The sequence below is a fragment of the Musca autumnalis genome, unplaced genomic scaffold, assembly GCF_047663935.1.
Source record: "Musca autumnalis isolate F117 unplaced genomic scaffold, ASM4766393v1 scaffold_4, whole genome shotgun sequence".
Lineage (NCBI taxonomy): Eukaryota > Metazoa > Arthropoda > Insecta > Diptera > Muscidae > Musca > Musca autumnalis.
Window position 1 is genome coordinate 91,496,039 of NW_027411977.1, and position 123,646 is coordinate 91,619,684.

At 37.4% G+C, this 123,646-nt stretch overlaps 1 protein-coding gene across 2 annotated transcripts; it reads right to left on the reverse strand.

Annotated features, from left to right (window-relative positions):
* Positions 1–7,860: 7,860 nt before the first annotated feature.
* LOC141404294 (uncharacterized) lies at positions 7,861–120,871 on the reverse strand. 2 transcript variants are annotated; one of them, XM_073987758.1, is made up of 4 exons: positions 120,081–120,871; positions 51,527–51,679; positions 20,525–20,639; positions 7,861–10,659 (listed from the first exon to the last, which is right to left on the reverse strand). In XM_073987758.1, exon 4 carries the CDS (start codon positions 10,042–10,044, stop codon positions 8,320–8,322), a length of 1,725 nt encoding a protein of 574 aa, XP_073843859.1. In that variant the 5' UTR covers positions 10,045–10,659; positions 20,525–20,639; positions 51,527–51,679; positions 120,081–120,871; the 3' UTR covers positions 7,861–8,319. The 2 variants fall into 2 exon arrangements, with proteins under 2 accessions (XP_073843859.1, XP_073843860.1); XM_073987759.1 differs by having other exon boundaries at positions 20,525–20,673; positions 51,445–51,679; positions 120,081–120,822.
* Between the last annotated feature and the right edge of the window lie 2,775 nt (positions 120,872–123,646).

The window sequence follows — 123,646 nt, forward strand, 5'->3', positions numbered from 1 at the left end:
CGACTATGGGATTAAGCCTGACTATTTTGAAAAACAAAATAGAAGTCGGTCATCCCGAATAAAAAAACGCCAACCCTCCTACTTACAAAAAATATATGTATAAAAAAATTATAACAGCATTGAAACATTGCACTAAGGTTTCGAATGCGAATTTTCTGGCCAAAAGGCAATTTTTTGACATTTCCTTTTATTGTTTTTTTTTTTCATTGCCATATGAACGTAAACAGTCTAAAACAATGACAATAACGTTTATTTTTTAGAAATTTTATTTACCGTTATAAATTTATGCTGCCAAAATTAATATTGGTTTACTCAGTTGATATCAAAGTCACGTGCGCAGTATTTTTCATAGTTTCTTTTTTAAAATATCGCGAAAACAAAAATAAAAGTTGTTTAAAGAAAAATATGGAAAAGAATGATAGTAGTGAGGTTTAAATTTTCAAAAAATATTGAATAAAAATTATTTACAAATAGTATTCTAAAAATGCTTTTTTGATAGCTTATTAAATTTTAACCCGGATATTATGTGATTCCATTATTTTGAGCTACTATTTTTGAGTTTTGAGGTCTAGTTCATCGAAGTTGCCACCTATCGCTTAGTTTTTACAATGATTTTCGTTATGACCGATTAATTATTGGGTAGTTTTATAACGAAAACATACACGATGTGGAGCCTACTAGGAAAAAACGTTAACTAGATGCCGAAAAGGTGTCTTTGGACTATATGTCAAATGTTTTGTGTCCCATAACTCCCAGTTATAAGATAAAACCCTGTGTCCAAAAGTGGCCTCAAAAACCACTTTTTTAAAATTTTTTTAAAAAACATATAAACATACTGTTATTATTTCACATTTGCTTCTAAAATAATATAAAAATACTTTTAAAATGATCACGATCAAGCAATGGGCATATCTGGATTAATTAATTTTTTTAATTCAAATTTTGCTCTAGTCCTAAATAATTTTGATAACTAGTGACACCTCTATAAAAAATCTAAATTACTTTGAAGTCTGTAGTTAATAAATTTAAAAGGACAGCAGGATGCTCTTTTGTGCTCTTTACGATATATAGTTTTTATAAATTCACTAAATTCACTATTTTTTTACTTTTGGCTGGAAGAACAAACAGAATATCAAGGAAATTTTTCTGAAAATTTAAAGATATACAGTAGTATAAAGCTGGGTACACATTGTCAGTTTTGAATGACGATTTTTTGCAGTTATCGATAACTGTCCAACCGTCCAGCAACCACAAAATACTTTGTGGTTGCATGATGAATGGCAAAAATGAACGGCCACACTAGCAAGCAACAACAAAGCTGTCATTCAAAACTGACAATGTGTACCCAGCTTAAGCCTAAGATATCGTATAGTTTATTGAAAATTGTGTCGAAATTAGAAAAAAATAACAGAAAGTTGGGCTGTTTTCGAAGAAAATTTTCCTACTGGCTTAAATTTAATTTCCAAATGAACGTAGAATCGACAGAAGCCCAAATCTCTCACCCTAGACAAGTAAATGAAATAAATAATGGTAAATAATCAAGTGGACGCTTACAAATTCCGTTCTGCGAAAAATCAGAAAGCAGCAAAATAATTAAACACAAATTTAGGGGTCGATTATCGATAGCAATTATCGAGTGGAGTTGAAAGTTGTCAAAATTTCTTTATGTATGGCAACCTTCAACTGAAGTTGCGAATCTCAGTTGACGAACCGGCTATTTTTCAGCAACCAGTTATTTTCGAAGAAACAAGAAGTAAAATTGAAAGGAAAAACATTTTCTTTACAATTGTTGATTACGCTATGCAACAAAATGGAGGTGAAAGTCTGGGGAAGAGATAATTCCTTTTGGGGATGGATGTCCTTGGTGAGTATATTAAGAACCCCGAAGGACAGATCCGCCGTGAGTCGAACTTCCGCGTTATGGCATGATGAAGTTTTTGCTAGAGACCCTGTAAGCCAGCAGGAATTAGCGTTATATCTTTGTTCAGTGTAGCTTTAGCTTATTTTTGAGATGACATGTCTTCAGTCAAATCGAATGAGGATTATTTTCTTAGAGCACTTCGACGTTCTAACTCGCCTTCTTCAATGCCCTTTTCACTCAGAAAATTTTAGGTACGGCTCTCATTGACAACTAATCGATTTTGTCGCGTTTTCGTGGTCGTTTTGTGCAATAAATTTTTCGCTTATAGTTTTCCTATTGGCGAATATTTTTAGAACATTATATTAAATCACAAGTAATTCCAATTATGGAATAACATTAAAATAATATTATATTGAAAATTACAACATTTGAAACGCATATAAACCGCGTAATAGTAAAAACGACATGATGCGCATCCGATTTTCCAAAACAGCGAATCAATCCCTTTTATTTGATGTACAATTTTTGAAATTCTATTTGGCGGCCACGATGTAGCAACTGTTGCATACATAATTGCATGGTCATAATTTCCACGAAGTTCATTTACATTTTATGCACATCCGATTTCGATTATAACCTTTAAAAATACATTGTTTGATGTCGTTTCTTTGCGATCCATCAAAAACCGTGGATATAGCATCGCACTTAATTTTTACAAAAAATCAATTGTATCTGCGGATTCGCTATAGTTTTTAAATATCTGTTTTCGCACATTTTAAGTTGTTGTTATTGTAGCAGCATAAAAACCTACATAGAATCGTAGGTTTGATGTTGGCTTGGTAGCCGCTGGCCGAACCACAATGGTTTCGGGTCAATCCGGAACGAAAGAACCCGCTGCCGTGGGATTGACATTTGACAAAACGCTTTTAAATACGCGATATTTACAAACACATTTGTTGCAGGTATTCGAAATTTGAGGGGTATCATATCCGCCGATATAGTGGATGGATTTAGACGCGCTGTGGCTTATTAGATTCAGAACGTAAAAAACTAAATTTTCGCGGGTTTCCACGGCGAGTATTACAATCAAATAACATGCTTTTCGATAAATCCATCTGCGCGTCCCGATTAGAGCAAAAATTCAAAAACCCCATTTTCAGTCTTGAAAATGTCAGCATCCGTTTGAGGTAGATACAGCTGATATATTAAAAATCATACATTAGAAACTTAAACTATGAAGTGTATTCTTTAACTTCTTCTTTGAGCATTAAGCTCTACATTGTGCTGTAAAACCACTAATTGGAAATTAACATACAAAACTCTTTTCCTTCAACGATTTTTTTTCGATTTTTATACTTTAAGCATTTATGCTAACGAGTGTATGTATATACACTTTCATACGGACAAAATGTGCCTAATCGAAATAATGGTTTTAGAACCCAAGTATGTTTGGACGTAATCTGTTTCAGACAATTTGGAGTTGATTTAGCCATATCCGTCCGTCTGTCTGGTGCACACGATAACTCTCGAACGGATGAACCGATTTGGTCCAAAATTTGGAAAAGTTCAGTTTAGGACCTCCTCTCGAATTGCATTGATTTTTGTTGTAATAGTTTGTAATCAGTGCCTCCATACGTTGGTACAAATATCATCATGGGCAAGTCCATACTTCCTGAGAAAACAGCCTGAAAGTTGCAGAAAACCGCTATGACACCGTATGTAGTGATTGGAGCGCAAGATAACTCTCGAACGGATCTGCCGATTCGGTTCAAAATTTGGCCTTCGAAATATTTTGTCCAAACTTAGTTTAAGTTCGAAGATAAGCCATATCGGTCTAATCCTTCGGGTACCTCCCCCACAAAAGTTCAGAAATGTTCGGAAAAATTGTGCGCCCAATAACTCTTGAAGATAGTGACCGATTCGGTCCATACTTTACACATCCTAATATATTGACCAGATATAGGTCAGGTTCGAATATGTACTACATTTGTCCACATCTTCGGGTACATCCCACACTAAATTTCTGATAAGTTCACTTTAAGACCTGCTGTCGAATCATTTTGATTTTTGTTGAAGCAACTTGCATTCGTAGGGGATGGAAGATACCAAGGAACGGTCCTGACCGGTTTTAACATGGCAAAGCCCAGGATTTATCTTGGTCCCTCTTTCATCCCAAGTGGACACTGACCTCCCCGTGGTGTCACCTGGGGAACTGCCTTTAACACCCGTTAAAGGTAGTGAGCTAACATGTGCCGCGCGTTCACCCATAAGAACGTTAAAAACTTGGGTTTGGGCGTCGGGTTAGTAACCCTCCCCTAGAAAAAACAGCCTACTATGAAAAAACGAAAGAAAAGAAAAACAAACCCCTCTAAAGTTGACGAACCCCGCAAACGTTTTAAGGACCATGATCTGCGAATCTGCACCTGGAATGTTCGCACTCTTTATAGAGAAGGTGCAGTATTCGCATTGGCAGACGTACTTGAAAAGTACAAGACCGATATTACTGCCATACAGGAAATACGATGGATTGGGAAAGGCGTCACAACAACACCTAAAGGTGACGCACTGTATTATAGCTGCCATGACGTAAAGCATGAGTTTGGTTGTGGATTCGTAGTTAGTCGGAGACTAAAACATCTTGTATCCAGCTTCACTCCAGTGAATGAAAGACTTGCTGCAATTCGAATAAAAGCTAAATTCTTCAACATCAGCTTTATTTGCGCTCATGCTCCCACTGAAGAAAAGGATGAACAGACCAAAGATATATTTTACGAGCGCTTAGAAGAAACATATGACCGTTGCCCTGCCCATGACATTAAAATCATTCTAGGCGATTTTAATGCCAAAATTGGAAAGGAGAATATCTTTGGCCCAACAGTCGGGAAATTCAGTCTCCACAGTGAAACATCTGACAATGGTATGAGACTGATAGACTTTGCAGCTGCAAAAAACATGGTAGTTAGCAGTACCAGATTTAATCATCTCGATATTCATAAGGGCACCTGGCTGTCTCCAGATCAGAAAACAAGAAACCAAATTGATCATGTTGTGATAGATGGAAGACATTCATCGAGCGTGTTGGATGTACGATCGTTCCGAGGCGCAAATATTGATTCGGACCACTACCTTGTTGCAGCAAAGGTACGCACCCGCTTAAACGTAGCAAACAAAGTACGAACAGACACAACACGAAAGTTAGACATCGGTAAGCTGCAATCACAACAGATAGCCACAGCATATTCCACTCAACTAGCCCAATTGCTTAATCAAAGCACTCCTCATCCCGATAACATATCAGCGCAATGGCAAAGCATTGCCCATTCCATGCAAACAGCCGCAAAATCCATACTTGGATACCAGAGACCTCCACCAAGGAATCCATGGTATGATGAGGAGTGTCGTGCTGCCACCGAAGAGAAAAATGCGGCATATAAGGCTACTTTACAATCCGTAGCAACGCGTAGCGCACGAGAGAGATACAGGGAGAAAAGGAGAGAGGAGAAACGTCTTTTCCGCAGGAAAAAGAGAGAGATGGAAAAGCGGGAGTGTGAAAAAATCGAGATGTACAGGAGCCAGAATGAAGTCCGAAAATTCTACCAAAGAGTCAAGCATCAAACTGATGGCTTTGGTACAGGCACATCCTCCTGTAGAGACCAGCAAGGTAATTTGGTAACTGATACAGATAGTGTACTCAGGATATGGAAAGAACATTTTTCAAATCTGTTGGTATCCAATAGCAGCGAAGACGACGAAGATACCACAGTCCCAATCCCAGAAGATGGTATTGAATGTATACCGCCCAGCCAAGATGAGGTAAAGACAGCAATAAATCGGCTGAAGAATAATAAGGCAGCAGGGGCCGATGGCTTACCAGCCGAGCTGTTCAAAACCGGAGGCGACACGCTGATAAGGTGTATTCATCAGCTAGTTAGCACCATCTGGCAGGAAGAACGAGTACCCGACGATTGGAACCTGAGTATCCTGTGCCCCGTCCACAAGAAGGGAGATAAGACTGTATGCTCTAACTATAGGGGCATAAGTCTACTCCCGATTGCCTGCAAGATCGTGTCAGGGATATTGTGCGAACGACTAAAGCCAATGGTCAACGAGATTATTGGACCATACCAATGCGGCTTTAGACCTGGCAAGTCCACCATTGACTAGATATTTACCCTGCGGCAAATCCTGGAGAAGACCCAAGAGATGCAGATCGACACCTACCACCTTTTTGTCGATTATAAAGCAGCCTTCGACAGTCCGCTGCGCTCAAAGGTATTCCAAGCCATGTCTGAATTTGGTATTCCCGCAAAGCTCATCCGGCTTTGTAAAATGACTTTAACTGACACGAGGTCCTCAGTTAAAATAGGAAAGAACCTCTCCGAAGAGTTTGGTACCAAAAGAGGTTTCAGACAAGGAGACAGCCTTTCGTGTGACCTCTTCAACATCCTGCTAGAAAAGGTTATACGAGAGGCAAACGTCAAAAGAAGTGGCACAATCTACACCAATAGTCACATGTTACTTGCTTATGCTGATGATATAGACATCATGGGTCGATCAGTAAAAGAAGTAACTGATACCTTTATAAAGGTCGAAGGAGAATCTGCTAAAGTGGGTCTGGCGGTAAACGGTGAGAAGACCAAGTTGATGGTGTCGACGCGCAATGCGTCCATTGAGCTCGGACCGACTGTGGAAGTTGGTTCCTATAATATTGAGGTAGTAAAAGACTTCGTCTACCTCGGCACCTCCGTCAACACAACAAACGACATCAGTTGTGAAATAAAAAGAAGAATTGTATTGGCCAACAGATGCTACTTTGGATTAAGTAAGCAGTTTAAAAACAAAGCCACATCTCGTCAAACAAAAATAACGCTCTACAAAACACTGATACTACCCGTGCTGATGTATGGCTCCGAAACCTGGGTACTTGCGCAAGCAGACATGGCAGTGCTTGGTGTGTTTGAGAGAAAAATTCTTCGAAAGATCTACGGACCAATCTGCGTTGACGGTGAATATCGACGTCGCATGAACCACGAGCTGTATCTGCTATACAACGACATCAATATTGTTAAACGTATCGAGATGCAGCGATTGCGTTGGCTAGGCCATGTCATAAGAATGAGCGATGATGAACCCGCTAAAAAGGCGTATGAATACATGCCACATGGCGGTGCACGCAGAATTGGCAGGCCAAGGAATAGATGGCGCAAACAAGTGGATGATGAGATGACAAGGCGCGGTATTCCAGAGTGCAAAGCAACAAATAGAGAGGAATGGAGATCTCTTCTTCGTTCGGCCTATAGAACAAATGTTCTGTAATGGGCCAGCTAAGTAAGTAAGTAACTTGCATTCGCTGCATCCATTACGATTGTAAACGTTTTTTCAGGCGCAAGTACATACTTCTTGAGAAAACAGCCCGAAATGTATAAAAAAATCTCTATGGCACCATATGTAGTGGCTGTAGAGCACGATAACTCTCGAACTGATCAACCGATTTTGTTCAAAATTTTACTCCCAAAATAAGATCCACTTCTATAATGTACTATGTCGATCCATTCATTCAAGTACCTTCTTCGCAACACTTTTGAACTAAAATCCTAATCCACATTTTTGTGTGCAAGTGCAAATGTCCAAAAAGGGCCACAAAATTCTGAAAAGATTCTAAATGCATTCGATCTGTCCGAAGATGAAAGTTTCAATTCACATTGGCTGAGGGTATATATCTGTCGGCAAAGACGACTGATACTTTTTTACATGTTTACTTACATTGTTATTTTTAAAAATCCGTCGGTGAATCGAGCTAAAACACTTCAGTTTACCTAAGTACGTTCAAAGTTCATTGTATATTACAACTGTTGGCGAGTTACAATATCCCATACCTTAGCTTCAACATAAGTTAATTTTCTACAAAAAGCTTGATATGTATTTCACATTTTCACTTTTTTTAAGAATTTTACTCCAGCCTAAAATTAAATCAGAAATAAAATGCAAACACCAAATTATACATTTAACAAATATTACCGAACCGCAGAGGTTCATCTCAGTAAATTTATTAAAATTATATTAAATACATTACAATGCAAATGTCTTTATGTTTATTTAGTATTCTGTTTTCATTTTGTTTTGCTTTTTATTTAATTTCAATTCTCAAATAAATAATTTATATATTTTTCTTCGTTTAGGTAAAATATTTAGGTAAAATAAAGCCAGTATGTTGGTTGGTTGGTTACTTCACTTTACAATGACAAAATAATAAATTAAAATTAAAAAAATAAGAAGAACCTTGGTAATCATCAATATTTTTTTTGTTTTGTTTATATAATAATCATAATTATAGTAATAAACCTAAACTAATTTTTTAAGCGTTTCTTTATACTTCTTCTGCTGCTTCCGTCGGTCGGTTCATTCGCTGCTGGGCTGCCGGCGGCGTCTGGAATTGCAGTTGATGTCTGGAGAGTCTACTATCTGAAGCCATCTGCCGTCATAATGTTGTTGTTGTTGGTAGTGATATTGTAGGCTAATTTTGAATTCTTGAAGATTTCTGTGTGTGGTCGTCGTCTTCTTGCCTTCTTTCTTCTGTAGAGCAGATCATCCGGTGAGGCGAGCGACATCATTTGCAGATGCCAAATAGCTTTGATTTGCTGTGCCGATATACTGTGCCAGGCGAACAAAAATTCCTTATCTTTGAGATCAGTCTTGCCTGTCAATAGACGTTCACATTCGTCACTGTAGAGAACATAATGTGATGAGGTGGTTATTGTTGTGTTGGTTTGTTGGGCCAGAACACCGGTTATGTGGACATCATCAATCCAAAAGTATTTGAAATTTTGAGCGGCATTGTATAGGCGAAAGACCACATCTGGCGAATAGATAATGGCATAGCCGGGACAATAGGGTGGATAATAACGTTCGGAATATTCTTTGAAGCTGACACGCCACTTGGAACGATAGGAACGTTTAACCATTGAACCGGTAATCTTCTGGCAAAAGAGTAGATTTTGTGGTCGATGAAAGAGCCCCGTTGAAGCTGTAAAATTGTCTGTAGATGATGATGATGAAGAGGATGAATGGGTTAATGAGTTTGCAAAATTTTTCAATGATTCGTAAAGAGATTTTTTGGTGGACTCTGTCTTTTTGGTTGTATCATTAAGAGTTATGATGGTGGGTTTATTTATTTCTTGTTCAGCCTCCTGCTGCTGCTCCTCCTCCTCCTGTGGGGAGGTCATGTTGCCCTCTTGCTGCTCGGCCTTGAGATATTTTATTAATTGCGGCGTATTTACATAGACATCATCATCCACTTTTATTAATATCTGGGCATCGGGACAGTTGTAGAGGAACCATTTAAAAGCCATGACATGCTTATAGGTCATGTTGCGATAATCATCCACAAAGGAGCCTTGAATGATATCCGCATATTCGCTGTTCTCTTTCATGACCTCATGCTGTAGAGACTCCTCGGATACAGCGCCCAAAAGAAATAGCACACGTATGGGTGCATCGACCATGTGGCGACCAATACTGGCCCATGTTTCACGTATTATTTGGCGTTTTGGGTGATTTCGTGGTGCCGAATGCACCAGGATCAGTGCTTCCACATTCGAACTACATACCGGCTGAGGCACAAGATAATAGAAGTCGTGTAAATCTATCAAACGATTGAAGTCTTCTTCCGGCAGTGCTGATGAGACAGCAGTAACTTTGAGCCATGATGGTGTTGGTCTTTGTATCGTTTCGAGAACTCCTGTTCCCAGACTAGAGGTTAGTGAATGTATATTCGCTAGTAGATCAGTGACGGTGGTGGTACTCTTTATGGTTTCCTCAGTTCCCGTTAAATAGCTGGATTGGTTGCTGCTGCTGCTAATATTCCAATTCAACGTAGTCGTCAATGTGGTGGCGGCTGCGGCGGATGTGGCATTTGTTTCACTAAACGATAAATGACGACCACGAAATAGAGGGGCAGTATCCCTTACATCACGATTATCACGTCCCAAACGTTCTTGTACTGCGGGAGGAGCACCATTAAATTGTTGTTGTTGCTGTTGCAAATTATTCTTAATGCCGCTGCCACTGCTTATGATGGTCGAAGAGGCATCATACATAACCGGTTCTTGGACTGTGATCAACCATATCAAAACGCAGACATTTAGGCCCACAACTATAACCCAAATGGGTGGTTTTTCCAACATGACCCCTTCAAGAAAACGACCTGCCTTCGGTGTCCGTACTTTGTTTTCTCTCTCTGTCTCTCGGTCTCTTTTGTAGGTTTAAAACAAAAAAAAAAAATATGGAACCACCTCCTTTGTTGTTGTTTGGATCCTTTAGAGTCGAAATTTGTTTTCGTATGGGAAAATAGGTGTTGTTGTTGTGGTTTTTGTGTTTCCTTTTGATTTGATTCTAGTCTAGCCACTAATGGAAATTAACTACTACTAAGTATGCTTTAGTTTTGTACTTAATTTGTTGTTGTTGCTGCTGTTGTTGTTGTTGTGCGATGATAATAATGAGATATTGTTGCTGCTGCTGCTGTTGTTGTTGTTGTTATTACTCCTATAGTTTTTAGTCGATATTTGTTGAAATTTATTGCTAATGATGTGCTATAATTATTAATTTTGTTGTTGGCTTTCTTGTTGCTGCTGTTGTTGTAATTGGAAATTTTTTTACGTGTTTTCTGGTACCGCATTGCAGTTTGTTGCAGTGTTCCTTTTGCTTTTTGCAGCTTTTGTTGTTGTTTGGGTTGTTGTGTATGTGAACTTTGTGAGCGTGTTTTTGTGGGTTTCCGGTTAAAGAAATGTTCGTCTGAGGTACTGAAAGGAAAAGGGGAAAAGATAAAATAAACTCTTATTAGAAATTTTGTATTACATATGTACAGTGTCCCACAAATGTCTTCGTACCCCAAGTATATTTAGAAATATTCATGAAAAACGCGAAAAATAAACGAAAATGTTCAACATATTTGAGTGTAGATTTGTTTATTAAACACTTAATTTATATATAGATGATGAATAAATGTGTTTAAGTTACTTGTAGGTAAGATATCAACGAAAAACTAAAATAAGATCAAAATTCAATACCACAAAAGTCTTCGTACTTTTTAAGTTTTCCTCCAATTTACTCAGAATACGATAATGAATAAATGGTGATGTGGACTTTTCGGGTTTTACGAGCTTCCATAGTAGTTTTTCTTTTATTTGTAATCAAATTTGTGAAAATAAACGTCAAAATGCCTGGAAAATATTTATCTGAGAAGGAACGTGAATTAATCCTAAAATTACACGTAAAGGATAAGAAATCGTACCAGGAAATAGCGCAGACAATGTCCAGAAGCAAATCAACTATCCAATCAGTGGTCGGTCGCTTTAAATATGAGGGCCGTGTTGCAAATAAACCAAAATCCGGACGGCCCAAAATTTTAAACAATGGAGATAGGCTATTAATAAAGCGGATGATAGCAACTGATCCATTTATAAGTGCACCAAAAATTAGCGCGGAACTCCTCAAATCGAAGAATAAAGATGTCCACCCAGAAACTGTGCGAAGAGCAGTCGTAGAAGCTGGTTTCAATTCTCGAGCAGCCCGAAAGAAACCTTATATAAATGAGGTAAATCGTAAAAAACGTCTTGAGTTTGCCCGTCAATATCAACATGCGTCTCTCGAATTCTGGAGGACTGTAGTATTCTCTGATGAATCAAAATACAACATATTTGGTTCTGATGGGCGAATGAGAGTGTGGAGAAAGACAGGGGAAGCATACAACCCCAAAAACACAATAAAAACAGTTAAACATGGGGGAGGAGGTATAATGGTTTGGGGTTGTATGGCGGCAAATGGGGTCGGAAAATTGGAAATAATAGAAGGAGTAATGGACCATAAAGCATATATTGAAATTTTGAGGAAGAATTTAAAGCCAAGCGTTGAAAAAATAGGTTTATCAGACAGTTTTTATTTTCAACAAGACAACGATCCCAAACATATGGCCCATAATACTAGGATGTATTTAGCCTACAATACACCACATCTCTTAAAAACACCGCCGCAAAGTCCGGATTTGAATCCCATTGAGAATTTGTGGAATATGCTGGAAAAAAGAATAAGAACTCACCACATTAGCTCCAAAGAACAACTGAAAGCAGTTCTCCTGGAGGAATGGGAGAAAATTGACAGAGATTACACACAAAAACTTGTGGAATCAATGCCAGATCGTCTCAAGGCTGTTATACAAAATAAAGGCTATCCAACTAAATATTAAAATTTCTATTTTCGCGAACTTTTTATTAATTTTATTGAAAACTCTCAAAAAGTACGAAGACTTTTGTGCTATTGAATTTCAAACTTTTTTTAGTTTTTCGTTAATATCTTTCATGCACATAACTGAAATGCTTTTCTTTTTTCTCTTTATATAAATGATGCGTTTAATAAAAAAACCTACACTAAATTTTTTTTAAATTTTGTCTTTATTTTCGCGATTTTAATTAAATATATCTGAACATACTTGGGGTACGAAGACATTTGTGGGACACTGTATGTGCAATAGGGTTATGACTTTTTTACAACCTTGTATCAATGTATATTTTGATGAGTTTTTACCTAAGATTACATAAAATCTTAATTATAAAGTGATTCGATAAAAAATGCTTCCGCATAAAAAGCTTTTAATGTTTTTATTTTTCAGAACTGTGAGCAGATATTTAACTGAAAACAAGGCATATTCGATTTTAACTATAATGACGAATAACACAGCTTTTGTTGGGAACTTTCCCAAAGCAAAGCCTGGCTATGAAAGTAGAAAATCCCGTCTTTATAATGATGCAAAGTAGGTTGGCGTAGGTGGCCAAATAACGGAGATATCGCAATAGTCTGTACGATTCGCCTTTGCTGACGTCCTTGCCTGGCTTCAGTAGCGGGATTACCCTGACCATTTTCTAGACTTCGGGAAAGACAGGTAGTGAGATACTCGACTCGACTGGAGATTCCATCAGGGCCCAAAGCTTTGGATGACTTAGGGTTCCTGATAACATTCGCGACATCATCCATTGTAAATTGTGGTAGTTCAACCTCAGCAGGTAGAGATCTAATGCGACGTAGTACTCTCCTCTTCGCCTTGTCACTCCCGGGGTGCTCGAAAAACTGTCGACTGAAATAACTTGGGCACATCTTCGTATTAGTCACCAAACGTGACTGAGTTATTGTCTTCCATCTTTCTAGGGTTCGAGAGTGACTGAACCCTTGTCTACAATTCACTTTTTCCGGCTCCATTGTTTCAGCTCTTCAGATGATTTAGCCACTTGTTCGGCTTATGCTCGCCGACCAAGCAGTTAACTACCAATGTCAACTCCCTGACTCTGGGTCACTGGGGTTGCCACGACGAAGCTCATCACGCTCATTTGCTTATGCCGTCGCCTCTGTCGGGAAGTTTGGTCTCACTTCGGGTGTTCGGGATGTCTCGGAACGTCCGTTCTGATGATGCCCGAACATCACAAGGGTTGGAACAGTTCTCCGAAGCGGTAATTGATGCACTCTCTGAAATTAGTTCAATCAGCTTTCACATGATTGAAGGCGTTCAGAGGTGAAGAAGTCCAACGGTCTGCTGATGGAGACGAATATGGGGAGTAGCTATCAAAATTCTCCACAAGATTGACCTTTATGATATTTTCGTAGGTTTTACCATTTTTGAGATATAGAAGTTTAAATTGGGACAATGCACTGACTGTATAGCCCCCTTATAAAACAATGTCATGAAGGGTGCAATGCGGAAAGTCTTATCGATATGGGACCTGAGGAAATCTTATAGCTGTGAAAATTCTCTACAAGATAGCTACAACATTTCCTTTAGTTCCATTTTGATAGGATTTGCGGTTTCCAAGTAAAATCGTAAAAGCTTAAAAAAACCCTTAAAAATGTCATCTTTAATCGCGATTTTTTTAAATAACGAACCAGCGATTTTTTTTTGTTTTTTGATTTTTCTCATCTATGAACATTGTAGTTTCAGAATCTGCAACATCTTCCCAGGTGCAAGCAACTTCCATTTAAATTTGCTTCAAGAGCACCGTGAGAAGTATCAATCTACTCAGTCAGCTCTATACCCCTCTGGTCGGTGCTGAAGACCAAATGCCGCAACTCATAATTAGCATTAATATCCCCTAAGACCAGTCGTTTATGACCTTCCAAAAGAAATCTTATGTTGTGCCTATAACCTGAAGTTTATCATCTGGAAATCCGCTGTTTCATACCATACTGCTACAAACACATGTATTGTCAGATCATAAACGTCTGGTCCTGGGGGACTTTAATGCGCATCATGAGATGTGGCATTCGGCCCTCGGAAACGACCTGAGAGGTATAGCTCTGGCTGAGCAGATTGATAGCTCTACGTTTTGCTCGGTCAATGAGGACGCCCCTACCAGAATTAGAGGAGCGTGTCACAGTTCGCCAGACATAACCATCGTGTCACCTGGTCTGACAAATGACGTCACCTGGCAACCCGTCATTTCCCTTGGATCAGACCATCTCCCCATAATTGTCTTCATCAGAAGACCACCCGATTTCATCACCTCTGAACGCCGCACATACGTCAATCATGGGAAAGCTGATTGGCCGAGTTTCAGAGAGTTCACCAACCACCGCTTCAGAGAATTGCCCAATCCTTCTGATGTTCGGGTAGCGGAAAGGACGCTCCGAGACATCATCAATGCTGCAGCGGCTCGCCATATACCTGCTGGTCGAATACCCGAAGACCAAATTTCCGAGCAGAGGCGACGGGATTAGCAAATGAGCGTGATGAGCTTCGTCGAACCAACCCCGACGACCCCAGAGTCAGGGAGCTGACACTGGAAGTTAATAGGCTGGTCGGCGAACATAAGCGGAACAAGTGGTTAAATCATCTGAAGAGTTGCAACATTGGAGCCGGTATAAGTAAATTGTGGACAACGGTTAAGTCACTCTCGAACCCCGGAAGGAGGGATGACCGGACCTCAGTCACGTTTGGCGACGTTACGTTGACTGACCCGAAGAGGTGTGTAAGTTACTTCAATCGACAGTTTGTCGAGCACCCCGAGAGTGACAGGGCGAAGAGAAGAGTGTTACGTCGCATTAGATATCTTCCTACCGAGGATGAACCACCACAGTTTACAATGTATGATGTTGCGAATGCCATCAGGAACGCTAAATCATCCAAAGCGTTGGGCCCTGACGGAATTTCCATTGTAATGTTGAAACAGCTGGATGAGCCGGGAGTGGAGTATCTCACTAAAGTTCTCAACCTGTCGCTAGCCACCCTCATTGTTCCCGAAGTCTGGAAAAATGGGCAGGGTGGTCCCGCAACTGAAGCCAGGCAAGGATGACAACAGCGTGCATCTCCACACATATTTGTCGAGGACTCAACCAGGAGCGGCCGTGTGATAGAACAGTGATGGTGGCGCTTGACTTATCAAAAGCCTTTGATACTGTCAAGCACTCCACGCTGTTCGAGGACATCGAGCAGACATCCGGCCAAGTCTGAAACGTTGGATAATCAACTATATGTGTGGTCGCCAGTCGTATGTGGAGTTCAGGAACAAGAAATCCAAGCCCCGTAGAGTGAAACAGGGAGTTCCCCAAGGAGGGATGATATCTCCGGAACTGTTTAACCTCTGCCTTTCCTGTATTCCGCCCCCTCCAGACGGCATTGAGATCGTAACGTATGCGGATGATTGTACGATCCTGGCGTCAGGTACCTACCCTGATGACATCTGTGAGAGACTGAACTCCTAATTAACCCATCTTACCACCTTTTTCCACGCGAGGAATATGCAGATATCCGCCACTAAATCGACGGCCACTCTGTTCACCACATGGACGGCGCAGTATAGAAGAGAGTTGAATATCAGGGTCGATGGTAGCAGAATTCCGACCACAAACTGCCCCAAACTTCTAGGCGTCACATTCGACACCACTTTCACGTCGTCCGCGCATGCCACAGCTATCTGCGATAAACTGAAATGTAGAAACAAGGTCCTCAAGTCCCTAGCCGGCAGCACTTGGGGTGCAGATAAAGAAACCTTGTTGACCACGTATAAAGCGATAGGTCGGTCAGTGGTAAGCTATGCGGCGCCAGTTTGGTCCCCGAATTTATGTGACACGCAGTGGGATAAGATTCAAATTTGTCAGAACGCCGACCTGAGAACAGCAACAGGGTGCCTCCTCAAATCTACAGTGGACCATCTACATGAGGAGGCAAAGATTCTTCCAGTACGACAACATAATGAGATGCTATCGTTGCAGTACTTGCTCGGGTGTTACCGTGAGAGCCATCCCAATCACCATCTGCTGGCCACCGATACACCCAGGCATATAAAGAAGGATATTCATGCTCTACAGACGACGGTCCAACAATATAGGAGAGAACCTCTAGATCAACAGGCATATCAGGCAGGTTTGAACAGCATTCACACGGACACGGACACGGATAGTGAATGCAGTCATCGGAGCACATCCCCATCTATCGCAGCTGAAGAGCGTCAGCTACCACGACAAACCAGAGTAGTTTTGGCTCAATTACGCTCGGGATATTGCAGTCGCCTAAATTCCTATTGGGCGGGAATCGATCGCGCCGTGCAAGACATCTGCCCAGTATGCGGCATGGGCCCGCACGATACTAAGCACCTATTCAACTGCCCCGCCAAGCCTACTTATCTGACTCCAGTGGATCTGAGGTTACATCCCATCGAAGTAGCCAACTTCCTGGAACTGGAGATAGACCCAGAGCCAGATTGAACAGCAGAACGAACATACAAACATAATAATGAAACACTGTTACAACAACAACAACAACCATACTGTACTGGCCATTAGAGTTAGGCTCAAGCAAAATATATCTGTATTGAAAATACTGGTGCAATAGGAATGTTAATGCCCCACCTACACGTATGGTTCCATCCTTCCTCAGTACGTTGTAACCATCACAACGCTGTAAGCTGCTAGCTGATTTAAAGTTCCGGGGAGTTGATACAAGTGAAGACAAGTGGTTCTGAGAAGCCGGTAATTACATTTTTATCATCCATAGAGAGATTTTTGACTGGGGAACTGAGTACAATTATGGCATAGCCCTCCACTACCATGATTGGAGCTTGACAACTAAGCCTGCTACTCGTTGAGGCGCCCAGGTATCAACGAGGCTCCGTTATAATACAGTCGGTACTCTGACTGCAAACCTGTTAGGGGATCTCGAATTATTTTGGTAGGAAATCAGTTACCAAATATATGTGACTCATTCCAGAAATACACTATGAGATTTCAGTGCATTGTGTTGGTTTGCGACAAAAAGAATGGATAACCTTTGGTCAGTCACAACCCCCAGTTCAACACTCAGAGAAATTGAATGAGCAGATTGAAACGTCAAGCCCCCCGCATCGCGCCAAGATTGTTATCCCCGGCGGGGGATCGAAGCAGCCGAATTCCTTGAACTGGTGATAGGCCCAGAGCCAGAAGATATAGAGACCAGTACCTACTATCCCAGTATCCAATATTAAATAGCACTAGACACAGACTCTTCGATGACTATGAATTTTCGTCTGTCTCATACCTATCAGACATAGAGTCCCAGAACTCACCGTCCTTTTCATACGAAGTCTTAGATGACAATGGAAACAGCTTTCCAGTTACCCTATCGTCAGATAAATTTTAACTGCATACTATCTCCACACTTAACAGCAGAGACTATGCCACAGAACTATAGGGTACCTATAATTGTTCCACAAACATCCCAGATGGGACAAGGGAGACTTCTCTCTTCTATAGGCTACCTCCTGGCTAAAAATATTATCAGATACAACTTATCAGTTATAGACGTACCCTGAGACACCAAAGTTATTCTCGAAATGAGAATAACGACCCCGAGGACCCCAGTCTAACAGGGGGTTATCAGGTTGGCACCGCAAAACGCTTTTACAAAAAAAAAAAAAAAAAAAAAACTGTGCAATATTTTTCAACAACAAAAATTCCAAAGGTAGTATAAGATTTGTTCTTTCATAGGAATAAAAGATTTACCTAAAAATGTTGGTAGTTTTCTCAGAAAAAATTATGCAAATTGAGTTTTTTTGGCCGGCACAACTAGGGATAACCCCTTAACCTAACAGGGGTTTATCTTTCTCGTAGGTAGGATCCCCAAAGGCTCGCATTTCAGATTCAGCGATCCCGACCTCTCGGCCATTTTCTCCGAGACTTTATTGGATAATCCTGAAACTCCGGATCTATCCGAAACCACTCTGCTCTCCGAAGGACGGAGAGCAAATTCCCCTTTATATTCCACTATCATTTTCCGATTACATGTGTTCCCTGTAATTTAATTGCATTCTAATTGAATGTGTATTTAAATTGACCAGCACTACTGCAAATGAGATTTCACGGTGCTCTTGAAACAATTTTAAATGGAAGGTGCTTACACCTTGGAAGTTTTTGCGGATTCTGAAACTACAATGTTCGTAGATGAGAAAAATCAAAACACAAAAAAAATCGCCGGAGCGCTTTTTAAATAAATAGCGATTTAAGTTGACATTTTTAGGGGTTGTTTAGGTTTTCACGATTTTGCTTAGAAACCGCAAGTCCTATCAAAACGGGACTAAAGAAAATGTTGTAGCTATGAAATTTTTCTACAAGAACGGAATTTATGGTATATTCGTAGTTTTTACCATTTTTGAGATATAGAAGTTCAAATTGGGACAATGCATTGACTGTATCGCCCCTTATAAAACAATGTCATGGAGGGTGCGCCTTAACTAACTTTTGATGAAAACTGCTTACACAGGGAAAGTTTTTGTGAATTCTGAAACAGCAGTGTTCATAGATGAGAAAAATCCAAAAGCAAGAAAAAATCGCTGTAGGGATTTTTAAATAAATCGCGGTCAAAATTCACATTTTTATGTGTTTTTTTTAGGTTTTTACGATTTTGCTTGGAAACCGCAAGTCCAATCGAAATGGAGTTAAAGAAAATGTTGTAGCTGTGAAAATTCTCTAGAGGATTGACGTTTATCATTTGTTCCCAGCCTGTACCATTTTTGAGATAAAGAAGCTCAGTTTACATTTTTAGGTTTTATTGTTAGGGAATCGCGATTTTGCTAGAATACGGTAAGTCTTATCGATATGGGACCTGAGAAAATCTTAAAGCTGTGAAAATTCTCTAAAAGACTCACTTAAGTAACTTATCCTAAGTTGTAAAATTTTTTTAGATATATAAGTTTAAGTTGGGAATTTGCAGTCATGACATTGTTTTATAAGGGGGCGATACAGAATTGAATTGAATTTGAAGTGTCCCAATTTGAACTTCTATATCTCAAAAACGGTAAGACCGACGAGAATATCATAAAGGTCAATCTTGTAGAGAATTTTCATAGATAAAACACTTGTTCTATTTCCATTTTGATAGAACTTGCTGTTTCTAAGCAAAATCGCGAAAACCTAAACAACCCCTAAAAATTTCAACTTAAATCGCGATTTATTTAAAAAGCGCTCCGGCGATTTTTTTTGTTTTTTGATTTTTCTCATCTATAAACATTGTAGTTTCAGAATCCGCAAAAACTTCCGAGGTGTAAGCACTTTCCATTTAAAATTGTTTCAAGAGCACCGTGATTTGTTTGCGAATACGAAAAATACTATTTTGTATTTGAACATTCACGTACCTCGGACACACACGTTGCTTGAAAATCATCAGGTGGTGGTGCTTAGGCAATGAATAAGTTCGTTGGTTGGTTATAAACAAATAAAATTTGCTTTGCATTTTATATTCTACAGCTAATAGCAGTGTAATGTTTATATAACCAATTCATGGTCAATTTGTGGTAGTCATGGAGGCATGAATGGATGAATGAGTGGTGGTGGTGGTGCACTTCACAATTCATTTGCTTGGTAATTAGAGGATAAATAGATTGATGGCAATAAGAAGAAAATCTGCTGCATCATAATCGTATTATGGAAGGAAAGTGATGATGCTATTTTATCAAAGGAACTATGGGTGGATGATTTAGTGAATCATGGTCATGGATAGGAGATTCATTTACCATAGAAGATAAACAAGGAAAGTAAGACATTTGACATTTGAATATAATGATGGGAATTTAATACCATTAATTTTCTATTTTGTCTAATAACACTGTCCAACAAAATGGAGGTGAAAGTCTGGGGCACGGAAAATTCCTATTGGGAAAGAAAGGCCTTGGTGTGTATATTAAGAACCCCGAAGGACGGATCCGCCGTGAGTCGAACTTCCGCGTTATGGCGTGATGAAGTTTTTGCTAGAGACCCTGTAAGCCATCAGGAATTAGCGTTATATCTTTGCTCACTGTTGCTTTAGCTTATTTTTGAGATGACATGTCTTCAGTCAAATCGAATGAGGATTATTTTCGTAGAGCACTTCGACATTCTAAATTGCTTCCTTCAATGTCCTTTTCGTCCTTTATTTTATGAGCCGCTATAAAAGTACCACAAGATGACGTTTTTCAGCTTCGAAATGTTCTGCAAAAATGTAGCTCAGTAAATTTTAGGTACGGCTCTCATTGACAACTAATCGATTTTGTCGCGTTTTCGTGGTCGTTTTGTGCATTTGCCCTGTTTTTGCTCAGATTTGTGTTCACAGTGTAATTTTTTTTTCTCTTTAATAATTTAAAGTTGTGTAATATAATTGTTAAAATTTTATATACTTACACTTGAATATCAAATTGGAGTTCTTATAGAAAATATACAATCCAATTTTAACATTTGATATAATGTTGTCGTTTTAATCTTCATGATATTTTTAAAGTTATTGTTTTCGAAGAGTCTGAAAAAATACAAAAAAATAAAGTTAGTTTTTGCTAAATCATTATGAAATGCATGTAATATTATTAATTTTATTTATTAATATACCATTAATAAATAAAATTAATAATATTACTGAAATATTTAAAGAAATCCAAATGGGTTTTCTTAACCCACATTTTGCCACCGTTCTTTTAAAGGGCTACCAAAACTATTTGCAAAAGAATAGTTAAATACTGTATGTACCCATATTTTCGTAGAGTTCTTTATGCCCTCAGCGTTTAGAATAACGAGGGTATGTACTTTGATACGATCAAAGATGTGTCTCATCGAAATAATGGTTTTAGGCCCCAAGTATGTTCCGAGTCGATTAATTCCGGTCCGTCCATTTGTCTCTCTGACACAATAACACTGTGTGTCATTTTTTGAGTCATGATTTATTAACCACATTCTGACATCACAGCGTGATAGAAGACCAAAAATAAGAAGACACGTCTCTCGGCGTTTTTCCCTATTACTTCAACTTTTGCGGTTATGGGCCCACAGAGACCTGAGGCTTTGATGTCAAAAGAGATCATTTTGTCAGGCACATATCTTCTAAACCGCTTGTAATTTGAGATTACTCACGGAGACAACGTTTTAGCTCTCGTCCTAAAGAATAATAATTGTGAATACATAAAATCCATTCGATCTCATCTTCAAGGTCAAAATTGTCAAGGTCAAATTTATGGGTTTTTTTCGGATTTTAGTGTGTAGGTATCAAACCGATCAAAATTGAACACAACAACCAACTAGAAAAATGTTCGTTAGATCTCAATACAACTTTCTAGAACATACGAACTCTGTAGAAAATGTTCTTAACATGTTCGCGGACGCAAGCAAATTCAGAGAGGTGAAAAAAATGACACCCAATTATTTTCGAAATTAGTTTTTTTGTTTTTATTATTAATTATTGGTTATTTTTATTATTTTTTATTTATTATAGAAAGTATCTTGTTGAAATAAATCGTATTATGTATATTAATCACCAAAACTTAAGATTGTATACAAGTAAATGAACAAAAATTGGCTGACAATGTGAATGCTATAGCATTCACGTCATTTTGCATCGGAATGCTATAGCATTCACGTTCGCGAATGTGTTAATGGCCATAATAGCTAAACAAATGCGAATTTTATCCTCTTTTCTTGGTTTTCGCTCTATTTATATACAAAACCGTTCAAAATTCAAGAAAGCAGTCAACCACAATAATGTAGCAAAGATATCAGCAAACAACTTTCTGGAACATTCGAAATGTCAATGAACGGTGCTTAAATGCGAAAATAGCCAAAAACTTTCGAAAATATTAGATTTGTATACTTTTTTCTCCTATTCTGGTCCACAGATACCGAACCGCCCAACAATTGAGGATACAGTCAACTACAAAAATGTACCTAAGATTTCAATAAACAACTTTCTAGAACATAAAAAGATTCTAGGAATGATTTTTTAAGCTGAAATTTGCCAACAATAAAATTATTTTTAATCTTTCCTCCTACTCAGGTCTGGAAATAACAAAACTGTTCAAAACTCAAGAAAATTTGAAAGGTTTGTTATTTACGGACCTGAACAGGAAAGAATGATTTAAAATAATCGAATATTGAGCTTGATGAACCGTTCCTAGAATCTTTATATGTTCTAGAAAGTTGTTTATTGAAATCTTAGGTACATTTTTGTAGTTGACTGTATCCTTAATTTTTGGGCGGTTCGGTATCTGTGGACCACAATAGGAGAAAAAAGTATAAAAATCTAATATATTCAAAACTTTTTGACTATTTTCGCATTTAAGAACCGTTCATAGACATTTCGAATGTTCCAGAAAGTTGTTTGCTGATATATTTGCTACGTTAGCTGTGTCTTTTTACTTACTAAATGTTGCTGAAACATTTTTTTCAGTAACTTTTCCTTTATACAACTGTCAAAATCGGCAACATTAGTAATAATTATTACAAATTATCACGCTGTGTCTTTTTAGCTATTATTGTTGTTAATTATTTGCTTGAGTTTTGAACGGTTTAGTATCTATGGAGCGGAAACCAGCTACTTTGGCCATTAAGAACCGCTTCTACAGAGTTCGTATGTTCTAGAAAGTTGTTTATTGAGATCTAACAAATTTTTTTCTAGTTGGTTGTTGGCTTTAAATTTGATCGGTTTGATATCTACATACTAAAATCCAAGAAAAACCCATAATGGAAATTTGTCCTTGACGATTTTGTCCTTGAAGATGAAGTTGAATGGATTTTATGTGTTCACAATTATTATTCTTTAAGACGAGAGCTACAACCTTGCTTTCACGAGTAATGCCAAGTTCCAAGCGGTTTAGAAGATATGTGCCTGACAAAATGATCCCTTTTAACATCAAAGCCTTAGGACTTTGGGGGTCCATAACCGCGAAAGTTGAAGTGATAGGAAAAAACGCCGGGACACGTGTCTTTTTTATTTTTGGCCTTCTATCACGCTGCGGTGTCAAAATATGGTTAATAATTTTCGTGTCACACAGTGTAAAACTCCGTTTTGGCACCTCGTAATATTTTGTCCAAACATAGATTAAGTACCCTTTCGGGTACCACTCTCGCAAAAGTGGAATATTTTTCGCTAAAATGGTGTGAACGGTAACTCTCGAGAAGGAGTAACCTATTTGGTCCAAATATTCCACATCGTAATATTTCATCCAGACATACGTTAGGTTCGAATATTGACTATATCGGCCCACTTCTTCGGGTATCCTCCACACATAACTTTAAACGTTTTTCGCAAAAATTATTTAAATTAAGGAAATATGTTGGATCGTTTTGATTTTTTTTGTTGCAGCGGTTGTTCCCGCCGCCTATATTACAGCAGATAAATTTTCGGTGAAAAGTCCATACTTCCTGAAAGAAGGGTCCAGCAGTTCAAATAAACCCTGCCGGCACCAACTAAAATGATTGATGAGCACAATAACTTTCGAATTGAATATCGGACTTGCACATCGAAAAACGTCTTCAAAATGTACACGAAGTTCTAAGAAGGCCTTTATCAACACCTTCGGGTGGACAACCTTTGTGCATCGTAATATTTTTCTCAAACCACTATCTACTCCAGAAATTATTTGTCATATACTGTTGATGTTTGTCATAGCGACAATTTCATTGATACGATTGCTATTTCTCTGAAAAATAAGAAGATTAATGGAAATGAGCTAAGAATTGTGTCTTTCTACAGATCGCAAAAATGTAGCACAAATTCGTATTTGGAATATTTGGAAGGTTGTTTGAATAGATTTGGTCGGTCGCAATGTATTATGGTGGGTGATTCAAATTTCAATATAGAGGAGATGGCGCTACATACTCAATTGGCAAGCATTCTTCAATGTTACAACTACCGGAACTGTCATGAATTTATCACACGCCCAAGTAGTGGTACATGCATTGACCACGTTTATAGTAATGTGGATATATCATTATTGGTTAATTCGGTGGAATGTGAGTTTTCTGACCACAACCTTATATTATGTAGTTTTGAAAGCAAATTACATAGCACACAATACACATATGTCAAGAAAAAATACTGTAATTATCAACAGGTTAAAGCATATTTTTCTGAAGCTATAAATTCATGCGGTATTGATGACTATTCCTCTGACAATATGGACACCATTGTTTCATGTTTCTCAGATGCTATTGAAAAATCGACATATGATTCCGTAAAAAAAAATAGATTTAAAAAAGAAGATCGCTCCTTGGATAAATTTAAATCTACAAAAACTTATCGACCATAAAAATAAGCTGCTTAAACTAAGAAGGAAGAGAAAGAAAATTTTCAATTTGGAAGAAAACATAAAAAGGTTGAGTCGAGTGATAAAAATTGCTTCTAGAATATGTATGGATGATTACTACATAACAAATTTAAGTAAATTTCAACATGACTCAAAAAAATGTTGGCAATTTTTAAATCAGAGCATAGGGAGAAGTTGTACGGATGCAGTTGAACTCAAAAATGAACGGGGTGAACGTATAGTAAATGATAAAGAAAAAGCTCAAAAGTTAAATGATTATTTTATCAAGTCTGTAAATGATTTGAGATCATTAACATCTGATACACGTCATTGGAATTTTTTGAGGACACTCTGTCGTCATAGAACTCATTTTGAGCTAATAGGAATTGGTGATGGTGAAATGTTGAGTGTTATAAGAAGTCTGGATAGAAATAAGAGTAGCGGCAGTGATGGCATATCAACTGCAGCAGTTGCAGAGTGCAGTAAAATTTTATGTCCACACTTAGTGAAAGTCTTTAACGATACCATTCATTCGTCTTTGTACCCAAATGCTTTCAAGTTGCACAAAATCATTCCTATACCGAAACAAAAGAATGCTTATTCGGTTGAAAAATTCAGACCTGTTTCAGTATTACCAGTTTTTGACAAGATTTTTGAGAAAATTATTGCCACCCAATTGACAAAATATTTAGATGATAATTGCCTGCTGTTTGATAATCAGTATGGTTTCAGAAGTGGATGTGGAACCGATGAAGCGGTTATCAACGTCGTTAATTATGTGTGCGACGGTCTTGATCGTGGTTTTTCTGGAGTAGCTGGGATTTTTTATGATTTTTCTAAGGCGTTTGACCTTGTGGACCATACCATATTGTGTGAAAAACTGATGTTTTATGGAGTTTCTGGAAACGAGCTTCAGTTATTTAGAAGCTACTTGGATAATCGTAAGCAGTATGTTTCTATAAATGGAGTGCACAGTAGTATACAAAATGTTGTGTGCGGGGTACCCCAAGGCAGTGTTTTGGGCCCATTGCTTTTTAAAATATATCTAAACGATATAAATAACCTGACGCTATCGGGAAAACTCTTTATGTATGCTGACGACCTTTGCCTTCTCTATCCATACAAACATGAATTCATTTTGAAACAAAATGTTGAAAGAGATGCTACATTTATTCTTGAATATGCCAAGATAAATAAGCTTGTAGTCAATCCAAATAAAACAAAGTTCATTATGTTTTCATCAGGTCATATTAACAGCGAGAGAACTTGTAAAATAAACGTTGGTGGTATCGAAATCACTCAGGAATCATATGTAAAATATCTGGGAGTTCATATACAGGAACATTTAAATTGGAAATATCATATTGATTACCTAAAAACAAAAATATCGCCGGTCATAGGTATTTTGTATAAAATGAAGAACAAACTCAACATTAGAAGTAAAACCATGATATTTGAATCCCTGATCCAAAGTAATCTTAATTACATGGCAATTATATATGGATACAAGCCGAATCAAGAACTAAAATCCCTACAAATTCTACAAAATAGAGCATTGAAAATAATCCATAATTTACCTTTAAGATTCTCAACTGTTTCATTGTACAGAGACTTTGGAAAAAATATTCTGCCGATATACGGCATTTACAAGATGCAGTTACTTCAATATATGTACAAAGTCTTACATAATATCGGCCATCACACCATAATGCTTAGACATTTACAACATTCATACTATACACGGAACCATGCAAATCTTCTTACAGCAAGATGTCGTTTGGAGCTAACCAAGCAGAGAATAGAACACATTGGTTGTCTTGAGTATAATAATTTACCAATGTCCATAAAAGAAACAAATTCCTTTTCACTCTTTAAAATAAGACTTAAAGAGTATTTAATACAAAACATCGAAATGCTTCTCATATAATAAACAGAAAATAATATTTCCTAAATAATATATGAAGCTTATTAATTTAAAATTATTTATAATTAATATTGTTATACATTGTTAATTTTGTTGCCAGATAACCTCAATAATGCCCTTGTGGCGCTGAGGTACATATTCTATTGTATAAATTTTGAATTGTATAAACAATAAAGATTACAAAAAAAAAAAAAAAAAAAAAAAAAAAAAAAAAAAAAAAAAAAAAAAAAAACATCAAGTAAGTTCGAAGATGGACTATGTCGGACAACCAAATAATGGGTTATTATAGTATATATAATGGGTTATTTAGTAGTCGTAACTACTTATAAAACACCTTAGTAACCCATTATTTTAACAAGGGCATGTCGCACTGAGTCGCTAGTTATTCTATAACCACTACAATAAATAGCTATGCCACGCGTATAAACATTTAGGGTTGTTTAAACGCTTACATGTGCTTTCATGTGCATCACTAACTGTTCTTTGTTTCTTTGCAAAAAGTACCCGGCCGACGGTGAACGTTGAACACACAACCCTCGGATTTGTAGTCGGACACACACGCTCTGTGCCACAGTACTCATTACATAGTAAGTAGTGAAGTAAGTAGTTTTATTTTGCTACATTACATTGTTATGGGTTATATAATGACTAACGGATCCGAATTTTTGCTGGGAATTTTCATTGAAGGTAGTCTTTGTGATGTAGGTTACAACGAAATATTTTTTTCGTACCAAGAATTCCGGAATGATGAAAGTACATCCCATACTTTTTATCACACTTGTAGAGAAGTTTAACATGACAGATATACTTGGCAAATGTCGCCAACATCACGCTGCTGGTATTTTTGCCATCGTTGAAAATACAACACCACATTTTGCAGCGAATCAAATCGATTAGAACAGGGCCAAAAGAGTAGCCATAAGAAGACCCCGAAACCTTAATAGAGAGGCATATGCACTATTACAACCGAGGACATCAGCACTCTCATCAGAAGACCTAAACCATCGAAAGCCCTGGCACCTGTTGGCATTTCCATGCTTTTTTATTCTATCGGTCAAAAATCAATGATAATTCCGCTACCAAAACCTCACAAACCAGCTAGCAAAGGAGATTCATATCGGCCGTTAGCCAAAGTGCTTGGATCTCTACTGATACCTAGCATGACTGTACACCTACCTGCAGAATAACACACTCTCCCTTGCTATTTAACTTTTCCATCTCGAATATCCCTGCCCCTCCAGAGAGCGTAAAACTGGTGTTTTATGTGGATTACGACACCACTATGGCCATCGGAGCATGCATCAATGAACTGAAGGACAACATCAATGCCTATCTCAACACATTGGTTACGATCTTTTATCAATCAACGCCAAAAATCCAGAGCAACTATGAACAAAGGAAATTGGACATCAAGGTTGGAGAAAATAAGTCAATACCGACAGTGCAAACAATTCTCGACAATACGCTCACCTTCTCGTAGCATACATACATAAATTCCCACAAAATTCCCGAAGGGACAAGTTAGACTTCTCCCATACCAAAGGGTGCTCCCCGATACATATTTGCTCAATGATATGGGATCTACTTTTTATCGCCGAGTCCAAACGGCATGTTGTTCGAAAGCGCTGTAGAGAAGTTTTCCGTGGCTGAAATACTTAGGAAATGTAAGCCAACATTACACTGAGAGGATTTGCCACCGTCGAAAATTTTGATATTCTGGTCAGGGATTCAACCGCAAACCTTCTGGATGCAAGACGGCTCCCTCTCGAAACAAATAGTAGCTGTAAAATCTTTAGGCTAGAAAAAAGATAATTTACTCAAAGCCATCTCAGGTACTACTTGGGACAAAGAATATTATGGTCACTTCTTATAAGTCCTCATTTTAAACGACACCCAATGGAAGACGTTGCAAACCACCCAAAACAATGCCCTACGAACGACTACCGGGTGTGTTCAGATGTCGAGTGTAGACCATCTGCATTAGGAGGCCAGGATGCCGTCAGTGTAGCAACATAACGTGTTGCTCACACCACATTTTCTTCTGGCTGTCATCAGTCATCGCATCCCAACCACCATATTGTATAGAACAGGATCCATCGCCAAACATCCAAGATGTCTTACCAACGGACATCGACCAAGTGTCACTGGCTGCATCGCTGAAGACGATTCATATTCGTGCAGTCCAGTAAACTGTCAACTCGTATGAAGTCAATCATGTCCTGCAACTATGGTTAACAAATGGCAAAGTTTTAGTAATTTAAGTCTGAAACCCCCATCAAAAACTATAACTGCATTTCTCATAATTTTCAAAAATATAATGTTTTTTTGTTTTGTTCCATATTTATTTTGAAAATTGTGAGAAATTCAGTTATAGTTTTTTGTGGGGGTTTTCAAACTTAAACCACTATAACTTAGCCATTTGTTAACCGATTTAAAAAAATAATAACTAGTTCGAAAGATATAATTCGACCCTTTAAAAGGAAGAAGTATCAATAGAAATCCGTTGAGAAAAAGAAGATATGTCCGTTTGAATTTGAAAATGTAAGAAACCCAGATTTTTACTACTTTAACCGTTATAAAAAATAAAACGAAGTGACCCAAACGAACTAAAAGCATTGTCGTTGTCCATGGATCCCAACACGATATAATTTTGCATCAGAACGCTTGAATATTTTTCTGGACAACTTGTAGCACAGTGCCGTTTATCGACATTTTTCGAAAAGTTTGCACCTTCTCAAGGCCAAAACTGCCTGAAGGAGCGTTCCAATGCTTTCGCGATGTATTAGAGAGTTCTTAATCACTGTCCTTGTGTTCGATCGAAAACTTCAATGGTTTGGCTGTTATATGCCAAAATGTCCAAAAAACGTGGATAAAAAACTTAAAGTCAAAATCGGGATGCTCGATTTTCACCGTAGACCTATGGTCTAGGGGACTTTTTTGCTCAGTTCAATCCCAGGAATAAGAAACGCGAAGCGCCCATTAAGGTTTTCAAATCGCCCCGGCCTAATGTAGAAGCATAGGTTTGATAGCCGAAACACTATAGTTCTGGGTCAATCCAATACGTAAGAGTCCGCTGCCGTGGGATTGAATTGTTCTGTGGGGACCTTTATGTGGATACTCACTCAAATTCAATTATCTCACCAAATAATCAGTACAAACCAAAAATCTGCATCATCCTTATATCTACATAAACAGCAAAATTTTAACAACCCTGATACCAAACCCACAAAACTAACTCAAAAAGCTTTGGGATAATTGCCTGTTGATGTAATCTTCAAGAGATTGAACCAGGGAAATATTAATCCGCATCATCCTTACATCCACATAAACGGCAAATTTTTAACAGCTCTGATGCCAAACTAACACAACTAACTCCAAAAGCTTTGGGATTATTGCCTAGAGATTGAACCAGGCCAAGATTAATACCGCTATTACATTCACTGCTACAACAACTGTATCGCCCAGTTTGATTTGATTTGATTTTTATTTGAATAAAATATTAATTTAAGGTAGAATTAAAATTTTGATTTATGGACAACAGATCGAATACCGGATACAAAACAAAAATTCTTTTCACAAAAATTTTGTTTTTAGGGGGTTTCCAGAACTTTGTGGCCCTTTTTGAACGTACGAACTTGCCGACAAAAATATGGATCACCTCAAAACTGTTGCGGAGGAGGTACCTGAAGGAGTACACCAACGTAGTCCATTTTGGAAGTGGATCTTTGACTTGCTCACGAAAAACATAAACGGTAAAAATTTACAAAGAACTTTAAACTGTACTTAAGGGGTTATCCCTAGTTGTGCTGGCCAAAAAAACCCAATTTTCATAATTTTTTCTTTTATTCCTATGAAAGAGCACATCTTAAACTACCTTTGGAATTTTTGTTGTTGAAAAATATTGCACAGTTTTGTGGTAAATGGCTACCTGCGAAACCCGTTTTTTTGTAAAAGCGTTTTGTGGTGCCAACGCTTGCTCGAAAACGAATGGGCCGATCTTCATACATTTTGGTGCGCGTTTTAAGAACCTAATAATCTTGTCTTTATGCGAGACAGAATATTCAAAAACCTATTTTAACAAAAATAGTGACCTGTAAAATTCAAAATTTAGATTTTAACGAAAAATGGACCGATTTATGCCGTTGGCACCAAAAAAAATGTCATTTCGAAAAAAACGCGTTTTAAGTTTTTATTTCGGTTTACATGAATATAATAATGTTCCACAAACATCCCAGGCGGAACAAGGGGGACTTCTCTCATATCAATGAGTACACCCCGATTCATATTAGCTCAATGATATGGGACCTACTGTTTATCGCCGAGTCCGAACGACACCATTTGTAGAGATGTTTTACATGGCTGAAATACTCAGGAAATGTCGCCAACATTACTGAGGGGTATTTTGCCACCGTTGGAAATTTGATGTTGCCTGGCTTGGGAATCGAACCGCAGACCTTCTGAGTGCAAGGCGGTTGTGCATGCCGCGGTGGTACCCATGAATAAAAAATGTATTTTTGGAAAAATTACAAGGAGTCATCTATACCTGGTCCTTTGTCCACAGCTCACACCGATCGAGCTCAAATAAAACAAGTAAAAAAGTATCAGTCGGCTTTGCCGACAGAGATATACTCTCAGCCTGTGCAAATTGAAACCCTTTTTTCAAAAATAAACTTATGTATTTAGGGGCTTTCAAAATTTTGGTCGTATGAACCGACAAAAATTTTGATTAGGATAAAAGTTCAAAAATTTTGCGGAAAAGGTACTTAAAGGAATAGACCGACATAGACCAATGGGGGTGTCATACGGGGTTTTTATATTCTCAAGAGGTATGGACTTGCCCTTGAAACAACTTTTACCATCGTAATTGAGGCAGCGAATGTAAGTTGCTTCAACAAAAATCAAAGTGGTTCAATAGCAGGTCTTAAAGTAAACTTATCCAAAATTTTGTGTGGGAGGTACCGGATGGAGTGGACAAATATAGTCCATATTCGAACCTGATCTATATCTGGTAGATATTATGAGAATGCGCAAAGTATGGAAGTGACCGATTTCACTCCCATTAAGAGTTATCGTGCGCACAATTTATCGGAACATTTTTGAACTTTTGTGGGGTAGGTACCTGAAGGAGTGGACCGATATGTTTTATCTACGAACTTAAACTAAGTTTGGAAACAATATTACGAAGGCCAAATTTTGGCCGGTATCGGCATATCCGTTCGAGAGTTATCTTGCGCTCCAAACACTATACATGGTGTCATAGGGGTTTTTTGTACCTTTCAGGCTATTTTCTCAGGAAGTATGGACTTGCCCCTAATGAAACTTACAGCGTCGTATAGAGGACAGCGAATACAACTTGCGTAAACAAAAATCAAAGCGATTCGAGACCAGGTCCTAAACTGAACTTTTACGAAATTTTGTGTGGGAGGTACCCGAAGGAGTGGACCGATTAAGTCCATATTGGAAATTCATCTAAGTTTGGTAGAAATTACACGATGTGTAAAGTATGGGCCAAATCGGTTATTCCCTTCAAGAGTTATCGTGCGCACAAGTTTTGCGACAATTTTTGAACATTTGTGGGGGAGGTACCTGAAGGAGTGGACCTATATGGCCCATCTTCGAACTTAAATCAAATCTGGACAAAATATTTCGATACCCAAAATTTGAACCGAATCGATTGATCCGTTCGAGAGTTATCGTGCGCACCAGCCAGCCAGACAGACAGACGGACGGACATTGCTAGATCGACTCAAAGTTGTCTGAAACGGATCTCGTACAAACATACTTGGGGTCTAAAACCATTTTTTTCGATGAGGCACATTTTTGGTCGTATCAAAGTGTAAATACCCTCTTTAACCTAAAGGCTGAGGGTATAATAACAGTGATTTTGTACCTTCGTTAAAAAGACCAATCGCAATGTAAACTGCTAAATTTACAACGAGTGCTCCACTTGAAAGTGTTTTAGGGAAAATTTTCCAAATAAGTTGATTGAAGCTTTCGTTGCTATTTTGATTGAAGCCGCCGACGCATCTTTCGAGTAAAGACTTTTTATTTAGATCGTTGTATATAGGTCCAATAGCATCCAAAACATTTGATGGAATGGGTCTGTAATCGTGTATGAAAGCCACTTTTCTTGCCAACAGGTAGCCATTGTGAGGTACATTAAAATTATGCAAAAAGAAATGGTATAATAAACCAATAAAGTACGCCTAAACACACAAACCTCTACGGGTTCTCCACTTTGAAACGTCATATCTCAGCCAATTTTGCTCCGATCGACTTGAAATTTTATGCGGCACACTATATACTACCTGTACTTCAAAATAAGCCAATATTTTTTTCGATTTTTTGAAATTGACAAGTAGGGCTAACCCCTTAAAGAAACATGGTAAACTTTTGTGGGGGAGGTACTCTAAAAAGTTGACCGATATGGCCCATTTTCGAACATAAACTACGCTTGGACAAAATATCATGAGGTCCGATGTTTGGACCAAATCGGTTTTTACGTTTATCATATATCGCTCGGACCATTTCAGACAAATTTTTTGAACTTTAATCTTCGAACTTTACCTAAGATTGGTAGAAATATTACGATATTCAAATTTTTTACAGCTTTTGTGCCATTTTCTCAGGAAGTATAGACTTGCCTTTGAAAAAAAAAACTTGGATCGCGATAAAAGGAGACTCGAGAATAACCTGTTTCAAAAAATCAAAACGATTCGAGAGCAGGTTTGGACTGCACTTTTCCGAAATTTTGTGTGGGAGGTGCTGAAAGAAATGAACCGATATATTCCCTATTCGAACCTGATCTTTGTCGATGTGCAAACTATGGACCAAACCCGCTAGGCCTTTCGAGATTTTTGTGGGACAATTACCCGAGGGAGCGAGCATCTTCGAACTTGATCTATGTTTGGACAAAATATTACGAGAACCAAATCGATATATCCGTTCAGCTAAATTGTCTGAAACAGATTTAGTCGAAACATGTTTGGGGTCTAAAACTATTATTTCGAAGAGGCATATTTTCGGTCGTATCAAAGTGTACATACCCTTGGCCTCCATTTAAAATATGGCCATAACCACTTTGGTGTTTAAATACAAAAAAGAAAACAACTACAACTCCGAGTAATTTAGGCATAGCCGTAGTGCAACAATCGCATTCGCTTTATAGGCTAGCTAATAATTTGAGGTTAAGCAGAACATGTAAGGCTTTAACACCATTCAACGCACTCAATACAAATGGCCAGCAAGCATTGGTGGAAACATTTTTTTTTAATTTCTAAATTAGCTTTGGCTTCAATGAAGTGTTGCATTTAATATTCTCAACAACAACAACTTGTTAATGGCATTTTAAATGTTAAACATTTTGTAAAATAACAACAAATACATAATTTAAATTAATTTTGCCATACAACAGAAAAAAAGTTTTAAGAAAACATTTTCCAACCGATGTTGCGTTTGCCACAATTCTAAATAATTCATTAGACAGAATTTTAAATATTGAAAATAGTTGACATAACTTTTCTATTCCTTCCTCGCAGCAGCGGCAAGGAAGAACCAGCGCAGTAATAATTTCATTCATCCTGACCAAGAATCAAGTTAAGAAAGCCAATTAAATAGAACCAAAACGAAATGAAATGAACATTTAATTAACCTCACGCAATAACAACGACGCAACTGGGGATGGGAACAACACAAGGGGTTGGGGAGGGGAGTAGTTTCATGTAAATGGGTCTAAAGTTGAAATGAAATTGCCGAAGGCGCCCCTGAATATTAGTCTAACAACAATAGTAACCCTTAGAAGGGTTTTAAAAATGTATAAAGTGGCTGTTGCCTGTCGGTCTGTCTGCCTGCCTGCCGGCCTGTTCTGACGAACAACTTTATAAATTTTTAATGGTAAAATAAATGATGAACCGCTTGCCGGGTAAACATTTTATGACAATTGATTGGAAGTCTTAATCGTAAAATGACAAAATTTCACAAAAAATATCTATAAATAAATTAAACAATCGAAAAAATGCAGATGTAGGGTCGTCTTCTTTATTAAGTATGAAGAGCTGGACCGGGACCCAAGGAAAGTGGTAAATCCATGTGATGCAAGTAAAAAAGGTATCAGTAGGCTTTGCCCACAGAGATATACCCGCAGCCTGTATGAATTGAAGCAATCATCTATGGTCAGATCGAATACCGGCTAGACTATCAAAATCCTTTCCCCCAAAAAGTATGTATTTAGGTGGTTTCAGAAGTTTGTGGCACTTTTCGGACGTCTAAACTTACCGTCAAAAAAACTCAAAAGCCTTGCGGAGGAGGTACTTAAAGAAATGGATCGACATTGTCCATTTTGAAAGTGGATCTTTATTTTGGGAGTCATTTCTTTCGATAAATATCGCGTACACCAGTTATCAGTTCGTCTTCGTGTAATTTAGAACTTTAGGACATTATATCAGGAAGCATGGACCCATGAAAATCATTATATCGCTGTAAACAGGAAGAAAGTTGGTAAAAATTTCCAGAGGGATTTATAAAATATATCCATTCGTAAACAATTCTTTCAACATTCAAAATATTTATAAGAAGTGCTCTCAAACTACACTTAAGCGATAATTTTGAACTTTTCTGAGGAAGGTACCCGAAGATGTTGTGACCACCAGCCATGTTAGTTTGTTTCCGTAGGATTTAATACAGTTTCTAGAATACCACGGCGGCGGGTTCATTAACACCGAACGTCGCTACATCAGAAACCTCAGTGTTCCAATCCCACGGATTGACACGAAACCATAGTGTTTCAGCCAGTGGCTGTCAGCCTAGCCTCAAACCTATGCTCTACGTAGGTTTCTATGTTGCTACAACAACAACCTCAGTGTTCATATGTTTGTATTTGTATTATTGTGGCAATCGGTCCTAGATAATGACCAGAGGGTTTAGCGCTGGTTGAACTGGTTTATAGCTCTACATTTTGCACGGTCAATGAGGACGCCCACAATTTGCAGAAAGTACCATAGTTCGCCAGACATAACTATCGTACTACCTGGTCTGACAAATGACGTCACCAGGCAACCCGTCGTTTCTCTTGAAACGACTATACTCCCTATAAAGCTAATTGGTCTAATTGGAGAGTGTTCGCCAATCGCCGCTTCTGAGTACCGCCCAATTCTTCTGTTGGACAGCGGGTTCTCTCGTACCGGATTGACCAGGAACCACACAACATCCGTGTTCCGGCCAGCGGCTGACACCTTTGTGTACATATGTTTGTATTTGTATTGTTTTTCTGCGTTGGGAGCAGCATATCCCGGATTGCCTGCTCCGGATACTTTTGGTCCGTGCCCGGACAGAGGAAACCCCAGGACCAATATATTTGTGCTCTGTTTGTCACTACATGCTGAGTGTACACAGACCCAGCGAGTCGTCGTCAGATTAAGAAACTCCCCCGCAGTACCCTCAACAGCAACCGCACACGCAGCATCTCACACCAGCCGTTGTTGTTCCAAGTGGACTTCAGGGGAGTCGGAAGAATATCAAGGTCGCGGCCGTGCAGGAAACCAAGCTCAACAACAACTACAGCTTACAGCGTTGTAATGGTTCCAACGTTATGAAGCTTTCCTATTGCACCAGTCTTTTCAATACAGACTTATCTCGATTGAGCCTGACCCTAATAACCCGCACATGGAATGTATGGGGGTAGCAGTCGGGTGTGGAACTGCCGAGGTAGAGTTGCTGAACGTATACATCCCACCGTTAAATAGTTGTATTTCAGGTTACAAGCCTAACATTAGACCGCTTTTGGTAGGTCATAATCGTCTGGTCTTGGGGGGGACTTTAATGCGCATCATGAGTTGTAACATTCGGTCCTCGGAAACGATCAGAGGGGTCCAGCACTTGCTGAGCAGATTGATAGCTCTACGTTTTGCACGGTCAATGAAGTTTCCCCTACCAGAATGAGAAGAGAGTGTAACAGTTCGTCAAACATAACCATCGTGTAACCTGGTCCGACAAATGACGTCACCTGGCAACCCGTAATTTCTCTTGGATCAGACCATCTCCCCATAATTGTATCCATTAGTAGACCGTTCATCACCTCTGAACTCCGCATTTTCGTCAATCATGGGCATGCTGATTGACCGAATTTCAGAGAGTTCACTAATCACCGCTTCAGAGATCTGCTCAATCCTTTTGATGTTCGGGTAGCGGATAGGACGTTCAAAAAAATAATCATCACACCTGCAGCCGCTCGCCATGAAGTGTGAAGTGTGATGAGTTTCGTTGAGCCAACCCCAGTGACCCCAGAGTTAGGGAGCTGACACTGGATGTTAATAGGTTGGTCGGTGAGCACAAGCGTAATAACTGACTCGATCATGTGATGAATTGCAACGTTGGGACCGGTATAAGTGAATTGTGGGCAATATTTAAGACACTATCCAACCTTGGAAAGAAGTATGATAGGACCTCAGTTACTTGAGGCGATGTTATGATGATTGATTCGAAGAGGTGCGCACATTATATTAATCGACAATTTGGGGCGAAGAGAAGAGTAGTGCGTAATGCTAGGTAGAACTCTTCTCATTGCCCTGCACTCCCGTTTCCTGCCGAGGAGGACCCACAACGATGTTGCCAGTGCCAGGCGTTAGACCGGCATCTCCATGGCTGGAATAGCTGGTTAATGGACTACTGAAATCGGGCAAGATCCCATCGATTTTTCTTTTGTCGTCCGTAGCAAAGACTTGAGTCTTTACTCCTTTACCCCAGCATCAAAATAGCTAAACCGTTAAGCTTTACAGCACTACAAAAGCTTTGCCCGCGATTTCCGCAAATTTTAGTCGAGGACTCAACCAGAGCAAGCCGTGTTATAGGACAATTTTGGTGGCATTCGACTTATCAAAAACCTTTGTTAATGTCAAACACTCCGTGCGTTTTGAGGATAGAATATCCTCCGGCCATGTTTGAAATATGAAATAATCGATCATATGTCTGGACGCTAGAGTTGGGTAATCTAGTTCCTAGTTCCTTGTACTAGTTCCAAAACGTATGTGTAACATCATGAAATCAAAGAAAAAATATGGGCCATTGGAACTGCGAAGTGAACGAGATAGTTCCATATAGTTCCTTTGGCACAACTCTAGTGGACGCTAGTCCTTGGGAATTTAGGAACAAGCACTCGAAGCCTGTAGAGTGAAACATGGGAATCCCCAAGAATGGGTGATACATATCTCCGGGACTGTTTTAACTGCACCTTTCCCTTTTCTATACCCTTTTCCTAATGTCATTTGTGGCATTATCCGCTCGAGGATTATTATGCAAATAACCGCCACCGCAGCGTGATAGAAGACCAAAAAAGAGAAGACACGTGTCTCGCGGTTTTTCCCTATTTCATCAACTTTCGTGGTTGTAGGCCTCGAAATGTTTGAGACTTTGATGTAAAAAGGGGCCATTTTTCAAGACTATATCTTCCAAACCGTTGGGAATTTTGAATTTATCTCAGAGGCAAAGTTGTAGATCTTGTCTTGTCTTGTCTTAAGGAACAAAAATTGTGAACACATATAATCCATCAAACTTCATCTGCAAGGTCAAAATCGCCAAGGTTAAATTTCTTTTAAAAATTTTTCTCGGGTTTTGGTCTGCAGCTATCAAACCGATCAAATTTGAAGCAAACAACCAACTACAAAAATGTACCTCAGATCCCAATAAACATCTTTCTAGAACATATGAACTCTGTATAGACGGTTCTTAAAGGTCAAAATAACAAAGCAATTGGGATTTTTATCCTGTTTTCTCTGGTTCTGGTCCACAGATACTAAACCGTTCAATATTCAAGAAAACAACCAACTGCAATAATGTAGAAAAGACATCAGTGAACATCTTTCTGGAACAGGCGAAATGTCTATGAAAGGTTCTTAAAGGTGAAAATAGCAAAAACCTTTTGAAAATATTCAATTTTTACACTTTTTTCTCCAATTCTGGTACAAAGATACCCAAACGCCCAAAAAAAAAAAACGACAAAAATGTACCTAAGATTTCAATAAACAACTTTCTAGAACATATGAAGATTCTAGGAATGATTCTCACGGCTGAATATCAAGAACAATTAAATTATTTTTAACATCCCCCTTGCTCAGGTTTGGAAATAACAAAATGTTAAAAACTCAAGTAAATTTGAAAGGTTTGGTATTTACGGACCTAAACAGGAAAGAATGATCTAAAATAATCGAATTTTGAGCTTGAAGAATCGTTACTAGAATCTTCATATGTTCTAGAAAATTGTTTATTGAAATCTTAGGTAAATTTTTGTAGTTGACGGTATCCTTAATTTTTGGGGGCGTTTGGGTATCTTTGGACCAGAATTGGAGAAAAAAGTGTAAAAATTGAATATTTTTAAAAGTTTTTTGCTTTTTCACCTTTAAGAACCGTCTATAGACATTTCGCATGTTCCAGAAAGTTGTTCATTGATGTCTTTGCTACATTATTGTAGTTGGTTGTTTCCTTGAATGTTGAACGGTTTAGTATCTGTGGACCAGAACCAGAGAAAACTGCATTAAAATCCCATTTGCTTTGTTATTTTGTCCTTTAAGAACCGTCTATACAGAGTTCATATGTTCTAGAAAGATGTTTATTGGGATCTGAGGTACATTTTTGTAGTTGGTTGTTTGCTTAAAATTTGATCGGTTTGATAGCTGCAGACCAACACCCAAAAAAAAATAGAAGAAATTTAACCTTGGCGATTTTGACCTTGCAGATGAAGTTTGGTGGATTATATGTGTTCACAATTTTTGTTCCTTAAGACAAGGTCTACAACTTTGCCCAACGGTTTGGAAGATATAGTCTTGAAAAATGGCCCCTTTTTACATCAAAGCCTCAAACCTTTGGAGGCCTACAACCGCGAAAGTTGATGAAATAGGGAAAAACGGCGAGACACGTGTCTTCTATTTTTTGGTCTTCTATCAGGCTGCAGTGTCAGAATATGGTTAATAATTTTCGTGTTGCACAGTGTTATTATATAATTAAAAATCCTTCAATAGGTAGGTTCAAAGCGATTATTTCGACTACCCTTGCGTCTAATTGACGTACACACACTATAAATGACATTATCCTAGACACAAGACGTCCATTCATATCCTTTGGTGTAATTATTCCTCCTTTGTTGAACTTGTATATGCCTATAAAAAGTCATGACCCTGGAGGCAATAAGTATTGCAAAAAATTAAAAAAAACGTACGACACGCTATGTGGGAAAAAAGTTCGCGCCATAACATGGCAGAAACTATGAGTGCCATGAGGAGCAGCACTTAGTCGTCGCGCTTTTGACCTTTAAGAAAATTGCGTTTAGAACAAACAAAAGAAAACAAGGATCCACTTTGGCATAAGTAGTAGTTGTAGTGTATTTGTAGTAGTAGTTGTTGTGGTCGTACGTCGCATGTTTTTGTGTTTTACTTTTTTTTTTTTCAAATTGTTTTTGAATAGCAAAAACAACAAAAACGAAAAATAAAACATCAACAAAAAGTTCAGCATGTTAGGTAAACCAGGTTGTGTGGACGAAACTTTTAGTTAGACAACACTTAAGAGACGTCCGTTAAGTGCCTTTTAAACGCACTCACACATACACACATTCAAAAAAACCAGGCCACCATTACATTTGTATGTAAATTATTTGATAAGCCACATTGCAAATAAACAACTTTTATTAGTTTTGAAAAACAATCTGTTGTTGTTTGTTTAAGGATTCTCTTCGGCGAAGAAATAAAATTCAGGTCATAAGAAAAATTTTATTGCAGCACTTAGATATTGCAGTGACTATTGGATTGTTTGCCTTGTAAGTGTGAATCTAAAATGAAGTTACATTCTAAGAACTTTATCAACAATATTCTTTAAGGGTTTACCTTTACTTATCACTTTCAAAAAATCTAAAAAATCCATGCTGATAGTCAAGTCCGACCGTACTATACCCATCCATATACCACTACCCCTACAAACACAAATCCTACAAACCAAATCCACGGCGGCCGGTTCTATGCACCGGATTGACTTGACACCACATAAGGTCAACGGAATTTGGAACTTTATGAAGGGTCGGAAAACATCATGGTCGCCGCGATCCAGGAAACAAAGATCACCGAAACCTGTAGCTTACAACAGTGCGACGGTTACAACGTTCTGCGGAAGAATCACACAAGAAGCGGAGGAGGAGGATCTGTCCTCCTAATACACTAGCCTGTCCAGTACAGATCTATCTCGCATGTGCTTGACTACACCTTTTTATACCCTCAGCCTTTAGGCTAAAGAAGGTATATACACTTTGATACGATGAAAATGTGCCTCATCGAAATAATAGTTTTAGACCCCAAGTATGTTTGGACGAAATGTGTTTCAGACAATTTGGAGTCGATCTAGCCATGTCCGTCCGTCTGTCTGTCTGGCTGGCTGGAGCGCACGATAACTCTCGAACGGATGAACCGATTCGGTTCAAATTTTGACTTTCGTAATATTTTGCCCAAACTTAGTTTAAGTTCGAAGATGAGCTACATCGGTCCACTCCTTCCGTTACCTCCCCCACAAAAGTTCGAAAATGCTCGGAAAGTTTGTGCGCACGATAACTCTTGAAGGAAATAACCGATTTGGTCCATACCTAGCACATCGTGAAATTTCTATCAGACTTAGATTAGGTTCTATTATGGACTCAATCGGTCCACTCGTTCGGGTACCTCCCACACCAAATTTCGGAAAAGTTCAGTTTAGGACCTGTTCACGAATCGCTTTGATTATTGTTGTAGTAACATCTATTCACTGTCCTCTATACGACAGTACAACTTTCATCAGGGGCAAGTCCATACTTCCCGAGAAAATAGCCTGAAAGTTACGAAGAACCCCTATGACACCGTGTGTAGTGCTTGGAGCCCAAGATAACTCTTGAACAGATCTGCCGATTCGGTCCAAAATTTGGCCTTCGTAAAATTTTGTCCAAACTTAGTTTAAGTTCGAAGATAAGCCATATCAATCTACTCCTTCAGGTACACTGTTCTACACTGTTCTATCGCAGCGCTTGTTCTGGTTTAATGCGCGACTAATATGTGTGGATATGGCGAGCAGCGCGGTTGTGCTACTGTACTGATTACGGAATCCATGCTGATAGTCAACAAGGGGATATATATTTCAGACACTGGGGAGGGCTAAAGCCTCAAGGGTCTTTGCTACGGGCCACAAAAGCGAAATCGGTCTGTACGATTCACATTTGCTGGCAAGGCCAGCTTCTGTGGCGGGACTATCCTTCCCATTTTACCTGCTCATTCAGCTGTTTCAGCATTGCCATAGAGGAACGGCCAGGGCCTAATGTTTTCTATGATTTAGCATTGCGTAATGGCATTTTAAAAATGGAGGTTGCTCCTCAACTGTGTGCGATCTAATGCGACGTAGTACTCTTCTCTTCGGCCTGTCATTCCCGGGGTGCTCGACATATTGTCGATTAAAATAACTTGGCCAACCTCTTTGGATCAGTCAGCGTAACATAGTTAAACAAGACTGAGGACCTATCTTCCTTCTTTCCAGGGTTCGAGAGTAATTTAAACCATAAACAATTCACTTATTCTGGCTCCAATGTTGCAAGTTGCAACTCTTCAGATAATCTAGCCCCTTGTTCTGTATGTGCTTACCTACCAACCTATTAACTTCCAGTGTCATCTCCCTAACTTTGGAGTCACAACGAATCTCATCCCAGAACGTCCTTCCTGCTAACTTAACATTAGAAGGTTGGTCAGGCCTCTGAAGCGGTGATTGGAGAACACTCTGAAACTAGACCAATTAGTTTTCCCATGATTGATGAATGTGGATCGATCAGAGGTGATAAAGTCGGACAGTCTTCTGATGCAGGCGATTATAGGGAGATGGTCAAGAGAAACGACGGGTTACCAGGTGACGTGGTTATACCACTCTCCGCTAATTCGGTTAAGAGCGCCTGTGGGCACAACGCTTTGGATGATTTTGCGTTTCGGATGAGGTCTACAACATCGCCCAGCCACTTGTTCCGCTTAGCTTCGTCCATTAGCCTGTTAACTTTAAGAGTATGTTCACTAACACTTGGGTCTTCAGGGTTCGTACAACGAAGCTCATCGCGCTCATTTGCTAGTCGCGTCGCCTCTGTTAGAAATTTTGGTTTGATTTCGGGTATTCATCGAGCAGGTATGTAGCGAGCGGCTGAGGCAGTGATGGTGTCCCGGAAAGTTATCTTAGCTACCCGAGGATCTGAGGGAATTGGAGAATCTGTGAAGCGGTGATTGGTAAATTCTCTAAACCCTTACCAATCAGCTATCCCATCGTCCAGAAAAATGAGACGTTCAGAGGTTATGAAGCCTAGAGGTCTATTTACGGAGACGATGATAGGAAGGTAAGGGAAATCACGTGTTGCCAGGATAAGTCATTTATGAGACATGGTGCCACAATGGTGATATCTGGTGAGCTGGTGCAATCTCCTCTTATCACCGTGCAAAACGTGAAGCTATCAATTTGCTCAGCCAGCGCTGTACCCTTCTGGTCATTAACTAGGACGGAATACCGCATCTCATGAGGGACATTGAAGTCCCTAGCATCAAACGGTTATTGCCCTCTAAAAGCAACCTAATATTGGACATATAACGCGGAGCGCAGCTATTCATCGGCGGTATGTACACTAGAGCGACAACCAAGCGATCTTTATTTCCATAGTAATTTTTATGGGACCAAAGATGCATTTTCACGAACATTTTCTAAAGGACGTCCAGACCCTAAAACTTCATATACAGTGGCGGCAACCTAATTAGGGACAATAACAATTTCATTTAAAAATGTGAAGATTTTTCGATTGAACACATTTTCTATATAAGGTATTGTTAGAAGCACTATCGAGGGATGTCAAAACGTACTGAGATTTCCGCATATGTGGGGGAAGTACAACCCACTTTTCTAAAAATGGTCCGTTAGCAACATTAGTAGCAAAATCCACTTTGCAGAAATTTTGAATCTGGACACAGAGAAACCCTAACCAGATAACTGAAAATAATATAGGTTGCTACAACAACAACGACAACATAATCCTTCTTATATTGGAAGAATGCCACTTTTTGGAGCATTCAGAACACTATTAAAAGAACAATGGAGAATCAAGTTCTCGAAATATCAGTGAGTGCACGCCGTCACAATGGTCAATGTTATGGGACCGAATCCGAATGGTGAGAAATATTTCTTGGCTGAAATACTCAGAAAATGTAATCCAACATTACGTGGAGTAGATTTGACACCGGCAAAAATTTTGATGTTCTGGATAGGGATTAAAAACCGGACCTTCTGAGAGAAAAGCGGACGTGTTCACTGCTGCACAAAAAAAATAGCCACTTATTTACCCCGACATTTCCTTGTTAAAATAATGGATTAGTAGGGGGTTTGGTAATACGTACTTCTGCGCTGGGATTCTTTGAAAAAAAAAAAGAATTTTTATTAGCGAAGTATTGAATATAGTCCATTTTCAAGAGAAATATTCCGACGTGGTGAAAGGTTAGCCCAAATTCCTTTCAATAGCTTCGTAACCACCTGCAATTTTAGTTGGTCATTGAAAAATTTGTAGAGCTTTTTGGCCATGTTTCTTCAGGTAGCATAAACATGCCCACAAAAATTACATCGCTGTAAACAGGAATACAAGGAGCATCTTCGATAAGAAAATGAAAACAAGCCTCGAACAGTCCTTAAAGTGTACTTAAGACAAAAATGTTGAGCTTTTCAGAGGGAAGGTGTTGTCCGATATAGATCTTCTTGGAAGTCGAGGTACGGCAGAAATTTTACGATGTACAAAGTTTCGATCACACAGAATAGGATTCTTAAGTTATTGTGCTCATCAGTTATTTTAATTGGGGTTGTCAGGGTTTTTAGAACTTTTGGACAATTATCTCAGGAAGTATGAACTTGTACCGCCGTAATAGCGTACGCGAGGACAACCTGCTGCAATAAATTTCACTTTTGCGAAAAATTGTCCAAATTTTGTGTCTTTGCACATATTGCCAGATATTCAATCTCACTTTTATCTATGCTTGCATAATGTGCGAGTTTTTTTAATGATCATCACAGTCAACCAAAGTCCCACAGTATTAAAATTCTTTCTGTCCCACTGTAAAACTAAATATGCATATAATACATACCTACATACCTCGACATAACATAATAAACATAACATTTAGTAGACATATGTACGTATAAGATTTGTCATGAATAAGTACTTCTATTATTCATCTGCCTGGTTGTCTGTCTGTCCGGCCGGCTATGCAATTCATTCGGTTTATCTTACAAATTCTGTCACTTTTGTGTAGGGCTATAGTTTCCACAATAAACCATCACTTGGCATAAGTATCTGCTGCTGCTGCTGTTGTTCTAAGTAGCTGTTAGTTTTTATTTCTCTGCCTCTTCGTCATTGTCGTTTTGTATTATTTGTTGGCTTAGAGCCAAAATACAACATTGCAAATTTCTCATAGTCAAATACGTTCACAGCTCAACTCAACTCAAGTCAGCTGACATTCAAAAACACAACATCCACTTGCCGTACGTACGACCGACCAACCACAAAGTATTATTTATTTAAATGTTCTGCCCAATGTAAACGGCACCTACCATTCAATAGACAGACAGACAAACAATCAGACAGACAAGCAATTTACACCAGTGCTCGTAGTAACCAACCAGCCAATATAAAATTACGTGTAGGTCTATTGATCCGAATAGTTGAAATAAAATATGTATTAAAAATTTATTTTATTTTTCTAATTGAAATATTATGTTGTTTGGGGAAGGATGAAATTTTTAGATTGAGTATAGAAATAGGGTGGGTGGGGGAAGCTAAACACTTCCAAATTATGGAACTTTCTATCGTACCACATTCTGAAAGTACATATTCCGTTAGAATTGAATATTGTTACGAATGCAACTGTTTATGTTAATTTAATTTAAATGAATTTCGGGTAATCCGAGAATTTGAATTGTAACGTACATTTTTTGGAGGTAGTTTACACTATCTATCTATGTCATCGACCGATGATGAAATGCCTTCATATATGGGATGGACCTATTGAGGGCCTGACTAGGCGAATACATGGCGAGTGCAGCTAACATGGCCATGGGGTCCACTATAAAAATGTAATAATCCCGTTAGAGATTGATTGTGTAAATTGTGAAATATGGAGGATGGACCAATTAAAGGCCCGCCTATGCGAAATTTATAGAGCGTAGGGATACATGGCAGCTAACTTGGCCATTGGTTCCATTATAAAAATATAATAATCCCCTTAGAGGTTGATTGTATAAATTTTGAAATATGGACCGATGATATAAAGTCTTCATTTATGAGGATGGACCTATAGAGGGCTCCCCTAGGCGAAATTTATGGAGCGTAGGGACACATGGCGAGTGCAGCTATCTTGGCCATTGGGTCCACTATAAAAATATAAATCTCCTTAGAGGTTGATTGTATAAATTTTGAAATATGGACGGATGATGAAATGTCTTCATTTATGAGGATGGACCTACTGAGGGCTCCCCTAGGCGAAATTTATGGAGAGTAGGGATACATGGCGAGTGCAGCTATCTTGGTCATTGGGTCCACTATAAAAATATAATAATCGCCTTAGAGGTTGATTGTATAAATTTTGAAATATGGACGGATGATGAAATGTCTTCATTTATGAGGATGGACCTATTGAGGGCCCCACTAAGCGAAATTTATGGAGCGTAGGGACACATGGCGAGTGCAGCTATCTTGGCCATTGGGTCCACTATAAAAATATAATAATCGCCTTAGAGGTTGATTGTATAAATTTTGAAATATGGACCGATGATGAAAAGTCTTCATTTATGAGGATGGACCTACTGAGGGCTCCCCTAGGCGAAATTTATGGAGCGTAGGGATACATGGCGAGTACAGCTAACTTGGCCATTGGGTCCACTATAAAAATATAATAATCGCGTTAGATGTTGATTGTATAAATTTTGAAATATGGACGGATGATGAAATGTCTTCATTTATGAGGATGGACCAATTGAGGGCTCCCCTAGGCGAAATTTATGGAGCGTAGGGATACATGGCGAGTGCAGCTATCTTGGCCATTGGGTCCACTATAAAAATATAATAATCGCCTTAGAGGTTGATTGTATAAATTTTGAAATATGGACGGATGATGAAATGTCTTCATTTATGAGGATGGACCTATTGAGGGCCCCACTAGGCGAAATTTATGGAGCGTAGGGATACATGGCGAGTGCAGCTATCTTGGAAATTATGTCCACTATAAAAATATAATAATCCCCTTAGAGGTTGAGGATGGACCTATTGAGGGCTCCCCCAGGCGAAATTTATGCAGCGTAGGGATACATGGCGAGTACAGCTAACTTGGCCATTGGGTCTACTATAAAAATATAATAATCCCCTTAGAGGTTGATTGTATAAATTTTGAAATATGGACCGATGATGAAAAGACTCAATTTATGAGGATTGGACCTATTGAGGGCTCCCCTAGGCGAAATTTATGGAGCGTAGGGATACATGGCGAGTACAGCTGACTTGGCCATTGGGTCCACTGTAAAAATATAATAATCCCCTTAGAGGTTGATTGTATAAATTTTGAAATATGGACCGATGATGAAAAGACTTAATTTATGATTTATTATCTTCACGCGCATTACTATTCATCATCATCGGTCCATTTTTTAAATTTCTACAATGAATCCTTCGGGTCTCAGCATTTTCTGATAGCCGACTCATTGGCCTAATTAGTGGTGCCCGCCATATATCCCTACGCGGAATAAATTCCGCATTGACGGGCCTTCAATAGGCCCATGCACTTATATGAAGGCATTCATTATCGGCCCATTTTTTTAAATATCTACAATTAAACCTTTGGGTCTCAGCATTTTCTGATACCCGACCCATTGGCCTAATTAGTGGTGCACACCATATATCCCTACGCGGAATAAATTCCGCCTAAGAGCCTTCAGTAGGTCCACCCACATATATAAAGTCTTTTATATACAGCTGATATCTCAAAATGTCCACAATATGAAAATGTGGACACCTTCATCTGTCCAACGCAACTTTCCGAACGCACGTAGCTTTTCTAGATCCTGAGCAATAGTCTAAAATATATGTATATCCTTGAAAATCGTTTTTACCTCGTACGAATCTGTTATACAACTGTTATACTATTATACCACTAGTAATGTGGCTTTTGTCTCCGCTAGTTAAAATCGAATTATCTTCACGCACATCCCTACACCACACTGTGGTAAGGCGTAGTATGTCTTCGTGCATTTGTATGTAACATCCAGCAAACCAAATGTCAGATGTCCAACACGTTTGGCATTTCCAAACGATTTTTCGGATGAGAAATAGCTGAGATTTTGTACTAATTTCGTTCCAATATCGAAGCGAATGTCGGAAATAAATTTCTCTTTCGAATTTCCCATGGATTTTCTTCAGATTTCGTTCGGAAATCGGACCGAAATCGATTCGATTTCGCTCCGACATTTCGTTCCGAACCACTTCCCAGCAAACCAAATGTCGGACGTCCGACACATCTGAAAATTTTCGGAAGTAAAATTGATCAGATTTCGTTCCTATTTCTATACGATTTTTCCTTTCGAATATACCAATGCTTTCCGATTTCGGTAGGAATTCGAAGCGAAATGTCGGAAACAAATTCGCCTTCGCACAACAACCACCTTTTGTATGTATCTAACAGCAAGGGGGTGGTTTCATTTTAGTTTGTTGTCGAAAAGCAAAGTGGTTGGATATAAAATTCGCATATACAATTTTCAAATATTTTAAATATAAATGCAACATATAATAATTTAAGCTAGTGCTGATAGACTCATATTCGTACACAAAGTTTACATTATTCTCGTACACAATGTTTACATTGTTCTACTATAATAACTACAAAATGATAACAACAGTGGAAATCATAAGAAAAAGTTTCGTCTAGCTCGGCACCATCATTAACACAACAAACAACGGTAGTTGCGAAATAAGAAGAAGAATAGTGCTGGCTAGGAGATGCTACTTTGGCTTAAGTACACAGTTTAATTTTACAAAACACTGATACTACCCGTGCTAAGGTATGGTTGCGAAGAATGGGTACTTGCGCAAGCAGATAAGGCAGGGCTTGGCGTGTTTGAGAGAAAAATTTTATGAAGGATCTACGGGTTGAAAGTGAATATCGACGTCGTATGAATCACAAGCTGTATCGGCTACACAACGACATCAGTATAGTTAAACGTATCGAGATACAACGATTGCGTTGGCTAGGCCATGTCATAAGAATGAGTGATGATGAACCCGCTAAAAAGGCGTATAAATACGGGCCGCATAGGGACACAGGCAGAACTGGAAGTCCAAGGCTTCGATGGAGCGAACAAGTGAAATACGAAATCAGAAAACTCGATATCCCAGAGCAATGGAGATCTTTTCTTAATTCTGCTTATGGAACAAATGTTATGTATCCAGGGATAACAATCTTGGCGCGATGCGGGGGCTTAAGGTCACTGTTTCCACACTCAACACTCTGGAAGTGTTGAGTTGGGGAACTGTAACCGACCAAAGGTTATCCAATTAGCTGTCTCCTACTTATTACAGACCCCCTAACGCCGGGGTGTCAGGCGAACCCGCGCCCATCGGTGTATTAAGGTTTGCAGTTAGGGTACCAACTGTATTAGAACGGAGCCTGGTTGATACCTGGGCATCTCAGCGCAGTAATGACATAGTTGTCAAGTCCTTGTGATGGTACAGAAGGGCTATGCCATGGTGGACCTCACTTCCCCCATTAAATCTATGACGCAAGGATAACAAAAATATAAACAAAAAACAATTAAAACAAATCCGATTGATGACAACACTGCAATGTCTAAGGTTAACTCTTCAAATTCAACATTTTGTACCAAGTCTGGGGCAACCCAGCCGACGGTTGACGGGACGGTAGTGTCGGGAGGGGACGGACATAAGGTACTCACTCTAGGAGCTGTCGCTGACAGTTTGGCTGAGCAAAGCCGGAAACTCCTGGAGATACTGGAGCAGACGTTGGCCTGGGTCTCAGTCAGGGTAGCTATTCTACTGGGGCCGAGGACGGCTCAAGGACAGCTTCCAAGGGCAAAACCGGGAGCGATGCTGACATGATCCGAAAACCATTAAATGATTCGCCTCCTTCGACCTAAAAGCTTTCTTCAAAGGGATGTCCCGCCACACAGACAGGACAAACCTCAAAGGAGAAGGCAGTCAAGTCGAAGGGGACGAATCATAAGAGCTCCATATCGTGTTCTCAGTCAAAGGGGAACCTCCAAAGCACATCCAATTTGGCAGTGCCGCTCCATACAGAGGCGTTAGGGTCATCTGTTGTGAAAATAGGGAATCTCTAGATTTCCTCACTTCCACGATAGAGGGCCTTGGCGAACTCTGGGAGGGGTGTCAACTGGCAGTATACTCAGCAGACAAAACCCCAATCTTCGGACCAGCACATGGAATCTGGTCAGCCACAATCCGGAAAATGGAGGTGTTGCCATCAGGGTGTCGATAGACACTCAGGGGCAAGATTAGCTAAGGACTCGGACTTCTTCTAGCCCTCAAGAAATCCGAAGTTGACATCGTCTTAATCCAGGAGCCCTACTTATATAAAAATAAGGTTGCTGGGTTAAGCGATATCAACTACACCCCCTTCGCCACACCCAACGGGGACAAGGTAAGAACCTGTGTAGTTGCTAAGAAGAGTCTTAAACTAATATTTCTCTCTAATTTCAGCGGAGGTGATATTACTGCTGTAAGGATGGAATGCAGCTGCCAAAGAGCCATTTACATGCCATTCGAGAGCCCTGACCCACCGGGCAAAGACGTGGAGAAGCTCGTCAGAGAGATGGGTAGCACTTGCCTCATCATCCTAGGATGTGATGCCAATGCTCCCCATTTCCACTGGGGCAGCAGCGACACAAATCCCAGAGGTGAGTCCGCATCGAGTCTTCCAAGCCGAAATCTTTCCGGTCACGAAAGCAGCAGAGTTGATAAAAAAACATGGAATGGGACATAGCTGGACCGGTGACTATCTATGTGGATAGTCAAGCGGCCCTAAAATCACTTAGATCCCACTCAATCAAGTCTGCTGCGGTCTTGCACTGCAGAAAAGCTTTGGAGGCCCTAAGATCAATCGTCGCGGATCTGAGTCAAACGACATCGAAATCAAGCCACCCTTCTGTCACTTCATGCGGCTCCTAGAACAAGTATACAGGGAGAAGGTTGTCTTTCAATCCATAGCACTTACTTAATTATTCTTACTTCTTTCCTCGATACCTTCCATGCAATTTATTTCCTTTCTTTTCTCCAACCCACACTATAGGATGAACACAATGGACCATAAGGTCTCCGAGTGGAGTGGCTGTCCAACACGACAGCTGTGTGTCCTTTAACCTAACCTAGGGGTCGATTATGGATAGCAACTCAACTACAGCTGCGTTGGCCACAGCAAATTTTATAGAGGAAATTTCCATTTCCGTATTGAAATTTATACTTTTTTACAATTAAATTAATAGCTGAAGCTTCAAAACACTGATATTGAATGAATTTGACAAAAAGTTCTATCGTTTCAACTACAGTTGAGTTGCTATCCATAAACGACCCCCTAACCTATCCAATAGTAGCGAAGGCGACAAAGATACCGCCCGCAGATCCAATCCCAGAAGATTCAAGAGATGCAGATCGACGTCCCCCGACATTATCACACGCTTAAATATATTCCAAGCCATGTCTGAACTTGGTATTTCCGAAAAGCTCATTCGGCTTTGTAAGACAACTTTAACTGATACCCGGTTCTCAGTTTAAATAGAAAAGAACTTCTCCGAACAGTTCAGTACCGAAATAGGGTTCTTTCGCGTGATCTCTTCAAAATGATACCTTTGAGAAAGTAGAAGGAGAATCTGGTATAGCCATGCAACGCGTTCATAGAACTCTCACCAGCTGTGGAAGTTGGCACCTATAATTTTGAAGTAGTTAAAGGCTTCGTCTACCTCGGCACTGCCATAAACACAACAACAAACAATATCAGTTGTTAAATAAAAAGAAGAATGCTCCGAAGAGGGCCAACTAAGTAAGTGAATGAGTTGTAATGTAAATAAATTCGTTCTCAATGTTTAAATTTAAAGATCTCATCTTATATTCATACTCACCAGATATGCTTTCTCGTCCTCGTCCAATATCGCCTAAACTTAAATGTTGCCGAAATTTATTTAGCTTTTTTATTTTCAGAAAGCCAAGGAGTTTTAGGAAGCCAAATTATTGCAGAGGGTTTGTAAGGTTTGTAGGTCAGCATGTGGATAGACCTGAAAGAGAGAAAACACAAATCATTATAAAAAAAACTTGAATTGGGGATATTGTTTGGTTTGGTAATATTATTAAAAGGCAATCCAAAGAAAACTTCTTCGGATATAAGATCCTTTATACAAGTCTTCTAGAGATAGAAGCTTCTCTATGGCCCCCGATGCACACTGGTCGAAACCACTGATCTAGCGGCGCGAAAGTCAAAAAATCGAACTATAAAATTGCGAAATATTTTCTATTGTATCGATTACAGACACTTTGCAGACAAAGATTTTGTTTTTTCATATTTGTTGTTGTAAATATTCACTCAGTTATTCACTATCAAATACAAGAGTTTTTGTTGCATCAGATTTTAAAAAATTGTTGCAAAAAATTAGTTTCATATTTGTTTAAATGTTAAATAAATTCGTAATGAAAATGGACAAGATATATTTTTAATGAATAGCAAAGGGTGTGATTTAAATTATAAAAATTAGTTTGGGGTCTGGAGGTGCTTAGTTATATAGCAATAAATTTTCAAAAAATTCATTTTTTAGTGTTTTTATGGATTGTACGCGCTTGTTCCATAGAGTGCATCTTGTAAATTTTCAAAAAAAAATAATTTTTTAGTGTTTTTATGGGATGTACGCCCTTTTTCCATAGAGTGCATCTTGTAAACTTGGCCGAACTTAGGTCCGATTATTTTTTGGGGAATGAAATTGGACTCTCTAGATACGGAATAACCACATTCGGGCTGCAAATATTTGCAAATCTTTTGATGACTGCACTTTTAAAATAAGAGATTTTGCATGAAATTCATAGAAATTTAGCTGTGCATTTGTATGGGAGCTAAATCAAAATATGGACCCGTCTTGAGAAATGTTTGCAAGGAGGAGTTCTACACTCGGAGACACTATAATACCATATTATAGCTAAATATGTTATTAAATATGGGATAACAAGTAAAAATTCAACGAATCGGGGGTACCATAAAAGGGGCTACATCTAAACATAAATCCGTATTGAAAATGTTTTACAAGAAGATTTTATACGCAGTGAGAACACGGAATGCAAAATTACAGCCAAGTTGAATTAAAAATGTGGTCATGATATTCAAAATACCTTAAATTGGGAGGTACGGTTACATGGGGGCTATATCAAAACGTGGACCTATGTTCATAATTTTTGGTGGAAATATTTTGTGAGCACTAGGAACCCTAAGTACCAAATTACAGCTAATTTGCTAGGAAATTGTGGCTTAAATCCTCAAAATACCGAAAATCGGAAGGTACCGTTATATGGGGGCTATACCAAAACATTAGCCAATATTGTTCATATTTGGCCCATTATTACCCACAGGTACAAACTGAGTTTGCGCAAAATTTCAGTGACGTATCTCAATTCGTTTGCAAGTTATGAATTTCGCGCCGCTAAATCAGTGCTTTCGACCACCGTGCGATGTGGTCCAATAATAACCGATTTGTCCAAAGCCATAAACAATTGTACGGTGACCAACTAAAATGGCTGGTTGGCATTACAATTATCGAAAGGTATGACTTCGAACGATCCAATATCTATGGACAATTTGTAGTCTTTGCTACAAGGCTATAATATTATTTCTCAAAGTTCAACCGATATTGGCCAAATTTTTCAAAAATCCCCCAAAGGATGTTATTGTTATTGTCGCGCCTTAATAAAAAAGTCGTGTTTCGGGTCACCCCTGCCGAAATTTTTTGGGTCATGCGTACTTGATATTGTTTTTAAGTGAAACACGCACTAAACACACGTGTTACGATCGTGCCTAATCCGATAAAATCTAGAATCTTGTGGTTGTTAGTGGTTCAAGTTCATGTGGTAAACAGAACGGCAGTAGATTTTAGTTCGCATATTCCTCTCCCTAAAATGATCGGTGAGATCGGTTAAATAGGAGTTCAGCCTTTCACAAATGACATTATGGAAGGTACCCGCCGCCCTGCTACAAGACTATAATTTTATTTCTCATACTTCACTTGAGGTTTTTGAGTGAAACACGTACTAAACATGCGTGCCACGATCGTGCCTAATCGGATAACATCTAGAATCATGTGGTAGTTAGTGATCCAAGCTATATTACCAACAACCAGAATATTCCGTCCAGTGCTTATCTCCACAGTCCATGTGGTAAACAAAATTGTAGCAGATTAAATGGCGGATATTTGCATATTGCTCACGATAAAAATATCAGTAAGATCCGTTAAATAGTAGTTCAGCCTTTGACAAATGACATTAGGGAAGGTACCCGCCGCCAAGATCGTACAATTATCCGTATACTTAAGGAACTTAATGCTTACTGGAAAGTATGGAATATAGAAGAGGTAAATGTTAAATAGTTCCGGAGATATCACGCCACCTTGGGGAACTCCCAGTACATGTAAATGATTATTCAACTTGTCAAACTTTCCCGGAGAGTAGTCTGATCGATGTCCTCAAACAGCGTGGAGTGTTTGACAGTATCAAAGGCTTTTGGTAAAATGAACGCCACCAACACTGTTCTATCGCAGAGCTTGCCCAGCGCTGTCTTATTACTGTGCAGCTTAAGAAGCTGAGCACGATGTGGGTGGCTAGGGACAGATTGAGAACTTGATGAGATACTCAATTCTAAAAATAGAAAACCCTTCACATGTATATCTGTATATCAAAGATATTTCAAGGGTCTTCTATAAATCAAAGACCTTTGGAAGGTCTTCTATAGATCGGAAACCCTTTAACAGTCTTCTATAGATCGAAGACACTTCACAGGTCTTCTTTAGATCGAAGACCTACCAAGAGTCTTCTGTAAACTTAAGACCATTCACAGGTCTTCTACATATCGAAGACTTTTCAAGGGTCTTGTATAGAAAACTCTCTAAAAATAGAAAACCCTTCATATATATATATATATATATATATATATATATATATATATATATATATATATATATATATATATCTGTATATCTGTATATCAAAGATATTTCAAGGGTCTTCTATAAATCAAAGACCTTTGGTCTTCTGGTATTCTATAGATCGGAATACCCTTCAACAGTCTTCTATAGATCGAAGACATTTCACAGGTCTTCTTTAGATCGAAGACCTATCAAGAGTCTTCTGTAGAACTAAGACCATTCACAGGTCCTCTACATATCGAAGATCTTTCAAGGGAAAAGGAACTAGAAAAATCGATCCGCTCCGAGAACTAGATTGCCCAACTCTACTTCTATAGATGAAAGACCTTTCACAGGTTTTCTATATATAGATAAATAGGGACCTTTCATAGATCTTCTATAGGTAGAATACATTTCACAGGTCTTCTTTATAGACCTTTCACAGGTCTTCTGTAGATAAAAACGTCTCTTTTCTTTCTTAGGTCTTCACCGGTCATCTATAGTAAGAAGACCTTTCACAGGTTTTCTATATATCGAAGACCTTTAAATGGTCGTCTATAGATCGAAGACATTTCAAGACTCTTCTATAGAACTAAGACCTTTGTAGCGTCTTTAACAGATCGAAGACCTCCTCAAGTTTGATATACGTCGAAGACGTTTAACATACACTTCTATAGGCAAAAGACCTCTAATAGGTCTTCAATAGAAAGAAGACCTAACGCAGGCCTTCAATACATAGAAGACCTTTCACATTACAGGCATTCTATAGACAGAAGACACTTTACAGTTCGTAAGACCTTTCTTCTATAGATAAACAACCTGAACGGTATTCTATAAATAGAAAATACTATTTTTTCTTAAGGGTCCATAGGTCTTCTGTAGTCAGACGACCTTTCTCAGATTTTCTATATTTAGAAAACCTTTCTCACAGGTCCTTTATAGATAAAACACCGTTCGCATGTATTCTTTAGGTAAAAGACATTCCATAGGTCATTTATAGATAGAGGGCTTTTTTATGGGTATTCTATAAATAGAAGGCCTAATATAGATACTCTATAGTTGGAAGACCTTTAACAGGTCTTCTTTAGATAGAAGATCTTTCACAGATCTTGCATAGATTTTTCACAGGTCATGTATATATAGAGGATTTCTTCGGTAGACAGGAGACATTTTACAGGTCAGAACTTTCAGAGGTCTTTTTTGTTTTAGATAAAAGACCTTTCACAGTATTCTACAGATGAGAGTCCTTTCCCCGGTTCAACGGTCATTTGTATACGAAGAATGTACGCTTGAATATCGCAATATGTATTTAGTCACCGTTATTGTATTGACGCCTTTCAAACCCTTAACTATTTTGGCAATTTTCCCTAAAATTCTAATAATGCCATTACAGTCCACCGCATAGTGGTGTGTCTGTGTAAAGGTTAATTACCATTTCTTTAAGGTATGGGTAATTTCTTTTTTGGCAAATTATTTTTGTTTTAATTTACAAAAAAAGTACTAAATAACACGCACATTGTGCTTAATGCTGAGTTCGTGTAGAACTTATACAACTTGGGCAAGAGTAAACGCAAGACAGACGACCATAAATGTAGCCGGAGTGTCTATGTTTATCAGCCAAAAAGCCGGCAAAAACTACCATATTTGCGGTTGTGCATAAATTGTGGGTGACAGGCCCCACATGGAAATTTATAAACAAAAATAAAAATACCACAACAAACAAGGAACAACACGTATAAAAACGGAAACTTTGTGTTGCCCCCCGCACCCACCACCATTCATTCGTCATATATCATTGATATCAACAATAAATTCATTACCTTATTTGGTGGTAGGTAGGTACACTGTATGGCAAAATTCTTCACACAATAGCGGAGTGATTAAAAACTAAATATGAAAATAGAACTAAATGATTGCATTTGTAAATATGTATGTATGTTTTTACATACTTTAATGCTTTGTTACTATTTTTCTAAAAAAATCTTATCGGAGAAATTCATGCGGGTTTGCATTACTAAGAGGGAAGTTCTGTGATTTATTTCCGTTACATTCTTTCCATATTATATTAAGATTATGATACAGAAAAAAGTATTTTAATAATAAACCACCATTCGATATTTCACATATTACCACACAATAGGATTTTTTCACACAATAAATTCAGTTTAATTGTATTGATGTCTATTATGTAGTTAGCTAACAAGTACCGCGCGTTCAACCATAAGAACATTAAAAACTTGTGTTGTGCGTTGGACTTATAACCTATCATTCCAAAAATCAAAACACTATGTAAAAACAAATAAAAAAGAAAAACATACCCCTCTAAAGTTAACGATTCCCGCAAACGTTTTAGGGACCATTATCAGCGAATCTGCACCTGGACTGTTCGTACTTTTTATAGAGAAGGTACAGTTTACGCAATGCCAGATATACTTGAAAAATATAAACCTGGGCCACAAAACAACCTACCAACTTTTCACTTTGCACTTAGCAATATTTTTGACAATTCGCAAATTGTTCCGTTCCACAGAACCCTTATTATTGATAAGTGATAAGTTGCTAATGATAAGTTGAGTTTGCTAAGTTTTCAAAAAATTGTTGCTCTCTTTTTTATTTCTGTTCCACAAACGTCATATTCTGCTAAGTGAAAAGTTGTAACTGCAAAGTGTATTTTGCTACACACAGAAAAAAGGTCTTTCTACGAGGGCAGTTCGGAAACTTCTTAGCCTAGCACAAAAAGCGCGGTATAAACAGAAAAAAGTTAAGTGTTTTGGAAACTTCCATCTCTGTTATGGACACATGTTAAATTTTGTTTCGATCTGGCAACTTCTTCATATAGAAACAGGTGTTCAAAAAAGACGCATCCGCAATTTTTTTTACAATAGAAAAATTAGAAATGCGTGCTGTCATTAAATATTTACATAAAAAAGATTTATCGGGACAAGAAATTCATAATGATATGGTGAATGTGTTAGGTGAAAGTGCTCCTTCATATGCAACAGTAAAAAATTGGGTTGCTGAATTTAAATGTGGTCGTACAAGCATTGAAGATGAACCACGTAGTGGACGTCCAAAAACAGCAACAACAACAGAAATTGTAGCCAAACTGCATGATATGGTATTAAATGATCGACGAATAAAAGTGCGTGAAATTGCTAATATCATGGGAATCTCAAATGCTCGCGTCCATTTAATTTTGCATGATGAACTACAGATGAAAAAGCTTTCTGCAAGATGGGTGCCGCGATCAAAAACGCATAAGAATGAACATTTCTCAAGCTTGTTTGGATCGTTTTAAGCGAAATAAAATGGATTTTAGACGTCGTTTCATAACTGTTGATGAGACATGGAACCACCACTATACTCCAGAGACAAAAGAACAATCCAAACAATGGACTGAAGCTGGAGGAAGTGCCCCAAAGAAGGCAAAAACAATTCAATCGGCTGGTAAGGTTATGGCAACGGTTTTTTGGGACTTCAAATGTATTTTATTAATTGACTATCTGCAAAATTGTAAAACAATAAATTCAGACTACTATTGCAACCTTTTGCATCAATTAAATGTACAAATTCGAGAAAAACGTCCTGGCTTACAACACAAAAAAATAATTTTTCATCAAGACAACGCACCAGCGTACAAGAGTGTTTAAACAATGGCTAAAATCAACGAATTAAAGTACGATTTGCTTGACCGACCACCTTATTCTCCTGATTTAGCTCCCAGTGACGTTTACTTATTCCAAAATCTAAAAAAAAATTCTTTGCTGACAAGCGTTTTACCTCAAATGAAGATGCAATTATAGTTGTAAAGCACTATTTTGAAGACCTTGAGGAAACCTATTTTAATCAAGGGATAGAATTGCTAGAAAAGCATTGGACTAAGTGTATTGAAGTTTCAGGAGATTATATTGAAAAATATTTTTTTTTTCTCTTTCATTGATAGGCTAAGAAGTTTCCTAACCGCCCTCGTAACATATGGCCAAAACATATTTTGTAAGCAGTCCCAAACATAACATATGTTTGGGTCCTGCAAACAAATATATGTTTGGTTGCAAACAATACAAAAAAAACAAACACATGCACCAGTGGGCGGTTACTGAGAACAATTGAGCGTAAATTTCAATGTAAAACACATTGGACTGTATGCTCACTTGCTCTCAGTAAGCGCTCACTGGCTATTTCATATTTATTTATATAAACACATTTATAAATGGTGGTTGTTTATTGAAAGGCAAAGCAACAACAGACACATACGTAGGTACATACAAAATTCCAAAGAAGTACATAGCACACTTTAATAAAAGAAAAACTGAATGAAATAATTTGTAAATAGTCACACTATTTAAAAGAAACAAGTAAGAAAAGCGTTAAGTTCGGTCGGGCCGAACTTTTTATACCCTCCACCACAAATTTCAGCCATTTCGGTGGATTAATGTGGCCACTACTTTCAAAATACCGAAATTCGGAAGGTACCGTTCTATGGGGGCTATATGATGGCGTGGACCTATACCTACAAATTTCTGGGGGAAAGTTTTATACGCCTAAAGAATACTAAATACCAAATTTCAGCCATATCGGTGTGATAATGAGGCTAAAACGTTCAAAATATCGAAAATCGGGAGATATTGTATTATAGGGGCTATATCAACACGTGGACCTATATAACCCAACTTTGGTAGGAATGTTTTCTGGCCTCTGTAGACACAAAGTACCAAATTACAACCAATTCGGTCGTAAAATGGGCCAAATATCTTAAAAATTCCTTAAAACGACGACGCGTCACGCGTCATTTTGTATGGGAGCTATACGAAAGCGTGGACCTACATAGCCCGCTTTCAATACCAAAAGTCCTACGTAAATATAACATATTTTCCCAAAATTTCATCAACCTACGTCAATCCGTTCGGACGCTAGAGTGATTTCCACAGACGGACAGACGGACAGACGGACAGACAGACAGACGGACAGACGGACGGACATGGCTATATCGATGTAGAATTGCACGCTGATAAAGAATATATATACTTTGTGGGGTCTACAATGATTATTTCGAGTAGTTACAAACGTAGTGACAAACTTAATATACCCCCATCCTATGGTGGAGGGTATAAAAATATATAAAAACATCGTTGAACTAGAGCTGGCAAACTATCGATAGTCCGAATATCGTTTCGATTGTTGTCCTTTTTGGGGTTATCTGTCGCGAATTATTTAAAATAGAATTGCTTTTCGGGTGCCACCGTGGTGCAATGGTATGCACGCCCGCCTTGCACGCAGAAGGTCTGGGGTTCGATTCCCCGGCCAGGCAACATCAAATATTATTCAACGGTGGCAAAATACCCCTCAGTAATGTTGGCGACATTTCCTGAGTATTTCAGCCTTGAAACTTTTCTCCACAAGTGGTGTCCTAAGACACGCCGTTCGGACTCGGCGATAAACAGTAGGTCCCATATCATTGAGCTAAATATGAATCGGGGTGCACTCATTAATATGAGAGAAGTCTCCCTTGTCTGACTATCGATAGTTTGCCAGCTCTACGTTGAACGCTTCTCCTTAGCTGTGAAATAAAATCAAAGTTGAAATCATCAGCGAGGAATCGGCATCTGGAATCAAATGATTATGTAATGTAATAAATAAATATGGATGTACCATATTTCAAATACACATGTATGTATGTAATTACCATTATTAAATGCGATTTCTTCTTTGTCCAATAAAATAATTCCATTCACCTTTTCGATTCAATTATAAAATGTATTGGGCATTTAATTAACTAAAAAGCACAATTTCTTTAAGAAAACACAGAACACTCGCTCACTTTACCGCCTTTAATCTAAGATGATATTTAAAAAAAACTGGAGAAGAAAAAAAAACAAGATAATTCATACCATTTTTTTCTTTTCCTCTTCGCTTGCTACGTTGGTGAACAACAACAAAACAAGAAACACACGTGTTTGACGCATACACGCCACCAAAGCACCAAAGTCCCCTTCTGTCCCCATTCCGCAGCCGCGAGAGCACTGTTTTTACTCCCTTTGACAAACATCCTCCCCCCACCCTTAAAAATATGTTCTAACATAAAAAATATGTTGGTACTTAAACAAATAAAATTGAGATATGTTACAAAATGTTGGAAACATATATTTGTTTGGAAAAAAATATGTTTGGATCCAAACACATATTTGTTTGCAACCAGTCCCAAACAAATATTTCTTTGGATCCAAACATATTTCTAACATATATTTTTCTGCGTGTAAGATCGTGCTCTTTCGTTCCACAGAAAACTTTACATTTTGTTTTTGCAGACCAAATTGTGATAAGATTTCCTAAAAATTGCGGTGTAAACGTTCTCTTTGCCAATGTACATTGTTAAAAAAGTTAACTTTTTAAAAAGTTACGAAGGGAGATTTTGTTCGGAATATTGAAAACACGGAAGTGAACAACCCCATTCCGAACTTCCAACCCCCGAACCACCCCACAAATCACTTAGACTAAACTCTATTTCAGAGTTTTTTTTTTTTACTTTATCTTTATTTTATTTTCACTTTATTTTCATTTTATTTTATTTTTTTATTTTCATTTTTATTTTATTTTTATTTTTCTTTTATTTTCTTTTTCTTTTATTTTATTTTTCTTTATTTTATTTTTATTTTATCAAAAGTATCACTTTTCAAAATAGCTAATTTTTATAAGCGCAAAGTGAAAAGCTATAAGTTGTTTCGTGGAATAGGGCCCTGATATTGCTTCTCCAGGCTCACTCCAGTGAATGAATGACTTGCTACAATTCGGATAAAAACAACAGCAACATCAGCTTTATTTGCGCTCATGCTCCCACCGAAGAGAAGAACGAAGAGACCAAAGAAATATATGACTATTGTCCCGCCCATGACATTAAAATTATTTTTGGCGATTTTAATGCAAAAAATGGAAAGAAGAATATCTTTGGCCAAAAAGTCGAGAAATTCATTCTTCCAATGAAACATCGGGCAATGAAATGAGGTTGATAGACTTCGCTGCGACAAAAAACATGGCAGTTAGCAGTACCAGATTTAAGCATCTCGACATTCATAAGAGCAACTGGCTGTCTCCAAACCGAATAACAAGAAATCAAATTGATCACGTTGTGATAGATGGATGATATTCATTGAGCGTGTCGGATGTACGATCTTTCCGAGGAGCTAACATAGACTCGGACCACGCCCTTATTGCAGCAAAAGTACGTACCCGATTAAACGAGGAAACACACGGCCACTTGATCCCCCCTTTGTTTCTTTAACAACAGTAGCAACGCGTAGCGTACGAGAAGGGATCGGCAGAAAAGGAAGGAGAAGAAACGTTTTTTCGACAGGAAAAATAGAGGAATGGAAAATCAGGAAAGTGAAAAAATCGAGATGTACGGGAGCCAGAATAAAGCCCGAAAATTCTACCGAAAAGTAAAAACATCAAACTGAAGGTTTTGGTACAAGTACATCGCAGTAGTGCGATTCTCTAACTCATTTTTTGAGTTACCGACAATTGTCGGTAAAATTAAAATGCTTATAATTTCGGTAATTAGCGATGTTTTTCGGCAACTTAGCTGGGAATAAAAAACAGTCGTAAAGTTCTACCGATGAGTTAGAGAATCGCACTACAGAAAGGCGATTTGGTACCTAATACAGACAGTGTGCTCAGGATATTGAAAGATCATTTTTCCAAACTGTTGGTATCTAATAATAGCGAAGACGACGAAAATACCACAGATCCAATCCAAAAGATGGATATTGAATGTAAACCGGCCAGCCAAGATGAGGTAAAGACAGGAATAAACCGGTTGAAGAATAATAAGGCTGCGATTGCTTATCAGCTGAGCTGCCCAAAACCGACACGCTCATAAGGTGTATTCATCAGCTAGTTAGCACCATCTGGCAGAAAGAACACGTGCCCGACTATTGGAAACTGAACATTATGTGTCCCGTCCACAAGAAAGGAGATAAGACTGTATGCTCTAACTACAGAGGAATATGTCTTCTCCCTATTGCCTACAAGACAGTGTCACGGATATTATTCGAACGACTAAAGCCTATGGCGAACGAAATAATTGGACCATACCAATGCGGCTTTAGACCTGGCAAATCCACGATTGACCAGATATTCAACCTGCGGCAAATCCTGAAGAAGACCCAAGAGATTACCACCTTTTTGTCGATTTAAAGTAGCCTTCGACAGCCCAAATACCTTCAAAGCTATTCCAAGCTATGTCTGAATTTGATATCCCCGCAAATCTCATTCGGTCTATGTGAATTGAAACTTTCGATCGAATGTACATATTTAGGGTCCTTTTTGGACATTTGAACTTGTCGAAAAAATGTGAATTAGGATTTAAGTTTAAAAGAGTTACGGAGGAAGTTCTAAAGGAATGGACATACATTGTCCATTATGGAAGTGGATTTTATGTTGAAAGTCATATCTTTTCGATAGACTTGTCCACGGAAAAAAATAATATCGCTGTAAACAGGACCACAACGAACACCATCGGTATACATTTTTAAAGACTCTTCGAACTTAGGGTCTGTTCTGCACTTGTGGGGGAGGTACCCTAAGGAGAGGACCGATATGGGCCAGTTTAGAAGTTAAACTATGTTTGGATAATATATTAGGAGAACGAAAGTTTGGACCAAATTGGTTGCTCCATTCAATAGATATCGATTAATAATGGGGAAAGTACCGGAAGTTGTGGACCGATATTGCACATCTTCGCACTTAAACTAAGTTTGGACAAAATATTACGAAGGCCAAATTTTGGACCACATCGGTTGATCAGTTCGAGAGTTATCGTGCACTCCAGCCACTACATATGGTGTCATAGGGGTTTTTTACACCTTTCGGGCTGTTTTCTCAAGAATATGAACTTGTCCCCGGAAAAACTTTTACCGTCGTAATTGAGGCAGCGAATACAAGTTGCATCAACAAAAATCAAAGTGAATTGAGAGCAGGTCTTAAAGTGAACTTATCCGAAAATTTGTGTGGGAGGTACCCGAAGGAGTGGACCGCTATAACCCATCATCGAACTCAAACTTACTTTGGACAAAATATTACGAAAGGCAAATTTTGGACCGAATCGGTCCATGGCTAAATCAACTCCAAAGAAGACCCAAGAGATTACCACATTTTTGTCGATTTAAAGTAGCCTTCGACAGCCCAAATACCTTCAAAGCTATTCCAAGGTATGTCTGAATTTGGTATCCCCGCAAATCTCATTCGGCTTTGTAAGATGACTCCAACTGAAACCTGTCTTCAGTAAAGATAGGAAAGAACCTCTTCAACATCGTGCTGGAAAATGTTATACGAGCTGAAAACGACAAAAGAAATGACACAATATACACCAATAACAACATGTTATGCGTTTATTCTGACGACATTGACATCATGGTTCGATCAGTAAAAGAAGTAATTAATACCTTTAAGAAGATTAAAGGAAAATCTGCTAAGAATCTGAACAAGTTCATGGTACCTTTAACTAGTGTTAAAGGCAGATCTCCAGGTGACACCACGGCGAGGTCAGTGTCCACTTGAGATGAAAGAGGGACCAAGGACTTATCTTGGGCATTGTCATGTTAAAGCCGGTTAGGGACTTTGCTTAATATCTTTCAACCCCTACGAATATGTAAGTAGTGATTATATTAAAAGCTTCTTCGGCTCGAAACTCTGCCATATCTCCTAAGTATAGAATAACCATATCATATACCTAAAAAATGGGTCATTATTAGAGCTTAGTCTAAGTTATACAATATTGTTAATTTTATTCCTTTATGTCCGACAAAGGCATCGTGTACACACAACTTTTATGATAGACTGTACAACTAATAATTTTCTATAAGGAACAAAAAAGAACATATCGTCACCATAAATGCCGGAAGACGTAACCGACATGAAAATCGAAATTCGTTTTTTGGTGGAATTTGATACATTAAGCTAAAATACATTCTCTGGCAAAATTTCAAAGTTCTTCGTTTAAAAATAGCGATCCTATGCAAGAAATGTCAAAAGACGTAACAGCATACTGTAATTTTCATAAAACACAAAAGGCGTAACCCACATTATTTGAATATTAAACAGCAGTACAAACAATTTAGTCTTTGATTTTTGCAGCAATTATAATGCCAGAGGGAGGGTATTTTGAGCTGATTACGGAAATGTATAATTTCCTTTGGGGCGGATCCGGTTATCCGGTTATTTGATCCGAAAGTCCGGATTCAAAAACCGGGTTAGACCCGGTTCTACTGAACCTATTACTACAAAGTGGGTGTCGTTTGGAAGCTTATAGAAATACCTATCACATGGCGTGGTTATTTGAACCGGCTCGTCTCTTATGCGGCTTATTTCCCTGTATGTTTAATTTGACTCTCAGATGACAATACCTCATGACTGGTGATTCCGTTTTAAAAGTTATAAAGACCATTCTTGTTGCAAATTTTTAAAGCTACCACTTTTACTTTAGGCGGTTTTTGTAACTCGAATAACTATTTGGACCAAAATTGAGATTTTGTGGGAATTTTGGATATTTCCCCTTATACGCAGGTCATAGCCAAAACCCAGCTTTGGTAACATGTCGAAAGTTTAATAAGGTAACATGTCGAAAGTTTTAATAAGAAAGTGATTGAAGTGTCTAATTGAAGATGATGTCTGAAGACCGACCTATGCCATTATTTAAATAAACCTCCCAAGAACAACAAAAAAGCAAGTGGTTATTTTAAAGACAAGCGAACCGGCTAAAATAACCGAAGTAACCGGGTCTGTTTCCCCAAAAAATATATCGTCACCATAAATGCCGGAAGACGTAACCGACATGGAAATGGAAATTCGTTTTTTGATGGAATCTGATATATTAAGCTAAAATACATGCTCTGGCAAAATTTCAAGCTTCTACGTTTAAAAATAACGATCCTATTCAAGAAATGCCAATAGACGTAACAGCATACTGTAATTTTCATAGAACACAAAAGGCGTAACCCACATTATTTCAAAACTAAACAGCAGTACAAACAATGTATTCTTTGATATTTGCAGCAATTATAATGCCAGAGGGAGGGCTTCTTGAGTTAATGTATAATTTCCACGGGGCGGATTCGGTTAACCGGTTATTTGACCCGAAAGTCCAGGATCAAAACCGGGTTAGACCCAGTTTTACTGAACCGATTACTACAAAATGGGTAAGGTATGAAAGCTTATGGAAATAGCTATCACATGGTGTAGTTACTTTAACAGTTTTGTCTTTTACTCGGCTTATTTCTCCATATGTGTAATTTGACTCTTAGGTTATCATATCTCAAGAATGGTAGCTTTTTTCAAAAATCACAAAGACCATTCTTTTAGTTAATTTTTAAGGCATGACTTTGACTTTAGACGGTTTTTACTGGTCTTACAGAAAAAATCCATAATTGAAATAATTGAAGATGATGACAGAAGACCTATGCCCTGATTTAAATAAACATCTAAAACGCAGTATGGAAAACAATATGTTAACCGGACAAAAGGAAGTGGTTATTCGGAAGGCAATGCTCGTCCCGATATTGTTCATTTTTCCAAGAGAAAGAACGAACGGAAATGTTCAAAATTTGAGGCGTTGATACGAAAACGTGTAAGTGGTCAAAATTCACGTCGTTCTAGTACAAAGATGTATTCTTTAAATACGGATACGATTAGGCTGTAAATTTGCAGAAGATGGTCTGGTCAATCAACCCATGGTTTAATAGAGATCAACTGATTGTAATAATCGAATAGGTCCAGACAAAAACGCAAATTTTCTGTATTGGTTTGGATTATACAAAAAGACAGGAAATCCTACAGTCACTGCGAGCATTGGCTTTTGATCATAGCAGTATAATCTTTTTTAAACTTGATATCAAAGACGAGTAGCAGATTCTACCATAGAGAAGTCCGACAAATTTTGAGGCAGTGAATCCTCCTCAGATGTACACACAAAGGCTAAAAGTTTCAAGAAAGAAATTTCAACACCTGCAAGACTTAAAACGCTTAATTCCAAGTGATTGTCATTACTTTTATGACAATATTCCTTATGACAATTAAAAGTTACTTTTAAACTGTTACAGATCACTTAATTTATATGAACTATATTCTGTCAATAAATTGACTTAAATACAACAATAAATATAATATTCCAGATTTAATATCGTCTAATACAATTGAAATTATAAGTAATTATAGTGATGGTTGGAATAAACAGTTCACCTAATTGTGGTCCATTGAAATATCAACGTCAAGACTGGGAATTGAACCCAACACCGTCAGATGGCTAGTTTAAAGTTCGCTTAACCGCGTAGGCCAATAAACCAGTCCTAATTTGTTTATAATTTTTCATTTATACTAGTTTCTTCAAATGTATACTCAATAAATTGTAGGTTACGTCTTTTAGTATTTCAGAAAAATACAATACCAAAAGACGTAACCCACACAGCTTCTAACATTCTGGAAAAAAATGTAATTTTTTTCAAAAAATATATTTCTTCTCTGTCTTAAAACACGATACTAAAATTGTTCGATATTTTATAACACCGTTTTCATTTTATAACGTTTTTTGCTTCTCCTGTAAAGTTTTATTTTTGTGGGTTACGTCTTCCGGCATTTATGATGACGATATGACAAATAATATTCTTTTAGTCTTAAAAAACCCAGTCACGCACACGCATTTAAATTTTAACCTTTCAAAGAAAATTATTTATATATTTTGTGTGCGCTTTGCCGTTTTTTGTTTTCTACTTCAGCATCTCACACTCCTTATGAATTCCTTATGTGAGGCTTATGTTTTCCTTTTTTGTTTTGACCGGACTTATTCACGACGAATGAATGCATTATGTTCCTGTGGCATGCCATATTTTATGTAAATATTAACAATTTTTTCTTTGCGTATAATTTTTTTTATGGAGTGCCGGGTAAATTTAACACTAAGCTTGAAATCACCCCTAAGATAAGAAAGAACAAGGAGAGGGTGGGTGTAAGTTTATGCAGTTTGGTTATACCCTTGTACATAAAAATTAAAAAACTATATAAATTATAAAACTGTTCCGTCTGCAGTTTTAATTGTTTCCAAGAAATAACAGAAATATCAAAGGGTGGTAAGAAGATTATACCAAAATTCAATGGACTCGGAATGATTGCTGCAATAAAGAAATTCAAGAGTTTTCTCCACAGTAAAAGTCACGTTTTGCGTGAAAAGTTAGTTAAATATACTTTCAGTATAAGATATTAAACAGCAGTTCCTTTCAGTTTCAACTGGACAAAAACCAGGACTTATCTTAATCCATTTTCCATATCAAATGGGCACTGACTCAACCGCAAAACCATATTTAATACCTAATGAAAGCACACCACCTAGCCAAAGTAAGGTCAGAGAACAACAAGGCAACCGAAAGAAAGAAGAACTCTTGAGGTCTTCTATAGACAGAAGATCTCTTGGGGCCTTCTATTGACAGAAGACATATTGAGATCTTCTCTCGAGGACAGAAAAACTCTTGAGGTGTTCTATAGATAGAAGTCCTCTTGATGCCCTTAGTTGACAGAAGACATCTTGACGTCTTCTCTCGAGGACTTCGATAGACACAAGACATCTTGAGGCGCTTCTATAGACAAAAAATGTTGGTGTTCTATAGGAAGAAAAACTCTTGATGTCTTCTATAGCGAAAAGACCTCTTGAGGTCTTCTACAGCGAGAAGACCTTTTGAGGTCATCTATAAGGAGAAGACCTCTTTAGGTCTTCAATAGCGAGAAGATCTATGTAGCGAGAAGAGGTCTTTTTTTGGAGAAGATCTCATGAGGTCTTCTGTAGCGAGAATACGTCTTGAGGCCTCCTATAGCTAGATATCTTGAAGCTTTCTTTTTCCAAAAAAAGACCTCAAAAGGTCTTCTGGTTATAGAAGACCTCAAGAGGCCTTCTCGCTATAGAAGACCTCAAGAGGTCTTTTCGCTCCAGAAGACCTCAAGAGGTTTTCGTCTATAGAAGACCCCAAGAGGTCTTCTGTCTATAGAAGACCTCAAGAGGTCTTCTTTCTATAGAAGATCTCAAGGCGCCTTCTGTCTATAGAAGACCTCAAGAGTTATTCTGTCTATAGAAGATCATAATACTCTTGCGTTCTTCTATAGACAGAAGACCTCTTGCGGTCTTCTATAGACAGACGACATCTTGGGGTCTTCTATAGACGAAAACCTCTTGAGGTCTTCTAAAGCGAAAGGACCTCTTGTGGTCTTCTATAGCGAGAAGGCCTCTTGAGGTTTTCTATAGACAGAAGACATCTTGAGATCTTCTATTGAATGAAGAAGATAGAAAGAAGACCTCTTGAGGTATTCTATAGACAGAAGACCTCTTGAGGTATTCTATAGACAGAAGACCTCTTGAGGTCTTATATAGACAGAAGATCTCTTAAGGTCTTCTATAGAAAGAAGACCTCTTAAGGTCTTATGTTGAAAGACAACCTCTTGAGGTCTTCTATAGACAGAAGACCTCTTGGGGTCTTCTATAGAGAGAAGATCTCTTGGGGTCTTCTCAAGACAAAAACCTCTCGAGGTATTTTATAGGCTAAAGACCTCTTGAGGTTTTCCATAGGGAGAAGAACTCTTGAGGTATTCCATAGAAAGAAGAACTCTTGAGGTCTCCTATAGTAAGAAGACCTCAAGATTTCTTCTGCCTATAGAATACCTCAAGAGGTTTTCTGTCTATAGAAGACCTCAAGAGGCCTTCTGTCTATAGAAGACCTCAAGAGTTATTCTATCTATAGAAGATCATAATACTCTTGAGGTCTTCTATCGTAAGAAGACCTCTTGCGGTCTTCTATAGACAGAAGACATCTTGGGGTCTTCTATAGACGAAAACCTCTTGAGGTGTTCTAAAGCGAAAGAACCTCTTGAGTCTTCTATAGCGAGAAGGTCTCTTGAGGTTTTCTATAGACAGAAGACACCTTGAGATCTTCTATAGAAAGAAGAAGATAGAAGACATTTTGAGGTATTCTATAGACAGAAGACCTCTTGAGGTCTTATATAGACAGAAGACCTCTTAAGGTCTTCTATAGAAAGAAGACCTCTTAAGGTCTTCTGCAGAAAGAAGACCTCTTAAGGTCTTCTGTAGAAAGACAACCTCTAGAGGTCTTCTATAGACAGAAAACTTCTTGGGATCTTCAATAGACAGAAGACCTCTTGAGGTATTCTATAGACAGAAGACCTCTTAAGGTCTTCTAAAGAAAGAAGACCTCTTAAGGTCTTCTATAGAAGGACGACCTATTGGGGTCTTCTATCGACTGAAGACCTCTTGAGGTCTTTTATAGAAAGAAGACCTCTTGGGGTCTTCTATAGACAGAAGACCTATTGAGGTTTCTATTGACAGAATACCTCTTAAGTCCTCTATAGACAGAAGAGCTATTGAGGTCTTCTATAGAAAGTAGACTTCTTGAGGCCTTTTAAAGCGAGAAGCTATTGAGATCCTCTATATCGAGAAGACCTCTGTTGCGAGAAGATCTCTTACGTCTCCTATATCATGAAGACGTCTTGAGGTCATCTGTAACGAGAATACCTCTTGAGGTCTTCTATAGACAAAAGACCTCTTGAGGTCTAGTATGGACCTCTTGAGGTCTAGTATAGACCTCTTGAGGTCTAGTATAAACCTCTTGAGGTCTTGCATAGATAAAATACCTCTTGAGGTCTTCAATAGTCAGAATACCTCTTGAGGCCTTCTATAGACAGAAGACTTCTCGAGGTCTTCGATAGACAGAAGACAAAAAACCGGATATTTTTTATTAAAAGACAAATTCGTCTCCTTTAGACAGAAGACATCTTGAGGTATTCTATAGCAATAAAACCTCTTGATGTCTTTCATAGCGAGAAGACTTCTTCGGATGTTCTATATCAAGAAACATATTGAGGTCTTCTGTAGCGAGAAGACGTCTTGAGGTTTGAAAACCTCTTAAGGTCTTCTATAAGCGAAAGGACCTCGTGAGGTCTTCTATAGCGAGTATACCTCTTTAGGTCTTCTATGGATATAAGACCAGGTGTTCTATAGCAGACTACAAGAGGTATTGACAGAAAACTCAGGTCTTTCATTGACAGAAGACCTCCTGAGGTCTTCTATAGACATAGGTCTTCTATAGCAGAGGTCTCTGGATGTCTTCTGTAGCGAGAAGAGATTTTGAGGTATTCTATTGACAGCAAACCTCTTGAAATCTTCTATTGACAGAAGACCCCTTGAGACCTTCTGTTGGCAGAATACCGCTTGAAGTCTTCTGAAGACAGCTACCCTTGAGGTCTTCAACTGGTAGAGGAAAACTTCGGGAGGTCTTCTATTGACATAAGAAGACTTTTTATTTGACAGAAAAACTCAAGAGGTCTTCCATTGACAGGAGAACTCTATTGAAGACCTGTCCATAGATGGCCTTCTCTCCATCTATTGATAGAAGACTTCGGGAGGCCTGCTATAGATAGTTTACCATTTTAGGTTGGCAAATAAAAAAGAACTATATATTTATCGTTTATTTTATGTTATCTTTTAATTTAATCCAAAATGCGTTTCCAGCTAATTATGACATACAATTGCACAGGTGTCAATAACAGACAAATTGACAGGTATAATTTGTTTATCACATAAATAGACATATTAATAAATAAACATAACAAAAACACATCACATGAATAACATAACGAGAGTGTAAACGTTGCAACAATTGTGTATTCGACAGTTAATTGTTATCTAACTGATAAAAACTAATACTAATAATTAGTCAATTAAATGTCGGAAAGGTCAAACAAGTTTTTCTACACATACTTAATATGTATGTACAGTATCGGCCAAAACTAAAGCACCCCCTCAGTACATATTTTTAAAATTGTAAGGGGAGAAATATCCAAATATTGGAAAATACTTCCCTTAAGTTTATTGTTTTTATTAATTTTATTATTGTATACATTAACTAGCAAATGTCCGCTACTTCGTATGCGGAAAGGGAATAAAATATATATAAACAATATTTAATATGGAATTTCGAATTTCCAAAAGTACGACCTCATATCACAGACATACACCAACAGCTACTCATATTGCAAATTTCAGACTTGACTTTTGGTTTTACCCCTTCACTAACACAGCATTCCCTTCGAATTTCCAAACACTAAACATTTCAAATGATATTATCCCAGCTTTGTTCCTACACCCAACACAAAATTATAACTATTTAGTACTTTTCGTTACCCTATAGTAGGTATTTCTCACCTTAACCGTATACACAATACCAAAATAGTTTTGGTACAAACATGTTATCAAACTTTTCGTACACATATGTATGTAGGTAAACGTTTCAAAAATTAAAATCAATTTTCCAGCTTTATCTGTTCCCCTGAAACCAATTATAATTCTATTTAGTACTTTTTGTATAAATAAGTAAGAATTTTCAAAACCTCCTTTCTAACTCCTCTCTAAACACCAATTACTAATCTAATACCGAATTTAAAAATTCCAGTTCTATCCCTTTACAAAATTACTAATTGAACAAAATTATGTACCATATAGCAAATATAAAAATGTACCAAATTTTGTACCATTTAGCACTTTTCGTACAAGACTTTCCAATAACTACTTTCATATATCTGCTCTATCAGTTCACCTAACTCCAAATTATAGCCAATTTAGTTCCAATTAGCACTTTTCCACAAGTACGTATTTCCAAAACTACCTCAATCCTACACTCCAACAGTAATCTGTTCACGCAAATACAAATTGTATCGAATTTAGTACCATTTAGTACTGCTTCGTGCACATTAGTACGATTTTCCAAAGATACCTCCATATCACAATTCTAAATTCCAACAGTAATCTTAATTCTAAATTTCAGGATTCCAGCTCTATACGTTCACCCAAATACAAGATGTACTAAATTTAGTACATTTCGTGTATTTATAGTTAGAATTTCCAAAAACTTTTCTTTGTTACTTTTCATTTGTGACCCTCATTCCAAATTTAAGGATTCCAGCTCAATCCGTTTGCCCAAATTCAAATTGTACTACATTTAGTACCATTTCGTACTTTTCGTACCCTTATAGTTCGAATTTCCAAAAACCTTTCATTGTTACTCTTCATCAGTGGTCTTCATTCAAAATTTCAGGATTCCAGCTCTATCCGTTCACCCAAATCCAAATTGTACTAAATTTAGTACCATTTAGTACTTTTCGTGCACTTATAGTTCGAATTTCCAAAAACCTTTCATTGTTACTTTTCATCAGTAACCCTCATTCCAAATTTCGGGTTTCCAGCTCTATCTGTTCACCCAAATTGTACTAAGTTTAGTACGATTTAGTACTTTTCGTACCGTTATAGTTCGAATTTCCAAAAACCTTTCATTGTTACTCTTCATCAGTGGCCCTTATTTCAAATTTCAGGATTCCAGCTCTATCCGTTCACCCAAATCCAAAGTGTACCAAATTTAGTACGTTTCGTGTACTTATAGTTAGAAATTTCAAAAACTTTTCTTTGTTACTTTTCATTTGTGACCCTCATTCCAAATTTAAGGATTCCAGCTCAATCCGTTCACCCAAATTCCAATTGTACTGCATTTAGTACCATTTCGTACTTTTCGTACCCTTATAGTTCGAATTTCCAAAAACCTTTCATAGTTACTCTTCATCAGTGACCCTCATTCCAAATTTCGGGATTCCAGCTCTATCTGTTCACCAAAATCCAAATTGTACTAAATTTAGTACCATTTATTATTTTTCGTGCGCTTATAGTTCGAATTACCAAAAACTTTTCTTTGTAACTTTCCATTAGTGACCCTCATTCCCAATTTCAGGATTCCAACTCAATCCGTTCACCCAAATTCAAATTGTACTAAATTTAGTACCATTTAGTACTTCTCGTACCCTTATAGTTCGAATTTCCAAAAACCTTTCATTTTTACTCTTCATCAGTGGCCCTCATTCCAAATTTCAGGATTCTAGCTCTATCCGTTTACCCAAATCCAAGTTGTACTAAATTTAGTACCATTTAGTACTTTTCATACACATATGTAAGAATTTCTAAAACCGTTTTATATCGAAACCACTCCCCAACCTTGATTTCCATACCAAATTCCATGAATCTAGTTATATCCGTTCAAAATATTCAATTGGTACTAAATTTTGTAAATTTTAGTACTTTTCGTACACTTAGAGGTCGAATTTCCAAAAACCCTTTGGTACATCTTTCTAGCTCTCCATCATTTCCCCCATTCCAAATTTCAGAATTCTAGCTCTTACCGTTTGCCTAATACAAAGGGTACCAAATTTAGTACCTTTTAGTACTTTTCGTACCGTTCTAGTTCGAATTTCCAAAAATCCAGCCTTATCTCACAAATTTCTAGCTTCAGCGGTTTCGTCTGGGCGCTGATGAATCAGTCAGTCAGTGAATACCTCACCTCACTGCTCTTTTATATACATATATAGATAAGTCGCAATGCAGTATTCGTCCTCAGTTTCTCTATTGCAATGTAGCCTTAAGGCTTCCAAAGTCTAAGAGAATATTATTTTTTATATTTTATTGGTTTTTCCAAATAAAACAAATGGTTTCCAAGTTTACCACTTTATTGGTCTGCAGCTTAAAATGTAAAGTGACGTTAACATATACATGTACAAATGATGTTAACTAAAATTAAATGAAATTATGTTGTCATATAATAAAAATAATAATTATTTATAATGTTGAATAAACGGGTCGCTACAAAATGAATTTTTTTAGGAAAACAAAGTTGTAATTTTTATTTGTATTTTTCTTTTTATTTATTTATATCTACCCAGTTGTTCGGGTAACTAGGGGAATAACTAGCAATTTTGCTGGCTACTGGTAAACACCCCTAGTTACCACCCAATCTACTCGCAATGTTATAGACTGGTGAATTTAACATGGGGATGTCATAGGAAGGGGTCTATTGTCCCCTCACTGCATTACCAGTAACCAGTCAAATCGATAGTCTTGAGAAACCCAATTGTCCCTTCACTGCATTACCAGTAACCAGTCAATTCGGTAGTCAGAAATGATAGGCACAAATACTAGTAACTTGAAGTCAGATATTTTATTACATGGAGTGCAAATATTTTACAAAGGACGATATAATCTTGTATACATATAGATCTTGATCCTTGATACTGGAACTAGTGTATGACTACTTGATACAGCGACTTATGTTTATTCGGTCCTCGGAATGTTTTTCTCGTGGGTCCTTCAGATCATTCGAAAGTTCCTGGAATAAAATGTATAGAAGTTTAATGAAATGGCGCGATAATGAATTGTGTCAAGATATGTGTCAATACTTACCACATATGTATATTATAAATATTCTTCTTAAATTATTCATCCTATCTATGTTATATATGTTTAGCTCGTAAAACGTTCTTTTTTGTATCTTCAACTTTTTCACAACAAAGGCATCAATAAGTTTTTTTTTAATTATGAATAAACAAAATGACAGAATATTTTTTCTATTTTGTTTAAAAAAGAAATAATGTTGAAAAGAGATTACAAGAGAGAAACATTGTCGATTACACTATCCATCGGTAGTCTATGAAATAGTCAATATATTACACGCCGCATTACCTGTAACTAGTGAATTGACATGATAGGCAGGCAAGCCCATTTATAATGACAAAAGCAGTCTATAGGCTATTTTGTGTGCCTTTTTTGGGTGTAAAGTAACTAGGATCAATGAGTAACTAGTTACATGCCTATGTCAAAGTAGGCATTTGCTATTTATTGAACAACTGGGTATTATTTGAAAACACAAATATAAGGAATACAGAATTTAATATAAAAAAGTTAAATTTCAAAAAGAATTTTAGGTCGCAAATATAAGCGGACAAAACTAAAGCACCCCCCAATTTGGGGCACCACAAAAACTATTGAAATCAATATTTCGTTGCGTATCTTTTATTCTGGATGACACAAGGACATCTTTTAGACATAGAGGATATTAAATAATTAATTATTTCAGTCGAAATACCACACAATTTTTGGTGGAAAATTTTTGTGACCACTGGAAACCCTAAGTACCAAATTACAGCTAATTTAATAGGCAAAAATCCTCAAAATGCCGATAATCGGAAGACACCGCTATAAGGGGGCTATACCAAAACCTTACCCGATATTGTTCATATTATCGACTGGTCAAATACAAAGTCGCTTAGATTTAAAAATTGGCAAAAGAACGATTTACAGAAGAGCGGTAGAGGCCGGCTTCGACAAAAAAAATGAAAACGACAGATTTGAACTCGCCAAGACCCATCTGAACTGGAGAGTGACCAAAATAGAGGACTTTGATGCTTTCGAATTAATCTAATTTTAATTTAATGGATTCAGATGGCATAATCCGTGGACAAAATGGGCAACGGTTAAATATTGCAAAGGCACTATTGTAAAACATGGAGGCTGAACATAATGGTCGGGGATTTTTTTCTAGGGGCAAGGGATTGGACCTATTTATAAAATTAATGCAATTATGGATCGATTTAAGTATCGCAACGTATTAAGAGGCGTGACGTTGCCTTATGCTGAAGTAGAGATGCCACTTGGATGGACACTCCGGGAAGATAACGAACCAAAAGATGTATCAAAAGTTTGGTGGAAACAAATATATGTTTGGGTGGAAACAAATATATGTTTGGGTGCAAACATATATATGTTTGGGTGCAAGGATATTTATGTTTGGGTGCAAACAAAGATATGTTTGGGTGGAAACAATTTTATGTTTGGGTGCAAACATTTATATGTTTGGGTGCAAACATTTTATATGTTTGGGTGCAAACATTTTATATGTTTGGGTGCAAAAATACAAACCCAAAAGGCACAAAAAAAAACAAACACATGCACCAATGTGCGCTTACTGAGAGCAAGGGAGCGTAAAATTCAATGTAAAACACTTTAAAATGTGTGCTCACTTGCTCTCAGTAAGAACTCACTGGCTATCTCTATAGTATACACACAAATGTTGTGGTTTTTTATTGAAAGGCAAAAGAACAACAAACATAGGTACATACAAAATTCCAAAGAAATACACAACACACCGAAACCGATTTGAAATAATTTGTAAATAGTCACACTTTTAAAAAGGAAAAATATATAACAACGTAGTAGAACGCTTCTCCTTAGTTGTGAAATAAAACAAATTGTCCTCATATTTAAAACATCCCCGCTGATCAAATGATTATGTAATATAATAGATAAATATGGATATGCCATATTTCAAATATACATAAGTATCTATGTAATTACCAATATAATCAATGCGATTTCTTCCTTGTCCAATAAAATAATTCCATTCAACTTTCCGATTCAATTATGAAATGTATTGGGCATTTAATTTACTAAAAAGCACAATTTCTTTAAGAAAACACAAAACACTGATTTATTCACTCACTTTACCGTCTTGACTCTACAAAGGCAACTAAAACACTGAAGAAAGAAAAAAAATATAATTCATATCATTTCTTCTTTCCTTCTTCGCCTGCTTGCTAAGTTGGTTAACAACAACAAAACAAGAAACACGCGAGTTTGACGCATACATGCCACCAAAGCTCCCTTCTTCGCTTCTACGTCTTCTATTTATACAATACACACAACTCTTTATTATAAAACAGCATTCCACAGCAGCGAGAGCACTGTTATTACTCTCGTTGACAAACATCCTTTCTCCACCCATGAAAAAAATGTTCTAACATTAAAAATATGTTTTACCCAAACATATCAAATTGAGATATGTTACAGAATGTTGCAAACATATATTTGTTTGCAACCGGTCCCAAACATATTATGTTTGGATCCAAACATATATTTGTTTGCAACCGGTCCCAAACATATATTTGTTTGGATCCAAACATATTTCTAACATAAATTTTTCTGCGTGTATATATTTATTGATGGACTTTTAGAAAACTGCACCAATATGAAATTTGCATTTATTAAGTATTGTTCGAATTGATAAAAGAAGTTATGAAAATTTGAAATATTTTTTTCAATTGAAACTAATATTTCACTCAGAGACGATCATAAATTTTGTGATGATTAATAATATTAATTGTTACATAGGTGAAATATTGACATTTTATATTATGTATATTTATATTGACTTATATCTTATCGGTTTTATTGTCTACAGTTGGCAATTTTATGGCTGAAAGTATTTTGAAAGTAAATACAATAAGCTTTCTTTGTAGCTACTGATAATGACACTTGATTTTACTATTAAGATAAAATACAATATTTAATATATACTATCATATCTGTCATTGCAGATAAACCAGAATGTCTTAATATTGGAATTTTATATTTAAAGGAAAACATTTGCAAAGGCGAATTAACTATTAACCGAATAAATATAAAGAAGTCTGTTATAGAAGTTTACGGCAAAAATATGGTCAGTGCATTTAACCTATATTGATGTGAAGGTGTGAGAAAAATATTTCTTGATGAGCTATCTATCTGCCGGTACCGGTTCAACAAAACCCATTAAACCACTAACATCCTTTTTGGTTGATATAGATTTTCATATAGTTCCCATATAATGGTTCTACAGAGTCTTATAATGTATCGCTTCCAACACATATTCATGTCTTTATCGTTTCAATTGCATATTCAATATTTATCTTGGCAATTTTATTGACCCAATTTAATGTAGAGCACTGCTGTTAACAAATTATTTACGCCCCCAACGTTTGACGACATTGCCGGATACCCTTATGTTCCAGCTAATGACATTTTTATCATTCGTTGTCTGTCTCAACTCAGATGCCCGATAAAATAGAAACATTTTTTGATGTTATTTGCAGTGATATTGAAAACATCAAGTAGAGAGGGAACGGGAAGATCCGTTTTGTTTTTACATCGTAAAAAATCAAGTGCAATGGTAATTAAGAAATCATGTAACAAAGATACAAAGGTAATGAATGGAGGAAATGGGACAATCATAAAATGTGTGTCAAACAGAGAAATTGAAGAGTTGAGCTTTGCCGACAGAGATATACCCTCAGCTTGTATATATTGAAAAAATTGTTTCCCAAGAAACGTATGTATTTAGGGGTTTTTATACATTTTGGGAATTTGAACCGACAAAAATGTTCATTAGGATTAGGGATCAAAAGTTTTGCGGAGGAGATACTAAAGGGAATGGATCTACATTGACTATTATGGAAGTGGATCTTCAGCCACTATATATGGTGCCATATGGGGTTTTTACACACTTCGGGATGTTTACTCAAGAAGTATGGACTTGCCCCTGAAAAAACGTTTACCATCGTAATTGAGGCAGTAAATGCAAGTTGCTTCAACAAAAATCAAAGTGATTCGATAGCAGGTCTTAAAGTGAACTTATCCGAAATTTTGTGTGGGAGGTACCGGATGGATTGGACAAATATAGTCCATATTTTAACCTGATCTATATCTAGTAGATATATTAGGATGTGTAAAGTATGGATCAATTCGGCCACTCCCTTTAAGAGTTACCGTGTGAACAAATTTTCCGAAAATTTTTTAACTTTTGTGGGGGAGATACTCGAAAGAATGGACCTATATGGTTTATCTTCAAACTTAGACTATTTTTGGACAAAATATTACTAAGGCGTAATTTTGGACCGAATCGGCAGATCCTTTCTAGATTTATCTTGCGCTCCAACCAACTCACACGGTGACATAGGGTTTTTTTGCATCTTTCAGGCTATTTTCTCAGGAAGTATGGACTTGCCCCTAATGAAACTTGTACCGTCGTATGGAGGGCAGTGAATACAAGTTGCTAAAACAAAACTCACAGTGATTCGAGAAATGGCCCTAAACTGAACTTTTCCGAAATTTTGTGTGGGAGGTACTCGAAGGAGTGGGCCGATTGAGACCATATTAGAACCTTATCTAAGTCTGGTACACATTTCAGGATGTGCAAAGTATGGACCAAATCGGTTACTCCCTTCAAGAGTTATCGTGCGCACAAATTTTCCGAACATTTTCAAACGATTGTGTAGGAGGTACCGGAAGGAGTGGACCGATATAGCCCATCTTCGAACTTAAACTATGTTTGGGCAAAATATTACGAAAGCCAAAATTTGAACCGAATCGGTTGATTCGTTCGAGAGTTATCGTGCGCTCCAGCCAGCCAGACAGACAGACAGACGGACGGACATTGCTCAATCGACTCCAAATTGTCTGAAACACATTTCGTCCAAACATACTTGGGGTCTAAAACCATTATTTCGATGAGGCACGTTTTGCCCGTATGAAAGTGTATATACCCTCGTTAGCATAAATGCTGAGGGTATAACAAGTAAGAAAGTATCAATCAGCTGTGCCGACAGAGAAATTCCCTAAGCCTCGGGCCTAAAGAAAAGAAACAAACACAATTAGGTTCTTTTTTAATTTTTCGGCCAATTTCTCAGGAATATGAATTTGCCCCTGAACAAAATTGTACCGTCTTAATAACTGGGGCCGCATACACAACATGTTGCCAAAAATAAAAAAAATGATCCCAGACGGGTCCTTAAACTGCACTCTTTCTAAACTTTGTGGGAGAGGTAACCGAAAGAGTGGTCCGATGTATTCAATATTCGGACATAATTTGTGGCTGTATCGGTTTCTCCCTTCGAGGGTTATCTTAGTTAGTACCCAGTTTAGTTGGTACCGGCAGGCTTTTTTGTAGATTTTGGGCCATTAACTCAAGAAGTATGGACTTGCCGTCGAACAAGTAAAAAAGTATCAGTCTGCTTTGCCGACCGCCTATATGAATTGAAACTTTCATCTGCGGAATTTGTTGGCCCTTTTTGGACATTTGAACTTGTCGAAAAAATGTGGATTAGGATTTAAGTTTAAAAGTGTTACGAAGGAAGTTCTTAAAGGAATGGACAGACATTGTCCATTATGGAAGTGGATTTTATGTTGAAAGTCATATCTTTACGATAGACTTGTCCATGGGAAAAATAATATCGCTGTAAACAGGACCACAACGAACAGCATCGGTATACATTTTCAAAGACTCTTCGACCTTAGAATCTGTTCTGCACTTGTGGGGGAGGAGGTACCCTAAGGAGAGGACCGATATGGGCCATTTTAGAAGTTAAACTATGTTTAGATGAAATATTAGGAGATCGAAAGTTTGGACCAAATGCTCCATTCAAGAGATATTGATTAATAATGGGGGAAGTACCGGAAGTTGTGGACCGATATTGCACATCTTCGAACTTAAATTAAGTTTGGACAAAATATTACGAAGGCCAAATTTTGGACCACATCGGTTGATCAGTTCGAGAGTTATTGTGCTCTCCAGCCACTACATATGGTGTCATAGGGGTTTTTTACACATTTCGGGCTGTTTTCTCAAGAGTATAAACTTGTCCCGGAAAAACTTTTACCGTCGTGGTTGAGGCAGCGAATGCAAGTTGCTTCAACAAAAATCAAAGTGACTCGAGAGCAGGTCTTAAAGTGAATTTATCCGAAAATTTGTGCGGGAGGTACCCGAAGGAGTGGACGGATTGAATCCATATTGGAACCTCATCTAAGTCTTATAGAAATTTCACGATGTGCAAAGTATGGACCAAATCGGTTACTCCCTTCAAGAGTTGTCGTGCGCACAAATTTTCCGAACATTTTCGAACTTTTGTGGGGGAGGTACCGGAAGGAGTGGACCGCTATAACCCATCTTCGAACTCAAACTAAGGTTGGACAAAATATTACGAAAGCTAAATTTTGGACCGAATCGGTGGATCCGTTCGAGCCAGTCAGACAGACGGACGGACACGGCTAACTAAATCAACTCCAAACTCTCTGAAACGGATTTCGTCCAAACATACTTGGGGTCTAAAACCATTATTTCGATGAGGCACATTTTTGCCCGTATGATAGTGTATATACCCTCGTTAGCATAAATGCTGAGGGTATAAAAAGATTGCGACGTCATAACAGGCCCCGCAAGAAGAACTTTTTGGAAAAATTTTCAAAACGATCCGAGATGAGCCGTTAAACTGCATTTTCTCAAATTTTGTGTGGACGGGGCAATATGGTCCATATTCCAACTTGATGCATGACTAGATGAAATGATAAGATGTGCAAAGTTTGGACCAATCAGAAACTCTGTGTGAGAGTTATCTTGTGGATTTGCCATTTTAGTTGGTGCCTTCAGGGTTTCTTGGAGCTTTTAGGCCATTATCTCAGCAAGTATGGACTTGCCCTCGAAAACAAAAGTAACATCCTAAAGGGGCCGCTACGACAACCAGGTAAAATAATTCATAACGAACCGAGAGGAGTCTTAACCTGGCAACGACCCGAGAGGAGCTCATAAACTTTACTTTTTCCGAATTTTGTGAAGGAATGGACCGATAAAGTCCATATTCGAACCCGATCTATATCTGGGAGGATTAATACGACGTGCAAAGTTTGAACCAAATCGATTGCTCCCTTCGAGAATTGTCGCTCACACCATTGTACAGAAAAATTGAGTGGACCGATATGGTCCATGTTCGGACTTAAACTAAACTTGGCCGGAATATAGCGAAGTGCAAATTTTGATTTGAATCGGTTAATTTATCGGTTAGTTATCGTGCGCTCCAGCCGGAATTTGTCTGAAACGAAATTACTATTATTTCAGTCGTATCAAAGTGTATATCGTCACCATTAATGCCCGAAGTCGTATCTCCAAAAAGTCAAAATTAGTTTTTTGATTAAATCTAATACATAAGACTAAAATACATGCTCTTGCAAAATTTCAAGCTTTTACGTCAAAAAAATAACGATCCTATTCAAGAAAAGGCATTTCGGAAAATGTGATAATTAGACAGCGGAATCCTATGCAAATGCATATTTGGTTAGGATGGTCGTAGAGAAAATCTGATTAGACAGAAACTCGTTTTATTACAAAATAAAACAAATTAGGCCCAGAAATTTTTGCATATTTTGCATATCGTGCATATTTTGACATATTTTTACATATCTGCATAAACTGAGCATATGCAAAACCATATGCAAAAATATATTGAAGGATTTGTGGTCTAAATATCCCACCGAAATGACTGAAATTTGGTATTAAGTCTTCGTTAGGGGTATGCAACTTTACAACTGAAATCTGTCCGCATAGGTCCACGTCTACATATAGCCGCCATAGAACGGTTCCTCCCGATTTTCGATATTTTGAAGGTTGTGGCCTCAATATCCCACCGAAATGACTGAAATTTGGCATTTTGTCTTCGTTGTGGGTATAAAACTTTCCACCTGAAATTTGTCGGTATAGATCCACGTCTTCATATAGCCCCAATAGAACAGTACCTCTGGATTTCTGAAATTTGGAAGGTTGTGCCCTCAATATCCCTCGGAAATGGCGGAAATTTGGTATTAAGTCTTCGTTGGGGGTATAAAACTATCCACCTGAAATTTATCGGTATAGGTCCATGTCTTCATATAGCCGCCATAAAATGGTACCTCCCGATTTTCGGTATTTTGAAGGTTGTGGCCTCCATATCTCACCGAAATGACTGAAATTTGGAATTTTGTCTTCGTTGTGGGTATAAAACTTTCAGCCTGAAATTTATCGGTATAGGTCCACGTCTTCATATAGCCCCTATCGAACGGTAGCTCCGGATTTCTGGTATTTTGAAGGTTGTGCCCTCAATATCCCTCCGAAATGGCTGAAATTTTGTATTAAGTCTTCCTTGGGGGTATAAGACTATCCACCTGAAATTTATAGGTATAGGTTCACGTCTTCATATAGCCCCCATAGAATGGTACCTCCCGATTTTCGGTATTTTGAAGGTTGTGCCCTGAATATCCCTCCGAAATGGCTGAAATTTTGTATTAAGTCTTCCTTTGAGGTAAAAAAACTTTCCACCTAAGATTTGTCGGTTTAGGTTCAGGCCTTCATATAGTCCCCATAGAACGATACCTCCCGATTTTCGCTATTTTGAAGGTTGTGGCTGTAGCTATACATTTCTCTATTTTATTGACTTGTCTGAATAGAATTTTAAACAGAAAAATTGTACACACAAACATTTTTGTACCTATTATTGAAAAATTTGTTGCATAACAAAATATGCAAAAATTTATGCATTTTGCATAATTTTGCATATGCCATATGTTTCGATTGCAATGTAATCAGAAGCCAAAAATATGCCCAGTCCCAAAATTTGACATGAATCGGATCAAAAATAGGGGTTGCATAAAATTCCGCTGTCTAGTGATAACATGATTTTGTTGTAATGACGGATCCCAAAACCAAGCGTTTCTGCGGTTTTGGTTTCATTACTTACTCCCATTCGTATATGATATGATATATGGGGTCTATAGGAAAAAAATGCAAACTTTAAAAACACCGATACACGTGTCTCATATTTTTAGCTCTACTTTCATAGTCTACTCAGTTTTTCTTGTCATTTTTTTTTTTTTTTTGTCGCGCATTGTAATGGATCCCAGGCTTTCAGTTTGCAAGGCGGGTGTGCATATCATTACACCACGGTGCAACTTTAGACTGAATTCATCAAAATAGCGCTGTGAAGACATGTGATCAGAGCATCTGCAATACTGTCAGAGCAATAACGCATTAATTCTTAAAAATAAAAAAAATGTTATTTTCTCAATTATCTGCTTGAAAAAAAATCCTAAAAATAAATCTTAGTAACAATTTCAACTGCGACTTAATAAATGTTAGATATAAAATGTGGGCATTCCAGTTGTTTTATTGCTTAAATTAAACTATCAGAAGAATGTCAAGTACATATAAAATAATACAAAAATTAAGTAAAAGAATTCTTGCAAATTAATTTAATCTCATGAGCAGCAAGCGGCCGTCCGTCCGTCCACACTCAACAAAACTTATCAACGAGATTTTACAAATGTGAGTGGTTTGATATTGTGTACATTTCTTTCGTTGATTTCATGCAAATCCAGTTCAAATCAAAGTTGAAAAAAGGAAATTTGAAATAAAATTTGATAAAACTTAGCTTCAAAGAAATTACAACAAATACATACACATTAGGGAAATGCATTTTTGACTCTTTATCTTAAAAAGTTTTCCTATAGCAGGAATGTATGAACTTTTGCTTATTAATGACTAATATGTAGTTTATTCCATTTAATTCTTGTGCTTAGTTTATTTCTTCTTCGGTTGACGTAGGGGATGGAAGATACCAAGGAACGGTCCTGACCGGTTTTAACATGGCAAAGCCCAGTATTTATCTTGGTCCCTCTTTCATCTCAAGTGGACACTGACCTCCCCGTGGTGTCACCTGGGGAACTGCCTTTAACACCCGTTAAAGGTAGTGAGCTAACATGTGCCGCGCGTTCACCCATAAGTACGTTAAAAACTTGGGTTTGGGCGTCGGGTTAGTAACCCTCCCCTAGAAAAAACAGCCTACTATGAAAAAACGAAAGAAAAGAAAAACAAACAACCCCTCTAAAGTTGACGAACCTCGCAAACGTTTTAAGGACCATTATCTGCGAATCTGCACCTGGAATGTTCGCACTGTTTATAGAGAAGGTTCAGTCTTCGCTTTGGCAGACGTACTTGAAAAGTACAAGGCCGATATTACTGCCATACAGGAAATACGATGGAATGGGAATGGCGTCACAAAAACACCTAAAGGTGACGCACTGTATTATAGCTGCCATGACACAAAGCATGAGTTTGGTTGCGGATTCGTAGTTAGTCGGAGACTAAAACATCTGGTATCCAGCTTCACCCCAGTGAATGAAAGACTTGCTGCAATTCGAATAAAAGCTAAATTCTTCAACATCAGCTTTATTTGCGCTTATGCTCCCACTGAAGAAAAGGACGAACAGACCAAAGATATATTTTACGAGCGCTTAGAAGAAACATATGACCGTTGCCCTGCCCATGACTTTAAAATCATTCTAGGCGATTTTAATGCCAAAATTGGAAAGGAGAATATCTTTGGCCCAACAATCGGGAAATTCAGTCTCCACAGTGAAACATCTGACAATGGTATGAGGCTGATAGACTTTGCAGCTGCAAAAAATATGGTAGTTAGTAGTACCAGATTTAATCATCTCGATATTCATATGGGCACCTGGCTGTCTCCAGATCAAAGAACAAGTAATCAAATTGATCATGTTGTGATAGATGGCAGACATTCATCAAGCGTGTTGGATGTACGATCGTTCCGAGGCGCAAACATTGATTCGGACCACTACATTGTTGCAGCAAAGGTACGTACCCATCTAAAAGTTGCAAATAAAGCACGAACAGACACAACGCGCAAGTTGGACATCGATAGGCTGCAAACACAACAGATAGCCACAGCATATTCCACTCAACTAGCCCAACTGCTTAACGCGAGCACTCCTTGTCCCGATAACATAACAACACAATGGCAAAATATTGCCCACTCCATGCAAACAGCCGCAAAATCCATACTTGGATTCCAGAGACCTCCACAAAGGAATTCATGGTATGACCAGGAGTGTCGTGCTGCTACCAAAGAAAAAATGCGGCATATAGAGCTACTTTACAATCAGTAGCAACGCGTAGCGCGCGAGAGAGATATCGGGAGAAAAGGAGAGCAGAGAAACGTCTTTTCCGCAAGAAAGAGAAATGAAAAGGCGGGAGTGTGAAAAAATCGAGATGTACAGGAGCCAGAATGAAGTCCGAAAATTCTACCAAAGAGTAAAACATCAAACAGAGGGCTTTGGTACAGGCACATCCTCCTGTAGAGACCAGCAAGGTAATCTGGTAACAGATACAGATAGCGTGCTCAGGATATGGAAGGAACATTTCTCCAATCTGCTGGTATCCAATAGTAGCGAAGACAATGATACCACAGATCCAAGCCCAGAAGATGGTATAGAATATATACCGCCCAGCCAAGATGAGGTAAAAGCAGCAATCAACCGGCTGAAGAATAATAAAACAGCAGGAGCCGATGGCTTACCAGCCGAGCTGTTTAAAACCGGAGGCGACGCGCTGATAAGGTGTATGCATCAGCTAGTTAGCACCATCTGGCAGAAAGAAGAACGCGTACCCGACGATTGGAACCAGAGCATCCTATGTCCCGTCCACAAGAAAGGAGATAAGCCTGTATGCTCCAACTATAGGAGCATAAGTCTTCTCCCTATTGCCTAAAAGATAGTTTCAGGGATATTGTGCGAACGACTAAAGCCAATGGTCAACGAAATAATTGGACCAAGTCCACCATTGACCAGATATTTACCCTGCGGCAAATCCTAGAGAAGACCCAAAAGGTGGAGATCGACACATATCACCTTTTTGTCGATTATAAAGCAGCATTCGACAGACCCCTCCGATCAAAGGTATTCCATGCAATGTTTGAATTTGGTATACCCGCAAAGCTCATCCGGCTTTGTAAGATGACTTTAACTGATACTAGGTCCTCAGTTAAAATTGGAAAGAACCTGTCCGAAGAATTTTGTACCAAAAGAGGTTTCAGACAAGGAGACAGCCTTTCGTGTGACCTTTTCAACATTTTGCTGGAAAAGGTAATACAAGATGCAAATGTCAAAAGAAATGGCACAATTTACACCAATATCCACATGTTACTTGCTTATGCTGATGACATAGACATCATGGGACGATCAGTAAAGGAAGCAACTGATACCTTTAGGAAGGTCGAAGCAGAATCTGCGAAAGTGGGTCTGGCGGTAAACGGCGAAAAGACCAAATTGATGGTGTGGACGCGCAAAGCGTCTATAGAGCTCGGACCCACTGTGGAAGTTGGTACCTACAATTTTGAGGTAGTTAAAGACTTCGTCTACCTCGGCACTGCCATAAAAACACAACAAACAACATCAGTTGTGAAATAAGAAGAAGAATTGTATTGACCAACAGATGCTACTATGGTTTAAGTAAGCAATTTAAAAACAAAGCCACATCTCGTCAAACAAAAATAACACTATACAAAACGCTGATACTACCCGTGATAATGTATGGCTCCGAAGCCTGGGTACTTGCGCAAGCAGATAAGGCAGTGCTTGGTGTGTTTGAGAGGAAAATTCTTCGAAAGATCTACGGGCCGATTTGCGTTGACGGTGAATATCGACGTCGTATGAACCACGAGCTATATCAGCTATACAAAGACATTAATATAGTTAAACGTATCGAGATGCAACGATTGCGTTGGTGGTGACATATCCTGAAGATATGTCACCTCAAAATGAAGCTACAACAACGCCAAACAGAGATATGGAGCTATTTTCCCCAAGTATTATAGGGGAAAAATTAAAAACTTCATCGCGCGATATCTCAGAAACTTGACCTATGACGAAAATTTCCTTTTGGGTTCTTAGTATACTCAGCAAGGGCTTTCATCTCCAAAAGAAATTTTCCACCCCCCAAAAATGCTGCTGCACAGTGTTATCATTGGTTCCGTAGCCAATTGTTACTCGCTGAAGGTTTTGAAGAACTATCACGTAGCTCTGAAGGACTATCCAAAAGCTCTAATGGTCCTGAAGCTCAAAAAATCCCTGCCAGTACCATACTAAAATGACTGATGAGTACGATAACATACGAATAGAGTCGAGGTCTATATTACGAACTATCTGTTAAAGAGAAAACTAGATTTCAGTACAAGATGAAGTCTCTGACTTTAACAAAAATATTGCCCAACTCCGACTTCACTTTCCTGGAAATAGTGGTATTGTATTTTATATCCAAATGTTTCCATACGCTAAAAAATATGATTTTCCACTTTAAAAATTTTCTTTTCCATAAAACTAAGGATATAAGAGAGCTATCACATGTTATCTAAAAAAGGCAAACAAAAAACACTTCAAATGCATGTAAGCAAAAAAAAACACTTATGAATGAACAAAGAAGAATAACATTTGTTGTTGATATTCTCACTTTAAGTGAAGGTCATTTAACAAACACACATCCGACGCCTATCAACAACATCACCATTTCAAAAACACTTTCAGAGCGAACGAACACCACAAATCCGGGCAATGAAACATAAAATGTAACCCGAGAGAATCAGTTCGGTTCGTTCAATTGTTTTGGCATCAATCCATCCTCTGCCTATCTCGTCGCATTGATTGTTTTGAGTGTCAAACAAGATCAAGTGTTTTGTTGTAACATTTTTATTTTAAGACAATTGAACTTGAATTGTTGTTGTTGTTGAACGAGTTGCATTTCTGACCGATCTGTTCTTTTTTTATCTGCTTGAAATTAAATTGAGAAATTTTACAAATTACGAATGAAACACTCAAACACACATACACAAGTAACATGTTCGTTACAGCTCCCAGCCAGCAATTGGGAGTGAGTGAGTCACTTCCTCTATCAGAAGTAATCGCATTCTGAACTTCTATTCTAGAAAATAGCGATCCTTTATCATTTTACAATAACAATTGCATTGCTGTCCCTTTTTGAACTTCTTGAATAACTACCTAGTGTCAGAAAAGGAGATCGAAATTCTATTATTGCTTTTTTACACTAACAATGCTACTACTTACGACTATCGCATGGGCAGACACTTTCTCTGGTCAATGCAGACACTTCGATTGTTTACGTTCATTTGAGGCGTGTACAACCTTAAACTAATATAAGACTTTAGTCTATCTGGTGTTTATAAGGTACGGTGGTGCAGTGGTAAACATGTTCGCTTTGCATTCTTAAGGTCATGGGTTTGATTCCCAGGCCAGGCAACATAACATTTTTAAAAGTACAAAAATTAATGAAGGTGGCAATTTCATCTAAGGATAGTTCTTTAAAAACGTATGTAATTTGAAACATTAATTAGAATAGTAAAAAAATAAAAATTAAAAAAATAACAACAGATAAAATGAAAAACAAAAAAAAAATGTTTTTTTTTGTTCATCACAACCAATTTTATCGCTAAAAGTACTTCTAGGAAGTCTCGAAAGCGGCATTCACAAGTAGTGTCGTGGACGTGGTTCATTTCTTCCCGAACGGTGTGCCTACTTCAATTAGAATGCGATATCGCGGATGTGTATTTCTATCGCCTGGGAGTGACTGCTTCGGGTAATGGGCGATAAAAAATGCTTGCTGGGCTATACCTAACTCTCAGCGCGACGTACAAAAATGATTCACAAGTATTCACACTGTGTGTGATAGATTGTGAGATAAATTGGATTTCAAATTGGAAAATTTAATTTTAGCGAAGACACGAACCAACAACAACAGCGTACTGTACAGAGCACTTCTTGGGCTAAATTTAAATTTTAATTTAATGACAAAATTTAATTTAAGAATGAAACTATTAATATCTTTATAATATTTGAAAAATATTTAACTGAATTAAAGGAAGCTGTAAATATTTATTTAGCATACAATTTTATTATATTAATGAGATTTGTTTAAATGTTTACATAATTACATATATACATGTCAAACAAAATTGGAAAAAAAATTATGTTATATACCCACTACGAAAGCTGCTAAAGGGTAATTACTTTGGGGGACCCACTAAATAATGGGGAGGGGTTCGTCGACGGAATATTTTTTTCTGGATAGGGCATTTAAAGTCCATCAAACCCATGTCTTTCAAAAAATTCTAAATATTTTCAGATTTTGGAAAAAATTTATTTTATATACCCACTATGAAAGCTGTTAAAGGGTAATTACTGTGGCCCCCCACTAAATAATGGGGAGGGGTTCGTCCACGGAATATTTTTTCTGGAGAGGGCATCTAATGTCCATCAAGCCCATGTCTTTCAAAAAATTCTAAATATTTTCAGATTTTGGAAAAAAATTATTTTATAAACCCACTACGAAAGCTGCTAAAGGGTAATTCCTTGGGGGCCCCCACTAATAATGGGAAGGGGTTCGTCCACGGAATATTTTTTTTCTGGATAGGGCATCGAATGTCCATCAAGCCCATGTCTTTCAAGAAATTCTAAATATTTTGAGATTTTGGAAAAATTATTTTATGTACCCACTACGAAAGCTGCTAAAGGGAAATGCCTTTGGGGCCCCCACTAAATAATAGGGAGGGGTTCGTCCACGGAATATTTTTTTCTGGATATGGCATCGAATGTCCATCAAGCCCATGTCTATCAAAAAATTCTAAATATTTTGAGATTTTGGAAAAAAAAATATTTTATATACCCACTACGAAAGCTGCTAAAGTGTAATTACTTTGGGGCCCCCACTAAATAATGGGGAGGGGTTCGTCCACGGAATATTTTTTTCTGGATAGGGCATCTAATGTCCATCAAGCCCATGTCTTTCAAAAAATTCTAAATATTTTCAGATTTTGGAAAAAAATTATTTTATAAACCCACTACGAAAGCTGCCAAAGGGTAATTCCTTTGGGGCTCCCACTAAATAATGGAGAGGGGTTCGTCCACGGAATATTTTTTCTGGATAGGGCATCGAATGTCCATCAAGCCCATGTCTTTCAAGAAATTCTAAATATTTTGAGATTTTGGAAAAAATTATTTTATGTACCCACTACGAAAGCTGCTAAAGGGCCCCCACTAAATAATGGGGAGGGATTCGTCGACGGAATATTTTTTTCTGGATAGGGCATCTAAAGTCCATCAAGTCCATGTCTTTCAAAAAATTCTAAATATTTTCAGATTTTGGAAAAAAATTATTTTATATACCCACTACGAAAGCTGCTAAAGGGTAATTACTGTGGGGCCCCCACAAAATAATGGGGAGGGGTTCGTCCACGGAATATTTTTTTCTGGATAGGGCATATAATGTCCATCAAGCCCATGTCTTTCAAAAAATTCTAAATATTTTCAGATTTTGGAAAAAAATTATTTTATAAACCCACTACGAAAGCTGCCAAAGGGTAATTCCTTTGGGGCTCCCACTAAATAATGGGGAGGGGTTCGTCCACGGAATATTTTTTTCTGGATAGGGCATATAATGTCCATCAAGCCCATGTCTTTCAAGAAATTCTAAATATTTTGAGATTTTGGAAAAAATTATTTTATGTACCCACTAAGCTGCTAAATAATGGGGAGGGCATCGAATGTCCATCAAGCCCATGTCTTTCAAAGAACCCTTCCCCAATTTTATGACGACTCGAGCTCAAAAATAAGTGTGACTGATGAATTCGTTTAAATGCGAATTCAACCGAAACGCCTAAAAACTCTCGTAGCCGCATATGTAAACCAAATTCATCAGTCACACTTATTCTTGAGCTCGAGTCGTCATAAAATTGGGGAAGGGTTCTTTGTTTCAATACAAAGAACTAAGAGAACTGATGAGTCCAAGTGGCGTTGGACGAAACTAGTCTTCTCTGCCATCCCCAAAAGTAATCAATTTTAACTACATCCCACTTTAAACTTGTTTTTAAATTTGAAAACAACAAATATGAGATTAAGCTTGACTTAAATACAAATAGTAAGTAAAAGACACATCTCAACAAAACTGCCAAAGTGAATCTAAAATGTTTTCCTGAAAATAATTTTGGCAATTAAAAATGATTCTGAATTTCTGTTCATAATAGGTCAAGCCGTAACCATCACCTTTATTAACGAATTCCCAAGCAGGGGTACTTGCAAGGGCAAATGATTTCTGCGCTTAACTGATTTTACTTAATATTGCTGATGAACATCTATTAAAAAGCAGCACGCTGTAGCCGTTTCCAATTTCAAGTGACAAAACAAAATGTTTGGCAAAATTTGCTTGTCACCCCCGCAAGCACTCTTAAAGGAAACCCGCATTTCTAATCTATCTCTGATTGTTGGTGGCACAATTAAGGATAACAATATTTTGAGCTATGATCTCGATGGCAGAGACAACCAGCGACAATTTGCAGTGTTGAACATTACTTCTGTCCGACCCATAAAAGCAAAAAAGCTTGAAAATTGTTGAACAACAAATTGCAGGAAGTTTACTAAATAACTCTGTGTGGTTGAACTCAGCGTAGAAGAAGTGCATGCAAACATTACTACAATGGCAAAACCGCATAACTCCCCCTAGATTTTTAGTCACTACCACCACCAACCACCACGTCATGTATTTTGAGGGGTTAAAACAAACATTTCTTATTCTCGAACATGAATCATAAAATGGGCTTATGAAGGAAATACACACACAAAAAGAAACAGCGCTTTAAAAATTTGTTATGCCACACAAATGTTTGTCGTTCCCTGGCCCGCCCGCTTTGTGCAATTTCATGTTCAGTTTTTTATTGTTTGCACTGCAACTGGCGTACAATGAATATCCCTAGCCGATGGAGGGAGGCAGGAAGGTAGAGAGAGAGGAGAGAAAAAGGAAGCCGTTTGGGACTTTAGAGACTTCATCAGCAGCAACATGTTTTGGGTCAACAGGACAATGATCCCACCAAAACAACAATAAAAAAATACAAACACGTACAATGAATGAATAATAACTGAGATGTACTCTTTTTTTCCTTGTTGTACAAATGCACACATTCACACAAAATACATAGAATATGTATGCAAATGAAAAGGCTAACAACAAACAGAAGCAAACACCCAGCTACAACAAGTTTTAATATAAAATAACAAACAAAAAATAATAAAAAAACATGAAGCTTCATTATTACTCTATTACTGTACCAAACTATGTTTTGGGCGGGATGCAAATCCTTAGCCGCCTTACAATCTTCCTTCGGTGACATGTTCCACAGGGCATTTCCAATATTTAGAGCCATAAATTGTTTATATTTATGTATGTTTTACCTTCTCCTGCTTCTAATTTCGATATATCTACGCAGTTACACAGAAAGCGGTCAGTGTTGCAGAATGGCCCAAGAGCTTGGCCTCCAAATGCGATCGAGACACAGCGAATGAAAGCCGACGAACTACCATTCTGAATATGGCATCAAATTGGCACCCCATTTCATTTGCATATCATCAACAATGATGGAATGAAAACGCAGCAACGTATAAGCGGACCTCCATAAAGCCATTGGGAACATAAATGTTAAAGTTGCTCTCTTTGATTTCGTATTTTTTTTCGTGTCTTCTAAGTCGATCTGTTATTATAAAATCGTTTCATTTCGTGATCAAATAGTAGTGACATATGGTTGGCCGAACTTGTTATACCCTCCACCATAAAATATGCTGAACTAAAATGGAATAATTAGTTCCGTTTCCTGTCCACAATTTTAGGTACAAAAATGGATATACAAAACGCCTAAATTATCAAATCTAAAAAATTTGTTCAATCAGGTGGTACCTTTATAAGGGGGCTATATGAAAGTGTGGACCTATGTTGACAATTTTTGGTGGAAAAGTTTTGTGATAGCAGGAAACCTAAAATATCAATATAACAGTAGTACCGTCAAAAACAGATTGCAAAACCCTTCAAAATACCGAAAATCGAAAGGCACCGTTATATGGGGCTTATATTTAAACACATCATGGCCCAATTATAAAGGTCCTCTCTCAAAAACAAATGATTTTGATTTGAGCTGTCAAAATTCATATTTGTCATTTCAATTCGCTGTGAGGTAGAGAAATGTCAAACTGTAGAGGAACAGGTAGATGTATATCGAAAAAAGAAAACAAATCAACTTTATTTTGTACACGTAAAATGTCAACATTTGTTGTGTTTTGTATTAGAATTTAATTTACAATAACTTATTTTGGCAGCTAAAGATCGATCAGCTGGTATTTTCTGTTACGCCAAACAAAAATAACTGCGTCAACAACTTTTTCTCGGAAAATGTTATGTATGCATCTACCTTAATTGACAATAAAGAAATTCGCTTCAAACATATTCCGTGTCGGCGAAAACAATTTTTTCGCCTTTGTTTATGAACTTTGACATTTCAAATCTTTGTTTTTGTTTGAATTCGCTTGAGAGAGGACCTGTATAATTGGGCTATGAAACACATGGACCTACATTGACAACTTTTGGTGGAGAAGTGTTGTAATCAATAGAAGCGTGTGCGAAAATAAATTGGAATTTAAATTGGAAAATTTAATTTTAGCAAAGACACCCACCCTTAACATAGCTCTGTCAAAGAACTAACATAGCTCACTTATAGAGTTAACGAGCGATGTAAGACTAAATTGAAATTGGAATTTAATGAAAAAAATTTAATTCAAGGAAGAAAGTATTAAATTCCCTTTAACATGTGAAGATTTTAAACAAAATGAAGGGAAAGTGTAAATATATTTTTAATATAAAATTTAAATGTATTTATGAACTTTGCATAAACGTTTAAATAATACATCCGTGCATAAATAACCACCTTTTTGACCCCCGTTTAAAAACGCAGGCGCGTGCGTCATTGGGACTTTTTGGGATTTTTTCAGAATCAGCATCAAACATACATCTAGGCCATGTATTTCGGGTAGTTCTAAACCTATTCAAATTCAAATGTTGGTAAAAAATTATTTTATATACCCCCAATACCAAATCTGCTGAAATGCATATTCTGTTGGGCCCACTGTCCAAAAACGGTGAGGCGTACGTCGACGGAATATTTTTTTTGTAATCAGCATCGAAAATACTCATAGGCCATGCGTTACGATTAGTTCTAAACCTGTTGAGATGTTGGTAAAAAATTATTTTTTATACCCCCACATCTGCTGAAGTGCATGTGATTTTGAGCCCACTGTTCAAAAATGGTGAGGCGTGCGTCGATGGAATATTTTTTTTTTTTTTTTTGGAATCAGCATCGAAAATACCTATATGCCATGCGTTTCGAATAGTTCTAACCCTGTTCAGATGTTGGTAAAAAAAATGTATACCCCCAATACCAAATCTGCTGAAGTGCATATTCTGAAGTGCATATTCTGGAATCAGCATCGAAAACACTTATAGGCCATGTATTCCGAATAGTTCTAAACCGGTTGAGATGTTGGTAAAAAATTATTTTTTATACCCCCAAATCTGCTGAAGTGCTTGTCCTGTTGGGCCCACTGTTCAAAAATGGTGAGGCGTGCGTCGGCAGAATATTTTGTTGGAATCAGCATCGAAAATACTTATAGGCCATGCGTTTCGAATAGTTCTAAACCTGTTGAGATGTTGGTAAAAAATTATTTTTTATACCCCCAATACCAAATCTGCTGAAGGGTATATCCTGTTGTGCCCACTGTCCAAAAACGGTGAGGCGTGCGTCGACGGGATAATTTTTTTGGAATCAGCATCGAAAATACCTATAGGTCATGCGTTTGAAATAGTTCTAAACCTGTTCAGATGTTGGTAAAAAAAAAAAATTTATACCCCCAATACCAAATCTGCTGAAGTGCATATTCCACTGTTCAAAAATAATGAGGCGTGTGTCGACGGGATATTTTTTTTTTTTGGAATCAGTATCGAAAGTACTTATAGGCCATGCGTTTCGAATAGTTCTAAACCTGTTGAGATGTTGGTAACAAATTATTTTGTATACCCCCAATACCAAATCTGCTGAAGTGCATATCCTGTTGGGCCCACTGTTGAAAAATGGTGAGGCGTGCGTCGACGGAATATTTTTTTTGGAATCATCATCGAAAATACTTATAGGCCATGCATTTCGAATAGTTCTAAATCTGTCCAGATGTTGGTAAAAAATTATTTTTTATACCCCCAGTACCAAATCTGCTGAAGTGCATATCCTGTTGGGCCCACTGTTGAAAAATAGTGAGGCGTGCGTCGACGGAATATTTTTTTTTTTTTGAATCAGCATCGAAAATACTTATAGGCCATGCATTTCGAATAGTTCTAAACCTGTCCAGATTTTGTTAAAAAAATTATTTTATATACCCCCAATACCAAATCTGCTGAAATGCATATTCTGTTGGGCCCACTGTTCAAAAATGGTGAGGCGTGTGTCGACGGGATAATTTTTTTTTTTTTTTTTTTTGGAATCAGCGTCGAAAATACTTATAGGCCATGCGTTCTAAACCTGTTGAGATGTTGGTAAAAAATTATTTTTTATACCCCCAATACCAAATCTGCTGAAGTGCATATCCTGTTGGGCCCACATTTCAAAAATGGTGAGGCGTGCGTTTCGAATAGTTCTAAACCTGTTGAGATGTTGGTAAAAAATACCCCTCATACCCTGTCTTTATTTCAAAATCTTGCGATTTTTCTTCCAATAAATGCTTTTAGACTATGTTTAAACAACATGTTCGTTCTATTAGAGTTGATATTAACGAATTTCTACCTCATTTTTTGGAGAAAAGGAGGGCAAAATTTTGACATTTCTTACCGGGCCCACCATTTTTAGCTCTGAAATCTTCAAAATACCAAAATTTGAACTAGTTCAAAGGAACTACTCCACAAAAGGAACAACCGGTACTATGTCCGACTATGCGGTTTAGCTAATTCCTTTTGCTCCCTCGTTCGTTTTCTCCCATTCCTTTTGCTCTTCTCTTTCATTTAGTTCCATCAGTTTATTTAACATCAGTTGTCTCTCACTCTCTCTTTTATTATTGAATAAGAAATGTCATAGTGTCATTGACATTTCGTTTCTCATTTCTTACTAAACTGATCTTTGCCGAATGCAAAAAATTTATAAACAGTCAGTAACAAGCAATTGGATTATTTTTTTATTTGCAAAACATGCCGATTGTAAATTTGTTTCAAATAGTTCTAATCTACATCAAGAAAGCCGAAAACAATTTTTTTTCCTTTCCCAATAATAGTGTTTTCTTTTGTTTTGATGAAGAAACACGAACAATTGGTCTGTTCCGGTACTGCAAGAATCTACTAATTTTTACCTTTTTTTCGATATCATAAAGGAAAAATTGTTATCGTAGTAAAAAATAGTAGCTTCTTGCAGGTTCTGGAACAGGCATAATATGAACTATGTGAACGAGTATGAGTGTGGGTATACATATAATGGTTGGTACTAAATGGAACTAACTGAACGACCTAGTTCCTTTTGCGGAACGGAACGGAAAAGATCGAACCGCAAAAGGAACGAGATTGCCCAACTCTAGTTTTGGTGCTTCCTTATTTTTGCTAGTTTATTAGCCGATTCCATCCGACATAACACACTGCGCGGAAGTGTTTTAGAAACGTTTAAATCAGTGCCGACCAAGAAGAGCGAAGCCACAAATGAGAATTTATTCAAAACATTGGCAATTTATGACAATCAGGGATGCCAACTGTTCCGAGGTAAGAATCGCTGCAGCCACATACCCTCCATAGGTCTGTAGCGATTTTTACCTTAAAACAGTTGACATTCCTGCTTAAACAGTAGTTTTTGTACTTCAAAAATCACCACAAGTAGCGGGAAAACCACCAACTTGGCACCCCTGATGACAATTGGTCTGTTCCTTTACTTTTGAAAATGGTAAAAATGGCAAAAGTGGTAAATGTTGTAAACTGCTCCCAATTGAATTGTATTGTATCTGAAGTAAAGCAACGCTTTTCGAGTAAAAAATGGTAAAACTTGAAGATTCTTACACGTAAAGCAACAGAGCTAATGTGTTAGTAAAATTGTATGCACGCAAACTACAGAACAAAAACAAATCAAAACATTTGCTCTCTCTCTTGTACTCTCTTTCTTTGCATTCGATCGTATGTGTGTGAATAACCGAAAATATTCGTAACCAGCGACAAATGGCTGTTCGGCACTGGTTTAAATGCATTGTGACGTCTGTGGCTCTATTATTTCGCACACCAGTGTATATTGTCTACCAAAAAACATTTGCATACTACTATTTTGATTCAATATTAAATTATGTAAACAATTACCACGAATTTATTTATCGGAGTTTTATTTATTGTTTAGTAGATATAACGGGGAAATTGCAAACTTAATATACTCTCCAACCACTGATAAATTTAATAAAATAAATTTACGGCAGCTGTATGTTAAGCGGCGACTTTCTTGTTCATATGCTGTTTATAACCTACCCTAATAATGTTATGTGAGGTATAAAACCGGTTTTTATTGAATGCAACTTTCTACGACTTGTTTATTTGTCAATAGGATTGAATAAAAGTGAAATGTAAACGTATAATAACCCCAGCACTAAAGAATCCCGCCAATGAATTGTATGGAATTGTATTCTAACAAAAAACTAAACAAAAATCAGTTTACAGTTCACACAGTACATATACAGGTGTGAAGAAAAACTTAAACGTTCAAATTAACGATCGGAACGAAATATACTATTTTTGAAAGTTACTAACTGTGTTTGTGTCAGCAGCATTCGTTCGTTTTAGTCGTTTTTTTTTTATTATTATAGTCTGACTAAGTAATTGATTGTAAAGCAAAATAACAAAAATAGCTACTGCGGCTACGTCGTAGGTAATACAAATAAAAATCAAGCAAAAAAAGATTTTAACAAAAATACTAAAAACATTTAATAACAAATTACAAAATACACCATCGCATACAACGACTGCTATAAGAAGGCAAGAAAAAGAAAAATGATAGGTTAACAAAAATTAAATAAACAATTCATCGCAAAAATGCCAATGAACTTTCAAATTGGTGGGGTATAGACTAGAGTTGTACAATCTAGTTCATTTGAAAGATCTAGTTCAATAGCTCAGCTCTTTTAACTGAACTAGTTCAGTAATCTAGTTCATAGTTCACTATCCATTTCAATCATTCGGATCAGAATCGTTCACGAGCTCTTAATCGTTCTCTTGATGAAAACACATACATACATACATCAAATAGGAACAAACATTAGAATAGTATAATTAAACCACTGATGGGCAGAAATGCTCTGCCTCACACACAAAAGTGTAAAAAATACATGAGTCTCTCGCAATTTGCCCACCATTGAATTAAACTACGAAAATATTACATTTAGATATTTTTATTCCATTCATAAAGAAAGATTAAGTTTAGAAAAAAAAACATCCTTCGAAAAAAATTTAATTACAATTTCATTTAAGTGGCTGGCAAAAAATCTTACGTTGTGTGTTTGTAGAAATTATCACTGTATGTATGTTTCTTTTTATTTTTTCCTGTTTTCTATCCAAAACAAGGCACATTGAATAGGTAATGGATTCGATATATTGGGATACGATGTGTTTAAAATGCTCTTAAAATTATTTTTATTACAATGGGGGATGACACTTCACATTGATCCAAAACATAAACAAAACTTATTACATTACGAAGGCGTCACTTAACACAGAGGACGGCGTCACTTTATGTGAATGACATGCTGAACTAGATTGTGAATCAAGATCTATAATTTCATCATGATTGTGAATCGTTCGTTCGTCGATCGTTCTTTGTGGATCTTTCGGTCGGCGCTCAGTGAGCTATTGAACTATAATGAACTATATCGACTGATCTAGTTCATACGCTCTTTTCAATGAATCGTTCAAATGAACTAGTTCGTTCATGAACTATACAACTCTAGTATAGACCCCCCTAATGTGCGACGGACGGGTTATATGCGTAATATGTACGTGCGATAATTTTTTTATTTTTTGCCAAGAGAGAATTAACAAGAAAATTATGTGATTGTTTTGATTTGTTATTGTTGTTGTCGTTTTTTTATCTACTTGTAGTATTTATCTTTAAAGAGTTCCCATCTTCGTCTTGTTAATGATGAAAGGTGTATTCTATTCAATATTTGAAAAGTGATGACATATATTTTTGATATTGTTAACACACACACACCACATTGGAGGGAAAATATAAACAAAATTGTTTTTTTTTTTTATTTTTTCTTCCGTAGAAAATAAAAAACAAAAACCGGTATGAAATTTCATTTTGCCAAAAAAACGCCACAAGGTAAAGCATTTTTTTGTTAGTTCATTTTTTATTAGAGCTTCTAGTTTTTGTTTTTTGCTTCTCTTATTCGAATGTGACATTTGATTAGACACTACTAAATAAATTTATTTACATACATAGTATCTTGTTGGTATGTATATTTATATAAGTAAACGTGAGAGAATAGTTTCGTATAGTATGCAAATAATGTTTTTGATAGACATTAGATGTGTTTTTTGGCAATGGTTGGTGACAATTTTTATCAACATAGGTATTGTACACAGTGAAGGAATATGGTCACTGTAATCATATTTTGTGAGCATACTATATATATTTAACTTTAATTTAAATTTAATTGTAGTAATATTTATATTGTTTTTTTATTGTAAACGTGAATTGGCACTGCTGAACACATATTACAAAATACATGGTTGCAGCAACAATATATATGGGGACTTCTGAGTGAAATCGGACACTTTTTTCCAAATGAGGTTTTTGATTTCCTTCTTTTATACCCTACACCACAACCAAAATTCATATCTCGACAAGATAAAGCGATTTTGAGATGTGTGTCCGTCCGTCTGTCCGTCCATTAAAAATTGTACGCACGCTACAAGCCGCAATTATGGACCAATCTTCACGAAATTTTGTATGGAGGTCGGGTTCAGACCAGAAAAGACCCCTATTGGGGATGATCGTAAAATATTTAGGGGGTGAAATGGACCAAAACAAAATGTTTTTTCCAAATTTGTGACGGCTCTATCGGTCGCAGTGTTTAAAGCTAAATTTTCCGGCCAAATTAGGTGTAATTTGGTATTTTGGGTTCACAGAGGACACAAAAATTCTCCACCAAAAATTGTGGACATTGGTCTACGTTTTGATATTGTCCCCATATAACGGTACCTCCCCATATTCGGTATTGTTAGGATTTTGTCTACATTTTCAGACCAAATAAACTGAATTTTGGCATAGGAGGTTCTCGTTGGTTATGCATCTTCTCCACCAAAAATTGCGAACATAGGTCCACATTTTTAAATAGCCCCCATATAACCGTACCGACAGATTTTGGGTAATTTGAGGATTTAAGCTATTTTTCAAGATCATTTATCAGCAAGATTTGCAGCTATTTGCAGCTAAATTGTGGTTAATCGGAATCTAGGAAGTCTAATTCAATTAGTAAAAATAATTGGACTGAACCTCAGTGGACCTTGGTAGTTACGCTTAGTTCAACAAAAGTATATTGCACTAAAAAAATAAACAAAATAATAATTTTTGAAAATTTATTGCTACATAACTATGTAACCTCAGGCCCCAAACATTTTTTTTTTTTAAATTTAACTTACACCCTCCCCTATCAATAAAAAATAAAGTTTGTTTAGTTTTATTACGAATTTATTAAACAATTATGAAATCAGGTTTTTAGCAACAATTTTGTTAAAATCTGATGCATCAAAACATTTCAGTATATATTTATTATTTTTATTTTTCAGTATTTTTTGACTAATGGTTCCAGAGATATCGCGCCTTGAAAAAGTCGAATTCTGTAAAAACTATATGCAAAGAAATATTCATAACTTCTTAATATTGTTCCAATTTGAAAAAATCTTTTTTAGCATGTTTTGTTGTTTTATCAGCTATCTAATAAAAAATAGAAAAACAATTGCACAGTGGGCTTGGATGCAATTTTCGCGACTTAATATTTAAAATAATTTTTTAACAACGATTGTGCTCTTCGATTTTCTTGAAATTTTTTTGTATTAAACTACGATCAATTATAAAAATGTTAAGTCCTATTTGGTAGTGGGATTCAAATGATTACCATATTTTCTTATTTTTATACCCTCAGCATTTATGCTAACGAGGGGTATATACACTTTCATACGGGCAAAATGTGCCTCATCGAAATAATGGTTTTAGACCCCAAGTATGTTTGGACGAAATGTGTTTCAGACAATTTGGAGTCGATTTAGCAATGTCCGTCCGTCTGTCTGTCTGGCTGGCTGGTGCGCACGATAACTCTCGAACGGATGAACCGATTTGGTCCCAATTTGGCTTTCATAATATTTTGTCCAAACTTAGTTTAAGTTCGAAGATGGGTTATATCGGTCCATTCCTTCCGGTACCTCCCCAACACAATATTTCGAAAATGTTCGGAAAAGTTGTGCGCACGATAACTCTTGAAGGGAGTAACCGATTTGGTCCACAGTTTGCACATCGTGAAGTTTCTACCAAACTTAGATGAGGCTTCAATATGGACTCAATCGGTCCACGCTTTCGGGTACCTCCCACACAAAATTTCCGAAAAGTTCAGTTTAGGACCTGCTCTAAGCTATATCGGTTCACTCCTCCAGGTACCTCCCCCACATAAGTTCAAAAATGTTCGGAAATTTTGTGCGCACGATAACTCTTGAAGGGAGTTACCGATTTGGTCCAAAGTTTGCACATCGTGAGGTTTCTACCAAACATAGATGAGGCTTCAATGTGGACTCAATCGGTCCACGATTTCGGGTACCTCCCACACAAAATTTAGGATAAGTTCACTTTAAGACCTGCCCTTGAATCACTTTAATTCTATTGAAGCAACTTGCATTCGCTGCCTTAATTAGGACGGTAAAAGTTTTTTCAGTGGCAAGTCTATACTTCTTGGGAAAACTGCCCGAAAGTTGGAAAAAACCCCTATGGCACCATATGTAGTAGTTTGAGAGCACAATAACACTAGAACTGGTAGACCGATTTGGTCCAAACTTTGGCCTTCGTCATATTTTGTCCAAACTTAGTTTAACTTTTAAAATGGCCCATATCGGTCCTCTCCATAGGATACCTCCCCCACAAAAGTTCAACATTTGTGTCCATGTGCAGTTTAGGGTCTGTTCGGAGATCCTTTGGAAATTTATACCGATGATGTACAGCCATATTATGTTTTCCGTGGGTAAGTCCATGCTTCCTGGCATACTGGTCCAACAGGTGTACGATAACCCACTAAAATGACTAGTGGGCGCGATATCTATCGAAAAGATATGACTCTCAAAATAAGATCCACTTCCGTAATGCACTATGTCGGTCCATTCCCTCCTCTGCAAAACTTTTGAACTTTAATTCTAATCCACATTTTTGTAGGCAAGTTCAAATGTCCAAAAAGTGGCACAAAATTCTGAAAAGACCCTAAATACATTCGATCTGTCCGTAGATGAAAGTTCCAATTCACATAGAATGAGGGTATATCTCTGTCGGCAAAGCCGACTGATACTTTTTACTTGTTTTAATATCTGTCGATACTTACTATTTATATGTAAGTTAAACTTAATCTCATATTTGTTGTTTTCAAATTTAAAAACAACAAGTTTAAAGTGGGACGTAGAATAATCAATACAATTAATATGTAATATCATCTATTAATCAAATAAAAAATAAATAAAGTGGGACGTAGTTAAAATTGATTACTTTTGGGGATGGCAGAGAAAACTAGTTTCGTCCAACGCCACTTGGACTCATCAGTTCTCTTAGTTCTTTGTATTGAAACAAAGAACCCTTCCCCAATTTTATGACGACTCGAGCTCAAGAATAAGTGTGACTGATGAATTCGTTTAAATGCGAATAAAATGAAACACCTAAAAACTCTCGTAGCCGCATATGTAAACCAAATTAACAATTTTTCCTTTATACCACTGTGAAATATTTGTTTTCCAAAAAATACAAAATTACATTTTTAACATTTGTTTTGTTGTTTCATTTATGTACATATTTATATGCCTGTGAAGTTATATTGAAAATTATATTGGAAAAATTAATTTTTAGCAAAGGCGCAAACCATTCACAGGGTGACTCAGAGAAAACATATTTAACTAAAATTGGAGAACAAATTTGATCGCAAATTATAATTTATGGTCATAACTATTAAAATAACGATAAAGTATAAACAATTCTGAACAAAATGAATGAAGGAGGCATAAATACGTGTTTAATATATATCAAAGCGCTGTATTGAAAAAGACACTGAACAGAACAGCCCATTGTGCCAAAACTATAAAAGATGGGCGGACGAAACTTGGCTTAAATTAAAGGCCGCTTGAATAGCTATCAGCCCATATATAGGTTTTATCCGAAATCAATTTCAGAGATCTGCATTTTGCGATTTACCTTAGGGCCCACCTATGAAATATACATATACACTGTGCCAAAACTATAAAAGATGGGCGGACGAAACTTGGCTTAAATTAAAGGCCGCTTGAATAGCTATCAGCCCATATATAGGTTTTATCCGAAATCAATTTCAGAGATCTGCGTTTTGCGATTTACCTTAGGGCCCACCTATGAAATATACATATACACTGTGCCAAAACTATAAAAGATGGGCGGACGAAACTTGGCTTAAATTAAAGGCCGCTTGAATAGCTATCAGCCCATATATAGGTTTTATCCGAAATCAATTTCAGAGATCTGCATTTTGTGATTTACCTTAGGGCCCACCTATGAAATATACATATACACTGTGCCAAAACTATAAAAGATGGGCGGACGAAACTTGGCTTAAATTAAAGGCCTCTTGAATAGCTATCAGCCCATATATAGGTTTTATCCGAAATCAATTTCAGAGATCTGCGTTTTGCGATTTACCTTAGGGCCCACCTATGAAATATACATATACACTGTGCCAAAACTATAAAAGATGGGCGGACGAAACTTGGCTTAAATTAAAGGCCGCTTGAATAGCTATCAGCCCATATATAGGTTTTATCCGAAATCAATTTCAGAGATCTGCATTTTGCGATTTACCTTAGGGCCCACCTATGAAATATACATATACACTGTGCCAAAACTATAAAAGATGGGCGGACGAAACTTGGCTTAAATTAAAGGCCGCTTGAATAGCTATCAGCCCATATATAGGTTTTATCCGAAATCAATTTCAGAGATCTGCGTTTTGCGATTTACCTTAGGGCCCACCTATGAAATATACATATACACTGTGCCAAAACTATAAAAGATGGGCGGACGAAACTTGGCTTAAATTAAAGGCCGCTTGAATAGCTATCAGCCCATATATAGGTTTTATCCGAAATCAATTTCAGAGATCTGCATTTTGCGATTTACCTTAGGGCCCACCTATGAAATATACATATACACTGTGCCAAAACTATAAAAGATGGGCGGACGAAACTTGGCTTAAATTAAAGGCCTCTTGAATAGCTATCAGCCCATATATAGGTTTTATCCGAAATCAATTTCAGAGATCTGCGTTTTGCGATTTACCTTAGGGCCCACCTATGAAATATACATATACACTGTGCCAAAACTATAAAAGATGGGCGGACGAAACTTGGCTTAAATTAAAGGCCGCTTGAATAGCTATCAGCCCATATATAGGTTTTATCCGAAATCAATTTCAGAGATCTGCATTTTGTGATTTACCTTAGGGCCCACCTATGAAATATACATATACTGTGCCAAAACTATAAAAGATGGGCGGACGAAACTTGGGTTAAATTAAAGGTCTCTTGAATAGCTATCAGCCAATATATAGATTTTATCCGAAATCAATTTCAGAGATCTGCATTTTTGCGATCTACCTTGGGCCCATCTCTGAAAAAGACACTAAACAGAACAGCCCATTGTGAAAAAACTATAAAAGATGGGCGGACGAAACTTGGCTTAAATTAAAGGCCGCTTGAATAGCTATCAGCCCATATATAGGTTTTATCCGAAATCAATTTCAGAGATCTGCATTTTGCGATTTACCTTGGGCCCACCTCTGAAATATACACTTGACATAATAGCCCACTGTGCCAAAACTATAAAAGATGGGCGGACGAAACTTGGCTTAAATTAAAGGCCTCTTGAATAGCTATCAGCCTATATATAGATTTTATCCGAAATCAATTTCAGAGATCTGCATTTTTGCGATTTACCTTAGGGCCCACTTCTGAAATATACACTTGACATAATAGCCCACTGTGCCAAAACTATAAAAGATGGGCGGACGAAACTTGGCTTAAATAAAAAGCCTCTTGAATAGCTATCAGCCCATATATAGGTTTTATCCGAAATCAATTTCAGAGATCTGCATTTTTGCGATTTACCTTAGGGCCCACCTCTGAAATATACACTTGACATAATAGCCCACTGTGCCAAAACTATAAAAGATGGGCGGACGAAACTTGGCTTAAATTAAAGGCCTCTTGAATAGCTATCAGCCTATATATAGATTTTATCCGAAATCAATTTCAGAGATCTGCATTTTTGCGATTTACCTTAGGGCCCACCTCTGAAATATACACTTGACATAATAGCCCACTGTGCCAAAACTATAAAAGATGGGCGGACGAAACTTGGCTTAAATTAAAGGCCTCTTGAATAGCTATCAGCCTATATATAGATTTTATCTGAAATCAATTTCAGAGATCTGCATTTTTGCGATCTACCTTGGGCCCACCTCTGAAAAAGACACTAAACAGAACAGCCCATTGTGCCAAAACTACAAAAGATGGGCGGACGAAACTTGGCTTAAATTAAAGGCCTCTTGAATAGCTATCAGCCCATATATAGGTTTTATCCGAAATCAATTTCAGAGATCTGCGTTTTGCGATTTACCTTAGGGCCCACCTCTGAAATATACACTTGGCATAATAGCCCACTGTGCCAAAACTATAAAAGATGGGCGGACGAAACTTGGCTTAAATTAAAGGCCTCTTGAATAGCTATCAGCCTATATATAGATTTTATCCGAAATCAATTTCAGAGATCTGCATTTTTGCGATTTACCTTAGGGCCCACTTCTGAAATATACACTTGACATAATAGCCCACTATGCCAAAACTATAAAAGATGGGCGGACGAAACTTGGCTTAAATAAAAAGCCTCTTGAATAGCTATCAGCCCATATATAGGTTTTATCCGAAATCAATTTCAGAGATCTGCATTTTTGCGATCTACCTTGGGCCCACCTATGAAAAAGACACTAAACAGAACAGCCCATTGTGCAAAAACTATAAAAGATGGGCGGACGAAACTTGGCTTAAATTAAAGGCCTCTTGAATAGCTATCAGCCAATATATAGATTTTATCCGAAATCAATTTCAGATATCTGCATTTTTGCGATCTACCTTGGGCCCACCTATGAAAAAGACACTAAACAGAACAGCCCATTGTGCCAAAACTACAAAAGATGGGCGGACGAAACTTGGCTTAAATTAAAGGCCTCTTGAATAGCTATCAGCCAATATATAGATTTTATCCGAAATCAATTTCAGAGATCTGCATTTTTGCGATCTACCTTGGGCCCACCTATGAAAAAGACACTAAACAGAACAGCCCATTGTGCAAAAACTATAAAAGATGGGCGGACGAAACTTGGCTTAAATTAAAGGCCTCTTGAATAGCTATCAGCCAATATATAGATTTTATCCGAAATCAATTTCAGATATCTGCATTTTTGCGATCTACCTTGGGCCCACCTATGAAAAAGACACTAAACAGAACAGCCCATTGTGCAAAAACTATAAAAGATGGGCGGACGAAACTTGTCTTAAATTAAAGGCCCCTTGAATAGCTATCAGCCAATATATAGATATTATCCGAAATCAATTTCAGAGATCTGCGTTTTGCGATTTACCTTAGGGCCCACCTATGAAATATACATATACACTGTGCCAAAACTATAAAAGATGGGCGGACGAAACTTGGCTTAAATTAAAGGCCTCTTGAATAGCTATCAGCCCATGTATAGATTTTATCCGAAATAAATTTAAGAGATCTGCATTTTGCGATCTACCTTGGGCCCACCTATGAAATATATACTGAACATAATAGCCCACTGTGCCAAAACTATAAAAGATGGGCTGTTCTGTTTAGTGTCTTTTTCATAGGTGGGCCCAAGGTAGATCGCAAAAATGCAGATCTCTGAAATTGATTTCGGATAAAACCTATATATGGGCTGATAGCTATTCAAGAGGCTTTTTATTTAAGCCAAGTTTCGTCCGCCCATCTTTTATAGTTTTGGCACAGTGGGCTATTATGTCAAGTGTATATTTCATAGGTGGGCCCTAAGGTAAATCGCAAAACGCAGATCTCTGAAATTGATTTCGGATAAAACCTATATATGGGCTGATAGCTATTCAAGAGGCCTTTAATTTAAGCCAAGTTTCGTCCGCCCATCTTTTATAGTTTTGGCACAGTGGGCTATTATGTCAAGTGTATATTTCATAGGTGGGCCCTAAGGTAAATCGCAAAATGCAGATCTCTGAAATTGATTTCGGATAAAACCTATATATGGGCTGATAGCTATTCAAGCGGCCTTTAATTTAAGCCAAGTTTCGTCCGCCCATCTTTTATAGTTTTGGCACAGTGTATATGTATATTTCATAGGTGGGCCCTAATGTAAATCGCAAAACGCAGATCTCTGAAATTGATTTCGGATAAAACCTATATATGGGCTGATAGCTATTCAAGAGGCCTTTAATTTAAGCCAAGTTTCGTCCGCCCATCTTTTATAGTTTTGGCACAGTGTATATGTATATTTCATAGGTGGGCCCTAAGGTAAATCGCAAAACGCAGATCTCTGAAATTGATTTCGGATAAAACCTATATATGGGCTGATAGCTATTCAAGAGGCCTTTAATTTAAGCCAAGTTTCGTCCGCCCATCTTTTATAGTTTTGGCACAGTGTATATGTATATTTCATAGGTGGGCCCTAAGGTAAATCGCAAAATGCAGATCTCTGAAATTGATTTCGGATAAAACCTATATATGGGCTGATAGCTATTCAAGCGGCCTTTAATTTAAGCCAAGTTTCGTCCGCCCATCTTTTGTAGTTTTGGCACAATGGGCTGTTCTGTTTAGTGTCTTTTTCAGAGATGGGCCCAAGGTAGATCGCAAAAATGCAGATCTCTGAAATTGATTTCGGATAAAATCTATATATTGGCTGATAGCTATTCAAGAGACCTTTAATTTAACCCAAGTTTCGTCCGCCCATCTTTTATAGTTTTGGCACAGTGTATATGTATATTTCATAGGTGGGCCCTAAGGTAAATCACAAAATGCAGATCTCTGAAATTGATTTCGGATAAAACCTATATATGGGCTGATAGCTATTCAAGCGGCCTTTAATTTAAGCCAAGTTTCGTCCGCCCATCTTTTATAGTTTTGGCACAGTGTATATGTATATTTCATAGGTGGGCCCTAAGGTAAATCGCAAAACGCAGATCTCTGAAATTGATTTCGGATAAAACCTATATATGGGCTGATAGCTATTCAAGAGGCCTTTAATTTAAGCCAAGTTTCGTCCGCCCATCTTTTATAGTTTTGGCACAGTGTATATGTATATTTCATAGGTGGGCCCTAAGGTAAATCGCAAAATGCAGATCTCTGAAATTGATTTCGGATAAAACCTATATATGGGCTGATAGCTATTCAAGCGGCCTTTAATTTAAGCCAAGTTTCGTCCGCCCATCTTTTATAGTTTTGGCACAATGGGCTGTTCTGTTCAGTGTCTTTTTCAATACAGCGCTTTGATATATATTAAACACGTATTTATGCCTCCTTCATTCATTTTGTTCAGAATTGTTTATACTTTATCGTTATTTTAATAGTTATGACCATAAATTATAATTTGCGATCAAATTTGTTCTCCAATTTTAGTTAAATATGTTTTCTCTGAGTCACCCTGTGAATGGTTTGCGCCTTTGCTAAAAATTAATTTTTCCAATATAATTTCCAATATAACTTCACAGGCATCATATTTATAATAAACGTCTTACAAACTGCGTCATTTTGCGATTTTAAGAATGGCACCAACCAGACAGACTGACAGTCGGGCTTACTTACAAACATACTTGGGGCCTAAAACCATTATTTCGATGAGACACATTTTCTGGTTTCTCTGTATACATACTCAAAAACACTACAACCTGAACTGGTTGCGTTCATAAAGAAACAGCAGACAGGTGAGTGGGGTTTAGCTGGGTATCTAAACAAATGCAGCTTGTTGTGTGGTCCCACCAATCCATATGTCGGGCATCTGTTGGGTATCGTGGCATCAATTCATACCCAATACGAATTGAGGCGGCTGCAGTCTCCGAGTACGACATTCACGCTTTATCTCGGTACTGCCTATGCGACTGCATCATCGTGAATGCAAGTCTGCCTGGTAGACTCGTTAGACTCGTCTAGATGTTCTCGTTTATACATTTGGGGCCTATCACACTCTAATGACCACGATGACCACGACATTGCTGCTATCGCAATTAGCAGCAGGCACAAAAACAACCATCATTTATTTTAAACACAAATAAGCTATGTTAGCGCAAGCAACACAAATGTCGCCTTTTCTCTGCTGGTCATCAATGCTCTAGATCACGAAGATTTATCCTGGAATGCCTGCTCACTGCTATAACACCCAAGCAGATACTGAATCGACAAAATCCTGTTGTGCTGATGCATCGGTAAAACCTTCGTCTCTTCATGAAGATGGTCCACTGGTGTCATGAGGAGGCACCCTGTTGAAATCCTCATACTATGCTGGCGCCGCATATCTTACCACCGATCGGCCTATTGCTTTATAAGAGGTCAACAAGGTTTCTTTGTCAACATCCCAAGTGCTGCCGGCCAGCGACTGGAAGTCCTTGTTCCAACCTTTTTGTTGTGCGTGTTCGTGCTTATTGGAAAGAAATAAAAAAGGACTAAGTCCGCACGAAACAAAATTTTTTAGGGCGTACTGAAAACTATAGCTTTGTTCCTTTACTTTTTTAATAGTAAAAGTAGCAAAAGAGAAAACTGCCAAAATTGCTCCTACGTAAAAAGTTTTGCACAACTTTCAAAAAAAAAAAAAACAAACATTGCTGCTTAAAAAATAACAAACAAAATAAATGTCACTGTTTTTTATTTTTTATTTAATTGATTTAATTTTTTTATTATTTATACTTATTTTATGTTATTTCTTTTTATTTAGCTTTGACAATGTGCGTTGTTTTCTTTCGCCTTAATTGTCAAATAAATGTCAAACCAGCAGATTGATAGATTTTCCACATTTTACACCACGAAATTCGTCGAGCAGAAAGTAGTAGAAGAGAAAGCCATTTTGGCATGCTCTCTCTTAAATTTTGCTTCAGGTTTTACTACTTTTTCGGATTAAGGAACACTTTCCGAGTTAAAAATGGTAAAACTGGTAAAACTTTAAGAAACTTTAACGTAAAGGAACAAAGCTTATATGTACGGAACTGACACGGATAGTAGTGTAGTAGTGGGAATTTTGAATAGACAGTTCATCTTTCTTATCACAATTATTATATGAATGTCCGTGAAAATTAATTCGTAAACAACGCCAGCGCATCTGCCCATTTTGATTTAGACGCTTACCAACACTGAACATTTTTGTACGACAAAAAACACGAATTTAAGTATAAAATCACATTAAATTATAACAAAAAAGTAAACAAAATTAATGCAAAATTAGGACATATGTATTATATGAAGAAAACTGGTTCGGGCAAACACGTTACATTTTAGCAAGTCTTTGGTGTTAAATATTGACGACGACGAAGAATCCCACGCCAAGGTGATGTCAGGACCACAATTAATCGGCAAAAAAAGAAACTAGTACAAATGGGCTGCCAGCTGATGGATGATTACCTGCAATTCTACCAAGACATTTGTATAATAGCGAAAGTAGCTCGATTGTTTCCAGGTATTTCACAATTTTACCCCTAATATAAACTAAATATACTCTCCAAACATAGCAAATTTGATTCGACTGCTTATGTCATGTCTTTCTTGGAAATCATTTCTCAAGGATTTATAGAACGCAAATGAAATTTAAACTTTTATAGCCTATGAAAAGTGTTTTCTTTGTTTTTCTTATCTTTATGCTATCGCAGAACAAAAAAAAACAAGTTTCGAAATACATACCATACCAACTTGAGGGCGAATGATTAATAAATATTGTTAATAAATATTGTTTTAAATCGATTATGATTCAAGAGAAAGTAATATTTTAAGTAGGAAAAGCGTTAAGTTCGGTCGGGCCAGCTTTTTATACCCTCCACCACAACTTTCAGCCATTTCGGTGAATAAATGTAGCCCAACCTTCAAAATACCGAAAATCGGAAGGTACCGTTCTATAAGGGCTATATGATAGCGTGGACCTATACCTACAAATTTCTGGGGGAAGACTTAATACCAAATTTCAGCCATCTCGGTGTGATAATGAGGCCAAAATCTTCAAAATACTGAAAATCGGAAGATATCGTCCTATGGGGGCTATATCAAAACGTGGACCTATATAAACATTTTATGGTAGAAATGCCTCCGGAGAACAAAAAATACAAAGTTACAACCGATTCTGTTGTCAAATGAGACTAATACATTCAAAATATATTAAAATGACGCGTACTTTATATGGGGGCTATTCCAAAACGTGGACCTATATAAACCAACATTGTTTTTTGGCCACTGGAGACACAAAATACCAAACTACAAACAATTCGGTGGTAGAATGGGACAAATATCTTAAAAATGCCTTAAAACGCCGACGCCTCACGCGTCATTTTGTATGGGGGCTATACCAAAGCGTGGACCTACATAGCCAGCTTTCAATACCAAAAGTCCTACGTACATATAATAGATTTTCCCAAAATTTCATCCACTTACGTCAATCCGTTCGGACGCTAGAGTGATTTCCACAGACGGACAGACGGACGGACATGGCTATATCTATGCAGAATTGCACGCTGATCAAGAATACATGTAGTTTGTGGGGTCTACAATGATTATTTCGAGTAGTTACAAACGGAATGACAAACTTAATATACCCCCTATGGTGGAGGGTATAAAAATAAATATAACCTAATTAAAAAGAGCAGAATTATATTCAGTATAGATTTGTATTTTACTTCTGAGTAGAATCGGGTTTGAAGACTTTATTGAGACCATGCAAGCAAACATAATCCATATAGTTCCCAGTTTGGATTTAGGCCTCATAAAAAAAATTCCCCAAGTTTTAATGTGGATTCACTGGATGTTTACTCCTCTACCATTTCCAAAATTATTGCAATGATAACGAAAAACAAAATCCATATGAATTTTCTCCATTTCAAACACCACCGCTTATAAAAAAAACACACCTAATAACGAATGTTTGTGGCTGCGTGTATCCAAATGTTAAATTTGTATTTATTTATTTCGCCTAAGAGAGTGCAATCTTTCTAAAGACAAATACAATACTTAATCAGTGTTCTATTTCTTCTTTTTTATTTCCTATTGTTTGAAGATGATGACGATGATCACTGCACTAAATTTCATTGTCATCAGCTGAAGGTACACTTGCCAGAATATTTTGACAAAATCAATACGTTTTTGTTATTTGAAAAAGTGTCGCCAAGGTCAAGTTTGTGGTCTTTAGGAGTGTGTCATATAGGCCGAGTGATTGTGATATTGTTTTAAAGAAGAACAAAATACAATATTTATACATATACATTTTTTAACCCATAATGTATGTATGTATGTACACAAACATTATCATAAATAGAACGTTAGTGGGACAATAATTTTTAATGGAACAGAGATTTTTGTGCAAAAATTTGTTGCCATTTGTCGTGTTTGACAATTTTATATAGAGTTGCTAATTACTTGCTGTTAATTTTATTGATGGTACAAAATTTTAAACAGTTTTCATACCCTGCCTTCACCACTAATTGGTGAGACTTTATTTCAAAGAAGAACGCCACCACTTAAAACTTTTATGAAAACACAGTGTTTCAAAATTATAGCATTGTAACAAAGACGGCTAAGTTCTTTAAAGCTAGAGGTGTATTATGGGGTTATGACTACTTATTGAGCATTATTCATGATTCTCTTTACAATAAACCTACCAAATCTTTTTAGAAGGAAATATTTTTGTTGAAAATTTTACGACACACTGTTCTTACTAAAGCAATTTGCGGTGCCACTAGAGTGGTTTTAAAAAATCGATGTCGGATTTTTTTTGATAAATGTGGTCTGTAGAGCGATTTCTTTAAAATTTGTATGGGACCAACGGCGAATTTTCACAAAATCACTGTATTGGCCACATTTATTGTCCAATCGATGAAAACAGTTTACCAGTTCTTTGTAGTGGCTAAACAAGTAATCCTACAAAAACTTTTGAAAATCGGGTGAGATTTTAATATTAGCTATATAAAGGGCCCATGGAAGCATTGAGGCCGCAGTGTCACGTGTTAACATATTCCGATAGAGCTCAAACTTTAGCAAACTTTATAATCTTACAAAACTAAACATTTTAGGACGGTGCCGCATAAAAAAATCCGACATCGACTTTTTTCCCTTTGAGTTAAAACAAGTCTAGTGCCCACTGTAGCTCGAAAATGAATAAACCGATGAAAACATGTTTTTGTGGAATTATTAACACCCTGTTTTTGTAACTTATTTTTGTTCGTTCGTCTATATTCGTAATAATTTAGGCATCCATAGCTCGTATACCCGTTTACAAAAATAAACAATTCGTGTGAGAAGATAAAAAAAAAATTTCAAAAACAGGCGGTTAGAACCTAATAATTTTATCCTTAAGCGAAACGGAAATTAAAAAATATCCATTTTAAAAAATATGGTGAACTGTCAATGTAAAAATTTAGATTTAAACTAAAAACAAGTAAAAAAGTATCAGTCGGCTTTGCCGACAGAGATATACCCTCAGCCTGTGTACATTGAAACAATTTTTTCCCAAAAAAACGTATGTATTTAGGGCGTTTTAAAAATGTTGCGCGTTTGAACCGACAAAAATGTTGATTAGGATTAAAGATCAAAAGTTTTGCGGAGGAGATACTAAAAGGAATGGATCGACATTGACCATTATGGAAGTGGATCTCCAGACACTACATATGATGCCTATGGGGTTTTTACACCCTTCGGACTGTTTGCTCAAGACGTATGGACTTGCCCCTGAAAAAAACTTTTACCATCGTAATTGAGGCAACGAATGATAGTTGCTTCAACAAAAATTAAAGTGAACTTATCCGAAATTTTGTGTGAGAGGTACCGGATGGAGTGGACAAAAATAGTCCATATTTAAACCTGATCTATATCTAGTAGATATATTAGGATGAGTAAAGTTTGGACCAATTCGGCCACTCCCTTCGAGAGTTACCGTACGAACAATTTTTCCGAACATTTTTGAACTTTTGTGGGGGAGGACCTGAAGGAATGGACCGATATGGCTTATCTTCGAACTTAAACTATGTTTGGACGAAATATTAATAAGGTAAAATGTTGGACCGAATCGGCAGATCCGTTCTAGAGTTATCTTGCGCTTCAACCACCTCACATGGCGTCATAGGGGTTTTTTGCAACTTTCATGCTATTTTCTCAGGAAGTATGGACTTGCCCCTAATCAAACTTGTACCGTCGTATGGGGGGCAGTGAATTCAAGTCGCTAAAACAAAAATCACAGCGATTCGAGAGATGGCCCTAAACTGAACTTTTCCGAAATTTTGTGTGGGAGGTACCCGAAGGAGTGGACCGATTGAGTCCGTATTGAAACATCTAGGTCTGGTACACATTTCAGGATTTGCAAAATATGGACCAAATCGGTTACTCCCTCCAAGAGTTATCGTGCGCACAAATTTTTCGAACATTTTCGAACTTTTGTGGGGGAGGTATCGGATGGAGTGGACCGATATATCCCATCTTCGAACTTTAACTAATTTTGGGCAAAATTTACGAAAGCAAAAATTTGAACCGAATCGATTGATCCGTTCGAGAGTTATCGCTCCAGCCAGACAGACAGACGGACGGACATTGCTCAATCAACTCCAAATTGTATGAAACACATTTCGTCCAAACATACTTGGGGTCTAAAACCATTATTTCGATGAGGCACATTTTGCCCGAATGAAATGTGTATACCCTCGTTAGCATAAATGCTGAGGGTATAAAAATGGATAGTTTTTTCGCCATAAATCCGTCAAAAACATTTTTTTTAAAAACGTCTCTCGCTTAAAGACAAACCTTTTCGGTGTATAATAGTTCAACGAAAACATATGAAGATTTTAAGCATTTTAGTAGGCCATAACCGTGTGGTCTTCATTGACATTCAATCTTCGGAAACGACCATGGAGGTGTAGCACTGACTGATAGTTCTACGTTTTGCACGATCAATGAGGATACCTTTACAAGAATTTGGGAGAGTGAGTTCGCCCGACTTCGGGTCAGCTGGTTAATTAAATGACGTCACCTGATAATCCATCGTTTCTCTTGAATCAGACCATGTCCCCATAATTGTCTCCATCGGCAGACGACCCTATTTCATCATCTCTGAACACCGCACTTTCATCAATCATGGGAAACATAATTGATCTAGTTTCAGAGAATTCACGAAACACCAGAAGAATTCTGTCCAGCCCTTCTGGTGTTCGGGTAACAGAAAGAACGTTCCGAGACATTATCACTGCTGCAAGCGCCAACCCCAGTGGCCCCAGAGTCAGGGAGCTGACACAGAAAGTTAATAGGTTGGTCGTTGAGCACATTGGTGCCGGAATTAGTGAATTGCGGGCAAAGGTTTAGTCACTCCGAACCCTGAAAAGATGGAAGATAGGACCTCAGTCACGTTTGGCGACATTACGCTGACTGATCCCGAGAGGTACACAAATTATTTTAAACCAGACTTTGCGAAGACTGGGCGAAGAGAAGATTACTGTGTCACATTACATCTCCTGATGACGAGAAGGAACCGCCACAATTTACAATAATTGATGTTACGAATCATTCAAAGCGTTAGGCCCTGGCATTATCTGGATAGTAATGCTGAAACAGCGGCATGAGCCGGGCGTTGAGTATTTTACGAAAATTCTCAACCTGTCGCTAGCCAAGCAAATCATGCCCGAAATCTGAAAAATGGGGATGGTGGTCGCGTTACTGAAGTCTTGTAAGGATGCAGCAAAGGTGAATGATACAGAGATTTTACTTCTCCAAAGCATCAACAATAGCTATCCAGTTACAGATCGTCAGCATGTGTTCCGTAAGCAGCAATGCACTGCTACAGCGCTGCAGGCCATCTCCATACTACACATTAATCGAGGTTTCAACCAGAACAAGCCGTGTGAAAAGACATTTTTTGTGGCGCTTGACTTATCGATAGCCTTTGATATTCCACCCTGTATGAGGACATTGAGCAGACTACCCTCCGGCCAAGTTTGAAAAGTCCAGACGGCATTGACACTGTTACGTAAGCGGATGGATTTTATGATTCCCAAAATCATTTTCGAGAATGCTGAACTCCTATTTGGTCGATTTTACCACATTTTTCCGTGCGAGGAATATATCACCACAAAGTCTACGATTACTCTGTTCACCACATGTACTGCGGAGATGAGCACAGAGTTGAATGTCCTGCTCTACTAACTACTCCAAGATTTTCTGGTTTAACATTCGACTGTATGGTCACGTCTGTGCTTAGCTATGCAAATCGATTGAAAATGTGGGTTGCCTCATTCATCATTTCATCAGTGGACCATCTGCATAAGCAGTGTATGATTCTCCAGTAAGGTAACACAATGGCATGCTTTCGTTACAGTACTTGCTTGGATGTAACCGTAAGTCATCCTAATTACAAATATGGTGATTAGGATCCTTCCACCTCTGTATAGTATAAGCGGCATGAAAAGGGAATTTGTTGGACCGGCCTTTAAACCACTCTACCCATACTATATCAAGTCTGTGACAGTTTTTGACTGCAAGAACACCATAGAGACGCTTTGTGTTAGATACCGGGTCATTGCAACATCGAAGGAAACGAATTTGCGAATGAACTAGCGAATCCCGGATCGGAATCAACCATTATTACAATGGACCACTCGATCAAACCACCTCTGTGCCACTTTTTGCGGCAGTTAGGATCAAGATATTAGAATAAAGATTTGCCACAACGAAGCTAGCTGCAATGAATCACATCCCTACGTTCCCTGAAGGATTCCGACCTGAAGCTAATGATAGGAATAATTACAGGTCACTGAGAATTAGATCTATGTATTTTAAATGGGAAAGAGATAAAATTACAGACTAGGGCGGGACAAAGTGTGAACAATTGCGAAAATTTACCATTTCGTGTCGCGCCTCTTGTCTCAGGAAGTATGGACTTGTCTTGGGAAAAACAATACCATTGTTGTGGCCTAATAACACTGCACTTATCCAAAAATGTTGAAGACTAAACAAGTTCGAGCCATCCCCTGGTTACGTTAGTGATCTAACTTTTTTCAGGAAGCAAAAAAACTTTACCATTGTTATGAGGATCATAGGCGCTACCTTCGTTAAAATTTTAAAAATGTTCCTCGAATAGACCTAATAAAACTGCACTAATCCAAAAATTTTGAACATGTTGAACTTAATGATCAAAGTTGAGAAGACATGACGTACAAAGTTTGGACCACATCAAAAGAAGGAATTCGACTTGTATATGTTGTTTGCTTTTTTGTGGCATGTTAAAAACTCAAATTATTCTGCAGTCATTGTAGCGTTGGAGTGCTATTTAAAGACCAAACTTTTCAATCTATCCTCCTCAGTCTTACTCTTTACATTTATCCGTCATCTACCATTGAATATTCTAAAAATTATTACTAGAGACTATCCAATTGTAGATTCCCAAGAGAAAGAATTATAAAAATAAAAAAAAAAAACTGAACCAACATCTAGCTTGCCTACCTGTATTGTGATAAACAAAACGTTATTCTCTGACCAGAAATGCAAATTATCAAAACGACAACAGACTTTGAATAATTATGAAGTGGTGCCTCAGTTTCAAGTTCACTTGTACCCCGTGTTTTTAATTCACATACATGTCTGAACAAAGAGATGTTGATGCGGACATTGGGCAGATATTGAAATTATTACAGCGTAATTAATTAACACGATTCGACGACTACAACAAAGCAATATTTGAGTTGTCATAAAAAATCCGATCACAAGATCTTTTTTTAATAAAACAGACAAAAAATGGTATTAAGTTCTAAATGTTCCAAGACTTTTAATATAATCTAAAATAAGGAGAAGTTTAGAAATATGAAAATCCATCCCGGATCCCTCGTTGTGATCAGCATAACAAAGACTAGCTATTTCAAAGCGATACCCTCGTATCCCCTAAAAATAGTAAAACATATCTCGGTAGGTAAGGGTATCTCAATTTCTACGTTTTATTGTTTTTAATAGCGGAGGAAGTTCCTTTCTTGGGAATTTTGAAAATTTTACAACTATAGATAAGTTATCAACATAAATCCCAAATGACATATGAATATATACACACGTACATACATACATATGTTGTATATTCATCCATATCTAAAACAAACAGCGAAAGGAGTTGATATGCCGCAATGCATATTGGCGACAAGCATAAGCCGGTTGGTTGAAACACAGCATCAACATGCTCGCTCAATTGATTTACGACACCAAACTATGCATACACAAAAATATCATTCCAGATAGTGAAAGTGTTTAGGAATGAAGCGAAATGCGAATAGGAAAACACTTTTGTAGATATCAACCTATCTCAAGTACCCAACAGACAGACAGAAACATTCATCCCTCTTTGCTACGACACATTGTCACATGTCGCTGATAAGAATGTTTTTCACACCAACATCGTTACACTACATCCTTCAGTTCACAAGGATATGCCAGTGTTAATTAAGAATTCATATAGCCATTGCATACACGAACACACGCAAAAAAAAAAGAGAATTCCAAATGAAACCATGAGCCAAGAAATTAAAAGGTGTGTTCTTCGCAGGCTTCGGTTGTCGAACGCATGCTATACACACGCAAGCCACAGTAGTTACGCTACACCAACACCCATCACCCCACATAGCATCCATCCCATGGCATAAGTGTATTCGCAATCAGGACTTAGCCTAGACAAAGACACAGAAGAGTAACCAGACACTCAACAACAATAATAATAACAACAAATACACGATACACTTACCTTGAACACATAAAACTATTTGTGAATCCAGCAAATGATAAGGACTAAATTGAAGCGAGAATGGCAGAAAGTTGTAAAAAGGATAACAATCACATGTTACATTTATTTTCTCCCTCCCATCAGAGCATCGTCGTTCTGGTGGCCGAGTATCCCACAAACAGATATGGCACTTTATGGCATACAAATTTTCAAGGATGCTTGTATCTTTGTATATCTATCTATTTCTTGTCACTGCATCCTTTTGCACATATTCGTTTTTTTTTAGAATATGTATTTCTTGAATTCTTTTCTTATTAATTTTTCTTAATATTGCACATACACTGGTTTTGATTTCTCTCAAGACTTTGACACTAAATAAACAGCAAAAAATAAGCACATTGAATTATCCGTTGTCGTTTTTGTGTTATTCCTCTTGCGGAAGATGGATACAAGCCCAACCGACCGACACCCGCATCAATAGAGATGAGATTTCTGAGCCGAGGATGCGATGATATTCACTTCTTACTCGTTTTATCTTTTGTGTATTTTTTCTTATTTCACTGCACAAAACTTGCCCAATAACACACCTCTTAATCGATTTCTTTTAAATATTCTCAGTTATAAATATTTTTTTCATTAGCCTTACTTTGTTATTGCAATTTTTTTGTTTGGGCGTATGAGTGTGTAAATTTTAAACAAATCGGTCAATATTTAATTCGCGCATTTGCTCCCAAACAAGAGCTCCCAAACAAATAAATAAGAGCATAAAACGCTATTGAACAAAGTAGGGATAGGAAAGTCGACTTTCGATTAATCGATTTTTAGGCTGGAAAAGTCTCAAAATCGTAGTCGACTTTAGGTTATAGAGAAAATCGAAAAGTCGACTTTTCATAGTCGACAATAGGTGTGTTCAAGGTTTAATTAGAAACTCTTATGTTACACGCTGAAACTTTCATACGAAACTTTCCCATAATTTTGGCGTTCTTATGCCAAGTTTACACTTGCGCTCTAAAATCCACTGGATTTCACGAAATCCTGAAATACATCCCGGTGTTTACACTTATTGTTTTGTTGATTTCATACATATCACAATGATCAAGGTAGATGCATACGCGCAGCTGATCGAACATGAATTTTCAAAACAAGTTGTTGCAAATTGAATTAGTCATCAAAAATATACGACAATATAGAACTTTACAACTTTATTTCGAAAATTATCGTAAAACTATCTATATATCGTATTAATTGTGTATAGAACCCGTTCCCGTACTCCGAAGTCTAGCAAGACTTACACTTCTCTTTAAACAAAAATAGCGCCGAATAACACCCTATTCTCCTGTTTTCTGTCATACAATTTTGGCATAGTAGAAACTAGCAACATGTTCATTATCATCTAAATACGATAGCTGATACGATGATTTACTGCAGTTTTTGCAATTTCCGTCATTTTTTCGTTCCCGTATTTTTTAAGAAATTTGTATGGGGAAGCAATTTTAGACATTTCGCTCTTTTTTCTAACATTACCATTAAAAAAGTACGAGAACGCAATGAAAAATAGCATTGTAACAAAGTAATCATGATACAATGATACAAGGTAACCTCACGCTCAGAGCTCACAGAGTTGTATTCCCTTTGCCGTCCCTTCATTGCCAAACACATTTTGACAAACTTTGTATGTATATGTTAAAACATACATACGTCAGGTTTATTTACATTTCAAATCTGAAATCAATTTAATTTTAATTTTTTTAATTAAAAAATTTCAGACCATTTGGAGTCGATTTTGCCTTATCGTCCGCCCCCCTGAAGGATAACTCTCGAACGGATCTGCTGATGCGGTCCAAATATCAGTCCTCGTCATATTTTTCAAAATTTTAATCAATTTCGAGAATGGGGCAGTCCACTTCTTCCGGTACATCCCACATAAAAGTTCAAACATTTTCGCTAAAATGGTGCGTACGATAACTCACGAACGGATCAACTGATTTTGTCAAAAATTAATCCTCGCAATATTTTTCCAGACATAGATTAAGGATAGACTATATCCAATCCTTGGAGTACCTCCACACAAAATTTTCGCTTAAGGGCTGTTCGACAATCGTTTTAAATTCCTTGTGGTCCTGTTTACAGTTATATGATGTGTTTCGCGATCAAGCCCATGCTTCCAGACATATTTGTCCAAAAGCTTTAAAAATCCTATAGTGCCCAATATAAATGGCTGGTGGTCACAATAATTGAAAAAGTGGCAGACATTGGTCCAACCTTAACAAATCTGAATATTCCTCTCAAACATGGGCAAGTCCTTGCTTCCTGAAAAAATGCTACGGTGACAAACTAAAATGGCTGTTTGGCAGGAGAACTATCGAAATGACTCCCCAAATTAGATAGTCATGATTAAGATGACAAAACATACACATAAAGACAAGACATACACAGATGTTTTCCTATGAAATATATGTATGCTTTTTATTCTTGTAAATTATAAAAAAATCATCCATTTTTTGTTGGCAGCATTTTGTTGGCAGCAGCTTTGGTGGCTTACCCAATTCAGCGTTGTTTTTCTTGACGATAGCTTGGCAATGGTGCGCTTGTCAGCATTAGGAATCGACAAATCCCACGGCAGCGAGAAAAAGAGTTTCGCCCAGCAGCTGCCAACGCAATAACAAACCTATACTGCCACAAAAATATCAGAATTCAACGTGATGAGTTGACAAACATTGGACAATGAATTCGACAGAAGAGCTTCTTGCGTGGATCACGCAGCAACGAATGCAGATTCGGTCCAGATGAGGAAACGCCATCATGGGCACCAGGGGTCAATTTCCACATACTAATCTTGTCAACACTCATACTTAGAATGCTTTTTGCATCGAATTTGCAATTGCTTTTTGAGCAGAGCGGTTAGTACCACAACACAGACACGGGGGATAGGAACAACGCCTGTAACAAAAGGCATACATTCAGTATATGAATATAAACTCATTCATTTTCGATGCAACCCAATGACTTACTGGCCTGGTGGTACCACGCTTATTACAACGCCTTAATTGGTAGATGCTTTGTCATCAAGGCGAATGGGTGCCCTGAACACTGCTTACTGACCATCTTTCATGATTTGCCATTATTTTCCAGTGGTCTTGCGTTGGCTAAACTCTGCAATAACACGAATAACAATAAAAAAAACATTGATGTTATATTTCACATTGCAGAGAAACAATTGTTTTTGCGGTTTTTCACTGAATTTCCATATATCCACATAGACCGCGTTGTCTTCTTCATTTTTACTTACCGTTTTTCTTGGCCTTTTCTCAAAATAACTAATATTTTATTATGTTTCAATAAAATTGAAATCAAAAATCAATTTCTTGAAAACGTAAACAAACAGTATTTTTTATTGTTGTCATTGACATACAATAACAAAAAAAAAACTTTCATATCGTTTCATGCATGGTTGTATTTGACAGCTCAAGGACGGATTTTTCAAATGAGATTACCTTCTTATTCTGCCATGCAAAGTAATCTAATATTTTTTTTCACATTGTTTAAAAATTTTGATTCTAAAATTTTTTGTTGCATCAATTGACCAT

Coding starts and splice junctions, on each gene's coding strand:
- LOC141404294 (XM_073987758.1), bottom strand. CDS start 10,044: ATGTTGGAAAAACCACCCATTTGGGTTATAGTTGTGGGCCTAAATGTC.